This window comes from Martes martes (assembly GCF_963455335.1).
Source record: "Martes martes genome assembly, chromosome: 3".
NCBI classification, from domain to species: Eukaryota; Metazoa; Chordata; class Mammalia; order Carnivora; family Mustelidae; genus Martes; species Martes martes.
The window spans coordinates 71,536,334-71,680,512 of record NC_137890.1 but is presented as its reverse complement, the minus strand read 5'-3'; the positions used below and the strand labels follow the sequence as shown (position 1 = coordinate 71,680,512).

General features: G+C 42.8%; 2 protein-coding genes across 3 annotated transcripts; one reads left to right on the top strand and one right to left on the bottom strand.

Annotated features, from left to right (window-relative positions):
* Window positions 1–54,650: 54,650 nt before the first annotated feature.
* LOC308340237 (cilia- and flagella-associated protein 337-like) lies at window positions 54,651–95,909 on the top strand (the record flags this gene model as incomplete). Its single annotated transcript, XM_080799395.1, has 19 exons — window positions 54,651–54,886; window positions 56,196–56,301; window positions 62,763–62,914; window positions 66,949–67,051; window positions 70,964–71,070; window positions 71,151–71,230; window positions 72,101–72,155; window positions 72,830–72,875; window positions 74,332–74,391; window positions 75,517–75,682; window positions 81,764–81,856; window positions 82,474–82,569; window positions 84,032–84,090; window positions 84,822–84,963; window positions 86,789–86,828; window positions 87,456–87,541; window positions 88,497–88,681; window positions 90,994–91,124; window positions 95,702–95,909. The coding sequence occupies 19 exons, from the start codon at window positions 54,651–54,653 to the stop codon at window positions 95,907–95,909; spliced, it is 2,151 nt and encodes a 716-aa protein (XP_080655521.1).
* A 14,535-nt stretch (window positions 95,910–110,444) lies between these two features.
* Window positions 110,445–135,368, bottom strand: HSPH1 (heat shock protein family H (Hsp110) member 1). Of its 2 annotated transcripts, XM_080798986.1 has the most exons (18): window positions 134,804–135,368; window positions 132,214–132,271; window positions 130,196–130,336; window positions 129,369–129,491; window positions 127,328–127,427; window positions 126,003–126,136; window positions 125,326–125,570; window positions 124,347–124,575; window positions 122,807–122,913; window positions 122,416–122,549; window positions 120,323–120,531; window positions 118,576–118,707; window positions 115,981–116,118; window positions 114,735–114,860; window positions 113,390–113,497; window positions 113,170–113,289; window positions 112,592–112,753; window positions 110,445–111,432 (listed from the first exon to the last, which is right to left on the bottom strand). In XM_080798986.1, the coding sequence occupies exons 1-18, from the start codon at window positions 134,908–134,910 to the stop codon at window positions 111,226–111,228; spliced, it is 2,580 nt and encodes an 859-aa protein (XP_080655112.1). In that variant the 5' UTR covers window positions 134,911–135,368; the 3' UTR covers window positions 110,445–111,225. The 2 variants fall into 2 exon arrangements, with proteins under 2 accessions (XP_080655112.1, XP_080655113.1); XM_080798987.1 differs by lacking the exon at window positions 118,576–118,707 and having other exon boundaries at window positions 134,804–135,323.
* Window positions 135,369–144,179: the final 8,811 nt, after the last annotated feature.

Below are 144,179 nucleotides of genomic sequence, written 5' to 3'. Positions count from 1 at the left end.
TGACAAATGGAAAAGAATTTTTTATTGTTTTTTTCCTGTTAATGATTATTTCAGTTTAGGCAGCTATGCTAGGGTTTGGCTTCTTATTGAATCACAGAATCAGAAATTCAGAAGGCAGAAGACATTTGGGAAGTAGACTTAGGATAGGAATAAAAATGCCTGACCTATTTCATAATATAGCCTATCTTTAAAGTCATTTCTTTTTTTATCATATCATTCAACAATAGTTGAGCCCCTGACATAGCCTAGGCTCTCTGCTGGGTACTGGGGATATAGAAACCCATCTCAGCCCTCCAGAAACTTATCATCTACACTAGAAGTTACAGCTATCCTAAACCCCTCAGGGTGCCAAAATAAGCCCTCCCTAGAGAGAGGAAATAAAGGGGGCTCTTCGAGTCTATGTGGCAAGTTCTTTATACTTGAAGGAGAGCATCAATTTTTAAAAAACTATAATTTTAAGCATGGGTACTGTCAAACTGTCTTGTCATTAAAAGACATATTTTTGTTTATTTCCACTCTTCAACACATTAGGACAAGTCCACGAGTCGGAAGCCCAGGTGGGTGACGGATGTCATCAGCATGCCACAGTACAACAAGCTGCTCATAGGGACTGGGTGAGTGTCTGCAGCTCTTCAATTGGAAGTAAACAATCATTGTGTTATGAAATTCATTGCCATGTGTGAGTTTACACAGACACATACACATCTGTGGTATTTAAAAGTCATGAAGCCCTTTTTAAAACATGTTAGAATTCATACTATCAGCCAAAGCTACTTTGCAAAGTTACAGCCTTGTTTGGCCCATTGCAGTGATGTCATGTCTCCAACACCGAAAGAGGCCTTCTTCTGGAATAATTCCAGAGTGACAGTATGAGCCAGATGGGGTAAAAAAAAAAAATCAGTCTTGTGACCTCTTAGCACATTTTATTTTAGATTCAAAATAATATGCCTATTTTATTATTTACCAAAATTCAGTCCAAAGTGCTTTGGACTTATTCAAAAAATAAAATCTACTGTAAAAAGATAACGCTCACTGCTGAAGATCCTAAAGGTTTTGATCATGACAACAGGAGGAAAATTAACAGGCACCATCCTTGGCTGCTTGGTTAACCTCAGTAATGGGCCACAGAGAAGGGCGTGTGGCTTGGTGGGAAGGAAATTTGGAAAATTTCAAATGAAGGGTAAAGCAAAAAGTTCAACACAAGGGAATGGTGCGGAGGCAGGGGTGTGAACTGCGATCCAGGGTTGGGAGACCAAGGAGTCAAGCTGCTAAACACAGGGCTCTCCAGGCATGAGTAAGGGAAGGGGCAGAGCTTGAGGGGGATTCCCACAGCCCTGCCTACTGGGGCTTCCCCTGACTCCCCCTCCCAAACTAGGGGTTTCTCTTTTCTACCTAATCTCCTCCAGTGGCCCCTGGTTCTCTAGTCTTCAACCACTTCAATGAACCAGCAGTTACTCCAACCTCAGATAATAGAGGCTATTAAATACAATCGAATTTAATGTTAAATCTAATAATTAAAATATATTTCTTAATAAATTAAAATGTATCAATATAATTAATACTAACTACTGAAAAGCAACAAGACTGGGTGTGTGCATTCAGCCCAGTTTTGTTTTAAAAGCCGTGCCCAGTAATTTAATTATCATGTCTTTTGTGCACACATCAGTTCAGTGATTGCTCAGGAACCTACTAGAGACTCTCTGAGCTGACAAATCAGAAGATGAGGCAAGGCTTATGATACCTGGAGGCAGGGAACCACTAGAGCTACATGCAGGTGAAAAGAGGTGGGGAAAAAAGACATTTCACACTGAGGGAAAGGCAAGACTTTGGAATTTAGAGCGTGACCTCCATTTGTTCTATGCCAACAGGTCAAAGCAGTGAGTTGTGTTTCTTTTACCCACAAACTTGTTCTTCTCTCAATCAGCTGCAAGGTGGACAAGTTAACACAGGAGGAAAGGGGTCAAGAGTGCAGGTTGGAAATGTGGGAAATTAGCGGAGCACTGAGTTAACCCCTTACTTTCTAGAAAGAGGCCTCTGCCCTCCACTTGGGAGATCTAACCATCTTTAGTATCTGCAATAAACAACAGCTCACATTTGTGAGCCCTTAGCAAGTCCCAAGTCCTGGACTAATCACTTTCTCATGCATCCTTTCAATCCTTGTAACCCTCCTGAAAGACAGGAGATCCCCATTTTACAGATGAGGGGACTAAATGGTGAGCTGGGATCTGATGCCCCAACTACTGGCATTCAGAGCTCATATTGCTGGAAGCTGTGCCAGCCTCCTGATGGAGAAGGATAGGCCAGACTGATTTAGAACCAGGCAGAAGAGATGTCCCCAAATGGTAGAACAGGGGAGGGAGACCCCAGGTTCAGCCAGAGAGGTTGTTCAGTAGGGCAGGTGTTTCACTGGCCCGGTGTCTCTGCTTTGTGGAATCCATGAAATAGAAAAACTGTTCTACAAAAGTGAAGTGGGGAATTTCATTTACTCCAGTGGTACTTGATCTTTGAACAGAAACCGTGAAATCCAGCTGTATGAACTCTCCAACCTGGAGCCTTACTGTCAGATCGGTGGCCTGGAAGCTGTTCCTCTGAAACTGGATTACTGGTAAGAGCATCTCCAGGGCCAGGCAGGCCTCACAGGGCACTCTCCCCTGGCCAGTGGGGCCTTCTCTCCTCTCTCTCCTTGCACAGTTCCGTTCAATCATGTCCAATCAGTAAATGTCAGGGCTTCCATGTAGCCTGTCTCCACCGTGTCGCACATCCCAGTACTACCCAGAAAGGAGGAACCTTCCTGCATCTAGTCAGGAAAGGGAAGCCCAGAGAGGTGAAATGATTTTTAGAGTCATATAATTATGAATTCATCTGTTTTAAGTGTGACTGGATTAATTTTCCTGAAACTCAGCTTTGACCATGCTACTCTGCTTTCTAATGGTTGCTAGTTCCCTCTCCAAAAACATCCACACCTTCAGAGAGCATCCAAACTCCCCTCTGCCTTTTCAGCTTTCATCCCCTCTGAGCCTTCAGGTCTCCCAAGCACCAGCATAGCTAAACCAAGGCCCTCAACTTGGGCCAGGCATTGTCACCACCACAGTATTCCCAGTGCTGCCCCCTTCCTCAACCATCCATCCCACCATGTTTCTTGAGTACCTACGGTGCACCCTTATTGTTGGATGTGGGACACAGGCATGAATGAGGTAAGATTCTTAGGGGCTATCCCCGTCTCAAAGAGTGGGTGGTTCCTGCTGAAATCCTACCATTCTTCATGAGCCAAACCTCTGTGGATTCCCCTGAATCTCTTCCATACCCAAAAGCAGACATTGCCTAGAAGTCTCCCCAACCTTTGACATTGATGGTCGTGCATGTCACGGGGCGCAGGTCCTGAGTAACTCTCAGGTAGTACCAGTGCCTTAGTCATTGCTGTGTGTTCTCTGACACCTACATACTGACTGGCAGGCTCACAGCAGGCTCTCAAGAAATGTTTGTTGAATGACCAAGACAGAAAACTCTTATGTAAGTTAACAAAAGGAGGCTCCGGTTTTATTTTGCCTTTCCTTCCCTGCTCTTCCTTTTTCTTCTGTGTGTGTGTGTGTGTGTGTGTGTGTGTGTGTGTGTGTGAAGGGTTGGGGATTCGGGAATTGAACATACAGGACACCTAGCCTCAAGAGGAATACTGTCTGGTGGATATGAATGTGTTAGTCTGCTTGGGCTACCATAATGAAATATTATAGACTGTGTGGCTTCGACAACAGAACTAATTATCTCACAGTTCTAGAGGATGGGAAGCCCAAGATCAAGGTGTGGGCCTGTTCTGTTTCTGGCGAAGTCTCTCTTTCTGGCTCACAGATGTCCACCTTCTCACTATGTCCTCAGGTGACCTACCCGTGATATGTATACATGGAGAGAGGGAGCACACGCACTGTCTGGTGTCTCTTCTTACAAAAACACCAATCCTATCATGAGAATCCTCCCTTTACATTATCTACCCTAATTACCTCCCAAAGTCCCCATCCCCACATACCACCACCTTGGGAATTAGGGGTCCACATATGAATTCTGGAGGACGCAAACATGCAGTCCATAACAGGGAATATTTACTGACGTGGGTAGTGCTCTCTAATCATGTTATCTGTTCCTTGCTGAGGCGTCTTCTGGCTTGGCCACTCACCAGTCCCATCAACTAATGGGGTTGTCAGTTGATGATGTCATTCTCTGAGAGCCCCTCCTCTGTTGAAGGGCTATCCCAGGAGAGTAGGGGTGAGGTTTCAGATACATCTCTGCTCCTGTGATGTGGAGACTAGTTTTCTCTTTCTTCCTTTCATCTTCTGATGTTTAGCTTCCAGACACACCCAACACAAAACCAATGTGAAACAGCACTTGTGAGCCTTTATAATCCCCACAGACTGGGTCTGGGCCTGTATTTGAGGGAGATGACCCTATGTCACCCGAAAACCTCACTAAAGAGTTGCTGGCTTGATTCCTTACTGATTTCTTGCTAAGCAACCAGAACATAAACTTTGCATTTTATCTCTATTTCATCTCACCACTCCCTCACACCCAGACCTAATAGCTTAGAGCAATATTAGAACCAACATGGTATTTATCACAATATCCTGGGAGAGTAGGGTTCTGGTAAGTACAATGAGAGCTAGTTACAGGGACTGAATGCTCCAGGGAGCATTAATCATGGTATCTGAGTGCATTTGTGGGAGCACATTGTAAACTAATTGCCATGTATGGAGCTCACTCTATCATTACCTTTAATATACAATTTCACATACAATACAACTTCTGTTTTGTTGCTTTCACACTACTGTAGACACACTCTAAGGTATGTTTCAGCTTTAAAAATGTTAGATATAAAAGTAAAAAAGACAGGCAAGAGAAACATTTTTGATGAACGATAAATGTATCTGCCTAATAGAACCTTTGGATCATAGGAGATATTCAATAGCTTTTTTCTGACTAAACAAATATGGAAAAAATAAGTATTTTTTTAATCCTGGCTTGATCTACTGCTATTTACCTACTAACCAAGGGCAAGACATTGCCCTCCTTAAACATAAACTGACAAAAGCAGCAGCAGCAGCAGAAGGAGGAGGAGGAGGAGGAGGAGGAGGAGGAGGAGGAGGAGGAGGAGGAGAAGGAGAAGAGAAAGAAGAATAGGAAGAAAGGGGAGGGGGAGGGGCTTGGGGAGGGGGAGGGAGAGGGAGAAGGCTATGAGGAGGAGGAGGGAAAAACTCCACTTTGCTCAGGATACAACATCAACTTACCTCAGAAAATTTCTTGGAAGAAACTCTTAAGATTTTCTATTGTTAAAATAATATGTCAGTAAAAGACCAAGTAGAGATTAGCTTTACTTCCCAAATTAGAAATTCTGGTTGTTATGTTTAAAACAAAATGTTTATCTTTAAAAAAAAGGGGGGGGGCACCTGGGTGGCTCAGTGGGTTAAGCCTCTGCCTTCGGCTCAGGTCATGATCTCAGGGTCCTGGGATCGAGTCCCACATCGGGCTCTCTGCTCTGCAGGGAGCCTGCTTCCTCCTCTCTCTCTCTCTCTCTCTGCCTGCCTCTCTGCCTACTTGTGATCTCTATCAAATGAATAAAGAAAATCTTTTAAAAAAATAAAAATAAAAATAAAAAAACATGTTTATATCTTCAATATCACTTCTCCATGAAATGAGCTCTGGAATGTAGATTTCAAAAACACTACTTTCTCATAATGTTTGCACCCCAGTGGGGGAGTAGACAAGCCAACCAACCAATCTTTACAAAATGAGAATTAAGTGCTGGATAGAGATGTGCATGAGGTGTGAAAGCAGGGGTCCCACCGGTTAAACTGGAGGAGAAATGGCAGCTGACAGCAAAGGCTCCACCGGGAAGTGACCTTTGAACTGGAGAACAAATAGGTAGTGGGCCAGGAACAGAAGGGCATTCCAATCCATGACGATGGTATGAGTATAGGTGGGAAGAGGAAGGAGTTGAAGATGTTGAACTTTTTGGAGAAACTAGTGTACTTTTGAATGAAGAACATCTTTTAAGAGAAGAAAAGAACATCAGGAAAGACAGACAAGAGATTTGCTAATGAAGAGTCACTTGTGTCCTGCTAAGGACACAACTCAACTTTATGTCAATTTTATTTTATTTTATTTTAATAAATATTTAATAGTCTACTTTAACTCAGTCTTAGAAAAAGAAATAGAACATATATTGGATACTACAGCCAGCAATGTATTTTCATTTTTTAGGTCCAGCATAGTCAAATAATGGCAATTTCTTATAATTCAACCTGTTCTATAAAATACACATGAAGGTCACAAAACAGAATTTTGGTAGATTATAAGTTTGGTCCCAAGAAATATATTAGCTCAAACATGTTTCTAACTTTTTATTTAATGACCACATTGCTTGCCTAATTTGGAAATGCTCTTTGGGATAATTTGGGTGACAGTTTTAGAAGGTTTGGATTACATATTTTTTAAATTTTATTTTATTTATTGTTGTAAGAACACAACATGAAATCTAACCTCTTAACAAATTTTTAAATGTTCAGTAGGGTATCATTGACTATAGGTACAATGTTATACAGCTGTATCTCTAAATTATTCCTCTTGCTTAAATGAACTCTATGGCCATTGATTAGTAACTCCCCATTTTCTCATCTCCCCAGCTCTTGTCAACCACTGTTCCACTCTTTGATTCTGTGAATCTGACTACTTTAGATGCCTCATATAAGTGGACTCATGCAGTGTCTTTCTGTGACTGGCTTATTTTACTTTGCATAGAACTTTCATTTCCTTTGCTTTTGGTATCCATGAACTCACTGACAAGACCAAAGTCATGAAGCTTTTCTTCTAGGAATTTTATAGTTTCAGGGCTTATGTAAGTCTTTAATCTATTTTGAGTTGATTTGTGTATGATGTAAAATAGAAGTTCAATTGAATTCTGCTTGTGGACATCCAGGTTTCCCAACACCATTGGATGAAGAGACTACCCTTTTCCCATTGTATATTCTTGGCACCCTTTTTGAAGATCGGCTGACTGTTTATGTGTGTATTCATTTCTGGGCTCTCTATTCTGTTCCATTGGTCTGTACATCTGTCTTCATACCAGTACCATAATGTTTCAATTATTATAGCTTTGTAATATAGTTTAAAATGAAGAGGTATGATGTCTCCAGCTTTGTTCTTCTTTATCAAGATTTATTTGGTAACTTGTGGTTCCATATGAATCTTTAATTTGTTTTTTCTACTTCAGTAAAAAAAAAAATGACATTGGGATTTTGATAGGGATTGCATTGAATCTACAGATGGCTTTGGATATTAAGTCTTCTAACCCATGAACACATATCTTTCTTTGTATTCGTTTGTGTCTTGTTTAATTCCTTTCATCAATGTATTATAGCTTCCAATATATAAATCTTTCACCACCTTAGTCTTACTCCTAAGTATTTTATTCTTTCTGGTTTATTTTTTATTGCATTGTTTTCCTAATTTCCTTTTCAGATAGTTCATTTTTAATGTATGGAAACACAACTGATTTTTCATGCTGATTTTGTATCCTGTGACTTTACTGTTTTTTATTTCTAGTAGTTTTATGTTTTTGTTTTTAGTGGAGTGTGTAGGGCTTACTATTTGTAAGATCATTATGTTTGCAAACAGGAACAATTTTAATTCTTCTTCTCTGATTCAGATGTCTTTTATTTCTTTTTCTTGCCTAATTGCTCTGGCCAGGTCTCCCAATACTTTGTTTTGTAGAAGTTGCAAAAGCAGGTATCCTTGCCTTGTTCCTGATCTTAGAGGAAAACTGTTCAGTTTTTCAGCATTGAGTGTGATGTTAGCGGCAGTTTCTTCATAAAAGGCCTTTATTATATTGAGGTATTTTCTCTCCATTCCTAGTTTGTTCAGAGTTTTTAGCACGAAAAGGTGTTGAATTTTGTCAAATGCCTCTTCCGCATGTATTAAGACAATCATGTAATTTTTATCCGTATTCTGTTAATATAATGTATTATATTAATTTATTTTTATATGTTAAATCATCATTCCATCCCAGGGATAAATCTCACTTGGTCATGGTGTATGATCCTTTTAATGTGCTGTTGGATTTGGTTTGCTGGTATTTTGTTGAGGATTTATGTGTCTACATTCTTTAGAGATATTGCCCTGTTGTTTTCTTTTCTGGTGGTATGTGTCTGGCTGTGATACCGGGTAATTCTGGCCTTATAAAATGAGTTTGGAAGTGTTCTTTCCCTTTCCTTTATTCAGAAATGTTTAAGAAGGATTAGTATGAAATCTTTTTATTATTATTATTATTATTATTATTTTTAGGTTTGGTAGAATTCACCAATGAAGTCATCTGGTCCTGGGCTTTTCTTTGTAGAAGGTTTTTGATTACTGGTTCAGTCTCCAAGCTAATTGTACATCTTGTCACACGTTCTATTCTTTCATGATTTAGTCCTAGTAGGTTTTATGTTTGTAGGAATTTGTTGGTTTTTTTCTAGGTTATCCAGTTTTTTGGCATATGATTGTTCTTTGTAGTCTTTTATGATCCTTTTTATTTCTGTTTTATCAATTGTGATATCTCTTCTTTCACTTCTAGTGATGTTTGAGTATTTTCCCTTTTTTTAGTTAATCTAGCTAAAGATTTGTAAATTTTGTTAATTTCTTTGAAAAACCAATTCTTAGTGTTGTTTTGTTTTATTTCTGTTCTAGTCTTTCTTATTTCCTTCCTTCTGCTAACTTTGCACTTAGTTTGTTCTTCTTTTTCTAGCTCCTTTAGGTTTAAAATTAAGTTGTTGATTTGAGGTTTTTCTTCTTTTTAGATGTAGATATTGGTCACTGTGAAGGCCCTTTTTACTACCACCTTTACTGCATCCCATAAATTTTGGTAGGTTGTATTTTCATTTTCATTTTTTCTATTTTCTTTTTTGATGTTTTTTGACCAGATGGTTATTCAAGAATATGTTGTTTATTTTCCAAATATTTAGGAAGTATTTTCCTTCTGCTATTGATTTCTAATTTCACTCTGTTGTGGTCAGAAAAGTTACTTTGTATGATTTCAATCTTGTTAAGTTGTTAAGACTTGTTCTGGGACATAACATGTGATCTATCCTGGAGAAAGGTCTGTGTGTTCTTTTTTTTTTTTTTTTTTTTTTTCCTCTCTGTGTGTGCTTTTAAGAGGAATATGTATTCTGCTGCTCTCATGTCAGATGTTCTGTATAGGTCTGTTAGGTCCATTTGGTCTACAGTGTTATTCAAGTCCTATATGTCTTTATTGATCTTCTGTCTCAATAGTCTATCCATTATTGAAAGTGAAGTATTGAAGTTTTTTACTATAATTGTATTATTATCTATTTCTCCCTTCAGTTCTGTCAATATTTGTTTTGTACATTTAGGTGCTTTAAGGTTAGGTGCCTATATACTTATAATTGAGATATCTTTCTAGTGGATTGACTGTTTTATCATTATATAATGTCTTTCTTTGTCTCGTGACAGTTTTTGACTTACTGCCTGGTTGGTTTTTTTTTTTTTTATATATATATATATAGTATGTCCATCCCGGCTCTTGTTTGTTTACCATTTGCATGGAACATCTTTTTCTAGTCCTTCACTTAAGCCTATGTGTGTCATTAAATCTTGAGTGAGTTTCTAGTAGGCAGCATATAGTTGGGTATTATTTTTTATTCATTGATGGAAGAGTTTAATCCACTTACATTAAGATAATTATTGGTAAGGAAGGGTTTACTATTGCCGTTTTATTGTTTTCTGTTAGTTTAATAGTTCTTTTGCCTGTCTTGTCTTCTTGCTGCCTTCCTTTGTGTTTTGTTACTTTTTTGGTATTGATATGCTTTGACTCTTTTTTGTTTTTCTTTTGTGTTACTTCTGTAGGTAATTTTTGTGTGTGATCACCTCAGGGTTTACATAAAATGTCTTATAATGATAACTATTACTTTTTAGCTAATAACAACTTAAGTTCAATCACATACTAAATCTCTACACTTTAACATGGCCCTACACACGAACTTTGTTATTGCCACAAATTTGTTTTACTTAATACATTTTAATTATAGTTATTTTAATAGTTCTGTCTTTTACTTTTTAAATTATTTTATTTATTTATTTGACAGAGAGAGAGCACAAGCAGGGGGAGTGGCAGCCAGAGGGAGAAGTAGGCTCCCCAATGAGCAGAGAGCCTGATGCTGGTCTCAATCCTAGGCTCCTGGGATCATGACCTGAGCCAAAGGCAGACACTTAACTGACTGAGCCACCCAGGCACCCTTGTCTTTTACTTTTATATTAGAATTGAAAGTGATTTACCCACCACTGTTACAGTAACTCAGTATTCTGCATTTGTCTACATATTTACCTTTACCAACAAATGTCTATTTCCTGGATCTGGATGTCCATTCCCTTCTCTAGATTTGAGAAATTTTTAGCCATTGTTTCTTTAGATAAGCTTTCTTTTTTTCCTTTCTCTGTCTCTCTCACTTCTCTTTCTGGAACTCCTATAATTTTTTTATTAGTTTACTTGATGGTATCTCGTAAGTCCCTTCAACTTTCTTCATTCTTTTTTATTTGTGCTCCTCTGACTGAATTGTTTCCAATGACCTATCTTTGAGTTTGCTGATCTTTTCACCTGCTTGAGCTAGTCTGTTTTTTAACACCTCTAGGAAACTTTTCAGTTTAGTTTTGTTCTCTTCAGCTCCATGATTTCTATCTGGTACTTTTAATGTTTTCTGTCTCTTTGTTGAGATTCTCATATTGGTCTCTTGACTTGTGAGCATCTTAATGACAGCTATTTTGAATTCTGTCAGGTGAATCATAGAATTCCACTTTGTTAGGGTTGGTTTCTGGGAACTTATCTTGTTCCTCGGTTAGGACTAGCTTTGCCTGAATACTTATTTCCCTGGGCCCTTTGTGTTGGTGTCTGCTCATTAGAAAAGGCAGGCATCGTTCCCAACCTTTATAGACTGTCTTCATAGGGGAAGATCCCCCTTAATCAGTCCAGCCAAGGATTTTGACTCCCTAGAGGGAAGCTGAGAGCTGAAAAGTTGGGATGCTGGGCACACAAACCAACCCTTTCCTCCCTTGGATGAAGCTGGGAGCAAGAGGGACTCTTCCTGATGATATGGCACTGTACCAGTCAGGGGTTCTTGTGAGAAGATGTCTTAACCTCTCTACCAGCTTCAGGGAGGCCGTTTCATACTCTTCCATGGTGCTGGAGGATTTCAGTTACTTTCTGGATTTCTCACAAAAGAAACTTGTCTGTGGATTGTTGCTGAATTAGTGTGTTTGTGGGGGAAGGGAGGCCCAGGGCTTCCTACTCTACCATTTTGCTGGCATCCTTTCATTGCATATTTTATTTTATTCTATTTTTAAAGATTTTATTTATTTACTTGAGAGAGAGAGAGTGAGCAAGTGGGGAGAGGAGCAGAGGGAGAAGGACAAGCAGACTCTGCTCTGAGCTCAGATCCCATTGTGGGGCTCAGTTTCATGACCCTGAGATCATGATCTGAGCTGAAATCAAGAGTCAGACTCTTGAACTCTGAACCACCCAGGCACCTCCAATGTATATTTTAAATCAATATCTAAGGAGAAATAGAGAAATGAGGGATGGATTAGACCGGGTTCAGAGAGACTGGTAGAGTATTGCAGAAATTCAGGTGCCTCAAGATAATCATCTGTAAAATGGGTTTATTTTGAGGATTAAATGAATGAATAAGTATAAAGTCCTTGAACTAGTAACTGGCATATAATAAGTACTCAATAAATAGTAGCAGTTATTATTATCCATAAGACAAATGTTAAAGATAACCACCAAAAGCTGAAATAACAGATGGGGTGAAGAAGAAAAATAACTCAATTTTTCAGAAGACCATGTAAACTGGGCTTGTTACTGATTGAAGATGCAGGCCTGAGGGCACCTGAGCAGAGAGGTCACTCCAAGTCTGGGTAGTTGATGGAGCCTTTCACCAGTCGGGAACTGAAATAGTTATTTGATTTTGCTCAGTTTAAGAAAATGATCATTAAGATGCCTTGCATTCTCTCCTTACCTGCTCTTCAACATCTTAACTGTCACAATAATAGAGAAGAACCAGGATGAAGGAGAGGGACAGAGAAGAGGATCTCAGAAGTGCCCCCTGCTTTACCTCTCAGCCTACTTGGGAATCTCAGATATCCTGCCTTTGCCTGTCAGGCTTTCCTCTAAGTATTTTCCTTAAGTACTGAAGATCTCAGTTGCAAATAGCAAACATTGATTAAGCTTGTTGTATGCACCAGTCCTTAAAGAAGTCAAATGATAAGTAGGGAATGAAGATTAAACGAAGTGAAGGAGACAGATATGAGTATAGTGAAGAAAAACACACTCCAGTGGAGCTCACTTTAAATTCATGACCATGAAGCTCAAGTGATCCCTTGAGATCCCAGGCAGTCATCTACACATCCCAGGGGTACTCCAACCTTGTTCCAAGTCTATAATTTCATTCTTTTTCCTCTCTCCTCAAATCACCATCAGCCCATCCCTTATCCTCATCTCAGCTAATGACCTTGCTTCTTACCTTACTATGAAAACTGAAGCAAATAGGAAGGAAATTTCACCAGCTTCCATCCCATCACATCCCCTACCAGCGTCTATACTCTGCCTTCTCACTTGCTATACCAAATAAACTTTCCATACTCCATCAAAAGCAAATCTCTGTACTCAAATAACAGAGTTATTCTCTTTCTCAAGATATCCCTCCTACAAATCTCTCCTTTTTCCACCAACTTTTCATTCTCCACGGGATCGTTCCCATTAAGTAATAAAAATGCTATTTTTCCCATTGTAAGCAAACAATGTCCTGCTCTATATCCCACTGGTACTGCCAGCTCATATCCTGTTTTCTGGCAGTAGAACCTTTTTTTTTTTTTAAGATTTTAAAATTTATTTATTTGACAAACAGAGATCACAAGTAGGCAGAGAGGCAGGCAGAGAGAGATGAGGAAGCAGTCTCCCTGCTGAGCAGAGAGCCTGATGCGGGGCTAGATCTCAGGACTCTGGGATCGTGACCTGAGCTGAAGGCAGAGGCTTAACCCACTAAGCCACCCAGGCACCACTACAGCAGAACTTCTTAAAAGAATCAGTCTAGGGCGCCTGGGTTCTAGCCCACTGGGTGGCTTGCTTTTTCCTGCATGTATGAACTGTTTCCCACCTAGGAGCCTCATCACAGTTTTCTTCACCTACACACCCATTCAGTATCCACTTATGACTGTTGATATCCTCCCCTTCCCCGGAATCCAACTCAGAAATCACTCTTCACAAAGCTTTTACCAATCCTCTGAACCAGAATTAATTTCTTCTTCTGGGCTTCCATTGTACTTTATTTATATATCTATTCTAGGCCTTATCATTCTCTGTCTTTTTTTATAGTCCACTGTATTCATTCACTCAACAAATCCTTTAGAAGAACTGCTGTGGGCCAGACACTATTGTGGGTACAGGGAACACTTCAGTGTACAAAATAAGTAAGATTTTCTGCCCTTAAGATGTATCCATTCAAGGGGCACCTTGGTGGGACATTTGTTTGTGTGTCCAACTCTTGGTTTCAGCTCAGGTTGTAGTCTCAGGGTCATGAGGTTGAGCCCTGTGTTGGGTTCCATGCTTGGCACAGATTCTCCTTGAGGTTTTCTGCCTCTGCCCTCCCCCCACTTGCACTCTCTCTCAAATAAATAAATAAATAAATAAATAAATAAAATATCTTTTAAAAAATATGTATTCTGCAAGTTGGTACAACCACTTTGGAAAACAGTATGGAGGTTCCCCCAAAAGTTAAAAATAGAGCTATCCTAAGACCCAGCAATTGCACTACCGTGTATTTACCCCAACAATACAGATGTAGTGAAAAGAAGGGTCACATGGACCCCAGTGTTCATAGCAGCAATGTCCACAATAGCCAAACTGTGGAAGGAGATGAGATGCCCTTCAACAGATGAATGGGTAAAGAAGATGTGGTCCATATATACAATGGAATATTACTCAGCCATCAGAAAGGATGAATACCCAACTTTTGTGTCAACATGGATGGGACTGGAGGGGATTGTGCTGAGTGAAATAAGTTAAACAGAGAAAGGCAATTATCATATGGTTTCACTTATATAATGAGCATAAGGAATAGCTTCGAGGACATTAGGAGAAGGATGGGAAAATGAAGGGGGGAATCAGAGGGGGAGATGAACCATGAGAGACTATCAACTCTGGGAAACAAACTGAGGGTTTCAGAGGGGAGGAGGGGTAGAGAGATGGGGTAGCTGGGTGATGAGTATTAAGGAGGGCATGTACTGTAACAAGCACTGGGTGTTATATGCAAATAATAGATCATGGAACACTATATCAAGAACTAATGAAGTACTGTATGTTGACTAATATAACATTAAAAAAAGATGTATCCATTCAAGTGGGAGGAGTGAATTTACAATAAATAATAAATATTATAAATACACAAATAATATAGTATTGTTAGAAGATGATAGGTGCTATGGACAAAAGAAAAGGCGATGCCAAGTATGTATGTGTATGAATTGATAGGGATGGGGGCTCTCAGTTGCAGTATTAAGTAAGGTGGTCAGGGACAGCTTCAGTGAGAAGGTGACATTCAAACAAAGACCCAAAAGAAGCAAGGCAGTGAGCCAAGGAAGCCAGGGGGATACCTGGAAGACAGCAGCCCAGACAATGGAACAGCCAGAGCAAAGGTCTAAAGTCAGACATGTCTGCTTGCCCTGCATGTTCAGGGACTCACAGCAGCCTGTCCCTGGTCCTCTGCTATGTGCACATGACACCATCACTGCCAGGCTTCACAACCTCATTATTTCTCACTGGTCCTAATTCAATGACCTCCTAACAGGTGAATCTTTTCCCTCTATTAAGTCTTCATTATATCTGTGACATAAACCATTTCTCTCTCCTTGACCTCTGCAATAGTGGCCTGTCTCTGGTTCGCCTCCTCTAACTGGTCCTCCTTCTCCCTTCTTCATCCTCACCCCACTCACATGTTGAGAGCCTCTCAGGTGCTACCCGTGGCTTTCTCCTTGTACCACATTCCTTCTTTAAGTATTGTCTTTTCTTTTACTGGCTTGACCATTATTTAGAATCTACTTCTTGACACCTGCACTCAAAATGCTAGATTAAGTTCCATGTGGATAGCTTGTAGGCCTTTGGGACTTGAAGTGTCAAAAGACAAGTGCACTCTCTTCAAATCCTGCCATGCTCCCTATGTGTTATGTCTTGATTTCCAGCTCCATTTCATCACTCAAACTGAGAACCTTAGGATTACCTGTGGCCACTTCTCCTCCTCACCTTCCACTTATAATCACTGGCCAAGTCTTGTCCCTCTTCTCCTCTCATTTCTGTGATCACTGCCCAGTGTGCATCCTCCCAGTTTCTTACATGTGCTAGTTAATTGGCCCATGGCCTGCAGTCTCTCCCCTTTGTAACTTGGCCCACACACTCTGGGAAGACTGGATTATGCTTTGCTCAATCCTGAACAAAACCTCAATGGTATTTGGCTCTTATCCTATGGGCCAAGGTCTTTTGGAATAGTGATGCTTGCCATGTAATCTGAACTCCCTACAACTTCCTTGAGGCACAAAAGTATGAACATCACTATTGTTTTCTGGTTTTCTTCCAAGATGGCATTAAGACTTTGTCTGGCTCTCTTAAGACATGGTTCATCCCATAACAGCAATCTCCACAATGCTCCAGACGAACCTTCTCACCAAGTGACAGAATCGCAGCTACCCTTCAATGCCTTTTTGTAATCAGCTTGTTTCAGGTCAAGTATGTGCTAAGTAAAAATGGCCTGCATTCTCTTCTTAGCTGAGTTACGAATTGGGAGCACTGCTCATCCATTCACCGTATTTCTGGAAGGCTGATGTCTAGAGAAGAATCCAACATCATAACTAGAGACATATTTTACCACCTAAAGGAAGGCACTTGTTGGCACCTTGTGGACAGTTGTCATCAGTATCAATCTCCTGGTTCACCTTTCTTAACTGGGAGTCAATGATTCTCTCCACTCTAAAGGGGAAAACCAGATTTGCTCTATGCTTTATCCTACTGCACTCCAGACAGAAAAATATATGGAGTTGGTAAGATCGTTAGGATTTAGAATACCAAGACTCATTGAAAATTGACTCACTTATCATTATACTTCGCAATTTAGAAAAGTTCAAAGAAAAAAAATCTGGAACCAATCCCAGCACTGTGGGGTACTTCCTATTTCCTGGCTCCCCTGTTCTTTCCAGGGACATATGCTGAGCTTGCCCTGGGTCTGGGGCCCTGTCCTAAGCACCGAATGAAAGCTGCAGATTATTAGATGTGACAAAATATTCTCATGAATCTCTCAGCAGCAGCTGGTTGGATAAAACTCCTCTCTGTCACCTCTAACTCCCAAAGGAGATTGAGAGCCTTTGCTTCTTTTAGGGAGACTCAGATACACCCACTGATTAGCCAGAGAAATTTCTGAAGAAGGAAGGAAATTATCAGTCTTTGCATCTTAAAAAGAAGTCAAAGATACCCTCTTTGGAAAACACCATCTTTCTAGATTGTTATCACCGGTGTCTGTTGCTGTTACTGCAACACTGAAATGCTTCAGATGCCTTGAATTCCAGGAATCTGGTCTCTTCCCAGAGCTGCAGAGTGATACGAATAATTTCTGGGCTCTGATACTCAGGATGGATGTGTTTCTGGGATCTTTTTTGTTTTTTTTTTTTTCAGTAATACCACCGGGGTCTATCTCTCTTAGAGAAGTCAGGGATTTCATGCCACAAGGCAGGCTCCTCGGCTCCTTTCAGGGTGAGCAACAGCAGAACAGAGATCTCCACTTGAGGCAACTCTTCCCATTTTTCCCAACTGTCTTGTTGTAAGAAAAATAGGCCGACATCCAGGAGCAAAAATTGTGAAAAATAAGCCAGGATACACCCACAGTATGTTTCCCCTTATTTTAACGTACTTGTGATAACGTAGCAAGTGTGAATCTCATTCCATAGCTTCGGGTGTGCAAGAAACATCACTTATTTTGTTTTCCGAAACTTGAGCTCGGTTCTATTTTGAGTTCCTACCACCCACTATATTGTCAGTCACTTCAGGGGTTCCCCCACCAACATCGTGGCACAGTTGGGGGGCCCACTGGTGGGAAGTGCCATCAAGGCTACTCAGGCTCTGTGGTTGGTTGTCTTGGACACAAGACCCTATGGGACACTGCACACGGCCACTTCTATCACGGGGAACCACTGCTCCCCTGGCAGCCCTTCTAGGATGTGGGGCCTGATACCCACTATAGGACCCTCAACCCTCTCTTCCTCCCCTGCTTGTGGTACTTCTCCTTTCCTACTCTTTCCCCAGCCTGTGGAGGCTCTCTTTTGTTTGTGGAAGAAATCTTCCTCCCTTTCTGCTTCCTCCACCCCATTCCATCCCTACTGTGACCCTCCTGCTTGCTCAGCCTGCTCCAGACACCAGACTCCTGGCTGTTTGTCAAGCACACTTGTGCCTCAGGGCCTTCCCCAGTATCTCCTCCTGAAGCATTCTTCTCTCCTGAGATCCATGTGGCTCAATCCAACGTCACCCACTCAGAGAGACCTCTCTGACCACTCTACATGAGAATACACTCTCCGCACCATACCACCCCCCAGACCCAGAATTCCTTATTGCCCTTACCCTGCTTTATTTATCTTCATAGCAATTACCATCACCTGACATGCGATGTCCTTATTTGGTTATTTATTTATTATTTGCCTCCTAATTAGACTATAAGCACTATGATGGTGAGAACTTTATCTTTTACAACCCATTGGCTAGAATAGTGTTAGGCATGTGGCATATACTTAATACATATTTATACTTGAAGAATGAAGGAACAAATGGTTTTGGGAGAATACTTAGACTATGACAGACAGTGTCCTTGACACCAACATTCATTCAACTGGAAGACAAAGCCCAGAGTGGGTGAGGTGGTCCCTGAGTTTGGCTGAGGTTCAGAAATCAAAGAGGCCACATGTAGTGGGAACACTGGGACTGAGAAGGGAAGTTTTGTGACATCCAGAACAGGCTGTGATATTGGCTGGGGCTGGTCACGGCATGGAATTGGAGGCTAAGCAGCCAAGGGTGGATGAGGGTCACCCTGAGGAATCTGAATAGAGTGTGCAAGCTAGACACAGGGCACCCAGCTAGTGTGGACTGTTTTCCAGTCACATATAATGATAACTTTATAAAGGATGTTTTCTAAGTAAGTACTTCTGCAGATGGATGCAAGGCATGTATGGGGTACCAGGACAGTAAAAGAAGCAGGTACAAGCTATACGCTCAGGGAACTTCCACCCTAGTGGAAGAGAGAGGCTATATGCAAAACCAGTGGGTAGTATGTTAAGGAATAAGGACTCAGGAGAGCAAATGTAGCACAGAGGGGACTAAAGCATGGGGCAGGGGCAGGGCAGAGCTCGCCAGGTGCCAGCGGGTCAAGGACTATAAGGCAGCACACCAATGAGCCACAAAGTTGGTTCTAGGCAAGGCTGTGCAATGGGACACACCTGGCGCATGCAAGGACTTTGTGTGGCCAGCCTGGAAGTGTATGAATGCATCAAGAACAAAGATCAGTGTTGCTCATTATGGGCCCAGCACTGTTCTGGGCAGTTGGGATACATTAATGAATAAAACAGACAAAAACCCTTGCTCTAGCAGAGCCTGGCTTTTAGACAATAAACAGTCAATATATGATTACTTAGGGTTGCTAGGAAGTGGTAAGTGCTATGAAGAAAACGGACCAGGTAAGGGCATCAGAAATTCAGGGTGGTTGCATGTGTGCATGTTCTGTGGACTCAGGTCATTGGCATAAAGAGACAGAGGTAAAGACCTGAGGTTGATGGGCAAGCTCATTGCTGGCACACAAGCAGGTAGCAAGGCCCGAGTCCGGGGTACCCAAACCCGGGGTGACCAATGTCAAGTACAGCTGCTGGAAAGTTGAGGACCCAGAATTTCCACTAGAGGTCATTGCAGTTTTGCGAGGTGGGGCGAGAGCTTGATGGGAATGCCTTCACATAGGAACAGGAAGGGAAACAGAGGCAGCAGCATGAAGCCTTGTCTCAAGCAACTGTTTTGTAAAAGGATGGAGAAAACTGGGGTGATAATTGGAGGGGCAAAGCGATCAAGACAATTTAAAAAAATTTTCCCCAATGAGAGAAATAAGAGTATGTTTGTGTGCTGATGGGAATGATCCACAGCATTGATAAACCAGGGGGATCTGGTGGGATCTGGTGGAAGGCCTCTGTAGAGCGTTTCCATTTTCTCGGAGACTTAGAAAGCAAGATCTTGATCTGAGAATGGGAATTGGGAGCTGTGGGAGATTTTCAGACAAAGGAGGAAGTGGAAATGGTCTTGGAGAGTGGGAGACGAAGGATGGCTGCCAGGAAGCACTGAGAACTTATTTGTGGTTTGTGGTCATGAAGTTGAAGTCAGACCACTCAGCACAGTTGTGTGGTTTGTCTCCAGCCACATTTTCATGCATGGGGTGGGTGGAAAGTCAACATGAATCAGGGGTGTTCTTGTGCCAAGAAAGAACAACAAAAGAGAAAGTTGAGGGCACACATGAGGAAGTGGTTATAACTGACAGAGGAACCTAAGTCACACGGGAAGGAAAGTGAGGCATGAAAGGGTCGTGGACGGTGAAAATGTGTTCGGATCAACAGATGGAAAGTCCTGGAATTAAATCTGTAGTACAGTGTGAATAAGTTGGAAAGACTGGAGGTAGAATGTTTGAGATTGGGGTTTTCAACTGAAGGTTGCAGTTATTACTAATGACAATATCAAGGGCGTGAGCGTGGCAGTGAGTGTCTGCAGTATGGTAGAAAACAAAACCGTTGTAAGGAAATGAGAAACTGGTAGACTGGATGGATTATTTATGATTGATATTAAATCCCAAGAATTATGAAAAGAGTAGTGTGGGGAGAATGACAATGTGTAAGGAGCTAAATTCTACATTTTAAATCTTTTATGTAAATATGAGGGAGAGAGAAATTTGGTCCTAACAGGTCTTTTTTTTTTTTTTTTTTAGATTTATTTATTTATTTGAGAGAGAGAGAAAGAGAGAGAGCAGGGGGAGGGACAGAGGAAGAGGGAGAGATACAATCTCCAGCCGACTCTGCACTGAATGTAGAGCCTGACATGGGGCTTGATCTCACAACCTTGAAATCATGACCTGAGCTAAAACCAAAAGTTGGATGCTTAACCAACTGTGCCACCCAGATGTCCCCAAACAGATCTTTTTGATAGCTTAGCAGAGAGCCTCAGATCTTCATCTTCTTGAGGGACATGTATGACTTTTTTTTTCTTTTTGTAATTTACTTTACTGGCCAACTGTTCTTGGCCAGTATTTCCAACATTGTATGTGGGCTCAACTGGTCTTTGCTGGGAAATTGTGCGTCAGGAGAACTGTATGTCAGGAGAATGTCTGCACAATAAGTATACCTTGGCTATGGGGAACTTGACTCCTGACTATTGTTCTTATTTCTTCTCTAAGGAAGAAACTGACTGGCACATAATTGAATATTCCCAGAAAAAAATCTTTAAAAAATGTTAAGATAGAGAGATAACCTTCTAAAAACATGAAAGAAAGCCCAAATAAATGGGAAGCGACTACATTCCCAGATGAGAAAATTCAGTTTCATGAAGGTGTCACCTTGCCCCAAGTTAAATGTCAGATTCAAAGGAATTCCAATCAAAATCTCTATGAGATTGTTTTGGAGCTCAACAGGTTGATTCTAAAGTTCATCGAGAAGAGTAAATATGTGAAAATGGCCAAGAAATCTTGAAAAAGCATAATGACTTAAGCTACCAGATATCAAAGTATGCTACTAAGTTACAGTGAATGAAAGAGATAAGATACTGGTATGAAGAAGAGACAAATGGATTGATGATAGACCTATGTTTATGTTGAAAATAGTATTTGATAAAATAAGCATTTCAAATTAGTGGGAGAATAGTCTAACAGATAACTGCTGGTGATTTAGGGGAAAAAATTAAGACCTTGTATCACAATACACATTAAAAAAAAATTCCAGAGAAAGATCTAAGAAAAAATAAGAGAACATCTTAACAATAATTAGGGTTTAAAAAAAAAAGTCTATTGTGGGGTGCCTGGCTGACTCAGTAGAAGGAGCATTTGACTCTTGATCTTGGGGTCATGAATCTGAGCCCCACTTCAGGTATAGGAATTACTTAAAAATAAAATCTTTTTTAAAAAGTCTTTAGCAAAAGCAGGACTCTAAACATAGAAGTCAAGAAAGATTAATAAACAGTTTTGACAACAAAACTCAAAGAACATTTCTTTTACTACAGATTATAGTAGAAAAACTTCAGGAGAGACAAAAATGCATTTATTGGTATTTTTGTTTATTAAAAACCACATGGTCTAAAAGAGGATTTGGGAACACTTATAGCAATGAGTCTAGAATTGGATAAAAGATAATACACATGCACATATATGAATGGGGGTGAAGACAAAAAACTTATATAGAAAGATAAAGTCAATAAGCAAAATATATTCTATAATACTCTAAACAATTTTTAGAAATGAATAACATATTTATTTTTGGACCTCCTAGAAGCCAGAAAAAAGAGGGAAACAACATCCATTAGCAGTTTCATATTGTCTATAAGATAATAATTAAGATGTTTAAGAGACACACTGATTTCTGGTACTGACACAAAAAAGAAACATCTCTCTAGGTCCCTTCTTGTCTTTGGAAATGAACAAGAAATAAATCCAATATAAATGGACAAATTATTTGCCAGATTTAATGTGGCCACCTAATGTCAAACAAGTCTTGCAGTTGTAACATATCTGGGAGGGTGTCCACATCTTGTATCCACATAGCCACTTCACTGGTTTTGATAAGAAATCCAACCGCAGGACGCCTGTGTGGCTCAGTCGGTTAAGCATCTGCCTTTGGCTCAGGTCATAATCTCAGGGTCCTGGGATTGAGTGCTGCTGGGGTGGGGGGGTCTCTGCTCAGCAGGGAGACTGCTTCTCCCTCTGCCTGCTGATCTCCCTGCTTGTGCTCTCTCTGACAAATAAATAAATAAAATCTAGAAAGAAAGGAAGGAAGGAAGGAGGGAAGGAGAAAGGAGGGAAGGAAGGTAGGTAAGTAGGAAGGAAGAAATCCAACCACACCAAGCATTTTGTGATTTTTGCAGATGAAGCTGAAGATTCCGAGGGATACAGGGAAAAAGGGTACACTCGGGATCTTGTAGTTTCTGCCCACTCTCCTCACTATCTCCTCCTATTTAGCCTCTTCATCCCTCCTCCCTGCCTCCATGCCCCTCCTGCCAACACCACCCATGCTCAAGCTTTCCTCCATGGGGCAGTCATTTCCCTTTGCCAGTCCTGGTACCAGCCAGTGTCACTCAAACCTTTAGAACCAGTCATTTACTCAAAGTGGGGAGTTGCCACATTTTTCCATAAAAACCTGGCTCCTCTTGTAAAAAGAATGTCCTCACTCTTCATCTTACACACGTGGACTGGGGAGAGCCAATGGTCCCTCCATCTTTTCTCCAACTCCCACCTGATGGGAGGAATCCCTGCCACGTGGGGTGTGCCTGCCACGCCTTCCAGGCTGGCCAACATGGTTTAGCGTTAGCTTCACAGAGGAGCACCTCCTTACAGTTATCTCTCAGCTCTGGCACTGACTTTATAAATAAGTATCTTATTTTAATTACGAAGCTGCACAGGGGAAGTAGACAATTAAATGAAGAGAATCTGAAATCACTTCTGATCTGGGTGAAGTAAACAAGTGTCTATTTCCAAGACAGTTCTACAAATAGAACACGGGCATGACATAAAGGACACTTGTCAGATTCTCCCCACCCCCACCCCCATCCCTGAGCTTGTTCTTGATGTCTGAAGATGTTTTCTCTTCATGTTCTTTGCTTTAGTTATGAAGATCCTGACAAGTGCCTGATTCTCTATGGCGATGATCAGGTAGGTGCGGAGGGTAGAAGGAGAGCGGTAGGCGTTTACTCAAGGGTCATAAGACTGCCATTTTTTCAGGGAGAAGCAAGGGGGAGAAAAGGAGGGCGGGAGCATCTGTGTCTTAAAGCAGAGACAAAGAAGAAATACAACATTATGTCAAATAAAATAAAATACGAAGAGGTAACACGTATGAAGTGATGGTTCATATGCCTGGTGTTGTGCTTAGTGCTTTCCATTTGACCCATTCAGTTCAAACCTGAGGTGATGTCAGATGGCCATTTCTGAGAATGGGGAAACTGAGGCATGGAGCAGTCATGCAATTTCTGAGTGTACATACTACTGGGAGGTGACAGATGTGGGCTGGAACCCAAGCAGTTTGATCCAAGTCTGTGCCTTTCAGCACTATGCTTTACTGGCTTCGAAGTGAAACAGAAGGGATGTTCTAGGTCAATGTGTGAAGAAACAGGGCCCGAATGAAGAAACCAGTCTGAAAGCAGTGACATCGGAGCACGGGGGGAAAGGGCACATCCGATTTGTCCCCCATTAGGCAGGGGAGGGTCTTGCAAATCAGGGCCAGAAGGGAGAAGTCCTTTCTCTGGACTCTGTTTCCTAGTTACAAATAAGATTTAAATGCAGTTTCCAGGGGCGCCTGGGTGGCTCAGTGGGTTAAAGCCTCTGCTTTCAGCTCAGGTCATGATCCCAGGGTCCTGGGATCGAGCCCCACATCGGGCTCTGCTCAGCAGAGAGCCTGCTTCTTCCTCTCTCTCTGCCTGTTTCTCTGCCTTCTTGTGATCTCTGCCTGTCAAATAAATAAATAAAAATCTTAAAAAAAAAAAAAAGATTTAAATGAAGTTTCCAGTGGGAGAGGGGACGGAGTGCTGTAAACACAACTAAGGTTGAATGCTCGGTAGCCTAGGATCTGCCTGAAGAAACTATTAGCACAGGGCAAAGAGAGACCCCCAGGAGGGCACCAGCTCCTCGAGGAAATAGAGGAAGCCGGGCAGAAGAGGAAGGAAGATGGAACCATCGCGGACACTGAAATCCAACAGGTCCCAATTTCTAATTTTGCTCTCTACTTCCCCTAAAGCCTTTTAATGCAGATTTAAAATACACACACACACACACACACACACACACACACACATTTAAAAAAAAAAAAAAAAAAAAAAAACGAGCAGCAGGGGAGAGAGCTGACAGGCTCTTGTGCAATGACCTGGAGCTCAGAGGCTCTTCGCAGGGGGAGCGGGCAATGACCTGCGCACTTCCCAACTGTAGGGGGCGCCGTTCACACAGACGACGAGGTGAATGGTGTCCTTGGATTTATGCAGCACGGCTTCCTCGCCTGGAATCTCTCAGATGGACTCTGGCCCGGGGATGGGATGGAAGAGGGAGGCATCCCCACCCCCACCCGTGCCGCGGGTCAGTCGTGCCCCTGTGGTCACCAGCCCCAGGCGCCTGGTAAATCGGGTTCCCCGGCTCTGCCCGTCTCCCTTGCTGCAGTCCTGGGTGCGGTCCAGCCGGGTGCCCGCGGCGGCGGCCCCGCAGAAGCCAGGAGGCGAAGCCGGGGCTGATGCGGGCGACCCTGCCTGTTCATTATCATGCAGGTTCATTGGTAAAAATGCAAATGCTTCGTTTCACTTCATCCTTCTGGCAGACTGTGCTGGGAGCAATAACTGGCTGCTCCCTACACCTGTCATCGCCGCAGCGCTGCTCACTTTGTGTAAAAGGCCTGCCACACTTCAGGTGTATATATAGCAACCAACCGGCGTGGAAGCCCGCCTGCTGGAAACTCGATCATTCACTGCCCCCTAGTGGGCTAGATGTGAATGAGCCAGTACGCCCTGTGTTCTTTTGATTTCGCCTCTAAGCAAATCAGAGTCGCAGTTTAGGTCAGGAGGAGTTTGTCAGAGTCTTGCTTTGGTCATCGCTGCTGGTGGCTGTAGTTCTTAATTAACAGCATTTTAATAACATAAAATGTCAGTCGTGGGGGACTCTTTGTGGAGCTGTATTTGAATGTTAAAAAGCCAGGACATTTTCCAGCAGTGTTTGAGTCCTCATTTGATGTTTCTTTTTTAAAAAAAATCAAATTTTCTTTAGGCTAGAAAAAGACTTACAGTGAATGCATCTACGAGTTCATGTTGCCAACCTGGCAAAGCCATCAGTTGTGCCCGAGAGAGAAAGAAGTGTATTTTAAGGCAGAAACACTGGCTGTGCCTGTCTTGTTACCTAAGCATGCTCTGGCAGGCTTCAAGGTCTTCACAATTTGCATACTTCTTGGAGATCACACACTGAAGACCTGGAATTGAGGACCCAGTGACACTCAGCAGAAGGGAAGCTACATTTATAACATTCCCAAGAAGGCCAAGGGGACTGGGTTCACCAACATTATACCACACAGGTTCTCTTGATGAGTGATTATCCTTGGGTTTCATTAGATGATTGCCTCTAGCCCAGGATCATGCACTTTCAGATCATTTGATAATATTCATCAGTGCTACTTACACTCAGCATACTGAGAAACTTGTTTCTTAAAATTAATAGTCTACTTTCATACCCTTTCTGAGCTATTTGCTCATTGCAAGGACTTGAGCAGACTTGTAATTATCTCAGAGTTGAGTGACTTCATTGCTCTGACCTTTTGGCATATCTTCTACTAGAATATTCTAGACAATAGAATAACTCCCTTTCCATAGCCTGGACTCTTGCCATAAAGACCTCCAGTGACAGAGTCTAGGGCGACCACGCCCAAAGGCATCCCTTGCGTATGGATTAGCTTCTCACTTGTGCATCTAGAGTAATGCTAGTTCAGTACCATCCTTGGGAGAATTGACAAAATCATTCCACAAACCATTTTCTGGGCTTTGTGGTACAGATGAGGAAATTGGGCTCAGATGGTTACAGAAATGGAATCTGGGTGAGACAGGCAGAGGGATGATGCTATACCCATCTATAGGTCAGCCCTGTTCATTCAATGCATTTATTTCAGGCTGACTGTAGGGTCAGCAGAGCCCTGATGAGAGGAAACTTCCAAGAGAGAAAAATGTTAGTGAGAAAGCTTTGGTGGATAAGCACAGAGCAGAACTCAAATTTTTCCACCCCATGTACATCAGAAACAGCAGGAAATGAAATGCTTCAGAGTTCTTCCGAAGCAGACTGTAGTTTTCCTCAGACGATCACAGGAAGTGCTGCTGGTGATTCACCAGGTTAAACTTTTCCTCCCAGTCAGAAGTAAGTGGAAGTTGCTGTGCACAGTGGAGGCTCAGAAGGCTAATGGGCATGGGGCGGGGAATGGGGAGGCTTGTTTACTAACTGGTCAGAGCTCCTAGCCATGAAACTCAACTAGCCTGCTAAAGAATATGGTGAAACTCTCACCATGGAAACTTCCAATCCAATTATAAAAATTAAATAGGCTTGGGGGATAACTTACCAGGGAGAAATAGGTCAATTACGCTGCCTTCCTGTAAGTCCCCATTACAGCCCAACGAAGTCCTCTGACTGCCTATTTTATTAAAGTTGGGCAGGCTGCCCATCGAATGGCTCCATTTTACCTGGCCCAGTTTCCCCCCGGTCAATCAACACGTGTCATAGATCCGGAGGCCCCAGAACGGGGTGATCATCTGCTCTATCCCCAGGCCTCCCCAGCCTATAGCTCCAAGATATCATCTCTAAAGAGGTGCTCGAGTTGGGACTGAATTGTCAGAGGTACAGAGAAGGCACAACAGAGTAGGGTCATGGGTGAAAGCTAAGAATATTCTTTCATCTGCCTGGGGAATTTTACAACCTAACTGGGAGAATCAAGACAGAGCATGTGTGAAAAGCTTTCAAAAGTGCACATAAAGGAAATACATAGAATGCAGCCCATCTTTCTGCTTTGGAAGCTCAGCTGCTTCAGATGATGAGAATCACCTGGGTGTGTGTCCCTTGTAGGTGGCGGGAGTGGTCCAGCAGGCAGATGTGTCCAGGGACGGTCCCTGATCCGAGCTGGTCATCCTTCAGCAGAGGAGCTGGCTTTCCCTGAGGCTTCCCCCATGCCCTGCTGCCGCAGCCTCCCCTGCTGGTCTCTGGCCAAGCCGCCTCAGGGGTCAACAGGAGTGGGTTTTATATAAGGGGTTCGGAGCTGCTGCAGCTGTGGCTGCGGGCCACTGGGGCAGTGGCTCTAACCTGGCCTCTCCTGTGGCAGTCTAGACAGATGCATGATTGAATGAAGGATTCATCCAAGCCCTGTGTCACATTGGCCATCTGGAAAGGAGCCAACCACTCATTTAGCAAATTGCTCTGTTTAAATGCAGCTGCTGTGTCTCGGCGTTTACACTACCAAGACAGATCGCGTGATTCCTCTTCCTTCATTTATCTAAGCTGTTCCTCTCAATCCACCAGGAACTTAAAAAGGCTGTTAATGCATGACAAGGCACTTGACCCGCATGATTTCCAAACCGAGGAGGAGCATCGGTCTTGTGCCGGGTTGTCCTTCCCTCAAAAGCAAGGGCACCTTGCCTGTGCTCCCTGTCTTAATGAAAGCTGCCTTTATTAAGAATCCCATTAAGCTCCACAGTGTCCAGCTATCCAACACTGTAAATATTATCCTTTAGAAACACATCCAGAGGCCCCGCGCCGACAGCTGGCTTGGTCATGCGTGCTTACCATGACAGTCTGACCTCGGACCTCAGCACTCTGGACAGAGCGTGGTGTTTGCCCCCTGGTGCCTCTCTCCATTTGGAAAGATGGATTCCAGTCGCTAGCACAGAATGTCAACAAAGCCTCTGAGATGATTTGATAAGACTTGGAAGCAAAATGATTTCAGACTAGCAATGAGCTCTCCATTTTTGTTTTTTTGTTTTGTTTTGTTTTGTTTACCTTGGTTTCCTTTTTTTCTAAAGGAAATGGTTAAAAAAAAAAAAAAAGGTACTCCTGAGGCGAAGCAGTTTATTGTCAGGCTGTCACTGGTCCCCAAGCCCTACTACTGATTATGATCTGTTATTTATCAGGCAAATAATCCTGATATGACCACTGGCTTCATCAACTGCTTAGCTTAATTGGGGTCACGGTATCATTAAGTCTGGAAGCCGGAAGCCAGAATAAGTGAGTGTTAATTAAATTAAATATCATCTGATCAGCCCTTAGCTAGGCCCATTGGAAGAGAAACTAAGTAGTACAATAAATGATGTTTGCAGTTAAATCCTATGGGGGACAGGGAGCAACACGTACAGGCGTATTCAGCACAGGGCAGCTGTGAGGCACATGGGCTTGGAGTCATATCAGGTGCAAGGAAGTTGCCAAGAGGGACAAGGCACCAGCAAGAGCCGAGGGAGAGGGGATGTCTCAGAGGAAAGAGCTGCTTAGCAGCCGAACATCCAGGGAACTTGAGGAACATGAGAGCCTGAGAAAATTCCATTTGATTTATTAGAAATGGAACTAGTGGTGAGAAAAATGTCAGCGGAAGAACACGGAGACAGATTGCAGGGCTCTAAGGAGGGAGTGCGGAGTGAGAAAACAACACATTAACTAGGAGAAATGTGGAGAGAGGGGAACTGTATATAGTGGTTTCTTGAAATAAATCAAGGTTCTAAATGATACTATAATCATATGGAAAGTGACAGGACCTAAGGACGAGAACATAATTCTCATTAAAAGATTATGCACTGGAAAAATATTACATAAGTCCCATGCCACAGAATTTTGGGTGTATGTCATACTAAGGTTAAAAAAAAAACACAAAACAGCATAGTGAGAGTCTAGAGATTTCTAGAGATGTGTATCCAGACCAAATAAAGAAATGACATTACAAAGCTAGGCACGCCACGTATTGTGAACCCAACTAAGACCACAGCTGGCTCCACTGCTGATTCACCTGAGCTCAGAAACCACATGAAATGTAGCAAGTTCAGTGCCTATGCCCCTTAACACTTCTGGTACTCTGGGTACACCGTTCAACCTCTCTCTGCCTCCATCTGCAGAATGGAAAGAATCAAAATGCCTACCCTCCAGAATTATTGTGAAGACTCAATGAGATGAGGCATACAAAGCAGTGCGTGCAGGACCTGCTACTTGTTCGAGGAGCTATTCTTTAGTCACATCAATCCCAGAAAATACTGTAGCAAGCTCCCATCCCCAAACCTGTAGCAGTCAGTTCCTACAAAAGAGGGCGTGTTTTGCTACTGTATACAACTGCTATAATGCCAGTGTTTTCCTTTGTATCTAATGCTGTTCCAAGTGCAGATCACTATGAGAAATGTCCTGGAGTGAGCAAGGTCCTCTGTGTGCAGTCACTCACGACACCCTGTGACCTAGGCCCGGGCATTTGGACCGTGTGGTCTGGCCATGCTCATGTCCCAGTCAAGGTTATGGTAGTTCCACTTGCTAAATATGAAAGCCCACCTGCTCAGGGAGAGACAGAGAAGCCTGAAAAACTCTCCATTCCCTTTTAACTGGAAAAACATTGCTTGTTGATTCTGCCAAGAGAGCACAAGCTATTTATTAGAGCATGGGAAATAAATGGAATGTGTTGGCTCCTTACTTCGGGAGGGAATTTATTTTTCTTTTCTTTTTTAAACTGTGTTGCAGGGATGTGTGAACATTCTGTCTTTGGCTTCTGTAGGTGAACTATTAAGGTAAATATTGAAGCTTAAGTCTAATTCTGAAAGAAGGGGAATAATACATTTTTAAGCAAGGACATAACCTCTTTATGTAACTATCGACATGGGGTAAAATAACAAACGGGAAAATGTTCCTAAGACAGCTTAGGGTTTGGATTAGCTTTTTCTTCCTTTCTTAGACTGTGTCTTCATTTTCCTACCCCCTGGTATACTCAGTTCCCTGCTCCAATCATGGAGCCCCTATCATAGCTACAGTACCACTATGGCCCGCCAAAATTGGTACGTTTATTCATTCCCTCAAGATATGCTTCCTAAGGGTAGGTCCAGCCATTTTGCTTGGTTCAGGGTAGAGGGCAGTGAAACCCAAACTAGTCACAGACAAAGCCAGGGTGAACAGTTCAGCTAATCAGAAAACGTTCAGAGGCTCAGATGAAACACAACAGGTCTGCCCTATGTAGGCAAGCTGAAACAGATAGCCCCCCGCCCCTGCCCCCAAACTCGGTGGCTTCTCACAATAGAAACGTATTTCCTGCTCACCTAACAGTTCACGGCATGCATTTGGTGAGTGGCCTCTGTGTGGTGGTTCGAGGACCCAGCCTCCCCCAGGACCTTGGACCCTCTACATCCAGGCAGCAGATGAAGGAAGAGAGCTGAGTGAGGGTCAGACAGGAGGATTTGGGGACCACACCTAGAAGTGCTTGGATCGCTTCTGCCCATAGTCCTGAAGTCAGTCACATGGTCACCTTAATTGCAATGGAAGCTGGGACAGGTGAACAGTCGCCGAGATGGAAGTGTGTATGGTAAACGACTAGCCAGGCTTTACTACAAAGCCTGAAACTAAAGTACCAAAACCCCAACACACCGTGTGTCTCCTATGATATGTCTCCAGGGCGCATGGACCCCCTCCCCCACCCGGGGAATTCTCTCTCCCTGTCACCTCTCCCTTTTGCCCCTTCTTTACATTCCTCTTTGCCCTGCCCAGCCTGCCAAACCCATCTCCTCGTAGGCTCCAGCGTGGGCCCGGCCACAATCTTGCATGCCTCCAGGTCTTGGATTACAAACTACACATTTGAAGTATGCCATTCCCTCCATCCTGGCTTTTCAAATCCCTCTCCCACCCTCAGTGCGAGGATGGAATCCTGTGCCTTCTGGAGCCTGCCCGATCACCGCGCGCAGCCCTCCTTCTATAAGTTTCACCATCTGCGCTGCCCCTGCGGCTTTCTCACTCACCACCTAGTTGGGAGGCTCTAGAGCCATGCCTCATCTTTTAGTAGAATGGATGCTGTTAGAGAGGACAGCACCCGTCCTCCAGACAGGAGAGCCGGGGGAAGGAGGCTGAGGAGATGGGTGATGCCGGCCTGCAGCTCTGGTCTCCGTCCGTGTGTTCCCTGCAGTGTGGCTGTATCCAGATCCTTACCGCTGCTCCCTTGTCCCCACTCATAACATGGAAACACCAATACCCGCCCCACTTTTCCTCCCCGAGGGGTTTTGAGATTCGAATGGGGTAATGCAGGTGTATCTGGAAGGAGGACAAGGAAGAGGAGTGCCTGGGCTCATCTCACTGAGAGGCATAGCCCATGAGTGTGTCCTGGGACTGGGGCTTGGGTGGCGGGCATCCCAGCACCTGCCAAAGGGCCAAGAAAGCCCTCGCTGTGTCATCTAGACAGAGAGGGGAAGGAACGACCACCCAGGTGCTTTTTGGAAACTGGAGAATTTTCATCGGAAGTGAATAGGAACAGGTACGTCTATTGGCTTTTGGCTTTGATGTTCATCCAACACCTTCCTTCAGAAGTAGCTGGCTAAGATCACTCTGTGGTAGCTACTCGGAGGGACATTTAATGCCCCCACGATAAGCCTGCTGTACCGCTCAAGACCGCCATGTAAATGAACCCATTCACCTGCCTCCCTGCAAGCTTTTGCTTTGCTTGGGCTGGGTTTGCTCCTGGAATATTCCCCACCACAGCTGGAGTGAGCACAGGAGGGCCCGGGGAAGCTCGCTGAAGGAGGGCCTGGCGAGTCCCACATGAAGAAGAGCATCACTGGGATCTGGGCCACGCAGGGGCTCTGGCAGGACTGCGACCTCCTTCTGCTTTGCTTTCCCCATTTGCAAGCCCAGGAGCCAACGCAAGCCGCATCGTGGAGCTACTGAAAGGACTTCATTGTTAATGCCGAACACCAGTGCTACAACCATGAAACATAAATACCGCTTTGCCAACAATGGCCTCTTGATGAGGAGATGCAGGATTCCTCTGAATGGACGTATCCTCGGGGAATTTGAAGCTGGCTGGAGAAAGTGAAAAACACTATCTCTGTAGGACATCTCGTTTTCTCCCTTTGGAGAAAAGTGGGTTGAAATCCAAGTGTCTCTTGCACTTTTACATCATTTTTGGAAGATGGCTAGAAGAAAGGATGCTGGACATGTGCCCTCTTCTGTCTCTCCAGTTAGTCCTGGAGGTGACAAGTTTGTGCTCTTATCAGCTGAGGCCTCCCTCAGTACAAGGAGGGTGCCCTGGGAACAGGGTGAGGACCGCACAGCTATGCATACCTCACAGGAGAGAGCAGGAACTCACGGCTGCTCCCGTCAGGAGAGGGACGCCCAAGCCATGTTGTGCCCTCAGAGGCCAGCTGTGTAAAGGACAGGCGTTGGGAAATCACAGTTGGTGACGGGAGCGTCCCAATGAGAGCTGCCCGCTATGGGCAGGGAACTGGGTCTGTCCCAGTCACACGCTGGGGACAATGAGGCACTAACGCAGGATAAGGTATGCTTCTGTGGGAATTTTCTGAGGTTGTTTTGCCTTCATGTATCATATCTCCCAGACACACATACCCGTGGAGGGAGGCACAAGGATCTGAAGACACCCCCACATCCAGCCACGCCATCACAGGAACTTGCCCACAGATATCCCCACAAATATTTCCTAAGGCAAATGGCAGACTCTTCACAGATGCCCCCAAAATCCTCCTTCATGCTGCAGAGTAGGATACCCCTACCGATTCCTACCTACTCACATTCACCCCACTATCTGTGGGGTGATACCTGAGATACTCTGCAGTCACTCTCACGCACCCCACAACCCCCCACACACCCCACTGGCACCACATAGACTTTTGCTGTCACCCCCAGCATCCCCCACAAACATCTCAAAATACACTCTCCAAATCCTTGCAGACACCCCTCCACACACCTGCCGCAGATTTCCCTTGCGACACTCAGCCAAAGACATCTCCTAATTTCACCCCACAATTTCTCCAACCAGACACAGCTATCCGGACAGAACACCACGCGTTACCCTCTGACACCCACACAGGCAAGACAGAGTTGTGCTTCAAAACACCATCTAGAGATCCAGAGGCACACACACAGTCACTACCCCACATCGATCCCCTGTGAGTCACACACATGGATCTTGTGTGTACACACACACACACACACACATGCACAGTCACACACAGATCTTGTACACACACACACCCTCACACATGAATCCTGTGTACACATACACACACACACACACGCATGCATGGTCACACACAAATCCTGTGCACACACACAGGCTCACACATGAATCCTGTGCGCACACCACACACATGTAGTCACCCTGCACAGGTCCTTGTGTGCACACAGAGATAGACACAAGCCAGACATGCAGATATGTCCACCCCTCTGCTTGCCTTCGCAATACTATCCACACACACAGACTCACACAGAGACTCATCACCTGCAGAGGCCTTTGCCAAGACCTCACAGAAACTCTCCCCCAAACACATGTAGCCCAGCCCCTCACAGGTGTAACAAACACAGATGAAGACACAGACACATTAGCTTCACTTCCTTGATTTGTTACTTCAGACAATCTGCTAGCTATAATCTTGTAAATCAATAAAAGTTCTATATTGCAAACCACTGGGGATAGGGTGCACCCCTCTCTGGTCATGGGGGATTGGAACAGAATTTTTCCATTGCCCTGGCTGGCTGCTGAGAAAGCCAGGAAGGGGACCAGACATCTCGCTGTGCCCATGAAGAGTGCCGAGCGCAGCTGGAAGACCGAAGTGTGGCTTCTGGATCATGCCAGATGCATTTGTCCCCCTACAGCCCTGTCAGGGAACAAAGTCAGCTCTGACCCCTTTCATGCAGAAGGTTGTTGTCCTCCCCTTGGAGATAACTTTTCTTCCCACACATCCCTGCAGCTGGTTTTCCTTATAATACAAAAGCAAAAGCAAAAGCAAAAAAAAAAAAAAAAGGTAATGCTCCAAAAAAGTCGTCAAATTCTCTTAGAAAATAGGTGCTTCCAAAGAGGGGTATAATAGTATGGTGGCTGTTAGAAGGAGGAGGGGCAAGACATGGAGATCAAAACGAAAACCAGGAGGACGGATAAAGGGATTAGAATGCAAGAAATAGCCCAGACCAGCTGGTGGCCATCTGGGAACTATGAAGAAAGGGAAGAACAAAGTTGTTGAGTTTCTAGCAAGTGGGTACAGTTTTATCATGAGAGGAGGTTACTGCTTTGAGGAACTGGAGAGAAGCCAGAGCCTTGCCAGCCATTAAAAAAAAAAAAAAAAAAAAAAATCTAGTGGTTTCCCTAAGGCTTGGATTACAGTGGGTTTGCTCCTGTTTCAAGTAAACCAGCTAAGGAATGATCATTTCAGAAAAAGTTAGAAGGTGTCTGAGGGTAATTGGGAAATCAAAAATTAACCTCTGATGTCAGTGTGGAAATGGACAATAGAGAAATGAGAAAGGTACTCGGTTGTGCCTCATACAGAGGTTGTTTTTAAAGCATCAGGTAAAGGACGTCTGGGTGGCTCAGTCGGTTAAGCGTCTGCCTTTGGCTCAGGTCATGATCCCAGCAGTCCCACATGGGGCTTCTTGCTCAGCAGGGAGCCTACTTCTCCATCTCCCTCTGTCCCTCCCCCCAGCTTATTCTCTCTCTCAAATAAATAAAATCTTACAAAAAAAAAAAAAAACCTCAGATAAGAATGTAGGAAAGGACAGTGGCTATAGGATAGGCTGTCTAGAGGGGAGAGAGACCATAAAACCCATATGCACACCATAATACATAGAGATAGTAAGCATCCACTCACCTGCCCCACAGAGAGCTGAAGGGTGGCATGTCTGAAACACAGCTAATGATGTCTTCACCATCCACCAAAAGTTACCATCTCTTCTCTCTTCCTCGACCTCTGCAAATGGCGTCCCTAGCCCTGTGTGCCTGCTCCAGGTTGGTTATCCCAGTCACTCAGCTCTACATTCAAATAATTGGTCACCAAATCCTGAAAATTCTCTCTCCTTAGTAACTACCACCTGTGCCCTCTTTTCTCTCCCCTCAGCCACTTCTCGCATCCAACCTATCATCACCATCACAGAAACAAATTTCTCACCAACCTCCCCAGCCTCCAATATCAACCCCCCACAGATCATTTCCCATATATTTTTATAAAATCTTTCACTCATTCGACAAGGATTTATTGAGCATCTACTGTGTTCCAGTCTTCATCCTAGTTGCTTGGGACACAACAGTGAACACAACAAAGATGTCTACTGGACACCTAGTCGGACAACTTCTAGTGGGAGGAGAAAGACAATAAACATAATAAACTATATGATATCCTTGAAGGCGCTAAGTGCTGTGGAAAAAAGGGAAAAACAAAGCAGGGCACAGGGTATCATCAGTGCCGAGGGGTGTGTGTGTGTGTGTGTGTGAGTGTGTGCACACACGCGTAAGTGTGGGTTAAAATAGGGTAACCAGTATAGTCCTCTTTGAAAGTCTGGTATTTGCGCAGAGGAAGTGAAGAAGCCACAAGGATATTGGTGGGGAAGAACATTCCTTGCAGACAGAACATCCAGAGAAGGGCTCTAAGGCGGCACAGCAAGCGTGCCAGTGTGGCTGGAACAGAATATGTGCAGGGGGTGGAAGGCATGAGGTCAGAATTAAGGGAAGTTCCCTGAGGTCTTGTAGCAGGATGGAGCCATGGCAGGATTTTAAGCAGTAGGGGACATGCTCTGACTTTTGTGTTGAATGATTGCTCTGCTGCTGATGGTGACTCAAACCAGGGGGAAGCAGAGGGGACTGTGAGAGATGGTGATGTCTCTGCTCTGCAGAAAATCCTTCAGTGACTTTCTTTAGTCAGATAAAATCTGAACGTGTCAATGTATCCACCAAACACTTCAGGATTTGGGCCCTGCTTATTTATTCAGATTCATCTCTTCCTGGTATTTCCACACTGCAATGGCCCCCATGTTCTAAAGCAGGTGGGCATTTAATAAGCATCCTCTTCTCTCCTCTCATGGTCCCATGAGTCTGTGTAGATGACTTCCTCTGCCTCAACCACAGTGCCCTTCTGGGCTTTCACTAAACCTCTTTTCCTCAAGGAAGACTTTCTCTCCTTTCCATACCATGCATCCCAAAGCAGTCCATGCATACTTCAATAATTGGGATTATAGCTCTGAGACAAAAGTTTCTGTCCATAATCTGTCTCTTTCACTAAACTGGGAACTCCTGGAGGGTAGTAATTTATTTCTGAGTCCTTCGTAGACATTAAATAGACAGAGGGATGACTGATGGATGCATGGATAGAGGCAAGGATGATGGATGCATGGATGGATGGTGGCTGGCTCTTCATCAGGTCTTGAATTTAAGGGATTTTATTTTTAGTCAAAATTAGCTAAGCATTAGAAAATGCATAAAAATGAATTATAAGACATTAAATTCTTCATTGTTGAAGAGATGGCTGAAGGAGTGTGCTCAGGTAACCACTTGTGAGCATATGTACTCATTGACTGCACGCGACAGCTGTGTTGCTGGAAAGTTGAATATAAGAGGAATTTTGATAAATGGCCTCTTATTTGTCCATTGACCAAATATAATTTCAGCCATGCTTTATTTTCTTGACATGCTATTCAGTTAGCAGTGGTTCACACTATAACTTTATGTTCCTTGATATTCAGCTATTCTCTACCAGCCTCCATCAGACTATCATTCAGCTGAAAGGATCCATTTCTGTTTGGCAAAATACTGAGGAGAACCCTTTTAGAAAAGGAGGAGTCTTTTTGCAACACATAAACATCTCCTAGTTCATCTGTTTTTCTAGTGTTTTCATTGCCCAGTTAGGGCTTCAGCGTCGTCGTCGTCTTTTTTTTTTTTTAAGATCTTATTTATTGATTGATTTGTCAGAGAGACAGAGAGCAAGCACAAGCAGGCAGAATGGCAGGCAGAATGGCAGGCAGATGCAGAGAGAGAAGCAGGCTCCCGCTGAGCAAGGAGCCCGATGCGGGACTCAATCCCAGGATCCTAGGATCAGGACCTGAGCTGAAGGCAACAGATTAACCAACTGAGCCACCCAGGCAACCCAAGGGTCTTGTTATCTTGAGAAATGCTTTGACATGTTGGTTGTAAGGGTTATACCAGCAGTGGATTCCTTCCCCACCTATTGCTTCAGGAAGGCAGAGGAAATAATTCCCTGACGGTGGCTAGAGACATGTTTCTCATTCCCTGTAATCTCTGGAGGACAGAACCAGAAAGAGAAAATTCTCCCTCCAAGTGTCACTTCTTTTTTTTTTTTAATATTTTATTTATTTATTTGACAGACAGAGAACACAAGCAGGCAGAGAGGCAGGCAGAGAGAGAGGAGAAAGCAGGCTCCCCGCGGAGCAAAGAGCCCGATATGGGGCTCAATCCCAGGACCCTGGGATCATGACCTGAGCTGAAGGCAGAGGCTTTAACCCACTGAGCCACCCAGGCGCCCCCAAGTGTCACTTCTTCACCAAGGCCATTACTCTACAAAAGTACACTGTAGGCTGTATGGAAAATGAAAAGAAACAACAGCACATTTTCTCAGATTTGAATATTTGAACATTATTCCAAGCCTACTGTAATGTAGTCAGAGGTTTAAATAATAAATGTGAAGGATTCTGAGTGAGGTCTCAGGTAGGCACCATATTTAATTTGTGACCTTCCAAATAGGCTCGCCCCCCACCCCCAGAAAAAGGGAACTTCTATCTCAAGGCAGTCCCCCAAAATGAGGGTTATTTCTAAATATTAGAAGGCAAACCCTTCATGACTCCAAAGAGACTTTATACCCTTCCAGAAAACAGGATAGGTTGAACACAAGCCTCTACTTTTATTCCCACCCAAACAAAATTCATCTGAACAGCAGGAAAGGGATTTTTCCCCCCTCTGAAGGCACAACCCCACAAGGATAAGGGGAATGGAAACAGCAGCAGCAAAATGTGGAATTTGGAAAGCAGATAAACACATGGTAAGTGACTTAGGAGACCCCAAAAACTAAATCCTTAGGTCAGCCATGGGAAAAGCTGAGAGCCAAAAAACCATTCTGCAAGAAAGAACCCCTCCAGTGGCCCCAGATTTGGCAGCACTACCAGCTAAATCACTGATCCCATACTTTCTCCTTTTAGGCAGGAAATAGCAATCCAATGTAATTATTATCTTTGGAGAGACAAGATAAAATCCATTAAACAAGAAGTTGCCATTACAGAGGAAAATTTGGGGAGTAAAAAGTTCTTGGAATTTAAAATTGTGACTTTTTTTTAACTCAATAGAACAGTTAGAAGACAACATTCTCCCAAAACATAGAACGAAAAGACTAAAAAATGTGAAATAAAAGAGAAAAGATAAGAAAACTATAAGACCAATCCAGGATGTACAATATCCAAGTATTGGGCACACAAAAAAAAAAAAGGGAAAAGAAAGGAAAGAAAATAATCAAGTAAATAGTTTGAGAACATTTCCCAAAATATTAAAGACAAAAAGAAGATTCTAGAAGTGCCGAGAGGAGGAAAAAGTCAGTTCACTACGTACAGGGTTAATACTCACAATGGATTTTAACTTCACCACAGCAGTACTGGAAGCGAGAAGGCAATGGAGCAATCTCTTCAAAAATCTAAAGGAGGTGGGCCTGGCTGGCTTGGTCGGTAGAGCATGTGATGCTTGATCTTGGGGTTGTGAGTTCAAGCCCCACGTTGGGTGTAAAGATTACTTAAAAATAAAATCTCCAAAAAAAAATCTGAAGGAAAACTATCTCCAGTGTTGAATTCTACACCCAGGTAAACTATTACGAAAATGTGGGACTAGAGCAAAGTAATTTTCGAAGATGTAAAGTTTCAAAATGTACTTCCCACATATGGATACTTTTCAGAAAAGTCCTGAAGGGTTTTCTCTATAAAGTGAGAGAGAAAACTGAATAGGGGAAGAACCAGGATACAGCAAACAGGAGATACAAAGAAGAAGAGTAGCAAATGGCGTCCCCAGGATGACAGGAAAAAGAGGGCCCAAGATGGCGGCTGTGGACCAAGTTAGGGCAGCCAGAGCCATTCAGAAGATGAAGCCAATGAAATGAATGTTTTGTGGAGCTGAATGTCTTGAAAGAAGATTGAGATGTTGGGTAAAAAATGCTAAGTACTTAGAAGTCTAAGCAAGTGAAAGCAGAGAGTCAAAAGATAATACCCCAGTCTGAGAAACAAACAAAAAAAAGCACTGTAGGCATGTTATTTAAAGACATGGAATAGATACCAAATTATCATCAAAAATAATGTGGAGACCCTTGGGGATGGAAACAAGGAGAGGAGTTAAGCATCTCAAATTTGCAGAACTATTTTACTTTTTAAAGCAAGTATATATAGCTTAGGTAGAAATAATAACTTCTAAAAGGAAAAGAAAAATAAAATATGATTACTCACCCTGTCTGGAGTACTCAGTACTGGACACCACAAGGCACCGTTCCTCCTGGCACATTACCTCCCACATTCAAGCCATGTATTCCTCATCTTTTTCTTATAAATTAATGTTTTGAACCTAAATCCAGAGCTTTCCTTCTTGCTAAATTTCACCTTATTGGTTTTTTACATCCTTAATCCATTTGGTTAAAATAATTTTAAATGCTGACATTGACATCCAGGCGATTCTCTCTTTCTTTTAGCTTTGTGTAGTCAATAAATTTAATAGTACTTCGTTGAATTCTTGCAGGTCCTAGAGAAGACCGTGGAACAGGGCACAGTGAGAAGCGAGTCCTAGGGCATGCCACTGAAACCTCCCCGTAGGGTGGGATTTACCTTGTATTTTTCATTTCACTTTGAATAGAGGTGTTCACTCATTTGCTCAAAAGATATAATCCAAGAACATCTTTGGGAAAAGTATGGAAAAGAACTGGTAATAACAATTCCAGGAATATTTGTTTCTCTCAAGTCACAGCAGGACAATTCACAGTATTCTTCAGTTGCACCTGGGTGAAAAAGAATGAATCTGCTGGAGCTTTGCCCTGTAATGGATGAGTCGTCTCCCCCAACATGCACAGGAACGCGTATACACACACACACATACACACAGTGAAACAACTTCTCAGTGTACCTGCTGGGAACCAGAGAACCAGAGTCCCAGGTGATACTGGCCTTCCACAGCCGTGGAGCTTCTGAAGTGTGGGAAGAGTTCTCATGTGTCACTGTGGAGAGCCCCACACTGCTTCTTAAAGGGTCCTGGTTGGCGGGGGGGGGGGGGGGGGGGTGTGATGGTACTTGAGGTTCCAGTCGCATTGACAGCCTCCTCCAATTTCTGCTTCCTTGGAGATTCATGCTGGTGCTTGGATAATGTTAGATTTTTTGTTTTTTTTGAAAAGCTGAAAGATAAAGTTCAAGGTGAACAATGGGCTCCTGATACAAACATACTCAAACTTAATCAAGCCAGCACTATGGAGAACAGTTTAGAGTGGATGAAAAATTGATACAAGAAAGATTATTTAATTCTGTCCTGTAGGCCTCTTCAAACAAGAACAGTTTTTGTCATAAGTATCCCAGGAAATTTATCTACTTTATGCCTGGTGGGGATTAAAAAACAAATTATGAATCTTGTCAGAATTTAAAAAAATATTAATGGACCATACAGAAACTATTATCAGAATGAAATATAAATTAAAATCAAGTCCCCAAGAGACTTTGTCCCCATCAGTTAATTCAGCACAAGATACTTAACCCATCTTTCCCAGCAGAATTTAAAAGTTTTTTCTAGAGTTTATCTCTTGAAATATGAATGCACGTTCCAATTAGTTACCTTTGAGTACTGAGCACCAACACCATCTCCTTAATCTCACCAGGTCTGTAAAATTGGCCGTTTTTCTCTTCTGCCCCATTTCTGTCATGAAAATTCCTTCCAAGAAATTAAATGTATCCAGAGAAAAGTAACACAGATGAGGAATGGTATTATGAAGGAGAGGTTAATGGAAAAAGGTCAGAAAAGTTTTTATGTGAGAGAAATTTAAACAAGAGATTAATTGACAGAAAAAGTGAGTTGAGGGATTCTCAGATACCACAAAGGAAGGTGAAGGCTGAAGAGACGTACTTGTTATTCCCTCTATTGTTAGAGAATAGACACTTCATAAAGTAACAATGCCAGACATTTTAAACTGCTTCTTGAAAATTGTTTTTAAGAAAGGTATTCCATTTAACCAGTGAGATCAGATTCATTGGGGGTTATTGTTATGGAAGCCAAGTCAATTTAGAACATAAAATAAAATTTAAAAGGACAATTCCACCAGTAAAATGGGGGTTGTCAGGTAACCAGCATTGGTTTCTGAAGTGCCATAATCTGAAAGTAGAAACAAGACAAATAATGGCTCTTGAGTTCTGAAGTTTGCAAATTGAGATCTACTCAATCTGTAATTTTCTGTACTCTTTGGCTTAGAAGGGTAGGGGATGAAGGGTCTTGGGTGGAAAATTCAAGAAAAATCAGCAGCAAAGTGCTTCATTAGGTATGGTTGGTTGGGAAGGCGTGTGCAAGAGGTGAGGTAACCTGACAGGAAATTTGGAGAGAAGGTGAGTCCAAACGTAGCCTCCCCTTCAACCCTCTATGACATGAGACAGTAGAGCAAAGGTTACAAAAAACTAAGGGGGAGTGCTGAGCAATCACCGATTTAGAGGGTCTCTTATTCTGACAGAACCACTACTCACAGAAAAATCTCAAGAAATAATTTTTGAGTGGATTGGAACATACAAATTTACTACTTCAAAATAATCAAAAGTAATGATCAACTTCAATGAAAAAATAAACTGCCATGCTAACAATGAAAAAGTACAGAGTAAGATCAATTAAAAAATAAACAATAAAATGAAAAGTGCAGAGTAAGAGAGCTTTATTATGATGGAACTAATAAAATGGAAAAAAAACACAATTACTATGGGGAAAAAATCCCATATTGAGACTGCTTTGGGGGAAGCTAGTGTATTTCTGTGCTTGGTGGAGGTGTATATAAAAATGGCTTACTTACAGGCTTCAACGATACGGAGATCACCACTCCAGGTTATATTTAACTCAAATATTTTCAAGGTCACCTTAAAGCATCCCTCGAAGCTCTAAATAGTCCATAACTCTGTGACTTGTTGAACCACCCGAGCATCATTTGTAGACTATGGTGTACAGTCAGTCTATCTACTAAGAACGCTTTCAGCTGTAATCCAGGCTGCTTGGGTTTGAATTCCAACTCTTCTACTTGTGAATTTTGGCAAGTTGGCTAATCTGTGCCTCACATTCCTCATCTTTAAAAAGGGGACAATAATCGTGCCTATCTCATAGGTTTATGGTGAGGAATAAATGGATTAATATGTGTAATGTGCTTGGAACAGTACTTAACACAGAGTAAAAAGTGAAATGTTTGCTATTTTTAAGTAACAGGAACAAATGACTAGCACAGGATAAAGGAATTCATCTTTCTTTCATTAACAAAAATGTCAAGATATAGGTGGTTTCTGCATTGGTTTAGCTTATCAGTGGTGTCATGAAGAGCCTCAGTCTCTGTTATGTCACTTCACTATCTTCATTATATTGGCTTTTTGTCCTTCAGCTTATGTCTCATGGTCTCACAATGGCTGCCAGAGCTCTAGACACCATCTCACATATGGACTGTGTTTAAAAATCAGAAAGAGGGGCACCTGGGTGGCTCAGTGGGTTAATCCTCTGCCTTCGGCTCAGGTCATGTTCCCAGGGTCCTGGGATCGAGCCCCGCATCGGGATCTCTGCTCAGCGGGGAGCCTGCTTCCCCCTCTCTCTCTGCCTGCTGCTCTGCCTACTTGTGATCTCTCTCTCTCTCTGTCAAGTAAATAGATAAAATCTTTTTTTTTAAAGATTTTATCTATTTATTTGACAGACAGGGATCACAAGTAGGCAGAGAGGCAGGCAGAGAGAGGGGAGGAAGCAGGCTCCCCGCTGAGCAGAGAGCCCGATGCGGGGCTCGATCCCAGGACCCTGGGAACATGACCTGAGCCGAAGGCAGAGGATTAACCCACTGAGCGACCCAGGCGCCCTAATAGATAAAATCTTTTTAAAAAATCAGAAAGAATGCTAGCCAGGGAAGAAGAAAAAATGACAAAGAAAAATGAAAGAGAGAGAAACACTGCCTCACACGATTTTCACGTTTTCTGAAGAAGCAAAATGTTTTCCCGGTGCCCCTCACTGATTTTACCTTATCCAGTTGGCCCGAACTGAGTCACAGGAGACCCTGGAGTCAAGGGATCTGTGCTTTGGGTTTTGCAGAGTGGGAAGAAGTGGGAGAGTACCTGTTGGGCAGACATGGGTCCCCCGCAGTGAATCATTCCTCTGTTTTGTTCCAAATGCTTTGTTCTTGCTTCAGCTGTGGATGGACAATCTGTCTCCCAGAACATTCATGTGAATTAATAATTAAAGAGTTTTTATAATATGTGAGGTCATCATGGAAATGGTCCATGCCACTGCCAACTTTATCCCATTTGACTTCATGCGTGGTACCTACAAGCAAGGTCCACTTCTTTGTAAGACTGACTTCAAAAACTCTATCTTCTTCTAAAAAACTGCTCAAACCTCAACTGGGTCACATAAGAATACCTAGAGTCCTCAGCCAGTCAACACTGGTTGAGTCCTTATTTTCTGCCGGGCCCTGTCGGGGCTCTGAAAGCCTTCTGGTTGTACAAGTCTGGGCGAGAAAACAAGAGCAGCACACATTAAGCATATCCTGGAGTCCGGAAAAGGAAGGGATCAAATGGTCTCACACAGCCAAAGGGGATCCCATGGAGGAATCAGAGAGGCCTCAGAGAATAGGATGGAATTTGTGGCCAGAAGGATAATCTGAGAAAAGGCTCCTGGTTGGAATAGCATGGATGTGGGAGGGACCGTTGCTCTTACCCATTTGAGATTTTTTATATCTTTCTCCTTAGAACATGGAAGAAGCTGCCCCAAATTGAGAACATGCCAAGCATTAGCATTAATAATGCTGTGATCTCTCCAAATGTTAACTATATCCGCTGGAAAGTGCATGGAGACTGGGTTACTCAGGTAAAAGAAGGAAGGAAGGGGGCGCCTGGGTGGCTCAGTGGGTTAAAGCCTCTGCCTTCGGCTCAGGTCATGATCCCAGGGTCCTGGGATCGAGCCCCGCATCGGGCTCTCTGCTCAGCAGGGAGCCTGCTTCCTCCTCTCTCTCTGCCTGCCTCTCTGCCTACTTGTGATCTCTGTCTGTCCAATAAATAAATAAAATCTTTAAAAAAAAAAAAAAGAAGGAAGGAAGGACGGGAGGGAGAGAGAGAAGGAGGGAGGGAAGAGGAAAAGAAAAGAAAGAAATGTTTAAGTAAAAGTACATTGGGATTTGCCAGACTGACATCTCTCTCTAGGTGTAGCAGCCAAACAATCAAATAAATATATATATTCTTTAAGAAGTGACCACTGTTTCTAAGGTAACTTTATTAACTTAGATGAAAACAAATAAAAAGAAATGTTGCATGACATACCCAGAATAATACAAAGAATGATAAACATCTGGTTTCTAGAAGCTAGTGAAATTGTTCAGTTTGAACTTCCGGGCATGCTTGTTTTTGCGGTTCCCATTCAGCCACTGTTTGGGTCTGAAGGCAGGAGATGTGCTTTCCTTCCTCTTTTGTGTGTGTGTGGAGGGGGAGCCAACTCAAATGACCCAAGTATTTAGGACCAATAATATGACTTTGGACATGACAGTCTTTTCCCTGAGATCTCTACTGGCTCTGGGAAGCTAAATGAATGTTTCTTAAACACATAAACAAGCAAGACATTGTTCTTAATGTTAAGGCAGCCTAGAAACCAAATACAGAGTGGACACGCTGTCCAGAGGATTAGAAAGAGAAGAGGGGTTTTTCAGTGTTAATAGAGCACTAGCTAGGGGAGGAGAGACTCCTGCCAACATCTTTTGTCTATTCCTAAACACATCAGGCTTAACGCAAGAAAGAAAGTTGCAATATTAGCGGGTAAAAGAAAAACTAGGAAAACGACCAAATTTATCTGCTAAGTGAAAAGGAAAATTCAAGGGGAACAACATTTGGGCCAAGAAAATAGCATTTGTTTAAAAGATTAACACCAACAAAATTTCGGACACAAAGAGAAGAAAATAAAATACTGGGATAGAAAGGAAATGTGAATTAATTAAGAATACAAAAAGGAAACAATCCAACTAAACAACCACATGTAGAATTGTCATATGTTTCTCGAAGGTGATTGGCCCAAGATCCTTTTCTTCTTCAGCTTTTTTGAGCCATCAACATATCATAAATTTATCTACTTTAAGCATACAATTAATGACTGTTGATAAATTTACTGAGTTATGCAATTATCACCATAAGGCAGTTTCAGAACATTTCCATCACCCCCAATAAGACCTCTATTAACCATGTAGAGTTAATCCCCATTCCTACCTCCAGTGCCAGGCAAGCATTAATCTACCTCCTGTCTTTATTGATTTGCCTTTTCTGGCCATGTCATGTACATGAAATCATACACTGCGTGGCCTTTTGTGCCTGGCTTCTTCTACTTTGCAAAATGAAGCCGTGCTTAGCGTGTGGACATTTTGCCCTACTGAGCTGCCAGCCCCCATTGCCTTGGAAGGTAGAAGGAATAATACCAAAATCCAGAGTCAGTGCCATCCAAAAGATGACCACACATGGAGGGGTGGGGTGGGGTGGGGGAAGATGAAGTGGGGCCTTGCATTGGCTACATAGAAAGGGAGCCAACAGAGGGGGGCCATACCATAGGAGAATTCTCCCACCACCCCACAAGGCGTGTTCATGATCTCCCCACTCAGAGGCTGGCCACCTGAGAGCCTCTTGAGGAGGCTGTTCCAATAGAGAAAAGACAGAGATAGTTCTGAGCTCTGTGGGTTGCTCGGGACACTGAATCTTATTGTGCTTGGTTAGATCCCAAGCTCCAGAAACCCTCTCTTCACCTCCAGACTTACCTTTTGTCTTCCTGTATCTCTGGTTCTCTGGTTTCTGCCTGTCGTGGTGGTTAGAACCAAGGTTTATCTTCCTTATGTGCCCCCTCTGAGCCTAGCATAGTGTCTGGAAGGTCTAAAAGAGAAACCAGTCATCCCTTATAGCTAAAATGTTGCTCTTCCAACACTACTACAGCTCTATCCATTTCACATGTTTGTAGTCTTAAAAAGGACTTCCTCCAGAGGGAGGTGTCCTAAAAGCAGGGAAATGTTGCAAATCCCACTGACTCCTGTTCCCTGAACTAGAGACCAGCCCTGACACCTGCCAGAAGGCTCTGGTTCCCTAATCCCGGCATAGCTCCTTCAAGAGCCCGGCTCTCCATTTCGTTTTTGTTTTTATTTTTAAGATTTTATTTATTTGAGAGAGAGAGAGAGAGAGAGAGCTGAGCAGGGAGCCTAATGCAGGGCTCGATCCCAAGACCCCGGGATCATGACCTGAGCCAAAGACAGACGCTCAACTGACTGAGACACCCGCGCACCCCATGGCTCTTGATTTTCAAAGACAGGGGAAGAGAGTCTTTTACCCTTCCCAGTATGATCCTCAGCATAGCATCCAATTTAAATATGATTTATGGTGAAGGATAAGCCGTTTTCTCAGTGAACCCCCTGCAGCGATGCAGGCAGCATTCCGATTTTCTCAGAAATATCTAAAATACGTAGTAGAATCTTCAGCACAGTCTGCCAGACAGGATACCCAGGAATTGTTGTTCTGGTGTTAGCCTGGAGCGAGCGTCAAGGAGAGAGAACACCCACGCGCTCACACTCTGCCAGGCCACCTACACACGTCTGCCCACTCCCAAAAGTGGGTTTTTTAAAATGTGCCTATCCTGTGAGCAAGTGGTTCCTCTCTCCTTCTCAAAAACGGTTGTCAAGAGAATGCTTTCGATATTGTCACAAACGCTTTCTTGACCTGGTGTGTGATCTTCATATTAATTAGCATTTTCTCTCTCTCTTTTTTTTTTTTTTCTGGTCATTTCTAGCTGAACTACTATGATTCTATCAAAGCCATCATTTCAAGCTCCAACCATGAGCCCACCGCTCTAGTAATAGGTACTGCTCACACTCCCCTTACGTTTGTAATGTTCTCTGTGTGCCAGATCCTTGGATGTCTCCCACCTTTATAATTTCTGCATTGCAACAGACATCCCACACTCTGCAGCTCAAAATGTGACATCCTCCTCTGTTCTGTTTGCTTTATAAGCCTCACACTTGGCTCCTGGAGAAGCAGAGTGTGGGAGGGCACTCCTATCACAGGGCTTCACACATACGGAGAGCTCGATCAATATTTGTTGATTTGAAATAAGAGCAAAACCCACTTTGGGCAACCTCAGGCTACACTATTTGAGCACCCTTAAAGTGTTAGAAGATATTAAATATACAGTAATATCAACACAGGACCATGGTCTTGGGGGATTTGCGTGAAGTAGGATTGGGAATGCCTGCAATTCAAAGGCATGCTGGAAATAACAGTTTTCAGTGATGGCAATAGGAAGACTCGGAATCTGAAGACCTTTGCATTGTCTGGAAGCTGGACTTTGACCAAGTGTATTCAGAGAAAGGCCAAGGGAGAACCCAGATCCCAATCCATCCCTCATTTTTACATCCCCAAATGCACAACTAGTCTGGACATGGGCTAGGCCAGGCTGATCTTAGGTCCATGAAGTTGGGAATATGGCAGAACAATTCTTTGCTATTCACATGGGAATCATTTTGTCTGGACCAGATGGAGGTGAGATGTCCTGGTACAGAGTGAAGAACTGGTCTAGATCTGAACCAGGAATCCAATCCCTCTATAATGGATCATTCCCAGGATAACAGCTCATGGTCAGAAGTTGTTGCAATCTCTGGCCCTGAACACTAAGTATCAGACACTGTACAAGCTCCTTCTATGTATTATTTTATTTAATCTCCATTAACAACCTTATGGTTTAGGTCCCACTATTAGTCCCATCTTACAGTTAAGTAAAGTGAAACACAGAGTCATTCATTAACTTGTCCTGGGGTATTGTTCAGGGCTTTTTTTTTTTTTCCAGTATTGAAAAAAATGTAATTCAAATGCATAAGCAAAAGGAGAATTTTTTGGCTGGCTCATATAATATAAGAAGGGCAGAAGTGGAAAGTCCTGGAAAGTCCTGGAAGCAGGGACTCAGAGGCTACTCTGACTCTGTCTCTCTCTCTCCTCTGCACAGCAGTTCCCTCAGAGGGTGAAGAGCCCATCTCTTATGTCACTGACACTAACAGAGACTGGCTGCCACTCTTAGTCCCCAGTCCCGCTGCTCATGGGAAGGTTCCCGCTGGACAAGTTGGGCCCATCTTTGGGACAATTGCAAGTCAAGTGACCTGGGAAAGGCAGGGCCAATAAGAACTTGGCAGTGCCCATTCAACCACATGATGTATGAAGAGGTATACTTTCCGGAAGTGGGGATGGGAAGAGGGGGTTTACTAGTGACAAAAAAGTGAAGAGTGAAGACTGCACTGAGTCACACATTCAGAAATGAAGACCAAGGACTGGAATCCAGGTCCTGTGTCTTCAAGACCTGTGTTTGTCCTCCTTGGACCTACAATAATGGTATTCCCTGGGCGTGTGCTAGAATTGCAGAGTTCCAGGTTCCTCTTGGAACGATGGAATCAATCTGCACTTGAAAAAGAACTATGGGTGGCTTGTGCACATGTCCAGTCTGAGAAACATCCTTTAATCACAATAACATAAATGTTTCTATAATTTTTATATTATTTTAATATTTTTCGAATATTTTTCTACTAATTTGCCCTTTGAAGATCTTCCAATTCCTCACATTTCCTTTATTAAACTTCATACTTACCTTGTGAAGCCCTTGAGAACATGTTGGAAAGACCCAAACAAATATTCAGCATCACGATCGCCATACTTAATTTTCAAGCTGATACTGACGGTGATTCCTTCCATGTGTTTAGCACTTACTAATTTATAAAGAACTTTCACATTCATTAGTGGTTCTCAGTCTGGGCTGCCTTATTGGATCATCTGGGGACTTTATAAAAGCTGATTGCCTGGGTCTTATCCTCAGATATTCTGACCTAATCGGTCTGGGATAAAACCTAGGTATCAAGACCTTTAAAAGCCGCCCCTCCCCCCACCAGTGATTCTAAAGATTTAAATCCACTGTTTGAGGAGGTATGGCCTAGGCGTCTGTATTCTTTGGACACTTCACAGTGACATTAATTTGTGGTCAAGGGCAAGAACCACCCACATGCATTATATTTCTTATATGATATTCATGATAGCCAGGTGAGGTATGAATTATGCGTACACACTCCATTTTACAAGTGAGTACAAAAAAGCCAACGTTTTTTTGACCCATTTAAGTGACGCATTAGGTCACTTAGCCGGAAGAGGTGGAATTGGGACTCAAGTCCAGTTTTTCTGACCCCAAGGCCGGTTGACCACCTGCCATCCCCTAGAATTAGGCTGGGAAAGTCTATCCCTCAGCTCCTGGGACTTGTTTTAGGACAGCCTGGTTTCAAAAGGAAAATTCTGACCCTGGAGCAGAATAAATCTCTGCAGAGAAAAGAAATGTTATTGTCCACCATGGTATAGAGAGAAAGTTGTGGCCGATTAAAGCCACCTTCGATCATCTTAGTGCTCCCTGGATGGGATCCTCGCATACCTGGGCTCAGCAGCAGGCTGAGAAAGGAACTCGTGAAGGGCTCAGACACAGACACTCATGACTGCTGCCCAGCCAGGCTCGCTGCAGAGAGAAGGGGAAGGCTAGGAGGCAGGAGCTGTGTGTTCTTCGCTGAGAGGATAGGCATGACTTGCGGTCTTTCATTTCATTTGCAGGTATTTCCTTTGCTGGGATGATCTTTCCCTTTTTCTCTTGGCCTTTCTAACTGGCCCTCACCTCCTCTTTCCCTTCCTGCAGCTTCACCCCTGAATTTTCAGGACCTGCTTAGAACTCTCCAAGCAATGCATTTGTAATGAATAAAATAGTTAACACTTTTTAAAAATGACTCAAAAGTCAACCACCCACATAATGACGACAGCCGTTTCTTTCGTGATGCCTTTCAGCCTAGCTGTGCCTGAGCATTTCTGAGATCTGGAAAGGCTGAAATCCTAGGAGTTTCTTTTTCTTTTTCTTTATTCCTCCTTTCCTTTAGAATCTTGTCCTAATTTCACTGAACATCATGGAAAAATCAGTCATGAGTCATGCCCGCGATCTCAGCCTCCTATCAAATACCACCTTGCTTCTCCAAGGCCCCTTCCACCTCTGATTCATAGCCTTCGAGCTCAAGTTGTCTTTCAAGGAAATCTTCCTTTATACATTTCTGATTCACTGACATTTAAATCTCCAAAGCGTTAGAAAGAGATGTTCAGTGGCGAAGAAATTTCTTGGGAATTTTCATCAGATGTTCTTGGAACTGGGAAATTGTGGTTTTCTGGAATGATCATGGATATGAATGCTAAGAAACTTAAATTAAGCCTTCAGAAACTGAAGCAACTAAAATTCAGTGTTTGTGCAGAACAGAAACAACAAATCCAGAATGAAGATCTCTGAGTTCTAGCCCCGGCTCTGCCACTAACAGAACGGAGGCCTCAGGCCTCCATTTCCTTCCTAGTTCAATAAAAATGCTGGATATGAGCTCTAAGGAGCCATCCTGCTCACACTCCTTGATCCCTAATTTTGCCATGAGTCTCCTGTCCATCCCTTCTTCCTTCTCACGTTCCAGAAAGCAAGGACCACTAAGGGGCTCATACTCTGAACTGAGATTAATTGTCTCTAGAGATCTAGACAAGTCTGTGATAGGAAGAGTCAGCACCTTCCCCAACCCAGTTACCACCCCTGTGGTTTCTCGGACGTGGTACCAAGATGAGAATATTGGGGCTCAGAGAGCCTTTGCAGCCAGACCCCTGGAAAAAGCTGCCTGCAGTTGCACTTTCCAAGCCCTCACCTTTCAATCTGTCTAAGACCCACTGCAAGCTGGCCTTTGATCCTGCGTGTCTCCATGACTTGCTGCTGGAGTCCCAGAGTTTTGTCCTTGCTCTTCTTCTCTTCCATTTTCATCAACCTCAGTGATACCCCTCCAGCACCATTGCTGTCTTTCTCCAAATTCATGTGTTCTAGCCTAACTCTACCCCCAAACTTCAGTCTGGCATTTCCAACTGCCATGGGGCTCTCTCTACAGGACCTCTCCATTTGGATGTCTCAGAGACATCAAAATTAAATCCAAACCCAGATCCACATCTTCTCCCTCACACCACCTTCCCCAGCTCAGTTAGTTCTAGGTCCATCCTTCCGGTAGCTCCAGCCAAAACCTACTAGTCACCTTCAACCCTCTCTTCCACAGTCCACATCCAATCCATTGACTCTGTCTTCATACTGAACCCAGGATCTGGCCATTTTCCCCAGCCCCGCCCCCACTACCATCTAGTGGAATTCACTCTCTTTTCTCCCCTGGATTACCACAGGAGACTTATGATTCTCCCTGCTTCTATCCCTTGTCTATGGGCTCTTTTCTACACGCAGCCAGAGAGCCTGGAAAATTAGATGTCATTAGATCCAAATCCTCCATTGGGCCCCATCTCCTTCACAGTAAAAGCCAAAGTCCTCCAGGGCCCTGTGTGTGAACCCAGCCCTTACATCTATGGCCTGGTTTCCTACTTCTCTCCCTCATGTACTCCATCCCACTCACACCAATCTCCTGGAATATATTTAAGATCTTTTCACCAGATCCTCCCTCTGCCTGGGAGGTTTTCCCTGCAAATGTCTACATCTTTCACTCCCTAGTCTCCTTGAAGTCTTCCCTCAGGCGTTGCTTCTCGCTGAGGCCCTCCTTGCCCACTTGATTATACAGATCCTGGAAGAGCCCAGCCCCTGCTCCTGGCGTTCCTAATCTTCCTTACCTTGTTCTACCCTTCTCTAAATCCATAAATCCAATCACTTTCTAATAGACTATATAATTTATCTCTTGTTTGTTATTTATGGTCTGCCCTCCCCCATCAGAAGGTGGGCCCCACAAAGATAGAGGTTTCTGTTTTATTCACTGTTGTGTCTCAGGTGCTAGAAATAGTGCTGGTACATAACAGGTGCTCAATAAATATTTATCGAATGAACTTACCTGTGGTCAAAATTCAAACCACATACCTTTCTCTCCCCAAGTGGTCTTCTAAAGCATTGCCTTCCAGGAAACGTAGAATTCTGTGGTGACAAGTATTTTCCTCCTGTGCTATCTATCCCCTTTCCATCTCCCCATCTACTGCCCCCCAAGCATGTCCCCACAGTGTCCTACACTCACATCACTGCTTCCATCAGCTATGCATGTATTCGCGCGCACACACACACACACACACACACACACTCTCTCTCTCTCTCTCTCTCTCCTCCACAGGGTGCTATAGCACCAGTTCCCCATCCCTAAATGGGATTTACGAGAGGGCTCTGTAGAGTAAGAAGTGCTTTCAAGTGCATTCGTTTACTCAAGATGATCAAAGATAAGAATCTCTGACTTCATTCTGGTTACATGTGAACATCAAAGGGAGATACGTTTTGGCTGAGGCCATGGAGAAACCAAGGCTGGGCCTTGAATGGCTCCCCTCTGCAGACCTGGGCAGGGCTCCATTTGTCACAGCAGAGCTGTGGGTTCCTGCCGCACTGAGGAAACTGATGGAAAGGAGGAATAAGAAAAAAGGAAGGATGGGTAGGGGAGACTCCAAGATCTACTTCAAAAGAGGAAGAGTGAAAGTCTGAGCTTTGGGGAAACATGTCCACCTCATTGCCAATCCTATGGGATTCTGGGAGCCCAGAACTGTGGATGTGGTTTCTGAGTCAGCTCTAGTGTTAACAGCCATGGAATCCACCTTCCTGTAGGACTCCGGCACCTGAAGACTTATCTGCTAGCTAGTGTGCTGGGGATCAGAACCTGCCTTGAATCTGTTCTAGGTTTCCATGGTGATTGCTTTAAACTTTTCATCATCCTTCCTTCAGACCTTGGGGGAGAGCGCTGCTCTCTGGTTTCCATGACAACCATTTAAACATGTATCTCTGTCTGGCTCTGTTGGAAGAGAACCGCTAGAGATCATGCAAATGAACTGGCTGCTCTCCTTTTACTTAAAAAAATAAAAATAAAGTGACACACCTGCTTAGAAGTTTCAGATCTTTGCTCATAACAAGCAGGGTGAAAGCATCAAACTGGTGTTTGAGGAGGGTTTGCTGCATTGCTTTGATACTGCAAGTGCTCATCCAGATATACACGTTCACTCTGCCATCTGAAGTAATTATCTGCACTCAGCACTTACCCTCCCCTCCCCTCTGTCTAGCAGATGAAAGAGCTCTGAGTTCAAGGCTGTTTACCTTCCTGCTGCATACCAAAGGAGGAAGGGAAGGACAGGGCCAGTGGGACTAGCTAGCTGTCCTACCACTGCTGAGAGAAACTGTGGACAGCAGGGTGTCTCCTCAACTCGCCGTCAATAAACTGTCCTAGCACTCAGACTGTAGCCTCAAATAAAGTGGAAATCACATACCCCAGTCTTTTGGAAATGGAATTCATGGGCTGGAGAAGAGCCAGGTGACTCTGAGGAAAAAAGTTTCAGAAGAAGTGGAACGATCATGACCCCCTTTCCCTTCCCAGACACCTTCTTGTCCTCCCCCGAAATACCATGCTCCCAAACTAGAGGTCTCCAGAGGCAGCTGTGGGCCAGGCAGCCACAGACAGATTAAAAACAGGATCCTGTTTTGAAACTGTGCATCAAACTTTAAAATTCTGGAAGTTTCCGATGAAAATAGACACTTCCCATTTCTCCTGAAACTCAGCAGATCTGCATCAGAGTCCTACTTCAGGAGAGTCTGCTGGACCCTCTGAGATGAAGCAGGCACTGGCTTTGGTCCAGCTTTTCCGAAAAGCAAACCCTTCTCCCTGCTCCTGGAAAACAATTGAACTGGTAACTTGTGATAACACACACGTCATCCAGACAACACCAATCAACCCTCAAGTAACCACTGACATCACAGACCATGAAAGAGAATTCTTATTTGGGCATGGGGACAAGGCGAGGATGGAAGATGAAATAGTCTTCCATCTTCTTCATCTGATGCCCTTCAGTCACCTTGGACACAGCTAAGGTCAGAGGTCAGGGTAAGTTAGATGAGGATTTCTTTCATGATCATCTGGTGAGACTATGTCTCACACAGACAGGAAGGCCTTTGATTGCTTCAGTATGCTGCTACTATTCTGATTTTACTGTTCAGTAGGTTCGTAAGCCAAAAAGTCATTTGGCTAAAAATATATGTCAAAATAATTGTAGCAGAAAGTTGGCTGGTTCGTGGATGAAACTGATAGGCCAACTCAATGAACCCTCATTTAGGATTTGAGACGTGGTTTTATTGCCTTGTTAATGACAAGTTTGTTAAACCCCGTAGTCTAAACTTTCTTACCTGTCCCATGGAAGACAGGTGCTTGCCTCACTGAGTTTCTGGGAGGTTCAAACAAAATCGTGTACAGAGAGACCCTGGCACAGTGCGTGGTACTCGGTACAGATTTATTAGACAACAGTTTCCTCAGAATGAGTTGGTCCTCTTCACATTTCCTCCTTCCCCCAGGTGACCCTTCTTGGCTCTATCTAGAGAAGGAGGAGAAATGAATCTTGCTGTTCTTACTGACACCATTTTCATCCTTCGGACTATCCATGGTGTAACAAGAGGGGGTGAAAGAGAAAGAAAAAAGTAGTTCTCACTGAAAGCAAAACCAGGACCTTTAAAAATCAGCAACTTGTCAGGAAATTGATCATATTAAGAGGCTGTGTTTTGTTTTTCTGAGAATATTTTTAGGGTGCACTATGGGAACAACAAATGTCAAGCAAAAGATGAAAGAGATAAGGGGCGTTAGAAAAGATGTCGAGGCAAGAAGAGAACAAGCATTCCTTGGTTTGCCCCAAAGGCGGGCAGAATGTGATCAAACTGTTTTTCACATCTACAAAGGAGTCAAGGCATTTTCATTCTGTAAGAGAAAGAACTTGCTGCTGACAGGAGGAATGGATCGAATCATTCGAGTCTGGAATCCTTATCTGCCTGGGTAAGTTTTCTTTCTCCCTCCAACCATAAGTGCCATTGATCTAATAAAGTACATGAGAGCAACACAGGGGATCACTAATTCCCTTTTAGGATAATTTAAGAAGCCCTGTCCAAAACTGGTCTCCCATACACTCAACCCGAGAAACTTCTGTTGGTACCCACTAAAGAATCATTCTTTGGGGTTAATAAGTAACTCATTAGCCCCACTTACCAATGAAGAAACTGAAGCTTAGAGAAGTTAAATAACTTTTTGGACATAATGCCAGAACTGGGGTACAAACACATTTTGGCTCATTCTAAAATCCTATGCCATTTCCATTGGTAAGTCTTTAAGATGGAAGGAGAGTGGAAAATGGGGAATAGACTTTCTGTGCACTGATAGTGGGGATTTGGGGACATGAACAAGTCACCTAGGGTGCACCATGCTTCCTCGCTGAGCCTCTGTACCAGGCATCAGTAGAGGACCTGCAAGGTGACCCATGCCCCTCAGCAGGGACAGGCAGGGGTGTAGGCAGTGCCATGGGGGGTGGGGGGGACGTGGGATCTGGTGCTGCTCCTGTCACCTTCTAACACAGTGACCCAGCACAAGAGACGTAGCCAGTGTCCTCCTCATTACTGATGATCACAGGAATCCCCACCCTTCTGGTAGAAATAAAGGTCACGATGAGGTCATCCATGTATAGGGCTCAGACAATGTCTAAACAGAAAGAAGGAAAAATGATTTTCTACCTACTTCTATTACCTTAGACTCCCATTTGTCTGGTGATGGAGAACAATTTGCTTACCTTCCAATAATGTGGTTATAAAATGACATTGTAGTCTCCCTTTCAACCTCAGACCTGCCTCCCTTCTCCCCACCTCCCCACCTTCTCCCTACACACCCCGTCCTGCGACCCTGAGGGCATTGCAATCCCTCAGAGCTCCTTAAAGTAAACTTACATTAAAAAGACAGTCCCCCAAGATCTGAATACTGTTAACTCTGGCCTGCATAAAGCAACCATGTGCCATAGAATCTATTCCCACACCACCCTGTGCTCTTCCTCGTTTGTTCCTTTTATAGTGATATTGTCAGCAGTTGGAGAAACAAAGCCCAGAGCTTCATCTCACACTGAGTTGTGTTGCTATAACGGTATTATTTGCTTCAGTCCTTTTATCACACAAGATATATACTTGTGTGATTTCAGAAGGAGACATAACCCTCCTCCAGGCTGAATAGAACTGCCAGATCCGGGCCAAGTTTAGTCTTGCATTTTTATTTAGAAATAGCACTTAGAACTGCTTGGTGTTCATCTGTTCTTTTTCCATTCTAGAAAACCAACAGGTATGCTGAAAAGCCACACGGCTCCAGTGATCTACATCCATGTATCTGCTGAGGATAACAAAATATTCTCCATGTCCACCGACAACGCTATTAAGGTCTTTGCCCTTTTACATTTTGGATGCATTGTCCAACAGTTTCAGATAGAGATTGTGTTTGTTTGGTGTTTTCTTTCCCCATCTTTGCAGCTCTAGAGGTCTCTGCATTAGCAGATACTCAAATGGTGGTTACATTCGTGGGTTTGCTTTGGAGAAAGAAGATATGTGGGCAATTGAAGGGTAGTGTCTTAGAGAATTTTCTGTACTGGGTGTTTTGCTGGGATGAGTAAACCTTGAAACATCTCAGTCCCTGTTTGCATGCTGTCCTGATTCTCCTGGAGAAAGTGTGTTGGAGGATGAAGAGGGGGAACAAGGGATGGAATGGGGACATGGGGGAGGCAACTGGCCCTCGCTTATCTTATTTTGCAATACGCATAGGGCAAGTGAGCCCTTTCTGAAATGTTTTCTGTAAGGCTTAGAATTTAAGCACTTCTGGCCTGGTAGAGGTTGTGGTAATATCACCTTCATTTTGTTTGCCTTCACACCTCTTTCTATATGTAGGGTTCTACCCACCTCTAAAATTCAGCTGTCCTGTGACCTTTGTAATGCACTATTTTTATACCAAAAAAAAAAAAAGAAAGAAAGAAAGAAAAAAGAAAAGAAAAGGAATTTTATTGATTTGCTTTATCCATCATTTCATAAGCTTTTCCAATGAATATGAAAAATTTTCATGATTTCATCCTTCTTTCTTTCTCTAATATCATGGGGCCAGAGGGTGGGAGTTTAGAGCGGTCTGAATCAAAGGAATGCTGAAGCCTCAAACAGGTCAGTGTCATTGCTTTGCATGGGTACATAAATGAGCTTATCAATTACATATGTAATAAATGACTTATAGATGTTATGAGCTGAATCACGTCCCTTCAAAATTCCTATGTTGAAGTCTTAACCACCAGTACCTTCCATGTGACTGTATCTAGAGACAGGGCCTATAAAGAATTAATTAATGTTAAATGAGGTCATATTCATGGGCCCTAATCCAATATGATTGGCGTCTTTATAGTAGAAATCAGCACACTGAGATGGAGGGGCAATCATCTCCAACCATGTGAATACATGGCAGGAGGGGGTCATGTGCAAGCCAAAGAGAAAGGCCTCAGAAGAAAGCAGACCTGCTTATACCTCGATCAAGGACTTCAGTCCCTTACTTCACACCATACATAAAAGTTAACTAAAAGGCTATAGACCTAAATGTAAAAAGAGCTACAATTTCAAAACTCTTTGGAGAAGACCTAGGAGTAAATCTTCATAACCCTGGACTAGGGAATGATTTCTTAGATGTGACATCAAAAACACAAGAGACAAAAGAAGAAAACAAATGAGTTGGATGTTGTCAAAATTAAAACTTTGTGGCTCAGAAAACACCATTAAGAAAGTGGTCAGACCACCTACAGAATGAGAGAAAATGTTGCCAATCACACATCTGATAAAGGATTTGCCTCTAGAATACAAAAAAAATATCTATATGCTCAACAATAAAAGCACGAATAGCCCGGGCATAGGACTTAAATGGAAATTTCCTCAAAGAAAATATTCAAATGGCCAATAAACACAAGACAAGATCCTCCACATCATTAGTCATTATGTAAATGCAAAACACAACTGCCATGAGTTACTACTTCACACCCATTGGGATGGCTAAAATCAGAAGATAGATGATAACAAGCATTGCCAAGGATGTGGAAAAATTAAAGCTCTCCATACCTTGCTAGTGGGAATTTAAAATGGTGCAGCCACTTTGGGAAATATTTTGGCGGTTCTTTAAATGCTAACCATGGAGTTACCATATGACCCACCAATTCTACTTCCAGATTTAAACCCAAGAGAACTGGAAACTTATGTTCACATAAGATCTTACATATGAATATTCATAGCACATTATTCATAACAGCCAAAATGTAGAAATAACTCAAGTGTCCATGAACAAACGAATGGATAAATAAACTGTGGCATATCCATATAATGAAATATTATGCAGCAACAAAAAGAAATGAAGCACTAATAAATGTCACCACATTGATGAACCTTGAAAAAGCTTATGTGAAAGCCAGTCACAAAAGACCATGTATTGGCTGATTCCATTCGTATGAAATGCCCAGAATAGGCAAATCCAAAGAGGCAGAAACTAGTTTAGTCGTTACTGGGGGGATGCAGTGAGGTGGGACAGGGAGTGGCCACTAACGAGTATGGGGGTTCTTTCTGAAATAATAAAAATGTCTTGAAGTTAGACAGTGGTGATGGTTGCACAGCCCTGTGAATATGCTAAAAACCCACTGAATTACACACTTTAAAAATGCAAATTTTGTGAGATGTGAATTATATCTCAATAAAACTATTATTTTGTAAAGGAGGGGGACAGGAGAGATAGAGAAGTCAAGGGAGACACCAAGGCTTTGGGCCAGAGCCCACACTGAGACATGGTGGGGCAGATGGTGGGGAAGAGGAGCATCAGACCAGGAGCTCAGTTGTGTATGTGTTGGATAGAGTCATCCTGAGTTGAGGGGAGATGTCAGGGCTGGAGATATAAATTTGGAAGTCATTAGCATTTAGATGGAATTTTAAGCCACGGAGGGGATGAGATGGAAAAGAGAGCAAGAGTGAGCAAGAGGGAGAAAAGCCTCAAAGAGTGTGTTCTCACTGTGTGTGGGGTCTGACATGGCCCTGTAGAGTGAGCTCAGAGTCCATGTCCTGGCAACCAAGAGGACACTTTACACAAAATTAGGTGTTGAGATCATGGGCAGTGATGTAACTAGGACCCAAACTCTATTCAGTCCTCCAAGCAAATTTGATTAAAATAGGAAGACTCATGGATTTCAATATTTGATTTCTTTTGAAAATTGAATCTATCCTAAGGTATCCTCCAAAACCATAAAGTTGGAGACTTCATATTTTTAATGAGGTTTTTTTTTTTCCTCAAAACTTGGCACCACCAGATAATCATAATTCTGTATGTGAGGACACGTCTCCTATCTTATTTTCTTTTCCTAGTGCCTCTCCATTTTCTTCCAATCTAAAATCATGATTACAAGATTAGCATCTTGCCTGTGATGATTCAGGCATATTGAATCACTTCCCAAAATGTGTTTAAAATATATTGAAATCCTATCTTGGAAATATGGTGTGTAATTTATTTCAGAATACATTATTCCTATCAAATAAAAAGTAATCAACCAGGAACCAAACAGCTAAATTTCTAGCATGCCTGATCAGATAGTCTTCGTTCTTCAAATTGATTTTTCAGCTCAAATATTTCACTTTTCTATATCATGGGGACACATGAAACGTTTTAGGAGTCTGCTAGTTTCTGGCATTACCCTAAAGGAGAGTAAAGTGACAGGTTTGGTTTTCTGTTTTCACTTGTTATTTTCTGTGAATTTAATACTGCACACTACAAAAAGGGCTGTTTTGTGTCAACAGGAATTAGCATAGAAAGAAAGTTATTTCCTGAAAGAAGATAGCATGTATATTAGTTAAGGTAAGGTTTGCCACTGTAACAAATAAACCCTGTATTTTCCATGGGTTGAGACAATAGTAATTTATTTCTCTTTGCTGCCATACCCAAGGCTGGTACTCCCAGAAGGAGCACTTTTTCTTCCCATTTAAAAACCATGCTGTCTTCAGGAAGGTCCCTAGGTTCTCAGAGTCTTCTTCATCCCAGGACAATGGGCATGAGAGCAGATAAGGCATATCTGCCTCTTAAAAATCCCAGCTATAAATGACCCATCACTTTCTCTCACACTCCACCACTGAATTCATAACTCTGGGTGAAGGGAAACCAGGAAATCCCTTAGTTTGGTGTCCACTCCCCAGCAACTCCTTTCCACTGTGGACAGAGAAGCCTGCATTTGGGGGTTGGTACATAGTACGCTTTGGAGAAATACAGACTTGAGTTATACTCTGAAACTACCAGGAACTAGATGACCTTGGGCAAAGTATTCAACCCTTCTGAACTCAGTGACTTAATTCTCTTGGACATTTGTCACTCTACTGTAAAATGGAAGAAAGACCCGCTTTGTAGGTTAGTTGTGCTCATAGAAGATAATGGATAAATTGTGCTCACCACAGAGTAGTTTTACTAGGTAAGACTCTTTTGAGCCAAAGAGACAAAAATCGAACTCAAGTAGTTTAAGCTAAAAAAGACGGATTTATGGGTTATTGAAACCAGATCGTCAGATAGATGACCTCATGGACAGCTGGGTTCAAGCATGGCACTTTTTCCCATGCTCTCTGCCTTGGTGCACACTGATATTGACTTCTAGTGTAGAAAAGCAATCTCCTTCTGAATGCTGGGACCATTGATTCTCAGTCTGAACTCACAACCCAACTACAGATTCACTATCAGCTCCAGCCAGAAAAATCTAAGGGAAGACACAGATTGACCAAGTTTGGGTCTCCTGCCTACTGCTTGCAATCAGAGAGGCAATTCTCCTAACAGAAGACAGGAGGGTGCTGGACAGGCCATACATAAGTCAGTGATTTCAATTTCTTGTAGCTACTTTGGGGGTGTAATGCCAACTTGCCAACTCAACCTCAACAGCAGTAGGAAGAGTTCCTTCCTAACTTTCCCTTTCACGGACCTCACAGGTGTCCCTCTATAGCATCAACTAAGATCACTCTGCCAGGCTCCAGAATTACCTCATCCTCCCCCTCATCAAAACTTCCTCTTTCAGTAACATTACCTCATGAACTAAGAAGAAATTACCAGATGAATGGATTCCCCTGGTGGTATAAGTGACTGATGAAAAAAAACCAAACAAACAACTATGTGTGTTACCTTTCTATCCAGGAAAATCAGCATTTTCAAACAATTCAATACTCCAGAAAGGAGTGGGGGATGCCCCTTGAACAAGTAGTCCTTGGGGTCATTTTTCCATGGGATTATTTTACCCTGATCACTACTGTCACCCCCATACTTGCCTCCCAGAATGTATTGCTTCCCGCCTTTTACACCATGACCTAAAATCACAGATGTAAAAGGATGCTAGAACTTTCTAGATGACTTTGCTACCTGCTGGGGAGAACTAAGGAAAATCAACAGTGTAAGTACAACAAATAAGAGTCTGGCTCACCAGGTAAAGGCTTCAAATTTCTTGCTAGCTGTTTTGCTTCCGGGAGTCACAAAGGAGGGGAAAGAAGCCCCAAGTACATCCCACCCAGTTTAGTCCTCAAATTTTCCAGCGCACCTCCGGAGGGAGAGAAGTCTGAAAAGGACTCCTACTTTAGTTGCTCACTGCGCCTTCTCCCTCTCTCTGTGTCTGTCTCCGAATTTCCTCTTTTGACAAAGACACCAGTCATATTGTCTGGGGTCTGCTCTACTCCGGCTTGACCTCTTCTTAATTAACTGCACTAGCAACAACCCTATTTCCATGACCTCTTCTGAACTAGTTGCACTAGCAACAACCCTATTTCCAAAGAAGGACACATTCTGAGATACTGGGGGTTCTTCAACATACAGACTGGGGGAAAGGGGAGAGACAGAATTCAACCCGGAACAGAGTAAATGGAACAATGCATGGGAAGCATGTAACGCAATGCCTAGCCCACCAAACAACAGCTGCCTCCGTGATGATTCCTTCTTCCCGGTTTTACACTTGGCCCATCTGTTCTTCCCCATGGATGAGGCCATCCCTTGCAGCTCTCATCGGATTGCAGCACCTTAAAATAATACAAGAGCCGTGGCATGGCTTGCATAATAATCCTAATAAATGATTAACAATAATATTATCATTCTAATCATTTACCATTATACCATGGCCCAGTTGTGATGGTAAACACTATTTTTTAATTCATATTTAAAAATCACCAAGATTTTAAATCCTGTAAGATAGGCATTATTATTAGTCTCCCTATTTTACAGAAGAAGAAACTGAAAGGAGGTATGGTAATATGGCCAAGGCCACAGAGCCATGAGGCGATAGGACTGGGATTCCAACCCAGGTGGTGGGGGGAGGGAGGGTTTGGATCTCCATGTCCTTACCCAATAGCCATTCTGAGGTTTGTTCCCAGAGCCCTCCAAATATCTGCTTCAGGGCTGGTTTTGAGGAACTGTATTAAGAAATGGGAACATATCCAGGGGATAGAGAGGTAGCTCTGTGTGCCCATCAGACCCACTGTGAAGGATGGTCCAGGAGCAGAGAAGACACTGGCAGCTCCCGGTTGGGGGGTGGTGAAGCTCAGCTCCAGGGTGGCTTGGCCACAGGTATCTTGGCCCTTTGGGCAGCTTCAGCATGGCAGAGGGGCTCGGGAACAAGAGCCCCGCTTTCTGCTTCCTTTACAAATACAGAGGGGAAAGGAAGCACTTTGAACATTTTCCTCTGGGCGAGGGGAGAGTGGGGCAACCTTTAAACTTAGGTCGGTCCTAACCAGACCCCTGCCACAGGTGACAGCTTTGGAAAAGCACAGCAAAGCAGCCTGTTCAAGACCTCCGATTACTTTTTCCTCATCTCTCCCCCCGCCCCCCGCAGATCTGGGATCTAGAGACGGATAGTTGCTTGTTTACCGCATCCTCCAAGGCCAGCGGTATTAAGGGGGACTTCGCAGCCTGCCTCTACCTCCCTGACTCCAGATCCCTGTGTGTGGCCACTGACACGGTGGCACTCCTACACCTGAGACTGAGGTATGAGGTTAGCCTCTTGGCCCCAGGCTGCTTGCAAACTTCTATGGAACCATCCATAGCTGAGATCTCTGGGGGAGCTCCTGAGCTCTATGGCCCCATGTCTTTATCTCACAGCATGTATTTGGTGAGCTCCCTTGAACATTTCCCGTTGATTACTCCGGCACCACCTCCTTGGATTACCCAAAACTCTGGAATCTATGTCTTGAACCCTTATTGACCCACTGGCTCTACCTCTCTATCGAATTGTCCAAGAAGCCCCGGGGGCTTTTAATTCAGTCCAAAAGCATCAGACCCACTTGCTGCAGCAGGGGCCCATATGTGAGATCCTGTCCCTACAGCAAGGTAGTCACTCAGGGACAGCACAAGCTCCAGTGATGGACAGGTCCTTAAGGAGGGTCCCCTAGTGGGCTTTTCCTGCCCGGGGCCTCAGTCTCAGGGAGCTCAAATGCCTTCAAGACCCATCTCCCTGATTCCTCTGCAAATGAGTCCATCTTGATTTCCTTGGCACAACTTTGCAAGCCACATTTCTTTTCCTCCTTGGCCAGGAAAGTGGGTGCCCGGTTGTCTTTTTCACACTCAGGGTAGTCATTGAGACTTTCATCTCCTTAGCATGAATGTCCACTTCAGTGCCCGTCCCTGTCCTGCTAGGCTGAGACTGCCAGGTCTTACTGAGGAATTTCAATCCTACCTCCTGGGAACCCACAAGTCACCCAGGGCAACGCTGCTGCAGATTTACAGATGAGCGAGCAGAGGCCTGGAGAAGGGAATGGATTGCTCAAGGTCGAGCGGGGACTCAGGAGCAGAGCTGGGACTAGAATGCCTCTCTCAGGATGCCTGGCCTGCTCCCTTCCCCCTCCGCGGTGCTCCTCCCACTGAAAGGGCAGAAGTCTGTCCGAGACACTGAAGGCAAAGGAGAGCTTAATTTGTCTGTTTGTTTAATTAGACTCCAGGAGGTACATTGTCTAGTCTTCCTTCTCCAGAGCCTGCAGAGCTCCTAAGAGGCACCTGTGAGCGGTAGAGAGAAGGCTCTGCCTCCTGGGCCCAGTGGCCTTGGGGTGAGTCACACCCCTGTCCCTGGTCTTGGCAGGGCTGACAGGACACATCATCTGTGTTTTGAGAACTTTTCAGGCCCTCTGCACACCACAACTAGGAGCATCATCACAGCCTCATGGTTCAAACCTGGCCCATGATTAGTCACCCCTCTCCGTTACCCCCACTTGCTGCCCTGACGTAAATCCATTCCTCATTCCCCACCTGCAGCTTTCCCTCTCACTGTTCAGCAAGATAACGGATTCCCGTAGTCTTTGTCAACTAAGGAGAGGAGGCAGAGAAGGATTAGGCTGTATATTGTGGTCTGCAGGGTTCACATCCCATCTATATGATAATGGCAACTGGATTTCCCGAGCCAAAAACGATGGCACACTGTCTCGAAAGGTGGGTTTTAAGGGGGAAAAATGTGTTTGGATGTCTGGGTGGCTCAGTTGGTTAAGCGTCTGCCTTCAGCTCAGGTTGTGATCTCAGGGTCCTAGGATCGAGTCCCACATCAGGCTCCCTGCTCAGTGGGGAGTCTACTTCTTCCTCTGCCTTTCCCCTCTGCCTGCTGCTCCCCCTTCTTGTGCTTTCTCTCTCTTTCTAATATATAAATAAATAAAATCTTTAAAAAATTGTGAACATATGCCTAAGAGGAACCTTAAATATGTTTATTATGTCCAGTGGTTAAATCACAGATCAAGAATAACTTTACAGAAAAGTGATCAGATTCCGCAGCATCAAAACCCTACTGAGAAGTCCAGAACATAAGGCTGCTGCCTGTGCCTGGACCCACCCTTCCTCATGTTTCCCCTGAGGCCATGGGAACGGCCAGTGAGGATGGGGAGCCAGGGCAGAGCAACCATCCTACCACAGGGTACCGCCAGACCTGCAAGGGCACGCCCTCCGCTCAGGATGCCAGAGCAACCCTCTGAAAGATGGGACTACAGTCAGTCCAATGGCCACTTGTTCTACTTGGCATCTATGGGTAGAAAAACAACCTGTTGGATTGATTTCCTGTTTTTTTTTTAAGCAAAGTGACTGAAATTCCACCTTGCAGCAAGAGCAGCCCTAATCTCTAGCGCCAACCCCTAGGCATCAGGTGACTTCTGCCAGTCCCTGCTCTGTCACAGGGAACTTTGTGATGTTGATCAAGTCACCTGGTCCTTCTTAGCCTTCTGGAAATGCCTTAATCTGTGAAGTGGGGGGAGACTCAGAGCCTTCCTCCCCGCATTGGGGAAGGAGCGTAAGTAAGGTCCAGAGGCTCTGGCTCCAGACCAGGCACTTTCTCCCTGGGACAGTACCCCCACTCCCTGCTTCCTCCTTCCCCACAGAACAGACTTCCCCTGCAGCAGTCCAGAGACCATTCAAGGAAAAGTGCTCATCTCCTTCTGCCAAAAGCTATTCTTCCTTGAAAAGGATTCCACCTTCTGGGAATCTTCTGGCACTAATTCGGAGGCTTCAGATCCACCGAATCCCTATTAGGGTCCCAGCCTTGGGGCTGAGCACTGGAAGGACCATCAAGAGAGAGGACAGAGCAGTAGGTCTGGGAACCAACATTTATTTATTTATTTGTTTGTTTGTTTATTTATTTTGGATTACAAGATTGAATTCTTTTTTTTTATTAATTTCTTTTCAGCATAACAGAATTCATTGTTTATGCACCACACCCAGTGCTTCATGCCACACATGCCCTCCATAATATCCACCACCTGGCCCCCCCAACCTCCCACTCCCTGCCCCTTCAAAACCCTCAGATTGTTTTTCAGAGTCCATAGTCTCTCATGGTTCATCTCCCCTTTGAATTTCCCTCAACTCCCTTCTCCTCTCCATCTCCCTATGCCCTCCTTGTTATTTGTTATGTTCCACAAATAAGTGAAACCATATGATAATTGACTCTCTCTGCTTGACTTATTTCACTCAACAGTGTGGAGATTCCTTAAGAAATTAAAAATAGAGCTTCCCTATGACCCTGCAATTGCACTACTGGGTATTTACCCCAACATTCATTTATTAAGTGTTCCCCCCACACCAGGCTTCTCCAGACATTGGACATCCTTTTCCTCACTTACTCCTCACAAAATTTCTATAGAGGGTTCCATTTTACAGATGAGGAAATGAGTGCAAAGCAATTGGATTGCATAACTCCTAGAGCCATCCCTTCTGTGCCCTGTCCTCACAGAAGGACACACAGGGCAAGGCCTGGGTGCACAGAGGCACCCTTGGCCCTGGGTGCCTGTGGGAGGCACACTGCAAGGCCTCGTCCCTGTTGTGATGGAGAAGCACTGCCCTCCAGACTTGAAGACTCGGGATGGGTTGGTACAGTTGGTGTTTGTTTGAGGGAAGATGTAAATTCTTAGGGAAGAAAGTCCACTGTGTAGTTGTAAGAAATCACACTTCTCTTGCCCTAAATAAGAGGCATGTGGTATCTTTTTCATGGTGAGCAGCTACTGCTTGCTGAATGCCAATTAGGTAGCATGGGGGTCTGTGGGAAGGATATTCCATAGGTTTTCTCAACAAATACTCAAAACAACCCTTTATAATAGATAATATTATCCCCATTTAAGAGATTTAAAAAGTTAGAGTTTTCAGTATTTAAACAACTTGTCCAGGGTCAAAGACCTATTTTTAGCCTCTTCACCTTTTTTCTTTGAAGATTTTAATTAATTAATTTATTTGAGAGAGAGCGAGCGAGCACGTGCGCAGGAGGAGGGGCATAGGGGGAGAGAGAGGGAGAGAGAGAGAATCTTGAGCAGACTCCATGCAGGCTCCCTGTCCCACTCCCAACTGGGTGTGGGACAGGGAGCCTCAATCTCATGACCCTGAGATCACAACCCTGAGATTATGACCTGAGTCGAAACCAAGAGTCATAAGCTTAACCGACTGAGCCACGCAGGTTCTCCCTATCGTGTTAACTTTTCTTAATAAAGCAATAGATGCCTCATCCAGTGTCCATGGCATACCTTCGGTTCAGGTTTTCATCCTTTCTGTTTTTCCTGAGCAAGATCTCCGCCGGAGCCGTGCCTGGTGGTCTCCCACCAAGAGCCCGTGGTGTGCTGCCGCTACAACCCCGCCTTCAGGCAGGTGGTCAGCTGCTCCGAAGCATCTGTAAGTATCAGCTCTCGCTTTCTTCAGCAATGATGGATTTGTGAGCGTGGGCCCAACTCCATTGTCCTCGCCTTGGAGCTGAGCAGAATGTTCTGGGGACATTCTGGCCCCAGAGGTTAAGAATTCTACTAGACTTCTTCAACTCTACTATTTATCAAGTATTGTTTGGACACTCTTCTTTGAAAGCTGGGTGGAAGAGCTCACAGTTTCCCCAGTGGCTTGTAGTGTGAGCTCTTTGGAAGACCCATCGGGTACTAAGGAATGGTATTATTTCATGGTCGTGTAAGAGGATTAACGCAACCCTATGACTTACCTTGTATCTCTAATCTGGAGCTGAGGGTATGGAGCATTCCACATTCACTTCCCCTTTCACCGGCATTTACAAGGATCATGCTGGCCCCCTCCTAGATGAGTGACGCAGTGTCTGGTTCACAGGAGGGGACATAACCAGGGTTCTTTGAATAAGGAGTGAGAGCAGAGAAGCACGCACATCCCATAACCCATGTCCTTCTGCCCTTGAGCTAATGGGGGCAGGGCAAGTAGATCCCAAGTATACTCCAGATGTTTAAGTGTTTTGAAATCTAAATCATTGGTTCACTCATTTTCTGAATCACTGGCCTAGGCTCTTGCATTATAAGCCAGCGTCCCAGGCCATCTGGCTGTGCCCTCTTTCCTTCTACCTGCAGTTGCCTGGCACACCCTGTCTTTAGGTTTTATAGCCCTGGGGGGCACCACAGTCTGGAAGTTTGGACCTCTGCTCTTCATGTTCACACTCACGTTGGCATTGCTCCCAGTGAGACACAGTTGTCTTTGCATATGTTCTTGCCAGTCACTCAGAGATTAGTCATCACCATGGCTTTATTAAGTATTGAAAGAAATAGAGTATTTGGTCTGTTGATCAAAAGTTTTTTATGATGACTCCTTCTCAATTCATCTCAAAGAATGTAGATTCCTGCATAGTTGGGGATCCCAATTATAAAGGAGCATTTTCCCTCCAGATTTATCAGAATAACTTGTGACTCCAAGAACACCAACCTTCTGGTCTCAGCATCCTGCCCAAGCCTGTCCCTGGAGCTGTCCAACATTTTCCAATCTCCACCCTGGAATCTCCTGCTTCCTCCTCTTCTCTTAAACTCCACAGCAATCCTTCAAGGTCCAACTCAAGTGCTCTCTCTTCCACAATCTTGCCTTCACTGCCCTGGACCCATACAGGCACCTCCTTCTTCCTGAACTCCCAAGTTAGTTCCTCTCAGGTGGTGCTAGATTCAGTTCTCACTTGTCCTGCTTTGCGTCACACACGTGAGCCTTTGCATCTCTTATCATTCACCAGGCACTTAGGGCAACCTGCAGCTCATCTATGTTTCCCTCCTCTTTCTTCTTGATCTGTCAAAGCCCTTCTTATTCTTCAATGCACAACTCTGGATATCAGCTCCTCTGAGAAAAGTTCCTAGAACCCTCCCACACCTAGGCAGAAGGAAGGGCTCCATTACCATTTGGGCTCTTAATTCTATGCTAACACAGTCAGCCTCCTTCAATAGCATTGCTTTTGATAACGCATATCTTCCCTACCTGTGGGTGGTAAGGAGATGTTGAATTGAGATATAAATACTCTCTCAGCTCTTAACTGTATTAGGCACATGCTGGTAAACTCTAAGATACTGAATTGAGTTATTGATTTGAGTATTTGCTCACCTTGCAGATCTGTGTGAAATCTTTATAACCCATGCCCACTGTCACAACTCACAGTATCTAAGCCACATTACAGCCTATATTTGTGGAGGAGAGACTGTAGCCCAAGGTCTTCATGATGCCCAAAGTTATTAATGCCACTACACCATATTTTATTCATCGAGTTGCCTAGCAGAGAACGAAAGACCACCAACTTTTAATGCTTCTGAAAATTTTATGCTTGAAAATGGCACCATGTAAACTTAATAAATACTCAGTCAAATGTTTACAATGTATGACATTGGAACCACAACTTACTCACATCCATATCGATATATCCAGTTATATGTACTATGGAAGTTTACTTTTCAGGAATAACGAATAATTTTTCAAAAAAATAAAAATTAAAAAAAGGATAATGAATAATTTTTCAACAGAGTTTAAGGCTACAAATATTTTGTAAATGTTTTAAAATCTAATAGCAAGATTACACTTCATTGGGGATATGGTTGCATTTTAATATGTTTAATTGAATGGTAACTTCAAAAGGAAGCCTCACTTGGGGCAAGGAAGTTCTTAGAGGAGCCCTGCTAGGACATGAAATTCCATCTACAAAATGCACCTAAAAAGTATAAATAGCACATTTAGACTTTTCTTTGTTCTATAAATAGAACCCTAAACTCATTTTTAAAGATATTTTAATTGCTCGCTTCAAACTTTTCACTCCCATTACCTGCAGTAGCTGGCGGTGTTCTTGGGGGAATTTCTTTTTAAGGAGACAAACGTGTGACTATTTAATCACTTAATGGGAAGACAGGTCCAAGGGAAGATGTCTCTGTTGGGTGTCATCCAGGGCTTATCTGCCCTGCTCCAGGCCCTTCTGCTCATTCTTCCATGGCAACTGGTACTTCATTCAATTCTGGACCTCAACCATATTACAAATCACTGTATGTTGTGAAGCTTTGGGATGTTTGCAAATGTTGAAATAACTAAGGTAAAACCCAGTAATGCTAAGGTTCTATTGCAATATTAAGGAGAGCAAATGGTTGTACCTGAGCTGTAGACATCTCCAGGAGCCCTGACACTATAAGAGGACAGAGGAGAAGGAAACAAAGTGTACACTACAAAAAGCTGGTCTCAGGTATTTGAAATCAACAACAGTGAGAGGATGCCTTCTGGTTTTGGGATCAGAGACCTGGAAGTCTCTCTAGGTTGATGGAGCAGACTCTTTCACAAAGTGAAAGACTAAGAGAAACATTCAGTAGTTCTGAGAAAGAGTGTGTCCTCAAGCATTTTCCCTCTCTTCCTGTGACTGCCTTTGGGTACAGGCTCCAGAAAGCCTGCCCCAGAGGATGCTATCCTTAGGGTGGGCACTTACCTACCCGAAGTCATGAAAGATGCCTCCCCACTCCCTTCACAGATGATTCTCATTCAAAGGTTGCTCAAGGGATGGGGCTCAAAGAAAACAATTCCCCCTGGAACTAGCTGGACTGAACAAAATCTTAAAGCTGAGGGTTTAGAAGATATGTCCATCCACCCAAATAGGCCGTTTTTCTCATTTGGCTTTGTCTTGGTGCCAAATAAATTTTGCTGCTCAAAATTCAATCCACACTTATTTCTCTGAGCCTCAGTAGTCAGGAGATTTTTATCCAAAGATTTCTAAATTTTCTCATCTTCTCACTGAGTGTTAAGGGATAAATTGTGTTCCCCCCAAATTTGTATGTTGAAGTCTTCACCCCAGCCGCTCAAAATGTGACTGTATTTGGAGATAGAGCCTTTAAAGAGGGGATGAAATTAACACAGGGTTGTTAGAGTGGGCCCTGATCCAATCTGACTGGTGTCTGTATAACAAGAGGAAATTTGGACACATAGAGAAACCCTGGGTGTGCACGCACGGGGGAAAGACCATGAGAGAACACAATAAGAAGGTGGCCGTTTGTGAGCCAAGAAGAGGCATCTCAAAGGAAACCAAACCTGTCAACAACTTGATCTTGGACTTCCAGCCTCCAGAACTGTGACAAACTAAATGCCCATTGTTTAAGTCCCACATTCTGTGGTATTTTGTTATGCAGCCCCAGCAAACAAATACACTGAGGTAAGCCAACTTGCATTGGACTTACAGATGGATACTTTCAGGGTAAATTTTCATCTTTCATATCCAAGGCAATAGACTTCTAAACGCAAATTCCCTTTAATTTGATAACCATTCTCTCTGTGTCACTTGTTTCCAACTTCCGGATACAGGTGATAAAAGTATGGGACTTCGAAACAGGAAGGCTGTTGTCTGGATTTACTGGGGCTCATGACAATGCTGGAATCACATGTCTGACTTTCGACACCAGTGGAAGAAGGTATGTGTCTTCTTCAGTCTCTTCAACCATCAGGCAATGAGATCCCTGACATGATTTCCTGACAGGAGACTATTTCCTAGGCTAATCACTGGGGGCAGAGATGGCTGTCTGAAAATATGGAGCTACAACAATGGACATTGTCTGCACACACTGAAACATGGCAAGTCACTTCCTACCAAGTGTTCCTATAACATAATGACAAGGGATTGGGCATTTGTTGTCAGTGTAGAAGAGACAAATGAGATGGAGTCTAGAATGCATATAACAGTCCTGCGTCCCTTCTCCCTGGCACTTCATTTTACCAATGACTATACTTCTACTGAGGAGAGCCATACTTTACATAAACATATGTGCTCCCAGCCAAGCCCGTGCACTCAGTACTTTATTACCTGGTATATTTATTTGAGTTTTCGGACGAGCTTAACTTTTCCAAACATTTTAAACATCACACAAGTCAAAATCTAGACAAATAAACTAAAAGCTAGTCTGTTTTGTGCGTTCTGGTGATTCCCCCCCCACACACCCAAGGCAGCTTTATTCCACTAGTTCACATGCTGTGCCTGATCTTGGTAGAATTTCCACAATTCTGGCCTGTCACCCTTGTATGAGCAAGATAAAAGGCAGATGGTTTTCAACTCTCAGAGAATATAAATGAAGTCGAAGTAAGAAAGACAAAAATCACTGAGGGTAATGAATTTGTGATTCCCAGATCTGCTTTTGACATACATGCATTCACTTGTTCACTCACTCGCTCAGCAAGTGCTGGGCACCATGGAGGGTCCTGTCAGCAGAAGGCCAGCCTCTTCCCAGAGCTGAGCAGGGGCGGGGCCAGCCTTTTAGGGCAATGAGTATAGCCAGAAACCAACAGTGCTGTGGAGCCTTGAAAGACAGCTAACTGTGGTCTGAAAACTAGAAAGTCATTACTGAAGTTTTCCCCAGTTATCAGTTTGTTTGTGTCAATATGTTCAAGCTGGTTCAAGAACCAGTGAAGAAAAATATCTAATATACTTTGATAATGTGACCTTTCTAGATGAAAAGCAAAGTGAAGTCTGTGATTGTACCTACGCGGAGGTGAACCAAAATAAGTGAGTTTTATTTGGCTTGGATATAGAGAGGCATCTTTTTGATACAAAATCTATCCTGGAGGGGGACACCAAGAGAGTGAAGGGAATTTTCCAGAAGGAAATGGGTCAAAGAATTTCTAAGGATGCCAGTTGCTCCCTGATGGTAATTTAGGTGGCTAGGCTCTTCTACAATATTTTAAGCAATTGTCTGCCCATTTTGATGACTGCTTAGAGGTAGAGATAGGGAGCACTGTCTGTCCACCAAATGCTTTCTAAAGGAGTAAAGCAGACTAGATCGCTAGAGTAATGAAATTTAGCACCCACAAGTCAAAGAATAAAAATCCCGTAAATTCTCTCCTGAACATCATGAGTGAAAACAATTCCTGATCAGTTTCTGTTTGTGCCTTGCCTCCATGGTTCAACCATGCCGTTCAGATAGAGTAAGCCTCAGGAGAGCAGCTGCTCACAGAGCATCATCTATAGATCTTGGAAATTATAGATCCCTTAAGTACCAGTGAAAACACTGACCCTAATTTATCCAATTACATTTTATATTGTTCTTCATAAAAAACTCTCTGGCTCACTCCATTTATCCACATAGACATCGCAAAATTAAACCACAGTCTTGACTGCAGACAAAATTAAAGAGATAATAAGCTTAAGTATTGAAATGTGCTACTCTGTTACTGTTCTAGGTGTATCATAGCTGTTGGATGGGACAGAAGAATAAATGTATATTTTGTAAGTGGAATATACAAAATTAGGTATTCAAAACCCTGCTTCCAATTGCTATCCTCCCCCCACCCATAGATTCTTTTCCCACTGAAAACAACATTTGTAGTAATTCCTCATGCTTCTTCTCTTTACTACAAGTCATGATATAGACAGAAGAACTCCCCCCTCCTTCCCTTTCTCCCTTTAAAAAACCTATTTTAGAACTGTTTTTTGTTTCAGTCTCTTCCCTCTAGTTTTCTCTTATGGGAAGAAGTGTAATGACTCTGCACCCAGTTCTGGGAGGGGGTGGGGGAAACAAGTCTCTGACACCAGCTGCTGTCCTATAATTCAGCTCAATCCTGACACCATCTACCTGGAGATGGTATTGGATCTCACAGGTTAAGGACTTAGTCTCACAAGCTGGTCCTTCTTGCCCCTCAACTTCAGACACCTCCCATGCTCTCATCACTTAAGAAATTCCAAAACTTTTGGGAGCTATCTGCCAAAAATGGGGACCAAGACCAAATACCTGTTTCTTATCATAAACCACAATACCACAAAGTGCTAGCTAGAATTGCTACCAGAGGCACAGAGGGCATCCCCAGGAATCCAAAGCAGACCATGCCTGGAATGCGTAGCTCTCCACACCTTGCCTCGTGCTCTTACCCCTTGTACAGGCTGGCGTGCTCCCTCCTCCCCTGTGTACAGGGTCTTCAGCTGTATCTCACATACCCTCATCCCTAACTGAGGGTTAACCTCCCTATCAACTGCGCAGCCCTTTATTTTCTTCCTTCTCCCTCCCACTTTGTCTTTCTGCCCTAGTTCCTCTCTAAGTGGAAAGTGGAGATGAAATGCCATCCATAAGCAGCTCTATGGGGGAAAAATTCTTTTTTATGGCTTAGAGAAGGAGAAGGGATTCAGAGACAGGGGAAGCTGAAAATGCTGACTGCAGCTAAGTTTTAAATCTACCTGTGACATTTTATTTCCCCTGCTTGCTATGCTGGATGGTCATGGATTTCTGACGGTCTTTAAACATTGTAAGTTCTTTATTCATTTGAAGGTGGACCATATTTCACAGCCTAAGCCTTGCGTCCCCAGATGATTTGAAAGATGGCTACCCGAGAAGCCCTGGCGTTGAATTCGTCCTTTGGTATTATAGGTTCCTGAGCTGAAGGCTTTTGTTTTAACACATGCAACAGCTATGGGTCTTATTACGAAGGCGAAGCTGTGCAGACTGTCCAAGCAGGGTTTGTCAGTTGACATATGATTTGTTGAAATGCAATCACCCAAACGTCAGAAGTGGATTGCTTTTTATTCCCACCAGCACTAGGGGAATTTGCTTTGACATTTCGAAAATCTACATCACTGGTGGGGTGAGGGGTAGGGTTATAAAATGTGCCAACACCTTCTCTCTGAAATTGTGAGTGTGTTGGCAGCTCATTTCACTGCTTATAGAATGTCTCCTCTTTGGCTTTACATACAGGATGTACCACATGACTTTCATCACTTCTGGAAGCCCCAGCCACACTGGCAGGATGACCTGGTGAGCCCCAGTCCACTGTCTGACTTCCATCCAAACAGGGACACATGAGGCAGATATCTTTCACTCCAAGGCTCTGCTGTGGCACGATTCATGATGGGTCCAGGTAGAGCTGGGAGCTTGAGCTCCAAGTAGCCACTTTCCCTCCGGGAAGAGTGACAGCTGGGGCATGGGGCTACAGAAACCAATCCACGCAACTCTCTGTGAGCTCAGCCACGACTCATGTCGTGCCGGAATGGCAACCCAAGACGTGGTGGGTGTAACTTTGCTCAAAGAAGCCTCTACTTCCTGCTTCTGTTTGGCATGCAAAATTATATGCAATTACTGTGTCATCCTTGGGCAGCCACAGAGCCTAAGAGCTCACATTCTTGCCCTATGATTTAACGGGGACCCATAAGCAGGGAGTTCTTGTGATTCTTATTAGCAAAGTGCCCCCCCCCAACTTTCTATAGGCTCCCAGGGTTGAATGACCTTCCTCAAAATTGCCTGGATGCCAAGCCAATAAGACAAGTGCTAAGAAAGAAAAGTCACTGTGCCCAACCATCAGCTGCCATGGCTCAACCCTACCTTATACCCCCATAAATATTCCAAAAGGGACAAGTCACTAGAATACAAACTCCAGGAAACCAGACCTTGTCTGTCTTCACCATGGTATTCCCAGGACCTAGCCCAGCATCCAGTTTATAGCGATGCCCAATTCATTTGTTTTCATTCAGCTAGCGTATGCCAAAGGCCTATTGTGGGTCAAATGTGTTTCATTCACTGAAGACGAAGTGATGAGCAAAGTGGTCATCTCATGACCTCTGCCTTCCTGGGGTTTGTGGATTAGTGATTATTGAGTGAAAGAACAAAGTTATGCAGAAAATGCCCCGGAAGTGATGGCCACTGTAAGGATGGGCATCATGCAAGTCCGTGAAGTTCATATACTTACTCATTCAACTATTAATTCACTCAATACATATTTTTGAGCTGCATGGATTGGTTCCAGGTGAGTCTTCGATGTGGGCAAGCACAGAAGGAGGAACCCATCTGCATCCTCTGTCTTAGGCATCAGATGAAGGGGAGCTAGCTGGGGGTGATTGGGGATTTGACTTCTTCCCCATCCCTCTCCATCTCTCTCTTTCTCAGAACCATGGGCACAAGGAGGACATCCTGTGTGTGGCTCAGTGCCCACCTTTTCTTCTTGCCACCTCCAGTTATGATGGGGAGGTCATCATTTGGAATGTCATCTCAGGCCACATATACTGCAAGCTGAACACTCCCACCCCCTCCGATGATGCAGAAGATGGAAAGGGTAGGTCACGGGTAGGCTCCTTGGCTGCTATGCGCAGGCCCCAGCAGCCTAGGACTCTGGCATGTCCTAAAGAGATCTCAGTTCTGGACAGCTTCCCAGTTTGCAGGGATTAGCCTGGTTTCAGGTTTAACCTGTCGGCGGGAGATGCCCAAAGCTGGGAGGAAATTTAAGAGTTTGGCTAGCTCAGTTGACATCCCCAGGCACTCATCCATCAGATGCTGTCTCAGACCAGCTCACCACCTCCGGAGTCTTTTCTCATCTACTATCCACCTAAAGGACTCTCTGCCCTGTTGAGCCCCTTGGGCTTTGCTGCAGTGCTGATTAACCCCTCTGTCTTCATGGGCTCCTTTTGCCCAGCTAGCAAGGCTGCTCTCCCAAGCCACCTCAGACATCATCTTCTGTTGTGTCACTCAGCTATATGCCCAGGCTTTATGCCACCTTCTCCATCAGCCCCCTCAGGTGGCGCCCAGGGTCCCAGAGTCCTCATCCCCTACACTCTGCCACATGGGTCAATCCTTATTACTTGTATGTATGCGTATACACACACACACACACACACTTATATATATATACTTTTGTGTGTGTGTGTGTATATATATATATAAAAGATTTCATGTATTTATTTATTTTGAGAGAAACCATACACAAGCAGGGGGAAGGGGAGGGTGGTGGAGAGAGAGAGAATCTCCAGCAGACTCCCCACTGAGTATGGAGCCCAAAGTGGGGCTTAATTCCAGGACCTTGAGTTCATGACCTGAGCTGAAACCAAGAGTCAGACACTCAACAAACTGAGCCACCCAGGCGTCCCTTATTACTTGTACATTTTATTCCAAAACTTTTCCCCAATCTCCCACCCCATTCTCCCTAAATTTTCTGCCCTGGTTCCATTTCTTCATGACCCTCTTTCTCTGCCAATGTGATCATGGGCCCGTTCATTCATGGCTTCATTCAAAACACACTGTTGAGTTCCTGCTATGTGCCAGGCCCAGTGCTAGGTGTTGGGGCTGTTAACCACACCTCTCTCTCTCTAAGTCACGAACCCTTTGAAAAACACACTTATCTATCCATTTCATGGCTGGCTGTGTTGAATGGAAAACCATGGGAACCCACAGCCAAAGAGTTCCTACCACTCCTTGTCCTACTTCCAGAGTCCAGGTTCATCCTTCCCAAGTGGCAGTCTGTAGACACCCATCTGCCAACAGCCGAGAGACCCACTACCTCACACCCATGGAGCCCCAACAGGGAGATACTGGAGATTTTACATAAAATTGGGGGATTCTTGCATCTCCTGAAACCCAACCAGCAAACCCTCAGAAAACCCCACCCTGCAATCTCCTGCTTGAGGCACCTGATAACTTATTAGCCAAAGAACAGCTCTAATAACTCATTTGATCAGAAAATATCTTTGAGCCATTCCCATCCACATAACCCTGAGGGAGATGCATAGAAAAGACTAGAGAGAGACTTGAGGCCTGATGCTGCCTTCAAATGGCTCACAGTCTAAATTACGACACAAGATGTGCATGCCCAACAGATAAAAGAATGATAAAGCAATGCCTCAGGACTGCTGTGATTGAGACACACTCTGGAAGGTAGTGGCTAGAAACTGAATACCACAAGATTAAAAAGAAATTCTTACCTGTAGACTTTTTTTTTTTTTTAGATTATATTTATCCCTTTGTCAGAGAGTAGAGAATGAGCACAAGCAGGGGAATGGCAGGCAGAAGGAGAAGCAGACTCCCCGCTAAGCAAGGAGACCATTGCTGGACTCAATCCCTGGACCCTGGGATCACAGCCCTAGCAGAAAGCATATGTTTAATCGACCAAGCCACCCAGCCATTCCAGCCTGTTCCCTTATTACTCAGTCTGTTCCTACCCCCTTTTCTATAACATAAAAAAAATTCTTCTATGAGGATCTTTCTGCTACTGCCTAAAACTTTTAAAAATCTTTGAGGGAAAAGTGGTGGCATTTCCTTCTAATGATTATTTTCTTTGCCATTAAAATGAAAATAAAGTCACTGGCCAAGAATGCAATGTTGACCTTTTAGCCAGCAGCTCTAATTTAAAACCCTGTTTGTAGCAGCATTTTTTGCTTAAAGTTATATGACTGCTGGCTTTGAGAAACTCCTTTTCTCCCCCAAATATGAAGCCAGCCATAGCTACCAATAATTCACATTTCTACATTGCACAAATGAGATGAAAATATGGGAAAGTGTCCTACCCTTCCAGGAAAGAGGAGTATTGGCTCCTCTTGAAGGTCAAACCAGAACCCAGTGGTCTTTTTCACATGGGATTGGTTAAGAGGTCACCATCTTATTTGGAAAAACTGTCCAGACTATTCTTCTGAAGTCATTTTTAGTAGAGAGGGGAGCTAAGGGAGAAAGGCAATGGTGTAAGCCAAGCCAAATGAGACCAAAACAAATACTTTCTGCTGGCTTTTTGACATTTTAGCTTCATTCTTCCTTATATTGGGGATTGTCACATCTTCCTTGACATCAAAGAGAAAGAGTTTGACAGTGAAAGAGAACGACAGAGATTGTAACCAGACTAAAATCCGGGAAAGCAGTGGGCTCACCGAGAGACAAAGACTTTTTCTTTTTTCTCCTCCCTCTCCCCTCCCCTCCCCATCCTCCTCCTCTTCCTACTCCCCTCCTCCTAATCCCTCCTCCTTCTCCTCTTTCCCCTCCTCCTCCTCCTCCTCTTTCTTTCTTTATTGTGGTAAAATACACACAGCAACGTGTACAGTGCAATGGTATTAAATACATTATGTGGCTGAGTAACTATCCCCACCGCCCATCCACAGAACCTTCCATCTTTCCCACCTAAAACTCTGTCCCCGCTTAACACCAGCTCCCCATTCTCTCCTCCCCGCGGCCTCCCCTTACACCTTCTGTCTTCATGATTTTGACTACTCTAAGTCCTTCCTGTAAGTGGAATCATACAGTATTTGTCTTTTTGTGACTGGCTTATTTCATTTACCGTAATGTCCTCAAGCTTCATCCACGTTATAGCTTATTCAAGAATTTACTTCCTTTTTTTATTTTATTTTTTAATTAACATATAATGTATTATTAGCCCCAGGGATACAGGTCTGTGAATCACCAGGTTTACACACTTCACAGCACTCACCATAGCACATACGTTCCCCAATGTCCATAATCCCACCACCGTCTCCCTACCCCCCTCCCTCTGGCAACCTCCAGTTTTTTTGTGAGATTAAGAGTCTCTTATGGTTTGTCTCCCTCCCAATCCCATCCTGTTTCGTTAAGAATTTGCTTCCTTTTTAAGGCTGAATCATATTCCATTGTGTGTGGATATGCCACAGTTTGCTTATCCGTTTTCCCATCGGAAGACAATTGGGTTGCTTCCACATTTTAGCTATTGTGAATAATGTTGCTATGAACAAAGGTGTACAAATATCTCTTCAAGACCCTGCTTTTCAATGATTTGGGGTATATACCCAGAAGTGAAATTGCTTGATCATGGGGTATTTTTTTTAGATTTTTTGAGAAACCTTCGTACTGTTCTCCACAGTGGCTGCACCAATTTACATTCCCACCAATAGTGCATAAGGTCCCAATTTTTCCACATCCTTGCCAACACTTGTTCTTTTCTTTCTCCCTTTCTTTCTTTCTTTCTCTCTTTCTTAATAGCATCCTCATGGGTGTGAGGTGGTATCTCCTTGTGGTTTTGATTTGCATTTCCCTGATAAGTGAAGTTGAGCATCTCTTCATGTGCATGTCAGCCATTTGTATAGCTTTTTTGGAAAACCGTCTGCTCAAGTCCTTTGCCCACTTTTGAAACAGGTTTATCTGTTTTGTTTTTTGTTTCTTCTTTTTTTTTTTTTGTTTTCGTTTTAGAGGTTCTCTCTCTAGTCTAGATATGAGTCCCTTATCAGATATATGATTTGCAAATATTTTCTCTCTTTCTGTAGGTTGCCTTTTTACTGTGGGTAGTGTATTTTGATGCACATTTTTATTTTTTTTATTTTTTTAATGATTTTATTTATTTATTTGACAGAGAGAGAGAGATCACAAGCAGGCAGAGAGAGAGGAAGGGAGGCAGGCTCCCTGCTGAGCAGAGAGCCTGATGTGGGGCTCGATCCCAGGACCCTGGGATCATGACCTGAGCCGAAGGCAGAGGCTTTAACCCACTGAGCCACCCAGGCGCCCCTTGATGCACATTTTTAAAAGATTTTCATGAAGTCTAATTTGTCTATTTTAAATTTTATTACTTGTACCTTTAGTGTCATATCCCAGAAATCATTGCCAAATCCAATGTCCTGATGTTTTTGTCCTATTTTCTTCTAAGAGTTTTACTGTTTTAGGTTTTACCTTTAAGTCTCTTATCCACTTCGAGTTAATTTTTATGTGTAAATAAGCATCCAACTTCATTCTTTTGCTGGTGGATATCCAGTTTTCCCACACTATTTCTTGAAGACTATCCTTTCCCCATTGAACAGTCTTGGCACCCTTATCAAATATCATTTGACGATAAATGTAAGGGTTCATTTTTGGGCTCTCTATTCTATTCCATTTGTCTACATGTCTGTCTTTATGTCAATACCACACTGTTTTGATTACTGTAGTTTTATAGTAGTATTAAAGTTGAGAAGTGTGAGTCCTACAGTTTTGCTCTTCTTTTTCAAGATTATTTTGGCTATCTGGGGTCCCTTGAAATTCCCTACAAACTTCACGATGGGTTTTCTATTCTGTAAAAAATACCATTGACATTGCTTTGTGTAGTTTTATTTTATTTTATTTATTTACTTTTTTTGGGGGGGGGTGTGGGGGAGAAATGGACTCCCTTCCATGCAGGGGACCTGACAACGGGCTCGATCCCAGGATCCTGGGATCATGACCTGAGCTGAAGGCAGACGCTTAACTGACTGAACCACCCAGGTGCCCTTAGATTGCTTTGCATAGTATTGACTTTTTAACAATATTAAGTCGGCTAATCCATGAACATGGATGTATTCCCATTTATTTATGTCTTCAATTTCTTCCAGCAATGTTTCGTAGGTTTCATTGAATAAGTCTTTCACTTCCTTAATTCCTAAATATTTTATTCTTTTTGATGCTATTGGAAATGGGGCTGTTTTTGTAATTTCCTTTCCAGATGGTTCCTTGTTTGTATATAGAAATGCAACTGATTATTGTGGGCTGACTTTGTATCCTGCTATTTTGACAAATTCATTTATTAGTTCTTAGATACTAAGCTTTTTAACTAGGAAACTAATATAAAAATATTTATTTATAACTAATGATATTTGTTTATTATAACAATATAATATTTAATAAATATAATTTAAGTAATATTTAGTATTTAATAATAATATAATTATAATTAATATAATAATTTATAAATATTTTTAAAATACTATATTTAATCTTCTATGTCATTTTCCTGAGTTCTTTTAATATTTTATCTCATTTAGTGCTCACATTGACCCTGAGAGATAGGTACTATTGTACCCATTTTCATAGATCAGGAAACCGAGGCCAGAGAGCTCAGTAACAAAGATTAGGAGAGCTTGAGGGCCTGAGTCTACCATGTCCACTATGGTTTCCTGAGTGCACAGCACAGTGCTGAGCTCAGAGGCCAAAATAAATATTGTTGAATGGTTAACAACCTGATACATGAGTGTCCTCACGGTGTTAAATACAAGGAGCAGCACCCCTTGTATTTAACTCCAGTATCAACCCCATTATTTATATGGCCCCTTATTTACATGAGATCATTCATTGCACCTCTACTCTGGGCAACCTATGTACCCTGGAGCCCACAGACTCAAGGAGGGCAATATAAAGGGAGTTCCTTGCCCACAACCTCAAGTAGCAACGTTCTTTGTGGCTCTCACAGCTTTGCTTCTAAAGAGCTTGTTGGGCTTTTCTTCCGCAGCAAATAGTTGAGTTCTGTGTGCCAAGCACTGTGAGGGGATTACAGATAAGTGATAAACAAGACAGATGTGGCCCTTGTGTGGAGGTACTGGAAGACCAAGGCAAAGCAGGGTGGTGGGCTTTGAAGTCATTCCGACACTCGGCTGTGCCGTGAAGATCGGGGTTTGACGTCTCCCCCTAGAGAGCCCTCCCTGCCTCCTGCCCACGGTATCTTTCGAGATTACAGATCGGATGCTGCTTCCCCGAGAAGCCTTCATCCTGCAGGTGCCTGCAGGTGCCTGTTCATTCCTGGGGCTAGTCCTGCTGTGGTTCGGCTCTCTGCTTCCCTTTCTCTCTGCAGCCCTGAGTGCAATGCCTAGGCTGTACCAGAGATTTAACAGATGTTGATTAAAAAAAAACAAACAAACAAGTGAATAGAAGCATGAACATCTTTATGGCCTTGAGCGAAGCTTTTCGCCTTTATAAGCCTCTACTTCCTCATCTGGCCGTGGGGCTAATAATCCAATAAACCATGGGATTTCACATGGTTTTCCATCTTGGTAAATGTCAAAGGTGACATAAAGATTAATTCGTATTATTCCAATCCAGGAATTTTTGGAGACTGGGGCTTCTTGAGAAGCACCCATAAAATCCCGGACAAATTCTCCCCAATCCTTGACTCTCTCCAAAAGCCCTAGGGTCCTGCGCTGCCAGGGCCATTAGCCTTCACACCTGACTTCACCTGGGTTGATTCTTAACCAGCACAGGTGCCTGCTTGCCCAAGCACCCCTGTATGCTCAGCTCCAGCTTCAGGCCCATGGTGGGGTATGGAGGGGGCAGAGTTGTAGGAAGGGGGCAAGAAAGGGCTGTGGGCCTGATGGGGATCACAACCAAACTTTCCCTGGTCACCAGGCCCAGACCGGTGTGTTTCCTGCCTCACCTTCCTGAAGTCTCGGGCTGCCAAATTTGAATCAGCGGCTGCTTCCCTCATCACCAATGGGCCTGGAGGTGAGAATGGCATCCCCCAGAGGCTGTGCTGCTCTTTGCTAAGACTTGGTCACTGCAAGCCCAGGTTTGGAGAGGGGGGTCCCCAGTCACTCATTCCTGTCCTCTGCAACCTCTCCTATCCCTCCCTCTGGCTGCTGTCTCTCCTTGGAACCCAGGCTGACGAGACCCCCACCCTGGCCTGCTCTGGCCCTGTCCTGCCAGCCAGTGAGGTGGTCTGGAGAGTGAGGGCCCGACTCCCCCTTCCTCCAAATCAAGTTTCCTTGCCCCGGCTGCCCACTCAGAGGCCCTCTGCAAGTGGAGTGGGCCACAGAGGACATCATTGAGTCAGGCTGAGGAAACGCCAAGCACGGTCTGTAAGGGGAAGGCCACAAGCAGCCACAGGCGGCCTGACCAAAGAGCGTGAAGAAGACGAACAGAGAATCCTGAGTGGAGATCGGCTACGTAGCCTGCTCATTTTAGGACGAAGAAGCTGGGACTCCCCCAAGAACTTGAGGATGAGCTTCTGAGTCCAGATCTGCCACTAACTAGCTTGGTGACATTCCACAAATGACATGACCCCTCCGGCCCCCCACCGTGGGCTTTAGTAAAATGTAACAAGTGGGCCACGGTCCTGTTCCAAAGCTCTAGGATTTTAATTAAAATTGTGAGTTGAAAGCAGCCAGCCACCTGTGTTCCAGTGGCAAGGGAAGGCTTGAGATATGTGTATTAGTCCCAGGGTACTTGGTCGTCTGTGTTCTTCTCATCATGTAGTGACAGAGGCTGTGGACTCAGGGTCCCAGCGGCCCCCCAAGCTGCAGATGTCCTTGGATGTTTCTCTCCACCCTCCACCATGAGGCATCCATGGCTTGTGCTTTACCCAGTGGGAGCACAGAGCCCCTTAGCTCCTGAGAGAAGAGGAGGAAAGTGCATTCATTAGGGAGCTCCCAAGAGGATGCAGTACACATGGGGTCCCCCTTCACAAAGGCTTGCTCCGTGAACATCCACGTATAAAACATGGTCAAGAATTGTGCATAACTGGTAGGCCAAAAAGGACCCCGCCCCCTCCCTGCCCCGCCGAATTCCTTTGACTAGGCAAGTCCCACAGTGTGTGTGAAATAAGTGCTCATACATACAGGCACAAACACACACACACACACATTATTGCTGTAGCCCAAATTTCTGGACCCTTCCTCTATGGCCAAAGCTGGAGCCTTTCTCATCAGGAAATCTGCCCAGATTGATGGAGAAAGAAAAGGCTACTGAACCAGTTAATCCAAAAGCCATACAGAAGACCCCCGCCCCAGTATTTACTGATAATTCTAACTGATCGGTTAGCCAAGGGAGAAAGAACAAGGCCCTCGGGTCATGAGGCTGCAGGGCCTGTCAGCAAAGGCTCAGACACTCAGCACAGGGGCGGGGGGGGGGGGCGTTGGGGGGGGACTTGCACAGCCACGCTGCCCTTCCTGCTGTCCCCTCCTCACAGGTTCTGTCACCTTCTGGAAGCTGTTTGGTGGGGCCTGTTCCATTGCAAACTTCACTCCCGTAAGTTGGGAAGTTGGTTGGAAATCACTTCCAGGCTTTGGGTCTGTTGTTTTGTTTTTGTTTTTGTTTTTGTTTTTTAAGATTTCATTTATTTATTTGAGAGAACATGTGAGAGCGCACGCAGGGGTGGGGTGGGGGAGAGGCAGCAGGAAAGGGGGAGGGAGAAGCAGACTCCCCACTAAGCAGGGAGCCCCATGCAGGGCACTATCCCAGGACCCTGGGATCATGACCTGAGCTGAAGGCAGTGCTTAAGTGACTGAACCACCCAGGCACACATGCTGTTTTTTTTCTTTTTTGACACTAGCCTGGCTATGAAACACAGCAACTCTTATGGGCTCCAAGTTCTTAGCTTTATTTTTCTATATAGCATTTCCTATCTCACTGAAAGATTAACAAAGTCACAGTGATTGGTTCTTGCTATAAATGAGATATTGCATTCCACTTGCCGTTGTCTGACAGGCAAGATAAAGACATTGTTTTTATCTGCAATGACCCTAATCCCATGTGTATCTCTGATGGACTACGTATGTGTGCACGTGTGTGTGTGTGTGTGATGGGCCCTGTGTGTGTGTATGTGTGTGTGTGTCTGGCTGTCTATGAGTGGCCCCATGTGTACATGTCTATGAAAGGCTATGCTTGTGTGTATGTATGTGTGAGGGGCTCTGTCTGTGTGTGTCTGGGATGGACCATGTGGGTGTCTCTGTAATGGGCGCTGTGCATGTCTCTTTCAGTCCAGGGACAAAGCGCAGGTCAGCAGCATCACGGTGACAGCAGGAGATGCCCTTGCCTACGTGGCTGATCAGGAAGGTTTTGTGCACGTCTATGACATCAAAGAGTATGGCCTGCAGGGACCTGAGCTGAAGTCCCCCAAGAGTAAGCAGTGAACGCTCCGTGTTAAATCCCATGATGAGCACAGCTTCAGTTTTAATTTTATTTTCATTGGTAAAATGAAATTGTACCAGTGAGGATGGGAGGGGCTCTCTTCAACCCTTTACAAATGGATGTAGTAACAAATAGTTTCATGAAAATATTCACAGTTGGCACAGATACAGGAAAATGGGCATTCAAACGCTCTTAGATAGCAAATTGATATATACTATCTGAAGGGCAAGTTGACAATACATATCTAAAGCTTCAGACCAGCAGTCCTACTTCTAGGCATGTGGCCTAAAAGAATAATAAGACAAGTACGGGGCACCTGGGTGGCTCAGTGGGTTAAGCCTCTGCCTTAGGCTCAGGTCATGATCCCAGGGTCTTGGAATCGAGCTCCGCATCAGGCTTTCTGCTCAACAGGGAGCCTGCTTCCCCCTCTCTCTCTGCCTGCCACTCTGCCTACTTGTGATCTCTCTCTCTGTGTGTCAAATAAATAAATAAAATCTTTAAAAAAAAAAAAAGACAAGTGCCCAAAGATTTAGTTATCAGGTTGTGAATCAAAACATTGTTTCTAAGAAAGACAATCGTTAGAGACAAGCTAGATATCCAACATAAGGAGAATTGGTTCAGTACGTGATGGTGTAACAAATACACTGGAATGCCATCTCTAGTCATTAAATAATAATGCTGTAAATGAAAATGTATTCACGGGAAAAATATTCATGGTAAATTATTAACTGAAAAAATTCAGATTGCGAAATTACTGAAGTATGAGTCTTTGTCAAAATGAAGAAGTATATGGAAGACTGAAAGTCTGTAAGGGCATACACCAAAGTTTTAGCAAATGTTAGCTCTTTGTAGATGAGGTTATTTATGTTTTATTTTTGGGAATGTGTATTTTCTCAATTTTCCAGAAACATATTTGTTTAGCAGTCAGATAAATGTTTAAAATTTTAACACCCTTTCAGCAATTGTGAAAGTGCTCAAGTTTGGAAAAAAAAAATAGACAGCACAAAATAATGGAAAATGGAAAGTAGTAGTTGTTAACTGTGACCTCTACTGCCTCCTAACCTGCCCTTGCTGCATCTGGAGAACACCATTAATGAATTTTCGTTTTCTTCCAGAAAATTTCTATCCATATATATAATCCATATATATATACAGGGGCACCTACATATACACAATACAAAATTTTCAGGACTTGTTTATTTTTTTCTTTGTGTCCCTTAGACAACTTTCTAACTAAGTATATTTAGCTCTGTTTAGCATATTTAATATCTAACATATATAAACGGTTATATGAAACCCCATATACATTTCTATATAACTATTCTATAGAATATAGCATTTCTATATTTCTATATGTATATATAAATACATTTCTATAAAGCCAATAGAGAGGTAAATATTTGCATACTTCCACTGAGTCATCTTTTCCTGTTCGCCACAGAAGTTTAAATGCTAGTCTAGGTCATTTACTCCAAGTACTGGGAACATAGCTCTTACCTAGCTAATTCACAAAATAATTCTCATTAGTTGTCTGCTCCTGCATGCTTACCAAACCCTAAGCACTGAGGGAAACTATGACATAAGCACCTTGCACAGGACCCAATTTATATGTCTTTGGACCCGGGATAGGGTCTTATACATAGTAGGTGCCCGATAAACACTTATCGATTAATATAACAAAATCAACGACTGCCACACCAGTACCTCTCCTCTTGCAGGACACTCATCCAGATCTGACCCTGTCCCGTAGGAATGGTTGTACAGCATCTCACATTAACTCCCACTGTACTCAGGTGTGTTCTTTCTTTCGATTTAGATGTGACATTCTGGCGGGCCCATGTCAGTGTGGTGACATCGTGAGTACCATCCATTTTAGAGTTCAAGAATTTGTGAGAGTTAAAATACTTTTCAGAACTTTGATCACATTAACCCTCTCAGAAGTCCTCTGAATTACTTGAAATAGGAAAACGGTATTACAATCCTGCCGTTGGGGAAATAAAATATAGGTATTGTTCACACAAGACTGATTGGAAGTCTTCATTTTTCTTGTAAATGGATGATTGTCTTCCTTGACTAGATCTGATCTGGTATTTTACTATAAGTTTGGAAATTTAGTTAATTAATTAATTAATTAATTTAAATTTATTTAATTTTTTTTACTGAATTGAAAGGCGTCAGTGCTAAAGGCATGACCTGGATTCTGGCTGGGCTGTTTTTTACAACCTTGTGATCTACCCCCTAGGCCCATCATCCATAAGATGGTTTCCAGTGTATCTTATTTGATACCTTGGGGCTGAAGCCAGAGAATTTGGAGAGTGTGGTATGGTAGGAGGCAGGGAAAGAATGGTACCAGGAATAATTGGGGAGATTGACTTGGCTTCTATATTCCAACTGTAATTAATGGAGCATTGACATATTGATCCAATGTGTCTTTCATGCTGGACAAGCCTTGGAGCATCTCTCCTCCCTTTTTATCTCATTAGTCTGGAGCTGATAGAAGAAAAGTTTCTGCTGTCGTCCTCCCTTGACCGCACCGTGCGCCTGTGGAGCATGGACGGGAAGTACATAGGTATGGAACATCTACCTGGCCATTACCTCAGTCCCAGTTCAGGGTTTCTGATGTAGCCTCTGTTGAGTCATGAATTCTCTGAGGCCAAGTGTATTAGTCAGCTCAAGCTGCCTAACAAATACCATCCACCAGGCAACTGAAACAGTAGACATTTATTTCTCACATGAGAACAGTCCTGGAGACTGGACGTCTGGGATCAGGTTCTAGCACAGTTGGGTTTTGGAGAGAGCTCTCTTCCTGGCTTGCAGAGGACCGTTTTCTTGTATCTTCACATGGCAGAGAGACTGCTCTGTTATCTCAGTCAGATCCCAGTCAGATCAGGGTTTTACCCTTATGACCTCATTTTCACCTTAATGACTTTCATAAAGGCTTTATCTCCAAATATAGTCGCATTGAGGGTTAGGGCTTTAGCATGTGAGTTTTGGGAGGGGAAACAAAATTGAGGCCATACTGTAAAGTCAGCTTACTTTCACAAAAATTAGCAAAATCAAAGACAGTTAAACTTCAAGAACTCAGCCAGACTGAGCTCAGTGAGTCTCGTAAGGAACCCTGTTATCATAGCGTCATGTTTCTGTAGGAATGATTCAGGACTGGAGGGGCTGTGTATGGGGAAAGGTCTAGCCAGGGTTGGCTAAAGTAATAAGATTAACCTGACTTACTGTGTAGAGAGACTCTGGATATTTATTTCAGCAGGTCATCTTGTTTCCCTAACTGATACCCCTTGAAGCAAATGTTAAAACTGTTTAGAATTTATTCTGTAAATCCTTAGTATATTACTGAGTAGTTTAAGCACCCATGTGATGCATTTTGTAGGAGGCATACCAGGCTCAGGTTTCCAGAGCCAATTGCCCTGGAGTTGTTTCTTAAGGAACTACGAAAGCAGAATTAAATTTGATTAGGTTGACCTAGCCATCTTAGCAGTAAGCTTTGCTCTAATTAGTCTCTATTCTTTCAGGAACCTTTGGGCAACACAGCCCCTGGGATATTTTCACTCCTGCCTCCTGGAGCCACCCTAGAGTGCCCTATGAAATTTTGACAGATCCCCAGGGCACACCTGCTCACCCAGTGCTGGGAGGGGATGTGGCTGTCCTGCACACAAAGGAGGAGGAACAAGACAAGGTGGTGGAGGAAAAGGCTAAGGTTGGTCCCGGCACATCCAATTCACATCTTTGCATTTTGGAATTTTGTGGCTTGGAATACAAACTGCAACCTGAAAGAGTCAAGGAATGACCCAGAGAATCAAGTAAATACAGGGATTAAAAGTGTGTCCCTAGATCATGCTACCGACCAGAGCTGTGTTAGGGTTTGGGAGGGTAGGGATTGTTGGTCCATCAGTGGGAATGGTTGAAGCTCCTCTCCTAGGGTCACTTGACTTTGTCCTCCTTTTGATCAACAAAAAGGCGACTGTCTGTGGCCTTGGACTGTAAGGAGACTTAGCATCAGGCTCAGCCCTGCAATCACATCTGAGAAGGACAGACACCGACAATTCAGCCCACTGCACACACTCCCCTTTAAGAAATACACACAAAAGCTTGGCTTCCTAGCAAGTGATAGGAAGAAATGATCGGGTTAGTGCCCTAGTCTATGAAAGTCAAAATTGGAGAAAGAGATTTTGAGAGGGCTCTGGTAGATGCAGTCTTGATTTAGAGCTTAGTGAAATATATGGATTTCCAAGAAACGCTTGCCCTTTAATAAATTGAAAAGAAGGTCATTTCATGAGCTATTGCTCACTGGTTATGTTACAACTCAAAGCAGAACACCTGCTCTGCCAGCAAAATAATGTGTCTCAGATTTTTCCTTGGCAGCCTCCTAGAATACTGATCACACAATGTAACCTCGTTGCTGACTTTTCTGTAGAGCTCCAAACATACTCAAAATAGGAAATAAAGGGACCCGGCAAACATAGATCAAGAAAACCTTCTGTCTTGTCAGAGGCCTCTCAACATTGCCACAATCGTGTTCTTGTAAGCATTCCCAAGGTTATAAAGAGGTACCGTGGTGGCTCTCAGGAGATCAGAATGTGTCTACCCAGCACTATCGGTCTATTTAGAAATACAATAATTTCCGTGTGCATTTGATATAGAGCAAATAAATGAGTTCATTAATTTTGATAGACCCGCAATTTGGAAACAAAAGCACAGAGGGAGGTGGGAAGAGAGGAAGGCCAGGATGAGGGAAATGTGCTGATGTGCGCAGAAGCCAGGCGGATGTTTGGCTGGAAGGCAGTTCTAGAGAGAAATTCTGACTGCAAGTCTAATGTAGGAACAGGAAGGAGGGAGCTGAGGGAGGGCAAAGCAGGAGGAAGAAGGAAGGGAGGGGAAGGGAGAGGCAGGGAGGGGAGGAAGGATATTCAGTTCAACAAATCAAAATAGATAATTTACGTGATGTTTGTTCTCTGAGAGTGAAAGGGGGTGGGGCAGTGGACTCCAGGATTGACCTTGGTCTTGTGTAGATAAACCATTAGGTGCTTCTGTGTTTATTATCCTGTCCAACTTGACTGCTGCTACCTCAGAAAACAGTCTGTCAATTCTTTCTAAGAGAAATATGTGGGGAAAATTAAGAAAAGAATCTCAGCCCTTACGTAGTGTATTTGGGCCAGTCAATGGGAATCCAAACTGTGAAATTGCAGAATAAAGTGTTTGCAGCACTGTTTACAAGGTAGGGTCTCCTGAGTTCTGATCTCAAGTTCACCTTCATTAGATGTGTGACCTTCACCAATCACTCCCATTAATCTATGAAATGAGAGGGGGATTAGCTGATCTGTGTGTTTTGTTCCAGCCCTAAAAACATTACGTTTCTCTGAATGTCTGTTTTGCAAAACTGAATGTGTTGATTGGATTCTGGGTGTCAGTAGCGATTCTTCCAGAATATCAGCATATCAAATACAACCACAGCTAAAATAAGTTGATGGAATGCAGAAAATCATTCACCTGAAAAATCTCTCATATGAGTTGGTGGTTTGAAAACTTGAGTAAAATCTCAGGGGAAAATGTTCTTGTTTTCCAGCAGATTCAGTCCAGGCTGGATCTTGTTCCAACATGGAAAATTCATGTAACTGACAAGTTATCCCTGTTCCCCTTCACCAGTGTGATCTTGGGTTCCCAGTCCCATAACTGTTCCTTCTTCTTCCAGCCTGAAAAGACCCCTAATCCTCAATCTCCAGAAGACCCCATCCCTGAAGTTGAAATGAAAGAACACATAGATCAACGGTATGCATTTCGCAATGGCAGGTCAGCCTAATAGGAAGAGGCAGGTCGAAGTGAGGGCCCCCCTGAAGTAAGGCAGCCTTTCCAGGCTGAGGCATCCCACACCACTCTGTCATCAGCATGGGTCACTTGTCCCTAAACCCCCAACCTGTGACTATAATGAGGTCACCATTCAAATCTCGCCAGTGTGATGTCCTACCTGGATGACTGGACATCCCGAGCCCCAGTTTTGTCTGGCCATCCTAGGTGGCCAAGGGCGACCCTGTTGAGTTCTTCACCTTGAGCTCCATGGCTGATGTTGCTGCCTTCAAGGCCATGTGGGACAGTACTCCCTCACTGTTCTTCTTGCAGCCGCTCAGACTTCCTGAGGGTGTGGGGTGAGGGTCCAAAGCTCAGATAACATGGATATCTTTGGGTACCCCAAAGGCCTTGTGTGCCCTCTAGTTTCCCTGCACTGGGATGTGGCTGGGTTCCACAGAGAAGTGAGATGAATGAAAGCGTCTCTCCAGTTCTGTGAGGTGTTTTGTTCTCCAGGCCCCATACCAGCTGTCTTGGGTCCCAATCATCAAGGGACCTGGAAACAGCTACTCAGTGTCACCTGTTACTCCTTTCATCATGGGATTTAGATCTAGGCTGTGGGGGTGCATGAGTGATGATACCACCCTGACTTGCCCATTTCCATGGTGCAGTGGCTCCAAATCATCAGGATCCCAGACCCCTTCTTTGTACTTCTGCCCAGTATCTTAGTTCTGGTTTCTGTCTTCACCATCATCTTATGGTACAAATAGCTGCCAGGGCCTCCCACTTTCCAAATAGTCTGAAGAAACAGGAACATGGAGAACAGATGTCCAGGACAAAAGGGAGGCACATCCCAGCCAGATCCGCTCCCTTTATGAACTTTTCCAGGAGGTCCTACACACTTCTGCTTACATCCTGATGGCCAGAACTTAGTCACATGGTCACAACTAGCTGCAAGAGAATTCAAAGTTCTGTAACCAAGGAGGAAAGCAACAAAGGAGTTTTGGTAGGTGACTAGCCAATCTCTGTTCCAGTGGGTCAAATAGTAGGATGACTCAGACACTATCAAAATCAGAGGGCATCACACATGGAAACCCTACCTTGTGTATCACACCAGAAAAAGGCTGACAGTCATGAATCTAAAGTTTGGTTAGAAAATGGCATGGACAAGGGGTGCCTGGTTGGCTCAGTTGGTTAAGCGGCTGCCTTCGGCCCAGGTCATGATCCCAGGGTCCTGGGATCGAGCCCCACATCGGGCTCGCTGCTCAGTGGAGAGCCCGCTTCTCACTCTCCCTCTGCCTGCCATTCTGCCTACTTGTGCTCTCTCTTTTTATCTCTCTGTCAAATAAATAAATAAAATCTTTAAAAATATATTAAATGGCATGGACAAGGATTAGAGTTACAGGTCTGTCTTTGAAAACAGTGTGACCTCAGGCAAGGCATTTAGACTTCCTGTTGGTACCCCTGGAGGGGGATCTCCCAAGTGGATCTGCGATCTAAGGAGATGGTGAGCATGACGTTGTGTTTGTCTGGAGACAGAAAGGGAGCAGGAGTCTTCATCCACAGACACCTTGGGTCTTCATCATTGTCATCATGGGCGAGGGCAGAATCAACTTCATTCTTTAAACACCTTTGCAGAACCAGAGTGGGTTTTAGTTGCCTCTCCTTAGAGTGTTAGTCTGCTCAGGCTGCTGTAACAAAACACAAAACTGGGTGGCTTACACAACAGACATTTATTCTTAGAGTTCTGGAGGGAAGAAGTCCAAGATTGAGGTTTGGAGCAACTCGGTTCCAGGTGATGGACTTCTCACTATGTCCTCATGGGGTGAAACAAGAATCTCTCTCTTCTTCTTCTTCTAAAAACACTAATCCTATCCTAAGGGTCCCATCTCATGACCTCATCGACCCTAATGACCTCCCAAAGACCCCATCTCCAAACAGCTTCACACTGGGGGTTAGGGCTCTAACATCTGAGTTTTGAGGGACACCGTTCAGTCCATCTCCAGAGACGGCTCTGGGTGTGGAGTGGGACAAGGCTGCCAAACAACATAAACCAAGAGCAGGAGGCAGCCGTAGGAAGATGCTATCATGCTCGTTAGTCCCACACCAAGAGGGGCAGCATGAATGTCGGCTCTGGACTCAGCACCGATTCTTTCTTTCTCTCTGCCGCAAGGTCACAAGAGTGGAACCTAAAGGGGGAGCTGTGAGCAGTGAAGAAAAGAGGCCAGAGTGGGGCTGCTTAGAGAGTCCCAGCCAGGAGGGGAACCAGTGGAAATACTCTCATCCAGTTGGATGGACACAGTTTGTTGGGCTACTTAAAAATCTATGTTTTTTAAGGCAGGGAACCCTACATAAAACAGTAAATGTTTTATTTCAACTTGCAACAGTAAGATGTACATTTGTTCCCCGATCTTTGGATTTGGGGCCAAGACTTTCTCTTCAACTAAGAGACAAGTTCAGCACAGTCTTCCATAAATACATTATATATGACTTTCAGTTTCTGCTCTTTTTAAGGAGAGCAAGAACTGAAAGATACTTGCAAAGTAATATGAGCACAGTACCCTCCTAGATTTTTAGAATTTTCCACACACTTTAAAAAGTTGTCCCAACTATCCTCAATTCAATATCACCCTTCTTCTTGTCTTCCCAAAGAATTCGTCTTAGTTTTCACAAAATGCAAACTATTCACCTGAATTTCATTAATTTTCATATCATGTAAATTGATTTATGACCGCAATAAAAGGTACCACTGGCATATAGGCTTGGGAACAAACACAGTGGGTCTTTGTTAAGCACACAACTCAACCCTTAACCACTGGGAGCAGATGTGTCATCTACCAGCCGTGACCACTGGGAAGCTGTGGGCATCGGGCACGGTGTTTATAGGGTCAGTCAATCCATCATTTCAGTTAAGAGGGCACCTACCATGTGTGATCCTTTGAGTAGTAAGAATCAAAACAAATCAAACTGATGCCTTTCTCTGGACAGCTTGGCTGTAGCATTGAGGACGAGAAGAAGAGAACATGGGCAGGAAGGAAGAGGGGGATGACCCTGTCATTGGTCTACCCATAAGATACCTCACCTGCACTCTCTCAATGGGGCCTGCCTTCTCAAACAGCACACACCTCATCCAACACCAAAAAATGTTGGGGATCTTCCAGGCCCCCTCTGATGTTTAGGTGGGAATTACTAAATGACATTGTTTCGTTCTCATAGCATCCTGGAAATGGACTGTGTGTTTTCCACACTTATAGATAAGGGAATTGAGGCTTGGGAGTTGCCCAAAGTCAAATCACTGGTCAGTATAAGGCTGGCACATGGTGTCACCGGTCTGTGAAAAGACCAGGCCTCAGAGAAGGGCTCTTATATGAGCATGGAAAGGAAGTTGTAGCTTTTTTTTTTTTTTCTTTTGAGGCAGTGGAGAGGGGCAGAAGGAGAAGGAGAGAGAATCCTCAAGCAGACTCCCCACTGAGCATGGAACCCCAAGCAGGGCTCAATCTCATGACTCAGAGATCATGACCTGAGCTGAAACCAAGGGTCACTTGCCTAACCAACTGAGCCACCCAGACGTCCCCCCGAAGTGTAGCTTTACTATGCTCCAGATAGGAAGTAGAAGCTGTTGGCAATGGGCAGCTGATCGTGGAATCAAGCACCCTCCCCCAAACGCAGGCCAGAGTGATGGCGCTAGTGTTAACTAGCTGGAGTTCACGTGTACAGAAAGGGGTGAGCAAGCGGCCAGGAGTAGGGGCTTTCCGGGCTGTGTGGGGTGAAGCGAGTCTGGAAGCGGCAGACTGGGAAGAGAGACGGTACCAGGAAGGCGAGTGGGTGACTCAGCGGCCATGCATGGAGCAGAGGGTGGGAGAGGATACCCTTGGACTCTCAGAGACACGGAGAGGCTACTGACAGAGGCTGTGGAAGCCAGGAAACAGACAGAGAAGGGCACCACAGAGATAAACAGTGCTGTAGGGAAGGGTAGGCAAGTATACCTCCTACCCCTGATAGATGCAGAACATTCAGGCTTGGTCTCGAGATTTTTGCCGGAAATTGTACATGGATACTTTCAGGGCATTTACACTGCTCTTGGCTGGGCGCGGGGAGAATAGAAGGTAGACCTGAAGGAGTTCACACTCAGGGAAGCAGGGGGGTGGTCTCCAGGCTCTAGCCCCTCACGGCTTGGCTGTCCCCTGACAGCAGGGGTGCAAAGCATCGTGGAAACAGTAGTGCGGGCTTCCTGGAAGAATGACTCGTACCCAGACCTGAAAGTTGAATAGGACATAGCCATTTGCAAGGGAACCTTTAGAGAAGGAAGAGTGGCTACAGCCTGGATTGACTATAAGGACATTAAGCTAAGTGAAATAAGCCAGAGGCAAAAGGATGAATCCTGTGGGAGTCCCCTTACAGGAGAAACAGGGAGGAGTCAGACTCAGAGAGACAGAGAGGCAATTGCCAGGGAGCTGGGGGGAGAGGGAAATAGGGAGTTGTAGTGTAATGGGGGGTAGAGTTTCCATTTTACAAGATGCAAAGAGTTCCAGACATGAATGGAGGCGATGTTTGCACAACCGTGTGAATGGGCTTAATGTCACACAACTACACCGTCGTTCACAATGGCTAAGATGGCACAGTGTGTGTTGTGCGAATGGCTCTGAGTCTGGGGTGGGGGAGGGGGCGACCATGGCAAGGACTTGACTATGAAAGGATTCTGAGAGGTGGGAGTAGGTGGCTTTCCAAGGTGTTGAGAAATAAACAGAAGGGAGATGAGCTGCTGACAGAGGGTGGATAGAGGGGTGAGTAGAAGAGACCAACATGCCCCTGGTTTTGCTAATGGAAGCCGTAGGATGATGGCAAGGACCACCGTGCTGAGCAGGAGGCTTACGTTTCCGCAGGAGGCAGCAGGCGGCTAAGGAATCCGCACACTCACCTGGTTCTTTCCCTCCAGGCTGCTGCTGGACTGGAACCCGCCTTCCAGAAGAACATGTGGGCTGGGGTGGCCAAGCATCTACCAGACCCTCCGGTGCCGCGAGGTCGCCTGCGCATCCGCTATTGGGGAGAAGCCAGACTTGTCTATTATTGGCTCAGATTTGTTTAACGTAAATTTTCTCATGAAGGAACAAGAAGGAGGTGAAGCTGCCCAGAAGGAGCACTGATCACACAGCAGTTTCCCTGTCTGCGCTCTGAAGGGACCAGGTTGCTATTTTCTTGGCAAGTTCTTCTTTCCCAGTTAACCTAGATGTCTGAGCGAGAGCCCGCATTGCCCATCAGGGGCCAGGAAGAAAGACCAAGGAGTGATTTCAGCCAGTGTGGGCTTCCTCCCAAAGCAATTAGAGCTTGAGTTGAAGCAAACGAGTCGGATTCGAGGTTTTCCTTCCTCGGAAGCCAAGATTTCATTGAGGGAAGCCAGCACAGAGCTGACGGGCTGCAGCTCCAACACACCGCAGATATCACCAACAACCACCACCCGCAGGTGGGATGGGGCAGCAGACAGGAAAGGGAGGCTGCTGGGAAAAACCAACAATTTCGAAAGTTTGTCTTGTGCCAGGCAAGCCACGGTTAATTGCTGGAATGCATTATCTTCTTTATTCCTAATAACACCTCTATGAGTAGATACTATTAATGTGCATTTCACCAACAAGGAACCTGAGGCTCCAGGAGGTTAGACGGCTGGCTGATGGCTATCAGTTAAGTAAATGGCAAAAGAAAATCCAGAGCCCACGGTCTTAACTACCAACAATGTGGACCGTCAGAGCTGAGAAAAGCAGGCTCTGGGAATAGAATCAGGAGGCCGATTGCCCTCTCCTTTCCAAGCGTGGTCCTAGAACAGCCGTTCTGAAGCTCTCAGCCCTCTCAGAGACCCCGACAGGGCTAGAAAAAGAATAACAAAGCTGCTGCCAGTCACAGCGACTTGCTATGCCAATCTCTCCATCGGCGTCATTCAACCCTGAAGCAGCCTAGGGAAGGTGCATCCCTGCTTTATAGATGAGAAAACGGTCCTCAGAGAGATGACGATTTTTTTGCGCAAAGTCACACAAGCCAAAATTTTCAAACTTCAAACCTTAGGGTGGCCCAAGTCACCAGGCTATAAATCTCCACCCCTAATTCAAAGCCATCACTTTGCAAATGAGGGCAGCAAGGTACAGAGTACCGCAAACACAGGAGGTCTCGACCCTGCAGTCCAGTACTTTCCAGTACTGGCTCACCTGCTCTTTGGTCAGTCCATGAGCAGTAGGCTTCTCAGAAGGGCAGGAGAGGTACTGTCTTGGCCATGCCCCCCCCAAACCCCGCATAGGGCAAAGAGTCTGCAGGACTGAGAAGTGTCCCACTTCTGGACCGTGCTGCAGGTCCTGGGAGCTGGAAATGTCAGGCCCAGATGGCCTTGGATCTGTGTCCAGAGTCATGCCGTGTCCTCGGGGATTTGTCCATTTGTGGAGAGACCCACACAGTCCCAGCTCAACAGGGCAGCAAAGGGGGCGGGTGTGTGCTGGGGTGCACGCACACAGTGGACATGCGTTGGGGGAGGATGCCCATACATGTTCGTCATGGTGCAGGAAGAAGCCAAGGGTGGAGGAAGCAAGAGGGTGAGTTGGGCGCTGGGAGCCAGAGGCTGCCCTTCCTGCATGGCCACATCCCCATGGAACTATGAGGATTCCAAAAATTCTACAACCATCCTGGCTTTCTGGGGCCTTCTGAGTGGCCAAGGTAGGAGGAGAGAACACTCACCATCTGTTAAGATTTTAATGAACACTTTGTTAACTTGATATTTAACTTTTAAAGACTGAGCCCCCATTTGTACTCTTGCCCTGCCCCAAATATCAGGGGTGAGCCTGCCCCTACTTCTCTTTCACTTCTAGACTCCTCTTGTCCCCCACCCCAAGGCCCCTGTGGCCTCATACCTTATTTCACCCTTGTCAAGAATGTTGGATCCTCACTGAGTGCTGTCTATGAGCCCCCTCTTCCCCCACCCCCACCATGAAGGGCATTCCACAGGTTTCTGTATTTTCAGTAGCTCCCGGGGAGATGTTGCTCTGCTTCCTGGCTAAGTTGCCTGCTTGTTCCCTGACGTTTTTCTGACCCAGCCACTCCGGAGCCCAGACCTCAGTAACTCCAACTGACGCTGGTAGAAAACGCTCACATCAGGGAAGACTCCTGATTCCGCATTAAATAATCCAAGCTTAGGCAAAATGAGAAATGTATTGATTCATAGAACCATGGGGAAAATGGTGACCAAGAACTTAACAACCCCATCAGGACTGACCTTCTATCTTTGTCCCCGTGGTACTGTCCTCTTTTTCTTTGCAGACCAGCTCTGTCCCCCTTGCAGGAAACATGGCCACAGCAGTCTCTGGGTTTAATTTATAGCTCTAATTCCACAGAGAGACTGACTTCAAGTTCTCTTGCATTCCAAGCCTCAAATCCCTAGCAAAGAGACTTGCTGCCATATCTTGGGTCAGCACTTACCTTGGCTCAAACCAAGTGAAGGCGGGGGACTGGTTCCTTTAAAAATGGCTGGTCCCTTAGATCCATGGTGAGGCAAAGGCCCTGCTTCCCCTGGAGAAGAGAAGGGGGCTGGGTACACAAACATCCTCTGCCTGCCTCTGAAGGCTAGACAATTGATTCCCACTGCCTCAGACTGGCAAACTATGCCTATCTGCCTGCTTTTTCCTTCACCTTCCCTCCCTCCCTTCCTCCTTCCTTGCTTTCTTCCTGACATGGGTTTAAATCCTGGGTTTTCTCTAGGCTCCAGAGGCACAGAGAGGACCTGCTCACTGCTATGTTACCAGCTTGCTGCTGGGCCAGAGCATATTATTACTTTATCCCTTAAGCCTTACTATCCTCAACTGCTGAAAAGGGAAGGAGGAACAATTTGCTCCCCACACAGGCTTTGCCCTTCTGTTTCTGAATCTTTGAGCCTCCTAAGCAACCAACCTACCCTGGCCAGACCACTGTTTCTACCCTGCTTTATGTAAACCTTTAAAACACAGGATCTCTCTTTACTTTAATGAAGTACTCATTTTTAATCCTTTATTTTTGGACCATAACATTTAGAGTTTAATCCTCGGGGTTCTAGCCTGCCTACTTGGTACTATTTTAAATTGAGAGCTCTGCATTAATGCTGTTTTGCTGAGGGCAGTGTTCCTTCCATTAACTAATCCCTTGAGGAAATAATGCCATTATATGAAGTCAGCGACATTCAGAACAAAACCCATCTTATAAATCATGCCAAGCAGGGTTCCAGATACCTCCAGGTGAACTTCCGATTGGTCTAGCCTTGTTGGAAGAAGATGGGGCAAAGCAGTGAAGAACATCAGACCTTTGTCTGACCCAGGTCTTCCCTCTGCCCCTTCCCACTCCCACCTCTGTAGCCAGAGGCCTGCTTTCTCAACTCCCTGCTGCCCACCACAGCAGGAGCAGAGGCAACCCCAGCATTACCCCCAGCGCCTTGCAGAAATGAGTTTGGGAAATGCTGGATTAAAGACAGTTGAGCGAGTTTGTTTACCTCTGACCCCATCTCAAGCTAATCACCTCCCAAAGGCATCGCCTCCTACCATCACCACATGGCTATTAGAGCTTCAACATATGGATTTGGGGGTGTTACCAACACTCAGTCTATAACAGAGAGTAATTTGTTCAGGATCATAAGCAAGAAGGTGGCAAGAGCCACGTCTGGGACCGGAGTCTCCAGATTCCTCCATCTGTCCTGTTTCCCTTGTACATAAAGGACCGTGTGAGGCATCATGGACTATGGGGCGTATGTGCTGTGCTGGCAGCTGGTGGGAAAGATGAGACTGGATAGAATTTGAGAGGCTGATGATGCCCGGCATCTGAGCAGTGGCCCTGGGGAGTCCAAATCTGCCCCGCCAAATGACCCCTTCTTCCGGTGAGATCCCAGAGGGGAGACACACAACAAGGAACAACGGAAGATGGAAGCAAGTGCCATTTTATTTCTAACTGAGATGCCTGGTAGTCCCTTGGGTGGACTGCTCCAGTTAGCTGAGCTGGGGTTAGGACAGGCTCAGAGCTTGACCAGCTCTTTCCTTCTCCTATCCAAATCTTACCACTGGACTTTCGTGAGCTGAAGACTCTGGTGTGAGTGACCCACCATGAGTGGTGAAGCCCAGTCAGGTTCCCTGTCTCTCACCAGTGGCATTAGAGTGATGGCACTGTCTTCTCTCCTCTGTTGGGGACAACCCAGACTATACCACTTGGCTAAGCCTTGGAGCACAATTTGTTTGCCTTTCAAGGTTGCTCTGTGGAAGGTTGGGGCCCAACAAAGAGGAACCACAGTCTTTCCTCCACTCCATGAGCTTGAGGGAGGCTAGCTACAGCTCCTAGATGCTTGGTTGGCTGCCTCAGAGATTCAAGACCAAGGCAGGATCACTCTTCTAGACCCTGAAAGCCACTCTGTCCTACCTGAATCCTGACTGTTCCCAGGCCCCTCTCTGAGGCCAGCCTCTACCCTCCATCCCTCATACCACCCCATGTCCTATCTGATCAGGTTAAACCTGGGTCTGTCCTCCCGTCACCCTCAGTTCTAAGGTCCCAAAGAGAATATTCTATAGTTTAGACGCTGGTCTGCAATAATTTGGCCAGTTTGATATATCACGCCCACCACCCCCATCCCAAGACACACTTTCCAGCCTCCCCTTTCTCTTCTGCCTCCTGTTGTGGTGACTCTCATGAAGAAAGATGTCACTTGTGTGCCTCTTTATGACTGTCAGAGGTATTACTAAAGGCTTACAAATTTTAATTACTGGCTTAATATTCCTACACAACGATAAAGCAAGCACATTTTATGTGGGAGATTTCTCTCTGGTGAAACACAGACAGGAAAACATGGTGAGGAAGACATAGGCACTATTTCTTCTTGTCCACTGTGGGGCCCGGTAGTGGGCTGAGGGATGGCTGCCCAGACCCAGCAAGTTCCCATCCCCAAAACCTATGAATGTGACCTTACTGGGAAGTTCTGCAGTTTTGCAGTTCTGATTAACCTTAGTATCAGGAGAGGAGGAGATGACCCTGGATTATTTGGATGGGTCCTAAATGCCATCCCAAGTGTCCTTGTGAGAGAGGCAAAGGAGAGAACAGGAGAAAGGGGAACAAGGTGAGGGGGGGAGGTGACATGGAAAAGACATGAGGCCACACACCAATGGATACTTGGAGCCACCAGAAACTGGGAGAGGAAAGGAAGGATCCTCCTCGCAGAGCCCTTGGAGAGAGGGGGAACCTGCCACCAACTGGATTTCAGACCTCTGAACTCCAGACCCATGAGAGAGGAGCGAGACATGGAGAGCAGTGAGCGCTGCGGAGCCACCAGAGGAGATGAGGCCCAAAAGGTCTCCAGACTTAGCCCCAGAAGTTTCCCTGGTGATTTCTGAGAGCAGAGCAGTTGGAGTGAATGGGTCTAAGGAAACAGGGGACACAGTGTTTGCAGAGCACGTCACCACATGTAGACTTAGGAGAGTGAGGAGTAAACCGGAACCCTAAGTTACTTCCAGGACCTGTATGTCCTTTGTCCCTCTGAGTAAACAGGCCCTGGAAATCAGAAGCACTTGTTTCAGCCACCGGCATCAAACCCAGAAAGAACCCCCGGGGCATCCTGGTCCTCCCTTCTGTCCATCTTGTGTCACCCAGTTCTCACCCCATTGCCTCCACCTGTTTCCCCCTGGGACCCTCCCTTATCTCAGCTGCAGCTGAGAATTGACTTTCACATGCTATCCAGAGTTTTAGCCTAGAGTGGGTTTCAAACTCCACCCCTCACGGACACTGTAAAATCCCATGACACAAAGATCTCTTTGGAGTACCAGGGCTGGACACGGAAATCCACATATGGCCAGTCCTGCTTTAGCTTTGTCTCATGGGGGCAGGGAGAGGGCATGCAGGGGGCAGGGGGCTGCCATTGTCCCCGGAAACAAATCTGCAGAGGGGTCTCACAGGCCATTGGGACTGACTCCGGGCTGAAGCCTTCATAGACCATGTTCTTGACAGGGGGCATCATTTCTTACATTAGCTAATAAATCCTCATCTCCCTGTAGGGGGAGAGGTCAGGGTGTCCTAGCCAGTTTGGGCGACCAGCGGGAGCAATCTGAGGCTAGTCTCCGGTAGCTGCCTGGGGAAGTCAGGGCTTGTCGAAGAAGGTCCTTAAGACCATGATCAGCCTCCCGTTGGAGAAGGGGAGGACATGGGGATGTTGGAGCAGGACTGTGGCTTCCCCTGCACACCTGTGGCTTCCCCTGTGACTTCCTAGGGGCCCTGCGCGCCCCCCCACACTCTTTCACGGGACACAGTAGCCCTGCTCACCCCACCCTCCGACCACCCACCCTTCCCCCTGGCTCCATGTATGACCCACATATTTGTCTACACACAAAGCCTGAGGCATGGCCTCCGTGAGGACTGGCGGTCTGTTTCCCGCTCAGCCCTCCCTCCTGAGTCCCGCAGCTGGGAGCCACCCCCTACCCCTCACTGGCTCTCGGCCCTGGTCTGGTCCTTGGCAAGTATTTCAAACTCAACATGCACAAAGGTGAAGTCAGCCCTCCTCACCTCCTCCTCCATCCTGGTCTCCTCCTGTAGGCTCCATTTTGAGGAATGACATCAAAGTCAGAGACCTGGCAGTCAGCCTGTCCCTGTCCCCGCTGTTCATTGGGAGCCCGCAGCACAGTAAGGTGGAGAGGAGCGGAAGTGACAGACGAGAGTGCCAAGGTCTCAGGGGAGGCGAGCCTTCTTGGGCAAACCATCAGGGCTGAGTTCAGAGACAGGGATCCGTGAACTGCTTAGGTTATTTGTGGTGATTCCCAGTGACAGGAAAGAAGGAAGAACGGCCTGCTTCTCTCTCAGCATGCCTGCCCATCCTTCCTGTGCACAACTTTGGGACAGTTGGGGACAGGTGGACGTCCTCAAGGCCACCATGCACTGAAGAATCACTTCCCGGCCACTTTCCTTCATGCCCCACAAGGGTGCTGTAGAGACGCGCTGAGCTGCTGGGGAGAGCCCAGGGAGCCCTCGGGAGCTGGCAGACGCCACGACTGGGTGTGTCAAGCGTCCCTCGTTCTTCCCGGAGCAGCTCCTGTCCTGAGAAGTGCTCCTCCTGCCACGTCGCCCAGGGCTTGAATGCAAGTGGTCATGTTCTTACAGAGTTCAGCTGTGGGCAGTTTGGTCCCCAGGAGGGTGCCCATCACAAGTCCCCCCCACCCCACCCCAGGATACAGGGAGGTGTGTGTCAGCACTGGCTGCTGGGGGACTTCCCACCCTGCCCAGGGAGCAAGCATGTGTGCAGGAGACAGAGCAGACATGAGCAAGGGCAGAAGAGATGTGTGCCGTGCTCATGCCAGTCCCAGCGTTCTGGAAGATGAGCCACCCCAGGTTATCCACACGCTGGTTATTCAGTGCTCTTTAATCACATGCTATCATTCTTCCTATAAATTCCCTCTTTGAACCAGCGCACTTGAAGTTGGGTGTCTTACACTTGACAGCTGAAAAGCCTGATCAGTATCGCAAAGGCAGTGCCCCCACCTGAGGGTGCAGTGCTCATGACCTCAACACATCAGCTGTGTGTGGGACATGTAGGGACCCGCGGTGTGCAGGACACACACCTCTGTCCCACTGAAACACAACAATTGTAAAGTGGAGCCCTGCTAGTCTAGATTTGATTTTTGTGAATGGTAAGCAGTAGGGCTGTTTGCTCTTGGATGTGTCTTAACTACTAACGGAAGAGTGTTTTGTCCCTAACCATGAGCTCACCCCCAAAGCTTTTAAAAAGATGCAGTTGATCTAGGCGAATACAAGTACTATCTAATTATTTTAATTCTTCTAATTCCTCAATAAAGCTCTCCTTAGGCCAAACACTTATGAACAGTATTGCTGTAAAATGTCCAACATTCTCAAACAAAACTTAATTTACATCATTTAAAAAGAGTTGGGCGGATTATGGCAACCAAAGGAAGTGTATAATCCTTGATCGTATCCCAGATTCCAAAAAACAGCTGTAAAGGGCATCGAAGGCACAAGCGGACCTGATAATGCTGTTGTGCCAGTGAGAGGTACCCTGGGTATGGCAACGGACTTGTGGTTTGGGAGGAGGAGGTCCCTGTTCTGGGAAGGTATGTGGAGAAGAGACAGGTGAGAGTTGCCATAACTGGCCAAGTGTTTGCTGCAATATTTTCTTAGCTTTTCTAAGTAAAAAGGTAGGGGCACTTAAAAAAAAAAAAAAAGAATGCTACTCCGGTATTTGTTGTTGTTTTAAGGGAAAATGATATTATTAAGGCAACTCTTTCAGAGGTTTTTCTTTCATTTTGTTTTGTTTTTAAGTAGGTTCCATTCCTGGCAAGGACCCCAGTGTGAGGCCTGAACTCATGACCACGAGATCCAGATTTGAACTGAGATCAAGAGTCAGACATTTAACCGACTGAGCCACCCAGGCACCCTCCTCTTTTAGATGTTTTTTTATGCTAGTAAACAGGACAATTCACAAATCCCGACAATCATCACTTCTTTGCAGCTGGAAAAGTACTATCCTCTGCTTATGGACTATAAAGTCATGGTTCCCAAGAGCCATTTTTGGGCACCATCTGGCTTTTAGAACATTCCCAAATCGGAAAGTGGTTAGCAAAGAGGTAGTCCTGGGCACCCAGCACTAATAAATAGGTTGAATTTCCACGAAGCGCACAGCAGCTGGTTTGTTCCCTGAGCAGGAAGACAAGCATGCTTTGACTGCCTATGTCTATTTAAAAAGCCATGTTTTTTACAAAAGACATGAAAGAGAGGAAATTTTAAAATATTGATGTGTTTGTGTGTGTGCAGTGATAGCAGCTGAGGAGTAAACAGTATATGCTGATATTGGAGAAGAAAACTAGCGAAAAGAGGAAACGACTCCCTCCTTTCCATGTGGCAAGCCTTCTGGGTGCCGGGTGCTGGCTCTGTCCCCCAGTGGCCAAGCACTTCCTGCATATAAATTCCTTCAATCCTCACAACCACTTTGTGGAGGGAGAAGCTGAGCTTACAGAGGAAATTGGTTAGGGCAGGTCAATGCCAAAGCCATGCTGTTTGTAAAAATCGGAGCCAGAATGGAACCTCCAGTATGTTTGACTTAAAAGCTATGCAAGCACTTAATTTATTATCCAGCACAATTCCCAGCTAAGCCACAGCCAGGACTGGGTACATAGGGGGTTGTTTCCTGATTCCCTCTACTTGGCTTATTTGATTTTTAGTAATAAAAGACAAAAGCATGTTAAAGGAGCACATTTGTAGGAAATCTCTGGGCTGGATGGAGTAGGAGTAGAACAGGCAGATGATGAGGGGTGAGGGGTGGTGGTGATGCAAGGAAGGACCCCCCAAGAGGCACTGGCGCAAATTACCATGACCATTCATTCGTTTGGCTGCACAGGGGCTCATTCCCAGTATGACTCAAGCCTTAAGTGATGAAAACAGAAGCCATGAAAATGACATACACAGACCTATGGAAAGGCGCAGCCACCATCTCACATCCATCCCCAAATTCCTCTCATGCGAAGCGACAGGACAGGTGTAAGGAAGTTGGGGAGCTATAAGTGAGAACTGAACATCCATAGCCCATGAGAAAAGGCTGCATGCAGAAAAGGGGAGATGGATGAGCATCTCATCAGTTTACAGAACAGAGTATCAATGCTCGGAAAATGAAACTTACAAACTCTTAGGGTGGAAAGATGCCACATATCCAGTCAACAATAGCTCGGTGGCTCTTGAGCCTGCACCTTAGACTCATCTGGGAAGGCTTAAAAATCTTGATGCCCAGGTCCCATCTCAGACCAATTAAATCAGAACTTCTGAGGGTGAGTGGTTTTATGTTTGTTTTTTAAGCCTCTGAGACAATATAAGTTGGGCCAGTGTTGAAATCACAGTTTCCAGGCTGGAGTTTAATGGAAGGGCAAGCTTGGCTTTTGTTTTTTGTTTTGTTATGTTTTTTAATGAATAATTGCAATAGCCTAACAAAAGCGTGAAAAACAACTGCAATTGTCTAACAGAACCAATACTCATCTTGACTCTTTTTGATACGTTGATATTTTGCTTAATCCCTGGCCCCCTCTCCCTTTCTCTCTCTCTCTTTTTTTAAAAGATTTTTATTTATTTATTTGAGAGAGAGATTGAGAGAAGGAGTGGGAGGAGGGGCAGAGGGAGAAGCAGGCTTCCCGCTGAGCTGAGAGCCCGATGTGGGGCTCAATCCCAGGACCCTGGGATCATGACCTGAGCCGAAGGCAGACACTTAACTGCTGAGCCACCCAGGCACCCTCCCTTTCTCTCTCTTGACCAGGGTTGAAAATACTGGATTGGGGTGCCTGTGGCTCAGTTGGTTAAGCAGATGCCTTTGGCTCAGGTCATAATCCCAGAGTCCTGGGATGGAGCCCTGCATCGGGCTCCCCGCTCATCAGAGAGCCTGCTTCTCCCTCTCCCTCTGCCTGCTGCTCTGCCTACTTGTGCTCTCTCTCTTTGTGTCAGATAAATAAATAAAAATCTTAAAAAAAAAAAAGAAAGAATAGAAAATACTGGATTAAGAGTCTGTATTTGGTAAAGAAAAGCTTTGGTGTTTCACATAAGCATGAGTTTACAAAGTGATGTACAGCCTGGTAAAAAAAACAGCAAATTGTAATATGGTTGAATTCAACAGACAGTTTCAAAAAACAGGATTCTGAGTCCTCTCATGAAGCATTTGCAATGATGATAAAAGTGTATTTTGACAGTGCTGACCAACTTTTATACCTGAGTAAATGCTAACATTATTCGCTCTACTGCCATAGAACACAGGCTTTAGAGTCAGTCAGATCTAAGCTCTGATTAACATTGCAACCTGGTCGGACTGTCTTCCTGCCCCCATTTCTTCACCTGTAAACTGGGCGATACACACCCCCTCGGAGGACGGTGAAGCCGGAGTAGGAGCACCTCGCAGAGTTTTGGGACACTCCGAGGCAGCTAAGTGTCAATTTCTGACCTTCTCTTTATGTATGATTTTGAAGTTGTCAATTTTGCTAGAGTGGATCTCAAGGGGGCAGGGGTCAGTTTTGGTTGTCACAAAGGGGCATCTAGTGGCATCTAGTGGCTGAGGGATGCTGTTGAACATTATACAAGGCACAGGTCAGACCCCCATGACACAGTATTATCCTGCCCCAAGTGTCAGTGAGGCTGAGGTTGAGAAACCCTACCACTGAGGATGCACAACCTCAGAGACTCTGCCGAGGGTATGTGATGTCGCTTTGGATGAGGAAATGGGAGATTCAGGAAAGTCGGGTGATCTGTCTAAAAACCATAGTGTACTTGGGGAAGGGGCTGAGGGAGGCACAGATTGCACCCTTGGATGGGAAACCAAATCCTTTTTTACCCCAAAAGGTGCTCTTTCCACTCTATCATAGTGCCACCTGTCCTTAAGTAGAATAAGAATTGTTAAGGGACCCACACCATGTGACAAATCTGAGAAAATAAAACCACTGGAGACTGGAACAGCTAATTATTCTAAAGCTTTCAAATATGTCACACATGCTCATATTATTTACAAAACACATGCAAACACAGACTCAAGAATAACTAATTTTGACATGTCTTTTAGGAAGTAGCCAAGGCTAGACCCCTGAGAGAAAACCATTGCACATTTGCCAGAGCTAGCCACAATGGCAAAGGGGACATGTCCCCATCACCCTAGCCTCTACAAGAGCTTCCCCATGTCCAAGATCCTCAGTTCTTTGGGAAAGTGAATCTCTCTCTCCAAATATCATTGAATCAGGACTCAATCTCTCCAGGGAAGTATGACGTGGTTGCTTTGTGCTGATTACATATAGATAGTGAGATATTTCCACACAGCAAATACTACAGGCAAGACAACAGCCCAGGTAGAAGTTGACAAGTGGTAATGTCAGAAATATTGAACACTGCTGATAAAGGCTAGAGTCACTGGCAAAAGCTAAAGTTGATTTTTTGATCTTTCTAAAAGTAACTCTTGATAGCTATTTTTAAAAGAGCTATATTGCACTTTTTGATGAGAAATCAAAGACAACAAAAATCAAGTAAATATTGGGGATTTTACCTATGGAAGTTAATCATTGCTCAGACTTAACCAATGTTCATGAAGAGCTAGACTCCAGAGGTCCATTATTGATTGCTAAAGTCAGTAGATATTTTTATTTTTCTTTTTTCAAGTTTTTATTTAAATTCCAGTTGGTTAACATACAGTGTAATATTGGTTCCAGGAGAATTTAGTGATTCATCACTTACATACAACACCCAGTGCTCATCAGAGCAAGTGCCCTCCTTAATGCCCATCCCCCATCTAGTTGGTCCCCTACCCACCTCCCCTCCAGCAACCCTCAGTTTGTTTCCTACAGTTAACTATTTCCTGATTTGTGTCTGTTTTTCTTGTGTTCATCTGTTTTCTTAAATTCCACCTACAAATGAAATCATATGGTATTTGTCTTTTCTCTGACATATTTCATTTAGGACAATACCCTCTAGCTCCATACACATTGTTGGTAACAGCAAGATTTCATTTTTTGATGGTTGAGTAATATTCCATTATATATACCACATCTTCTTTACCCACTTATCAATGAATATTCGGGGTTTTTCCATACATAGTTTGGCTATTGTTGATGCTGCTGCTGTTAACATCGAGTGCATGTATCTCTTCCAATCAGTACTTTTGAATTTTTTGGGCAAATACCTAAGAGTGTGATTGCTGGTTTGTAGGGTAGTTCTTTTAACTTTTTTGAGGGAACTCCATACTATTTTCCGGAGTGGCTACACTAGTTTGCATTCCCACCAACAGTGCAAGAGGGTTCCCCTTTCTCCACATCTTTACAAACACCTGTTGTTTTTTGTATTGCTAATTTTAGCTATTCTGACAGGTGTGAGTTTTGATTTATATTTCCCTCATGATGAGTGATGTTGAGCATCTTTTCATGTGTCTGTTGGCCATCTGTAAGTCTTCTTTGGGAAAATAACTGTTCATGTCTTCTGCCCATTTTTTAACCAGATTGTTTTTGGAGTATTCATTCTTTTAAGTTATTTACATATTTTGTATACTAACCCCTCATCAGATGTCATTTGCAAATACCATCTTCCATTCCCCAGGGTGCCTGTTAGTTTTTTTCCTTCGCTGTGCAGCTTTTTATCTTGATGAAGTCCCAAGAGTTTATTTCTGCTTTTGTTTTTCTTGCCTCAGAAGACCCATCTTTTAAGTTGCTACAGCCAGTGTCAGAGGTTACTGCTTATATTCTCCAGTGAGTAGACATTAATGGTCATAAAATTAAATATAAAAATCAACACTTTGTTAAATAGAGAAGCCAAACTAGTCCCTGTCCTGAGGATTCTAGGTGATTACTAGATATATATATCAACTGTGTGCACCTATGATTAGATATGGTATCATGAAGTAGTCAGTGTTGACAATGTTTTATGTTTTTCCCCACATCCAAAAATGCAACCTTGAGACCTGCAAACTATAGCCAGTTGAGCCATTTTTAAAAAATATTTCATCTTTGCAGAAAAGTGATACTACAGAAAATTTCCAACCTTTAACTATAAAATGGACTTAGAGCAGACTGATAGTTCCTCTACCATTATCACTAGGTACTATTTTGGGGTGGAAGAATAAAAGTTTTCCCATTCCTATTTTTAAAAACCATTCATTTTTTATGAGATTCCATTTGTACACAGAACACTAACGTATCTTTACTTCTCAATGGGGGACCATATCCTAGATGAGTATATATTCACATGCATTAAGAGAACATAAGAAAAACCACAAGAGATAGACTCTTAACAGTTTAAAAAAATGAAAAGTAATTACAAACTGGGAAAATATTTGAATGTTGGCAAATGGTTAAGATCCTTAATAAGAACATTTTATTAAAAAAATCAACACTCAAACACCACAATTAAGAGTATTTAGGAAAGAGGAACAGGCAAACTTACAATGCTGAAGTACACACCACACACACACACACACACACACACACACACACACACAAAGACAAGTTTTTAGTGCTTAATTGCTATTTGGAGTGTGGACTTTAAAACTTCAGTGACTGGGTGCTCAGGTTTTGAGGACAAGCCTCTGAAATACCTGGTACACAGTAGCCAAACAGTAGCAATTATAATAGACTTGTGACACATAAACACGGATTCCACTACTTGGTGAGGAAAAGCTGGCCCTCATTGAAGGACCATGAAACTGTGGCCCCTTAGAGGGTAGTGTGGTTATTTGCTATGTATCGTTACCCTGCAGGTCTTCCCCAGCATGCCCCCAACACTTCTTGTCCTTAAGAAATAAGCAGATAGACAGGATTCACTACAACATTAGATAGCAAAACCCAGAGAAACCTCTTTCCACCAACACTGGGACTGGTTAAAATATGTTTTTTGCATGTCTTTATGTTGGAATTCAGGAGAGCAGTGCAGTTACAACACCTGACTCTGTACTTCTTCCCTTGGTTACACAGTTTTAAAAAACAGACCACCAACAGTGTAACATGCATACCTGTCCCAACAAAGTTCCATCATTAGGACAAGGCTTGAAGGATATGCAACAAGTTAATAATGCTTTTTTCTCCAGTGTTAGAGTTACATTCAACTTTTTAAAAAAATATTAAGTTTAATGTAACAAATATATGCCATTTTTCTATCAGGAAAAAGCATATGTAAGGAGCAGTAAAAAAGGAAACTTGGATTTTCATAGAAAGTAACTTCATTTTTGTTACAATTTATGTACCTTCCCCCTCCCAGCTGCATTTTTTAGTTAATGACAAAACCGTTTAGAAATGACACCATAAGATGAACTTTATTTTAAAGCTCATAAAAGGCTTCACAATATCAGTTACAAACAGAATCAACATTTCTTCCAATGTACACCTTCACATGACAATGTACTGTATAACAAGAGATAAAGTTGAAAGTTTTTGTTCTGCATGCTGCTAACACATTTCACTAGCTTTTGCTTTACTTGTTGATTTTTAATATCAAAGCAAAAAGTCATATTCTATTGGACAGAATTAATATTAGAAAGCCCTTATGAAATCAGACTTAGTCTTGTTTATAAACATCCACACCCACACACATGCTGAAATGGAGAGCAAAATGCAAGAAAACTACCTTGGCAGGAACAATGCTTCAAGATTTTTAATCACAGCCCTCTTGAACAAGCAGTACAGTTTGTTTTATTTTCTCCAAAAGACAAAAGTCAATTTCATCCTCAGTGATGCAAATGGTAATACTGCACAGAAGCTTAGTATGAATTCACAATTCCACAGGAATCTGAAAGTTACCAAGGCAATTTTCCCTTTTAGGATCATAAAGACTACAGACTTAAGCTTTTTTTTCTCTTTCCATATAATACACAAAATTTCTAAACATCCTTAAAAAAGAAAATATAAATAGTCTCAGTATGTTATGCAGAATCACATACTATGGCAAAAATATTTTATTCATTGAAGGACTAAGCCAACGTAACGTTATCTAGTCCAAGTCCATATTAATGGAACTCTTCTCATTAGGGTAACATTCTCCATTCTGATGTGGAGGCTCAGCACCAAAATTTTCTTTGCCTTCTAAATCTTCTTCCTTTTTATCAGTATTTGGGCCATTTGGAGTTCTTTCCAGCTTGGGTGATTCAATTTTTGGCTTGGGTTGTGTTACGACAGGTTCACAAGTGTTATTCAACTCCTAAGCAAGGAAAATAAAATTAGTAATCAGGTTAACTCTGATCCATCCAGTCATTTTCAATTACTTCCCTAAGACACCACCTGAGCTATTTATTTTTCTATCTCAAGGAATTCAATTTCCTCATTACACTTGCACAAAACTATGACTGAAGTCTGGTGAAAACAGCAGTGAATATTCTTCCATGATGAGTCAGGAACCTGGCAAAGTCCTCAGATTTTATTACCTCATTTAATCTTCACAATAATATTAGAAGGTAGAAATTATGATCCCCACCTATGAAAGATGGTTCAGAGAGGATGGTTAACTTAACCTCAAGATCAGGAAACCTAGTAAGCAAAGAACTGGGATTCAAGATTATAGCCCCCTGACTTCAAAGGCTCACAATTCTTGGGGCACCTGGGTGACTCAGTTGGTTGGGCTTCCAGCTCTTGACTTCTTTGCCTCAGGTCATGATCTCAGGGTCCTGGGACTGAGCCCCTCATCAGACTCCGCACCTTGGAGTCTGCTTGGGATGTCCTCTCCCCCCAGTCCTTCTGCCCCTCCCCCCGCTCACATGCTTTCTCTCCAAAATAAATAAAATCTTTAAAAAAAAAAAAAAAAAAAAAAAGCTCACGATTCTTTAACTTTGTTTTTCAACATTCTTCCAGAGGGAAAGCATCCCTTAGTTTTCTTCTCAACTTTCTTCAAAGCCTCACACACTCAGCAAGGTCTTTCTTGATAAAATACCTGGGTCCTTCTCCAGTGCCCAGTATCTCCTAACCCTTTTGACTACTTAATTTTTGCCCTCAGCAACTGGACTCATCTGATACACTTCCTCTCCTCGTTTGCTGTCAAGCCTTCCTCGAACCAGCAGGTAACTGCCACAGTGGCAGGGACTGACTTAATATACTCAAAGCTTTACCTGAGAACAATGGCTGCCATGTGGCAGGGGCTCAACAAATATATTTGTTGAACTGAATGAATAATGAAAAAATGGAAATTTAAGAGAAATAAATACGATCTTCTATATTTTGTAGTATCAATAATGAACTAAGAAATCTGGTCTCAATCAGAATGAGGTTAAAGAATGGTCAAAGAAAGAGTTATATTTAAGGTTCACAGGATTGCAGCTTGAGTCCCTAAGGAAACACAGCAGCAAACATTAGACAATACTACTTACCTTTATTTTTGCTTTAATTTCCTGAGCACACACAACTGGATCCTGATCAAGACTCTTTTTAGCCTGAGCATTCATGATATTATTCATCCACTCCATCACTTCATTAACAGACTTCTCAACCTTTTTCATCTCAGACTCATCAATATGATTGTATTTCTCATCCTGAATGGAAAAAGAGGCATGGTCATTTTGTAGACTTAAGTATTTAACAGTGGGGCGCCTGGGTGGCTCAGCTGGTGAAGTGGCTGCCGTTGGCTCAGCTCATGATCCCAGGGTCCTGGGATCAAGCCCCACATCAGGCTCCCTACTCAGTGGGGAGCCTGCCTCTCCCTCTCCCTCTCCCTCTGCCCTACCATGGGGCTCATGCTCTCACTCAAATAAATAAATAAAATCTTTTAAAAAAAAGAGTATTTAACAGTAACCTCTAACCTGACCCAATTTTCTATGAAGTTCAAATCTATCTCTGGTCTCAAATACCAAAAACAAATTTCTCATGTGTTCACAGTGAAGGTTCCTCAACTTAGTATCAGTTTGCTAAAAACTAGGGTAACTTCCTTGCAACGCACAAAAAGACTTACGTTATTTCTGAAGTCTGCGGCTACCTTGGCATAGTGTTGCAGCCTCTGTCCCAGTTCTTCAAACATTTTTGGTCGCTCCTCAGCTTCTTGAAACCGAACTTTAACTGGAGTGCCAATTTTCTAAAACAAGATGTAATAAATTAACACTTGTCTAACTGCATTTTGAAAGTTTGTAGTCTAAAACACAGGTACCACGTCCGAGGGGGAGAGAAGGACCTACCATTAATTCTTCCAACTTGTCAACATATGCTTGTTTAGCTTGGTCCTCTCCTTCTTCATAGAGCCAGTTTTCAGTCTCTGTGAGCAATCTCAAAAAATTCTGGTGATCCTGTATATGAAACATGAGAATCCGTACCAGGCAATTTTACTTTAAAAGTTTTCATAACAAGACAGAGTCATCCTCAGAAGTGCTAAACACTAAGTCACCAATCCTATTTCTAAGAAAAACACTCTGATTAGCTGGACTCCCTTTACTGAAAAGTATCAAGGAACAATGAACACTACTAGTAGATTTTACATGAGAGATTAACAGTAATTTCTTGGCTTCTCTTTTACACAGAGACATTGTTAAGTCTGGTAAACCGCTTACGGACTTAACAATACTGTACCTCAGAGTCTACTTTTGGACAATCTATACACTGAAATGGGGTTATGGAAGAGCAATTATCTTCCTGCTCTTCAAAGCAATTAGGTCTTGATGAAATAACTTTCTATTCACTCCCACAATTATTAAAGGGAAATAGACAAGTTGACAATTCAATCACTGAACCTGAAAAAAAAAATCATTCTGAACCAATTCCCACAATGTATTTCTACTCTAGTCTTGGGAGGTCTACCCACCTTAGATCATCTCTCCTTCAGAATCCCAATCACACGAAATCCAGGAAATGTCAGGGCAGAGCCAAAAACTAATGCTTATTACAAGGTAGCCCAAGGAACTTAGAACTAAAATAGACCCCTAAATTGAAATTCTTTTAACTTCAGAATTAATCCCAAAACCATCCCAGATTTGTATCTAGCCAATTGTTTTCTAAGCCTCATTTTCACAGTTGTGCTTCTGGGATTTACTCAGAGCCATACTGACTTTGGGAGCTTAGAAAAGGGCTAAAGGGAATAGTCTGCCGGATAAATTTTGGAATGACTAGATGAACAAGTCTTATGGGATAAAACAATGATCATGAGTAACCAAAGGAACCAGAGTCACAATAACAACAACAAAAAAAACAAAAACAAAAATATAAGGATGGAGGTCTTTAAAACCAAGGATTTTCTCCTATTCACCCTTCTATCCCCCAACCCTTTAATGTCATGGACTCTAAATAAATGTTTGATAGGTTCTTTCTTTTGGAAAACCAAAAAGTCATTGGGACGAGTTAGAATAAAACTACATATTACTAATGAGCCTCTTTCCAGGACTGTTTATACAATTTCCGGACTGTTTATACAATTTCCATTTCAAGTTTTCTGTTTTCAAAAAGCTCATTACATAATCTAGTAGAGATTTAAATGTCAAATTTTACACGAAACACTTTTATTATCTGAATAACACAGAGCGCTACACATACCTGTTCACATATAAATTTTTCATATGGTCCACACAGCTTGTCCCTGAACTCGTACACATACTCCTCCACAGCATTTTTAGCATCATTTCTTTCCTTCTCCAGTTTATCCTGCATGATCATCTTACCCTGCCAGAAAACAGGGAAGATTAATTCCAGCCTTAGTCTTCTGCTATCTTTAACTAAATGTTAACTAGACTCTGCTTGTTAAAATTAACAATTATACCCAAAAAAAAAGTGTTTACAGTTCTAATTGATACCTCGTAAGTTTATAACAAATCTTACGAAGTTCTTCATTTACTAAAATACACACAGTGGGTTGTGACTTTTTTTTAAATTACATGATAAATTACATAGCTTTTGCAGCTCAGGCTTAATACCAAGAAGAAAAAAAAAATTCAATTCACTACAATTTTCTTTCCTTTTAGGTAGTTATATGGTTGTCTCCTATTGGGATTAATATTGGCCAATATATAATGGTCACAGGATGCTGCAACTGTGTTTGAAATTAAGGATTGTAAATTTATGTACCCACTTATTAATGAAATATTAATGAGGTATAATTATTAAATTTCAAAACACAATGTTGCCATCTCAATAAAACAAAACTATATCTCAATTATTTCACATATTCTAGACTACAAAGAAGCACAATGTATTTTAACAGAATTATTTAGTATGGAAAAAAAAAATATTTAGTGTGGCCTGAGGTACCAACTGTATTGCACCCTGTCCTAGAACACAGTGGCATCCAATTTCTGCCAAGACCGCAAGCAATAAATTATATACTAAGCAGAATGATCTAAGGCATAGATCTTTTTCATAAGGAGGCAAAAATACAAACACAACTTCTTTAAAAAAATTAAACTGAGAACCATTAGTTTTGGATTCCTCCTATTCTTAAAACTGTATACAACGGGGGCGCCTGGGTGGCTCAGTGGGTTGAGGCCTCTGCCTTCGGCTCGGGTCGTGATCCCAGGGTCCTGGGATCGAGCCCCGCATCGGGCTCTCTGCTCAGCGGGGAGTCTGCTTCCTCCTCTCTCTCTGCCTGCCTCTCTGCCTACTTGTGATCTCTGTCTGTCAAATAAATAAATAAAATCTTTAAAAAAAAAAAAAAAAAAAAAAAAAAAACTGTATACAACGTGGGGTATGGGAAAGAAGCACAGCTATTCCTCTATTAGGAATATGGGTAACTGGGCCAACCAACTAAATAATTCCAGAATGGAAAATAATTACCTGAAGTACTTACCTCTGTCTCAATATACATGTTAAGAAGGTCTTTCCCTAATTGCCACACCAAGTTGGCTTCAATAGGCAGCTCAACATTCACCACCTTTATTTTGGGCTTTTTGGCTTCTGGAGGCTGGTCAACTTTCTTTTCATTTGCCTTAGGAAGGGGTTAAAAAAAAAAAAAAAAAAAAAAAAAAAGGAAAAATTCCTAAATCTTCCGAACAACAAAAAAATCTCCCTATCATACTTACTAAAAATAAACTCCCTAAAATCCTAAACTGGAGGAGCGCACATCATCTAATTCCCACCCACCCATTTTAAACCAGGCTGCAGCTATAACTTAAACATATCATTCTTTCTCTCAAGAATTCACCAGTATATTTTTCTCTTTGCATATTGAACTTAAATTTGTATCTTTCTGGCTAAAACTTTTCTTCATAGGTCTTTAATTTTTAAGCCTGTAAGCAATGCCTAGGACTCCAAAAAAAAAAGTCTAAACTATTATTAAATTACCACATCTTTAAATACAGCCTAGAATCTAACAGTGACTAAAACAGACTGTGACCAAAGGTAAACACATTAGGATCACTTCTATTCCTCTTTTATATGCGAGTCCCTCCATCCCAGTATCATACCTGGTTCAATTACAATCAGCACTACACCGATGAGTGCCTTTTAAAGTTTCCTAATGAATTTGGGTATTCTAAACACATACATACGTAAATGTATGTATACATATATAAATATCTTTATTCCTACTATCTGCCTTGGAGTCATACTCCTTTTCTTAAGCAAATGTAAGGTAAAAAAAAGACACAAAAGAACCTTAAAATAGAAAATGAAATGATGCAGCAAATGCTAACAGTTTGCTGCAGGTTTTTCAAAATACGTAAATACAGGGCTAAAGAAGTAAGTATCTCCTATGGCCTTTAATTTTCTAAGACTTTTCTATGTATTCCCCTTTCTACACATTCCTACTAGCTGAGATAACAAAGAACACAATTTAGGAAACTCAGCTGTGGAACAGATTAGAAAAAAACAAACGGAATAAAACACACACCCTGACTGGCTGGGACAGTCAGATAGGAAGGACTAGCCTATCAGTACAATGAGCACCGCCACAGGATAATTCTGAGAAGTTAAAAAGTTTAGAACTCTAGGCACTTCACAAACGAAATTGGGACTTCAAAAAGGTTCAGTGGCTTGCCTAAAATGACGAAGACAGAGATGGGACTAAAACTCATGTTTCCCAGACTGCTGGTTCAGTACTCCTAAAAGTCACATGTCTCAGAAGTGTAGCCAGCTGTCTCACCAGCAAGGATCTAGTCAATCAGCCTGCAGTCCCCAGTCTCTAGCACACATGAGAACCCCCCAATATACTGTGCATGCTCAAGGGGCACACACCACAAGGAAAATGAACTAGAGGACACCCATACCTCATAAAACACAGGAGTACAACAGATATTTGGGAAACAAATGGATGACAGTACACGTGTAGCAGTCAAAGTCAGCGTAAGACTCTGACAGTACAACATTAAACCAACTACTGACTAAACCAGTAGATCACAAAATGGCACTCAACAAGGAATGGATGAAGAACCCTCCAAAGGGGTGTGTGAGAACGTTCCAAAGGGCCTGACGCTGGCGTTCCCATCCACAACTATGAACATGAAATGGTACTCAATGTCATGTTCCAGACAGGCACTGAGACCATCAGCACAAGTCAGTTACTACTCAACACTAAGTGAGGGGAGGGACGGGACATTAAGGAGCTGTTGCGGCAAAGAAAGCAATGCTGCTCCGCCATCATCATCACAGAACTCTTTACGAGGAGAAAAAAAGCAGCTTTCAGAGTCAGGAACTAAAGCTCATATTAGGATTCCCACAGGACCAATCAGGATATGAGATTAAAAACTGGAAATGTTTACCAAGTGTAAAACAATTCTGTGATTCATCTAAAGGTGAGAAAACCAAACCACTAACGAAAGGTTAATAATTTACAAAGAGTGAAGTTCTGCAAAGCACAGAATGATCTGGAGAAACAATGTCAACTTCCCAGTATCTACACGATCATGAATTTTAAAAGGTTTGATTAGAAGCTGTCATGTTTCAAGGGACAAGCACAAATATTTAATTTAGCTTCCAATACATACTGTGGAAGCATGGCAAAGAAAAATGACTTTGAAGTACAATCTGGTTATTAGCAGACTATCATAATTAATTTAGTTTTGACAGATGATTTGAGAGGAGAAAAAAGTTTACTAGACTCCTATAGCCCATGTATTTATCATTCAGACTAATTCAAGTGAAAACTCTTCACATTAGCAGATACTTCTGACATTAGAGAAGGTAAGACTTGTCATGCATTCGTCTCTTGTTGCTTAGAGTGGCAGTTAATCAAGAGAAGCTTTCGTGTCTAAAACAGGATATTCAATTCCCTTAGTTGGGCTTGAGTACCTCTAACTCGTTTTAATTGAAAAACACATAAAAAACCAAAACCCTATACAGAATAAGGTAAGTTGGTGCTTGCTCTTGAAACTGCAGATTTAATGATATCATTAATGATCACATGTTGCAACATTGTCTAAAGGAATGAACTAGAAGAGTCACTCACTTTGTCAGCATCTGGGGTTTTGTTTTCTTCAGAGGTAAGTTCAGGTGAAGGGGGAGACTGTGAGGTTTGTTGACCATCAGTTTGTACCTGGGGCTGTGTTCCAGCTTCACTGTTGTCTTGCTGGATATTTTTCTGAAATGAAAGCCCAGGCACAAAGGATGTAGAAAGCAGGTGTACTTATATAAATTTAAAAGGTTACAGGGCACCAAAGACAGTACACTCAATTTCTGAAATCTTAATAGGTGGGGGAGAAAAGATACTGGATAAAAGCAAAATAAATACAAAATACTTGAAAACTCCTTACAACTTTTAAACCTGTAAGAAATTCTTTGAATGAGAGCAGTTAATATTGTTAAATAACCAAGCAGTAGGCATTTTGATTGATGTGATGACAACCAAGAACTCTCCTTTAGGAAGCTTTGATCTAGCTTTGTAGAGCTATTAACTCGCAAAAGCACAAGAAATAGGTTTACTCCAGGCCTCTCTCCCAGAAACAAGATTCCAAAACTTAAATTCACCAGCAGCCATCAGCAACGTATCGCCATTTCAATGAACTGAACAGTTGCATAAAAAAGCCAACGATCAGTCGATCAGTCGTTCAGGGATTCCTCATTTAAGTTTACAGATACCCAAGGCTCCTCCTGTCCCCACCTTCTTTTTGTGATTCAGCTATTTCCACTTCAGAAGATCTCAGGATAAAGATATATGCTACATGTTAGTAGACCTCAATCCCCAATGAATCAGTGCTTGCTCTAGTCCTTTCCCATCTTTGGGAGAAGCCTGAAACATTCTCATTTAACTACTTTCTGTCCACCCTGAAGGCTCTCAAATTTTTCTTTCAGAGCTTCAAGAGTCTAAGGCAGACGCTGAAATATTCAGAAACAAGGCACTCGTGATGTAAATATCCAAAAGGTACAAAGAGATTGATACAACAGGCATTAGAATAATGGTGTCCATAGCCAAATGGAAAAGTATACAGCACTGATCATTTAACGCATCATTTTGCAATTTTTAAAAGTGAGAACAAAACTAAGGCTCAGATACTAATGTTCCTTAAATGTTCTAGGAATAATATCGATAAGAGCTGTCTGACCACAGGATACCACACTTTCTCACATCTTAACTAAAACACTGTTCACTTGCCTCTCCATTTAAGCTGTTTCTGATCATTATCCAGAAGTAAACTCTAACAGCTAATCCATTTTGAAGTTTCTTAAAATTTTTCTGCACTCATGCTAATTGGAAGAACATGAACAGTAACAACTTTCTTTCTATATTCCATGCAGGTATTTCTCTTCCTTCCCTCCCACAATATAACAAATCATGTAAATAAAAGCAAACAAGTCCTGAAATACCAAAGCCAATTCTGCAATAATTTTTTTAAAAATCAGCTTTAATATTTGGTACATATTTGGTATATATTCCAAAATTTTTTTAAGTCTTTTTCTTTTTTTCTTAATCATCAGTCAAAACTGCCTTCTCAATATGTGTTCAATGCCTTAAACAATTCATTATTTTGTAATAATTACACTCTTATTTTGTAATGTGCCAATTCAAATTAGCTATATAGAATTTAACCATAAATTCACCAAATTATGGGCCATATATATCACCTAGCAATGCTAGCATCATCATTCCCCAAAATTCTAAATAAAATTAAGAAAAATGTATTTGAACCCTTCCCTACTTTTTCTATAGAGTTAACTCAACTATATATCCCAACTCAAAGGCTTATCCACAAACTTACATCAGTGTCTGAGTTTTCTGCTGGTCTCTGATTGGGACACTCCATGTCTGCTTCAACAGAAGACCCTTCATTCTCCTCAGTTGGGATCTTCTCCACCATGGATGCTGTAGAGATGGTGAAAATGCCATGCGTATTGACTCGCACTTTGACTTTCACTCTCGATTTTTCTCCGTCTTTCTGGGCAGAAACATTCTGAACTATGAAACGGCCTAAAACAAAAAGAAATGGACAATTGTTGAAGTGAATCTAAATGTCTGTAAAGATGACAAAGCTTCAAAGTACTGCTATTCCCAAATCTTCCCATTTTCTCTACCAACTGAAATAAGACCTATCCTACTAACATAAAATAAACTTAGGTGTATGGTATTACTCCAATACTTGGAATAGGTCTTAATATTCTATAAAACCGTCAAAGGCATGGCACTCCTGTGATTGTTTTTATTTAATACAGATTCTGTAAGATAGATGACAAGAAGTCCCTACCTCTTCCAATCCTATTTCAATAAACATAAGCACAAACTAGACATGAAAATCTGTTAGCAAGTTTAAGGCAGAGATCTTAAATGACACTGAGCATTTTAATCCTACAGAGTCTTTAGGGAAAACTGTTTTTCTGAGGGAATAATCAAAACATTTTTTTATGTGTTAAGTAGGAGAGAGTTTGATAAAACCTGATGTCAAAGCCTGAAATTATAATGCAAAATATAGTAGTTGTAGTGCATTTCTGAGTAGGAGGTAAGAGTATAGACTCTGACCCAGTCTCTGGGCTTGAATCCTGGCCGTGTAACCCACTGCAAATTATTTAACCTACCTATGCTTCTGTGGATTGAGGTGATAAGTGTTTACAGTGAGCACATAAAACCACAGAACCAAGTGGTATATGTTAGCTATCATATCCACTAATAGCCTTGTTATTCCAGAGGCCACTAAACCAAAATTCAGTATTTTGAACCTAGTATGTGCAAAGCACTATATGGGATTTGACACCTTTATATTTAAGGTGCTGTTTACACAAACACAAGAAGTTACAGATTTAATTACCAGGTCAGTGAAAGATATTAGAATAGACATTCAATAATTACCAAATCACTGGGGCTCAGGAAATAATTACTGTAACTCATTTAAAGAAACAGCATTCACTATGGGGTATCCGAGATGAATTAGAGGAGAGAGATGTGTAAGATTGTTCTTTAAGCATGTGCAAGCTTTTTAATTTTGGCAATAACACTGATTTGATGCCATACTAAAAAGGCTTGGATTTTATCCTTTGCACGATGGGGAACTAATGCATAGAATCCAACCTATTAAATTTTTAGTCTCTATTCAACAATTTCTCAAGCTAATTTCCTAGCAATAAATTTGTAAAAATGGTTTAAAAACAAACCAAAAAAAAACAACAACAACAAACAAACCAAAAAAACAACAAAAAAATCTCTTCTCCTCTGTGTCGAACATTTTTGGTGTTAAGTGCTAAGAAAGAAAACACACTGGTCAGGGTAGACCTCTACAAACAACTTAGTTGTGAAAAGGTGTGGGGTAACAGTGAGTCCTGAACAGATATTGCAATACTGGCAAATTTTTACCCTCAGCCTGGGAAAGTCACATGCCACTCAGGAAGGGATCCGAAGCTCTCCCATAAATTTCCAGGTACTTAGAGTCAAAACAGATGGACAGCGCCAAACCTCTCAAGGAAAAATGTACCAAAAAAGATGTACTTTTAAGAGAGATTACAATAGAAAGGTCCATTTGAGAAGTTGCTGCAATGGTTTCTGAGCCAGTTTTAAACTGGAAGTAACATTCCATCTAGAAGAAAGGTTAATATTAAAAACAGGTGGTGATCCTATAAGCAGAGACTGTATCAGGAGAAAAAAGGCTGACATGTTTCTAGACACAAACACATGGATGTGACAGCAGCACTAAGCAAGTCATATCATCTCTACAGGCCAATTCATTCATCAATAAAAGGAAGAGATTTCTTCATCACCATTATTCTAAACTGACGATGTCTTTACATGGAATTATGTTCCACCGAACATCACCAAGAAGAAAATTTTTTACATTGGTACACTATGTCTTTCAAATTAATCGCTTACCTATTTTTGCTTCTGGATATGGAACTCCTTGAGGATCAGAATAGAAAGCTTCTAGCTCAAAAGGTCCCCTTCTCAAGAAAGTGAGAACTTTGGAGAAAGGAGCAGCATGGTTTCGACTAAATACTTCGTGGACCCTAGAGGAAAGGAAAAGGCATTCAGTATTCTAAGCGCTTAAGATTACAATGCTACACAAAATGGAATAAATGCTCTGAAATCACCAATTATATCTCACCATTTATTAACACCAAAATGAGAGAAATATTTTGATAGGTTTGGTTGTTCAAAGATTCCAATTGGACTCCTCAGACCCTCAACTGTAAAAGTCATTTGTTAATTTTTTCTCCTTTATGTTCAAATAGTTATCTGAATAAACTTGTCTTCTGCTACATACCCTTCAGTATCTTCTGAATCATGGTTCCACACCAGAGATATTGCAAAAGGAACAGCATCTGTGATGGAAAATTCTCTAACTTTAAATGCCGGGGAAAGAATTGCACACTTTAAAAGAAAAAGAAAGGATTATCATAAAATCATGAATAGCTGCATTCATCTTTTAATATAAAGCTCAATTCAAATTGGATGGTAAGTTTAAATTCAAATTCAAAATTGCTTACAGTATATGTCATCTTAAGTACAAAGAACAGAACATCTAAATACTATGCCAGTCACTAAATATAGACCAGTAATACAATGGATCTCAGGATGACAACTGTTGACCAATAACAAGTTTCATAGGAGCTTAGGAAAAAAAACACTGGCCTTGCCAGGAATGCCCTGACAGCAATCTCAATTACAAGCTGTACCACTCTGGAGTCTGTGTGTGTTTCTACAAACAACTCTATCCATATCACCTTTCAAATGTCTAAAAACTTTTGAAAAAGGGTAAAACCCAAAATGTTCATATTTTCAGGTAATTTTATCAAGGAAGCAATGGTAAATTCAAACTTGAGGTGGAAAACACCCAACTGACAGGTGGATTTAGAGAAGTCACATAAAACTGACCAAATACACAAGTAAACTGAAAGTCAATCTCTGATTAGCATAGGATCCTTCAAAAGAAAGGCCAAAATAAGCTCCACTTCTAAAGAAACGATAAACTTCCAATGTTTCGGGGAATTAGAGCTTTAGTTAAGGAGGTACACTCCATTATCAAGGAAAAAACAAAAACAAAAACCCCAGATGCATCTTGTGGATACAATGGACTACCAGCACTAATGAGTACATATCCTTCCTTTTTAAAGAATTAGGTATAGTCCTTCTAAAAACCTTTGCTGTTTTGTATTAAAAATAACTGTGCTAGCTAGATTAAAATTTAAGCATGGTTATCTTGAAATTTTAGTTAAAACTACTTGGTGACTATAATATTGTCCTAAATATAAATACTAATTTCCTTATCAGCAACTTCTAGTTTTGGTGCTTTCGCTTTGCCAAATGAACTTAAGCCTCTGAGTGGCCTTCTTACTTGATATGTAAGTTACAATCAGCTTGATGGAGGAGGAAGAGCTATTTTCCAAGACCACTTGTTAACTAACACTCTCAGCAAATTCTCCCCCACCCCGATCATTTGCTCCTTACACCACACCGCTGTTCCAACTGCCCTCTCTGTGCCTGGGAAGTATCGCTACCACCACACAGCTAATTCATGCTTGATTCTTGTGTTTCCTCGGTCCCCTCAGAGTCATGCCTGTTCCTGACCCACAGTTTAAGAAACATCAGCTGCAAATTTCCTTCCATCAAAAATTTCCTGATGTTCCAGATCTGAAGATCCCTGTTTCCCCACAGCCTTATGGCTGTTGTTTGGAAGTGCACTCCCTTGGGATAGCTAATTACACACAGGGCTCTGCCTATTATATGACCCCATCACAGTGAAACAAAGCAAAAATGGTTAGAGGCATGAACACCAAGAGAAAAAAGGGCTGAGACAGCAGTACCTGTAGTGCACACCCTCTAGCCACGGCTTCATCTGCATTGAGTGTTGTGCTAATGTCTTTTCCAAAGAATCGGGCAATTTTTTCTTTCACAGCTGGAATTCGGGTAGTGCCTCCAACTATCTCCACAGCACTCACATCTTCAACTCGGAGCTGAGTCTGTTCCATCAGTGAGTGAAGGGGAACTTCTATCTTTTGCAGGAGGTCGGCACAGAGTTCTTCAAATTGTGCCCTTAGTAAAGAACAGGAACGCTATTAATCTTTGGAAACATTATCTTAAAGCCAATATCCTGACCAATTTTTTAAAACAGTATTAACCCAATGAATTTCTTTTTCCTTTGACAAGCTCAATTCCACATGGGTCAAGTTGAACTGTACTGTAATTTGTAATTTTTTAAAAAAATAAATAAATATACAAAACAGGTACAGAAAAGAGATGGGGAGAAAATTAGTTCTACTGGTATTCTTGGAAAAAAATCACTTTTATATTAAGACTGCCATTTTATTCCTTAAAGTTTTTTTTTGTGTAACCATTATTCAATTACTGGCCTAAAAATACTAAGAGATGATAAATACCAAAAAGACTCCACCATAAGGGCACCTGGCAAAGTGCCTTTTTTTAAAAAAAAACATCTTTGCATGGGGTGCCTTGGGTGGCTCAGTTGGTTAAGCATCCAAATCTTGATTTTGGCTCAGGTCATGATCTCAGGATTGTGGATTGAGCCCTACGTGGGGATCCCTGCAGGATGTGGAACCTGCCTAAGATTCTCTCTCTTCCTCTGCTGCTACCCCTACTTTAAAATAAATAAAAAATCACCTCTCTGCAGAAGTGACCCTAGTTTCTAATGATGTGAATAGTCCTAACGAATAGCACACAATCTTGAAATGTAGGCCAAGACTCTCAACACCATAGCTAGATGGACACCTGAGTTATAGTTCAGCAGAAGTTTCTTCTATTTAATCAAGAGAATTCAAGACGCACCTGTTCATCTTTCCCGAAACATCTTTGTCATTCATAAAGCACTCGATATTCAGTGGTAGGTCTGTGCTGTTAGAACTCATTAACTTTTTCAATTTTTCACACTCTTGATACAGACGAAGGAGTGCTCGAATTTTGGATTTTGCATCCAACTTGTACTTAGTTTTAAATTCTGCACAAAAATGTTCCACTAACTTTTCATCAAAGTTTTTTCCTCCTAAAAAAGGATCGAAGGCTGTTCCCAGTACCTAATTTAGTTAAAACAACATATAATCTGGTTATTTTCAATCGTATTTTTAATTAGAATCTTAAATACTGCTACTCAAACAACTGAAGACTACAGGATCAAGACTGCTACTTAAATTACATGAAATCCAAGTCAAGAGAAATGTTACTAACCAAAGCCAAATGAAATGCTAAATCTCTGATTTACTTTTAATGATTACATAGGATAATCTTAAAAAAGCTGCTCTTTCTTAAGCCAGAATACTTAGAAGTATACTAAGATAATTACATCATCCTTATAGAGAACAACTTTAGGAATAATTCTTTGTTAATATCGTTACCCAAAACTCTTCATTACCAAGAAGCAAAGTCAAGAAGCTCAGTTGTTTGAAGTAATGACAAATACAACACATTTAAATATGTTTTGGTCACTGGGTTCTAATTTATGACATTACCTTCAATTTTCCCTTGTTAAAGGCACAGGCAGACACTTGAAAAGCTGAGTGTCCCATATCAACAAAAACTACTATCCGAGGTTTCTCATCCAGGCCTGGAAGATCCTGCTTATAGATCCCATAATTCAAAGCAACTACAAAAAAAAAAAAAAATCAATTCTTCGGTTCACATTTTCTTAGGAATTTCATCATTACTAAAATAATTACACATGCAGGAAACCTGACTATACCTCAAACACTTAAAGGTGAACACATTCCTTTTATACCTGACTTTGAACTAATTTTCATGGCACCAATACCTTGTTCCCTTTCTGATTTTAGAACAATGCTCTATTCACTTTGCAATGTATGAAGAGATACGACAGAGAAAATGTACAAGGTGCAAATACAATGAAATGTAACCACAAACAACAGCAGTCTCATCACATAATACTTACATTTGAACCACAACCTTTGAGACTGCTTATCCAAAAAAATTAAGAATTTAATATACAACTGCAGCAAATGCAGTCCCTACTAATTTCTTTTTAGACTCAATGCAAAAAGCTGATCTACCTTAAAGAGACTGTTAGGTTTTTCTGAACTTCTAAACCACTGTATTTCTAAATACATATAACCTAAGAACACATCTTTATTGATACTTTTAGGAGGTTTAAAACACGTATTAGAAGTGAAAGACATATATGTATTAGATATAAAACACGTGTATATTAGATATACACTGGGAAAAAAGTCTTACTTGCTTTGTCTGGATACACTACATTGTAACTGACCTTTTGTTCACCTGTAATCTTAAAAAACCAGTAAAGGCTCTAGGAAGAACAGTCAATTGCTTTGCTTACCACTGTATCTGTAAATACAATGCCTGGCAAATAATACAGTTTAAATCAATATTTGATAGAAGATGAATGATCAATGACTAACTGCATATATTCAAGAAATGTAGAAGGGAAAAGTTTTTTTTTTTTTAACTTAATCAATACTTATAGTCAAGGCAGTTGTAAAGCCCCAAATCTTAAGGTTTTGGGAAAACTTAACTATAAAAACCACATAAGGAAATAAAAAACTAAATTCAACACCCATAATTCGAAAGATTAAAATCTATACATAGAATTTAATGAAAACAGAACCATAAATCTGACAAAGTGTCAATTTCTCATTAGGTAGAAGCATCTGAAAAGTTGGAATTCTTTAATTTCAAATCTAACCCTTATTTTTTTACTAGGCTATGTTTCTACAAGTACATGAATTATATACCTGATATGTCTTAACTCTAGTTTTGACAGTATATTCACTACTACACAAAAATAGTTCTTTTCCCTTACCAGCTGTCATGTCATTCATAAGTCTCAGGCAGTTTAGGCCAACTATTTGTGCAGCATCTAATACAGATCGCCTCTCAGCATCTGTGAAGAAAGAGGGAACCTACCAACAAGAAAGGAAAGAATTTTAACTTGTCTAGAACACACACATCCGAATTCCTAACCACTTATAATGAAATAAAACAGTACAGCTAAATAGGTGCCTAGCAAAGTCACAGAACATAAACAGAACTTCCAGACTTCATTTCCAGCAAGTTCCTTAACTTTCAGAAGAATAATTACTTTTTAAAAAAGTGTCCCAAAATTGTTATTATCAAAGTAATTTTTATTATAACCAAATTTTAACCCAAAATAAAAATCAGGAGTGTTCACTAAGACATACCAACAATTACTTCTATGTAATAAAAAGCCTCAGGTGTAGGAAATACCACTTCTGAACCAGTCTTAATTTCTGACAGCTGGAAATCACAACACTAAGTCAACATTTAATGTTAAATATAATTGAACTACAGGTAAATACTGAAGGAACTTAAAGATAATATGGAACTAATTCTAGCATATGCCACTGCCCGATAATTTTGCTATTCATTGCATTTAAGTATTAATAGATGATCGGTTACCTTCTAATTCTATAGAACTGTTAAGATTACAAAAACATTTTTAGGCAAAGCCTCTTAATATTCTTAAAAGAAGGAAAAGCAAAAAACAGCTCAAGGGATGGGATGAAGTTTCTTACAGTGCTGACTTGTGCTTCCAGCTAGGTTAATTCTTTTGATCGCTTTCTAGGACAGCACTCTAACTAGGACACTCTTCAGGAGGGGTGTCTAACAATACAGCCATAGAATCACTTAACTAACAGAAAGTACCGAAGAGAAAACTTAGTACAGCGGCTTTCATTTTTCCCCCAAAGTATTTGTAGCTGCTTCAGAAAGAGAGGCAAGAGCAAAAGTGGGTCTCTGCTCACCTTTCAAATCGGAACACTGCTTTCATCAGTTTTCCATATTGCTTATTTTAAAAAAAAAAAAAAAAGGAAGAACCACTGACTTAAAACTTAATTCTTTAATTTTCCCAGAGATTAGATACTGTTTTTCCAAGCGACAGCCAGATAGTCTTATAGAACACCTTCTGTCTTTTCTGTCTTGCAAGGGCAGAAGTAGGAATTTTAAGCCTCTGACTCTACTCTTCCATTTCCCAGGATACATCGCCATAAAAGTTTCTGAATGGCCTGGGCAGGCCATGCTGCCCATGTTATAATGCAAAGACCATGCAAGATGCAGGTAACTCCATCACAGACTGTCTTGGTCCAGGACATAACCACAGAAGATCAAAAAGTGACCCTAGACATTTGGAAGAGAATTTCCAGCTGCCTTTTTGGTGTCCAAATAAAAGATGACTTTTGTCCACTTCAAATACTCCTTGATAACCTACCAACTGCCCACTGAAGGTAGTGGGCTTGTCAGTGTTAAAAAATCTTTTAAGTTTTGGGATACCTAGGTGTCTCAGTCAGTTAAATGTCTGCCTTCGGCTCAGCTCATGATCCCAGGATCCTGGGATGAAGCCCCACATTGGGCTCCCTGCTCAGCAGTGAGTCTGCTTCTCCCTCTGCCTCTCTCCCCACTTGTGCTATCTCTGTCCCTCAGGTAAATAAATAAAATCTTAGGTTTTATCACTACTAGAAGATGACATTGTAAAACTTCTAATGAACTGGTTCTCAACTGATGGCAGAATTCTGAAAATGTCCCATTAAGTATACAAATAGAAAATTTGTTCACTGACTGTATTAGAACATTCCCCATTCAGCCAACCTGTCTCTTCCAAGGAGCCCCACAGGAGACTCTGATTTGCACCTCCAATCAAGAACTTCTGCAACTTCGGGCTAAAAATATCACTCAAACATACTCTGAAATGCTCCTGAGCGCTATACTAATATAGTCCAGTACGATTTTGATCTCTAGTAATAGAACAGTTTTCACACATTTAATACTTAAGAGTAGCAAAAAGGCAAATTAAAATAAAACACACTGCCTTGCTGAATTCTACTTACTGAAATAACACAATCTGTTACTGGTTTCTTGAGGTTGTTTTCAGCAGTTTCCTTTAACTTAGTCAACAGCATAGCTGTTATTTGCTCCACGCTAAAGAGATGTTCTTCATCCATGTACATCACCTACATTGAGGAAGGAAAATGTTTTAAACATTGTAGTACTTAAAACTACATGCTAATACTAACTTTCAAATGTTATTACACATTCTCTTCTGGAAAACCTTTATTGTTACAGCTGTGAGAAAAGAAGAAAACGAACAAGAAAAAAAAAAAAAAGAAAGAAGAAGAAGAAGAAAGAACTTTTCTCTAGAGGTGAAGGGAAGGAAAAAAGCTAGGACAGATTTTTTTTCCTCTACCCAAAGTACTAGTCAAAACATTACAGAAAGTAGTAAATTTCCACTCTAACTGAAGAGATCAATCAGTGTAGCAATTATTATTTTATGCAGACCCTAAGATAAAATGCTTCTGTTAATTTAAAAACAGATTTCTGGTTTTGTTATACTACTGCTCTCCAAACAACTACAACTGGGCTGTCATGACTTTTGTATGATAAAACAACACAACTGAGATTTTTTTAACCAACACTAAGGAAACCTAAATTTTAACAATTATAAAGAACTTATGAGACACAAATTAAGTTATAGCAATATAATTTGAATAATTTGAATAATTTTCAGGCATTAAGACATACCTACGGTTTACAAGAACTTGACAAAAAAATCTCATCTAATTAAGAACTCTAAATATTTAGTAAGTAAGTATTTAAGTGGGGTTTCTTTTTTTTTCTATTTCCAAATAAGGACTCTAAGGTTGCTCAGTTATATTACCTTTATTCCAACTCCACCATTTTTCATTGGAACCAAATCATAACTTAAGTTTTCCTTCTCCTTCTGAATGAAGGGGTCACTGAATGCTCGGCCATGAAACCTTTTGAAGTTAGACACTGTATTGTTTGCATGAGTGATTTGCTGCAAAAGAAATTATAAATTAAAAATTTTTTTTCTAATTTGAACACCTATCAGCTATTACAATTTTATAGAAAGTCAAGTGTACAACCCAAACCATTAAGAACATAAATAACCTTCTCCGCAACCCCAGGAAAATGCCAGAAGGTAGGCAGTGAGAGGGAACAGGAGGCAATACTGTCACCACAGACTTTAATTTTAAAAAGATTTCAAAATCTGCAAGATAAAAGATGGTGAAACTATCACTAAAGCCCTGAACAAACCAAGAACTGCACCCCTTTATTTCATTTCTTTTTCCCCACTAAACTTGCAAGTTTTATACCCAATGAATAAATGAGATCTGGAAGCACTGCAAGTCAAATTACTTAAAAAAAAAAAATTAAAAGTTGTTACAGTCTAATAAATTACTAAGTGGTCAGGATAAACATTTTGTGTCACAAAATACATGGATTGGGACAATAATGGAACATTAATTATCTATACCAAAAAGCAAGAGGCAAGGATAATTCAAGAAGTTTCTAAGTGACTTAATGCTTTTAACTGCGTATTTTTGATGATTAGGCTCTGGATTGAAAAGTCCCACACTTCAGTGTATTTCACTCATAGAAGTCAGCAGTGGGAACTTTATTTAAAATACAGAAATAATTCAAAGACTAAAAACTGAGGCTTCTGAAGTAATGAAAATCCCAAAACAGTTTACTGTTTACTGTTTTCTCTGGTCCACTTCTTTTAAAAGGAGGAATACACGTTGACAGCACTAGTTTTTCAAACAATACAGAACTGAAGCATGTTTACATACTAAAATATGTTTATATACTAAAATATCTGACTTAAAGTATATCCAGTAACTTATAGACTAGATCTGAGCCTCAACTGATTCTCCTCATATAACTACAAAAGACTGCAATAGTTTTAGGTCTGAAATTATCAATATTCTAAATGGCCATATTCAGGAAGATAGTTACTTCACTAACATGTTCATACACAGCTATTTTTCTCTCCCTTGTTTTCTTTCTTATCTTGTTATCTCTTCTAACTAGCTTTACTGTAGCATTTCAGGGATTAGAACTTTGTTTCTCTTTCAGCAATGCTATTTTCTGTATTTAAAAGAACTTTTTCAGTCTCTCTTTAAAAGCCTCTCAGAAGAGATTTCATATTTCCTGTTCTTTTGCTTTAATTTTTCCTCCCCAACCCTACGGGCTCACCAGTTATAACATGAGGCCTACATGGGAGGGGCATACATAAATTTTCTATCACATTAAGTAACAGGCAAAATTAATTTCAGTAAATTACTTTAAAGCCTAATAGATCCAAAATAATATCATCTCAACATGTACTCAATATAAAATATTGAGAAGATACTTTATTTCCTTTTAAGACTTCATAATCTCATGTATATTTCATACTTACTCCACATTTGTACATTTCAAGTGTATCTAATTGCTACCCTATAAGACAGCACAGGTCTATACAGAACATGCTCCCAGTCTTATCTTAATTATTAAATAACCTGAAAGTGCTTCTAAATGCAGAACTTTTAGAAGGAATCTTTAACTCTTAAATATGCAAGATAAAGAAATTTTGCATGAAAGAACTTCAAGTGTCTTACTTGTAATTTTTAAAAATTAGATAAATTACAAGGTGGCAAAATTACTAAAAATTAAGGTTGGCAGATTAGACTGTTAAAGTGGTTCTTAGGAGAAGAGGAAGGCAACAGAAAGAAAAATCCCCATCTAAAGGCTCATAAAGAATATCTGCATTACATTTCTAAACTCAAAAATATGTAGGCTTAGATATTTCATATTCTTGTATGCCCTTGAGATTTTACCTTGAAAATCTCTCCCTTTAAAAAAATGACCAGAATTCTCTAAAGAACATACCTGATTTTTGGCTGCAACTCCAATTGTTCTGTTTTTTGATCCAAATGATATGACTGATCTAGAAGATATATAAACCACATGTCTCAAAACTGTTAAAAGGCATAGGGGCAGACATCTTTAACTGATAAGAAAATATAAATTTCTTACCCATGGCAGGTGGCGGGGTGGGGGGAGGGTGGTTTGAGGACAGCATAACTATAGCACAAGCTTTGGTCAGATACTCAGTGGAAGTTTGCTTAATTGCTACTCTGAGAATCCAATCTAGATAGCCATCTTACCCAAAAAGTCTGCTCATGGTTCAGGGGGCATTTTCCAATAGCTCAAATACCAATATAACTGTCCAGGTCCCCAATTATTAGGAAGTGCACATGAACTCTGAAAATACTTTGAATAAAAGGTAACATCAACTTGGCCTTAGATACATGATTAACAAAATATATGGTGTTAATTCCACTTCTCGGTTAGTAACTCTGTACAAACCTAAGTTATCACTGTCATACCCACTGCTGTTCTGATACACCATCGGCCTCTTTAGGATCCAAAGGTTTATATAAACCCAAACAAGAGGGCCTAAGTTAGGTTTCTGGAGTTTAAAAGCTCAAGAGAGGGTCTTACAGGGAAGACTCTACTTGATGAAACCAAGTAAGAATGACACAGAGTAACTACCACAAAAGGAGGTAATAATTAGTTACATTAAGTCAGCCTTGAAGAGATGAAAAACGACTTCTGTGAGACAGTCTTCTCGGCAATAGAAATGGAATGGCAGCACAGAGAGAGAGAAGCTCAAAGTCTTGTCAGAAGGAGGTAGCAAATTGGGTTTTCAATCGGAGAGCAGGTAGGAGTAATAGATGAACAAAATGGGAATATGCTGAGGGCATTAAACATGAGGCTAAATCAACTTTAAATTGGCTATTAAGGAGACCCCTAAACCTAAATTATCTGAGCAAGTACTAAATAGCATTCTAAAAGCCAGAGAAGTGTTCAAGCAAAGGCCAGAATCTTCCAAAAAACAGTGTATCATTCCAGGCTCAGAGTAACTATTCAATTGCAGAACAATTGAACTCATTTTCCACACTGAAATTACCACCACCAACCCAAATGAGTCAAACATCTATTACATCAAAAGATTAAAGGGCATTCCAATGCTGCCCTCTGCTTACCCTTTTTAAAGACATATCTGTTGTCTCTTGTTTCACAATGGTCACTACAGCCACATACACATTTTGTTCCTACTCTCATTTGAACAGCTTTTCTTCCTTTTATTAGATCAAAGAGAACAAAGATGTAAACTGTACCTAAGCATGGAAGTCTGACATACTGTCTTTCCTACTATACTCCAATTACAGAGCCTTTTACACAGCTGAAGAACAGACTGTAAATTTGCAAATATTTGAAATCATGGAGTAAGTATTCCCAAGGCTACTCACTGTCAAATATTTGCCTATTTTCTGATTTTCCATTCACTTTCAAAAATAGCCATCTGTACTCAAATTGTGACATATACAGTCATTCTACAGTCATTCGTTGTACATTCTACAGTCAGTCATTGGGCCTTAATGTCTCATTCTATGCTTTTTATCTTGGATTTAAGGCACTTAAAAAATACCTACATTAATTTCCCCGAGAAGCAAGCAATTGTTTTCATTAACGTACATGCAGGCATGTTTGCATGTATTATCTTCAGAAAATAAGCCCCTCGAAAAAGTTGCTTTAATAAAACGTTACCTTTGCCCACCTCGTGCCGCTATAGAATATAATATTTAATTCGGTGACAACATTCATTCCCGAGTTCTAGCACAAAACTGTGCAATTCTCATTTTATCTCCTTTATTTAAACGGGGCAAAATTAATAAACTAAAACACGATTTAGGATTCCCCTTGAATGGCTCTCATAAAACGAGCAAAAGGACGTTTACATCTTCACAAATGATCCCAGGCACTAAGGCTGACAGCGTTAGCAACCAAAAGTGCGCAAGAAGAGGTATCTATGAAAGGAGTGATTCTCTGGTCGCTAACAACAGTCTGCCCGCTCACTGGACCAGCAGCAGCGTACAGGCTCTGGAAGCTTCCAGTTCATTTCGAGACTCACGATGCGGAAGAAAAAAGCTCAGAAGCCCCGCATCTGCGGTGCGCAAAAATATGCTCGGAGGGAGGGGGACAAGCTCGGGGGCGGCAGAGGCAGCTCAGAGAAGCCGCATGGGGAAACGGGGGCGGCCGCGGAAAGGGCGAACTGAGGCTTGCCAAGAAAAGGAATGAAGTCGCGGGCCTGGCAGTAGGAAGCCCGCCCCCGAAGCGACGACCCTGGGCCACTCCACTCTAGGACTTGACTTGGCCCCGTGAATCGCCAACACCCCCACCCTCCCCGATCCCGGCAAGCCCCCACCCCTACTCTTGGGCAAACGCCCTGCCCGACGCAGCCGCCGGTACCCAGACCCTACGGAGGAGCGCAGCACTCCGCACGTCGCCCTCCGATCGGCCCGGCGCTCCGCAGCCAGCCCGCAAGCCCCGGGTCCCCACGCTCCCCAGCCCCCGCCGGCTTTCTCTCCCCACTCCAGAACCCCTCCTAGCGCCCCCGCAGGCTCCCACTTACGGGGTACACCGGTCGCTGAACTCGTTGGCGATGGTCTCGATGCCCCCGGCCCGGGCCACGGCAATGTAGCAGCTCTGCGAGCCCACATCCAGCCCCACCACCGACATGGCCGGCTCGCGGTCCGCCTCCGCCCGGGCTCTGGGTCTGGGTCTGGGTCTGGGTCTGGGTCTGGGTCTGGGTCTGCCGGCCGCCCGCCCGCCCGCCCGCTCCTTCCGCAGCCGCTTCCTGCCCCGGCCGCGCCCGGCTCCCGCGGAGTTCGACCGCTCCTCTGTCACTCGGACGGACACACGGACAGTCGGCCTGGCTGGCGCCTCCGGCTTCCCGGGGACAGTGGCAGCTCTCAGAGGACTAAGCACGGGGGAAGGCGGCGAACGGTCTCCGCAGGTCGCTCCGCAAGCGCGGGATGGCGGCCTCGATCTGCACCCACAGCTCACCGGCGCGGCGCTGAACTACCGGCCCAGAAGGGGAGGTCCCAGTTCCTCAGCCTTATGTATCGTACTGATCAGAACTTTCCAGAATCTGCGGCATTTACTCACCGGCGCCTCCACCGGCCCCTCCACGTGCCACTTCCGCTTCCTTCTTCTCGAGCCTTCTCGAAAGATTCTACCCAATGGGTGGCTGGTCCCTCTGGGGACGGCCACGGTTGCCATAGTGGCAGAAAAGCCGCTCCGGCGCTATTGGCTCAAGCCTGCCAGGCTGACCCACCTACGTCCCCGCCCGCCCCAGCCACGGGCTCTTTGCTGTCCTAATAAAACAGACAATGAAGAACGGAAAAATGGAAAATCGTAATCCGCAATTTACTAGTGGGTGATGGTGTCCGACCCTCGGAGGCTGATCGGGCGGAGACAAACCCCACTTCTGCGGAGACCCTAGACCCCCTAGACCCTGAGGAGGCCGACCCGTTGTCCATAGAGCATGTCGGGAATCGTAGTCCAGCTTGGGAGATGGAGTGCGCCTTGCGTGCTGGGATGTGTAGTCCCGGCCGCAGTGCGTGTCGGGACCGGCTTTGTCTTGGGAGACTCGCGGGAGAGGCTGGGTACCTTCTAGTGCTTTTGCGCGCGTTCTCTAGCAGTGGCGTTTTGTTTGCTGTTTGTTTTGCGTTCGCTTCTATTGTTGTATAGGTTACGCCACAACTGGAGAATTATGAATTACAAGAGGGAATTTCCGTTTAAGGCGCTATAGGCGCAGTGTGTGTGTTAAATGTTCTTGTATTCGTCAGTCCGCAGGGTAGTCTTTGGTGGAACAAAATGTAAAAGGTTTTTTGGTGGTGTTACTGATTTGTTTTTTTAAGGGAAGCATTTTTAGATGTGGCGCAATATGGAAAGCTGTCTATAGTATCACTATAGTATCACATTATTTATGATGTCTTACTTCAGCGGACCTTGTTCTACTCTGTCACTCCTAGCCATAAATTATTAAGTTTTGCTTCTCGGTTTGATCAGAAAAAAAACTTTTGTTTCTTTTCCTGAACAGGGATGTTTCTATCAACTTATTTTCGGTAAAGAGACAACTATGAAAAAAGTTCTCATTCTGCTGCTATTAGCTAGTCTTTTATATACTTACGTGTCTTTCAAGTTTTCGTGATAGCTCTCTGCTCAATCACCCTAAGGCACAGAGAAATAAGAGCACAGTTCAAAGGTGTGTAATTGGATAAGTTAGGAGTGTGACCCAAAGATACAAAAATCTGCCTTCTGAAGAGTATGACAACTCTTAGAAGGTTGTATGAGAGACAAGTCTGGGAGGCCAGCTTTTGTTACACGTGAAGTAAATTATATATGTTTTATGATGGCTGGCCTGGCACTTAGACAAGCTAATAAACCTTTAAATGCTTCATTAGCTAACTAAAGGTGATTGTATCCTTACCTTTGAAAATATCGGTAGCTATGAGGATTTTTGTTTTGCCTTACAAAAACTTCTTTTGCCTCCACGTTGTTTGCATAACAAAATTTTATATATTACCATCCATGAAATCGTAGCATTTTTGAACAGAAATAGAACTTTGAGATTTTTTTGGTCTTCTCACATTTTTGTATATGAGGAAACTTCTGCAGAAAGGAGAAAGGAACAGTTCTTGGTCTTTAAAACGAGACAGATTTGAGTCAGTTTCAAATCCTGGGCAAATACAAAGATAATAGCAGGGCTTCTAAGACTTCATGGGCTTTAATTCTGGCTTTAGACTTAACTGTTTTGCCAACTGTGAGACCTTGAGATAATTACTAAGTTTTCTTGAGTTCCTCCTCATAGGTTGTATATAATGACTGAAACTGTATATAAGCCACCAAACATATGTCATTATTATGTGATAGCTGTGTAATCTTCCAATTCTTACTTGGGCCTTGGTTTCCTCATATGTAAAAGTGGAGATCATACTATCACGTTGGAAGTTTGGAAGGATCACATATAAATAAAACATCTAATATGGTAGCAGGCACTCAATAAATTGTAGTGACAATAATATTCAAGAAAAGTCAGTATCAGAATTTATATCTTAGCTCACACTGCTGTGAATGCTGAGTTCTACATTTTTGTAGCCCCCTTGTATTTAACCTTATTTAACATTTTATATAATCTTAATTAATTATTGGGATAGGTGAGTAGGGGCCATATGAACTACCACATTTATTACCTAATTAGATAATGCTGCATTTGTTATCTAATTAGAACCCTTATTTTTATTACTTTATCTTATTTTATTTGTTACATTTTTAATATACATAATTTCTCACACTATTTGTCATAGTGTCAGAAATTTTAGGATGAAACTAAGAATAGACAAACATAATCCCAGCACATCATTGGTATGTAATTACGGAGCCAAAGGTAAACAAAAAATTAAGGTAACTTTATCTTAAATCTGCTAGCTGCTATCAGTAATCTGCAGTAATCTGCAGTTACTGGGGGTTTTTCCCCCATATTTGTCTTGGAGAACGAGAGTCATCAAAATCAGAAGCAGAAACAGCTCCCAAAGTAGAATAAAACAAAAACTCAAAGATAAGAGAAGAAAAGCCCAAACCAAAGTGCCATTAAAAGAGATAATGTGCAGTCAATTAAAAAAAAAAAGTTGTGATGGGCTTCCTTATAAGGAAGGAAGAGATGGTCAAAACAGTGGATATGTAGGTAGAGTAATGAACTTGGAAGTGCTCATGATCTTCAGCTTTTGGTGTGAATCTGTATTATTGTGGCAGCCTCTGTTTTTAGCATGGTGTCAGGTGCTGGGGGTTACAGAAGTAGATAAAACTTATTCTAAATCAAGATGAGTTTTGTATAGCTTCTCCAGCATTCCCATGCATCCAAATGCTCAAATATCTGAAATCTCATCCAATTGAGTTTCTTTCAATATTTGCTTTCTAAAGGATTTTTTTCTGTATATTAACTTGAAAATTATTCTTTGAAAGCTAATTAGTAAAAAAAAGCTAATTAGTTTTGATAAAACCTATTTTGTCTTAATTTTAAGTGACATTAGAAAGAATGATTATCTGAAAGTAGGAATGCATGAAAAAATCCTTAAGGAAATACTGTTTTTTTTTTTTCCCCAACCTAAATAACAAATGTGGTTAGCAAAAGCTCAAATTAGAAGATAATGTTCCTATCTGCCCCTCCAAGCTTAGTGTGGACCACTTTGCCCTTGGAGCACCATGGCCTCCTTTCCCCATCTCAAAGCTTTTGTGCCCCTTCCTCCCCACACCCCCAATCACCATACTCTTCCTTGGGTCCCTCACTAGGCCAGCTCCTTCTCATTCTCCAAGGTACAATTTGAATCTCATCTTCTACAGAGAAAGTTTCCAAAAGTCACCCAGTAAGTGCCTCAATCTTCCTGCTGTTTGTTTAGTTGTTAAGGAGAAGCTGATGCCAGACCCTGTGCCAAGGGTGGGCACTGGTTGGCTTAAGCCAGTCAGCACATTCTATTCCCCTTGGCCACAGTCATTGGTTCAGGGGTGGGCACGTGACCTACACAGTCCAATCAGGTGATTCTCAGTGCTATTGCTTAGAGCACTGAGATGTGACTGTCTTTTTACCTGTGTGCCTCATTCCATCTCCCTTGCCTTCCTTGGAGTTATAGAGACTTGGATAGAAATTGGAGCCTAGGCATTAACCCAATTCTGAGACTCATCCTACGTCTGGATTTAAGTGAAACCACATTTTTCCAAAGTCAGCTTGAATTGGGAGCTTCTATTATTTGAAGCTAAAAAATCCTCATTTCTTCAGCAAGGTAGGTCTTCCTTTACTATATTATCAAAAGTATCTTCTAGTTATTCCCTATTGTTATCCATTTATTTTCTTTGCCACATGTATCAAACTCTGAAATTATGTTGTTTATCTATTTTGTTATTTATTTATTCACCTATTTCCTCTCTTTAAATTGTTTGGCTCAGGAAGGCAGTGATCTTGTTTTTCTTCTTCACAGTGCCATAATAGATGCTCAATAAATTTTTGGTGAATAATTTGGATGATAGAAATATATCACAAACTTACTGGGGAAAAGGGACATTTGTCAGCTTTTCTCTAATACAGGGTTTCTCAGGCTTGGCACTGTTGACATATTAGGCCAGATCATTCTTTGTTGTGTATGGGCTGTCCTAGAGTGTTTAGCAGCACCCCAAGCCTTTACCAGTAGCAGAAAAAAGCAAAAGTGTCCTTGACTGAGAACTACTGCTATGCTATCTATAAGATTTTATTTAAGCTTAACTGGCACAAATAGAGCATAGACATTTTTGAGAAAAAATAGAGTTATGTTTGATTCTGAAACCAGAGGCTAAGAGATAGGAGAACAATAACTTCACTAGGAATAAGACAGCCAGCTCCATCCTGTGTTCCATGTAGTAGGTGAGGAGGGATGGTGTATCTCCCAGTTAGCTACAGACATGCTTGCTGTTGTGGACACTTGCCCTGCCCATTCCAAGGAGTTGATTTTGACTGTGATTGAGAAGTACTTTAGTGACTATAAATTAATTCAGACGAATATATGTAACTCACCACTCTTCTTTGCCTTATTTTTCCCACCTACAAACTAATAGAATTTCTGCTCTGTTACTGAAAATTATTAAGCAATTCTTATATCTATGGTTACCTTAACCATTCTGTGATAGTAGAAATAAGAGATTTCATATTTGGATTATAGTGATCATTGTTGCCCTACATAATATTCTGATTTTTCATCCTGGAAACTAAATTTGTAGGCCAGGAATAGGTTCCTCTTTTTTTTCTCTTTTCTTTGTTTCTTTAGCACGTTTGAGAAAAAGGAAAGGAAGAAGAATTAGTATCCTGTGTCTTCTCTTTTCTGAGCTATAATGGGGTAAATCCAAAGTCCTTGTACACAAAGATGAGTCATCTCACTACACAGTATTTGGATTTGCCCTGTTGAAAGGAAGCACCTCCATTTCAGTGGGAAACAACCACCAAAGTGTTAATGTTTTTTTTTTTTTGTTTGTTTTTTTAAAGAAATCAGGTAGATTCTGAAACCAGCATGTGTCTGAATTCCAGAGATGTCAGCGTTTTTAATGGACGCTATTGCTAGATGACACCTTAGGTTCATGGAACCAGTGTATGTATATTCAGTTTCCCAAGTGAATTAATAACCCAGTCAGGAGGGTGGGAGTGCTGGGATAAATAACATATTCAGGATTTGTTTTCATGGGGCAAGTGGAACTGTTATTTCATCTGTGCAGCATGAAATGAAATCCCTCTTTCTAGATCCTTCAGGAGAGTCAGCTTAGATCTCAGAAAAAATGGATATAATCACACAAGGTCAGTTGGCTAACGGTGGATAGCTAGAATAATTGGAAAAGAGAGGGACATGAGAACTAACAGTCATGTAAATTAAAGTTGCTTTAATGCCCCAGTAAAAAAGGAGAAATAGCAGAAAGGGAGCAAAAATTCTTGCCAATTCTGAGTAATGAGGCGCTCCAAAATAATAGCATATACCTTCCAACTGCTTTCTATACCAACAAACATAAGGTTTAAGGTATGTTATGAGTAAAGCATTGAAAAGGCTATATCCCTCCAGCCTCCCCGAGAGGGAAAAAAACACAGTTACTGTTAGGAACCTGATATTGCTGACTAACAACCCTGAAACCAGCTATTTGAATTGTGGTAGACTAAGCTTGTTTCCTGAGGAAGTTTGCATGTTGTTATTTTTCATTTAAAAAAGTGCACTCCACAAATATGTTATTGTACTTTATTCTATATTTGCAAAGTCTCCCTTCTGAGAAGTTCACCATTTGTCAACTGTTTTTAACTTTTTGACAATGTAAATTTCTTCTCCTTTGTCTCCACTGGAAGGACAGGGTCACCCCAAAACAAAAGGTCAGGAATGTCTATAGTTCCTAACCCCTGCCTTTTTATACCTGCCTCCCGCCTCCTCATTTTCTACTGGTTGTGTGTCTTTTGTGGCCCAAAATGCAAATCCCTGACCCGCCTCTGCTAAGGTTCTATACATATGTATGTTCTGCTCTTATCTGTTTTCTTTCCTTCCTTCCAAGGCCTGAGAGGCCTACCTGCAAAAAACAGCCCCGGTCCTGTTTTATATCATTGAGTGCAAAGCAGTGAAAAAAGGGCCTCTTTCTCCTAGACCAAACCACTACAGAACTTTGTTTCCTCTGGTCCTGCACTGGCCTTGCTTGATCTCCAGTGGTAAGATCATTGGATCTCCTCCTGTGGAAGAGAAAGTACCAACTATGCTTGTTACCCTTGGGGGACAGAGATGAAAGAAGAGGGCATTTTTGCTCCTTGGGAGTACAGGAAGCCCCACTCTTATGACTGTGACCTATGATCTGTCCTTGAGGATCACATTTGTCCTTGAACAGAACTCTTCCCTGGGACAGAATTTATACATAAGAGAATGTGGGGATGCTTGGGCAGGGATGGTAGGAGGAAGATTGTAATATTGAGGAGCAATGGAATCCTTTCCAAGAGGAGTCCAAGGACCTTGTTGACTTTTTTTCAATAGCAGTGGGTGTCTAGGAAATTAACCGCAGTAAAATAAAACCAATATGGCCCAAACTTGGTGCTTTAAATATGTCCTACAGTTTACATAATTAAAATGCCTATTAGCCTTCAGCTTGATATGCTTTTTTTCTAATGAGTCAACTTTACACCTTGCTTAGTACAAAGTGGCACTTGTTATCACCTACAGGGGATGAGCACCTTTAGCGGGCAAGACCTTCGCTTTGTACTGAAGACATGCTGGCGATCACCCCACATCCTGAGCAAACTGAAGGGGATGCAGCTCTTAGAACCCAGCGTGGTAAGGTTCACGGCGTGGACAGCAAGGCTGTGAATTTGCCTTTACAGTGAGAGTCAATCCACCAGCCTCCATGTCTGGAGTCAGATGGATCTAGGTGTAAATCTTTGCATCTGTAACATCCCTTGGGCAAACTACACACCTGAACTCTCTGAAATCTTACTGTGAAATGTGGATAAGAAATCCCCCTGCATCCTGGTATTGTGGGGACCAGGTAATTCAATCATGCATAAGCAAAGGGCCTGCCACAGAAAGGGAGCATGATGGACAGCAGTTATGACTATTACTGCTTTGATCACTTAATCACCCACCATGCCTCCAATTAGCTTCATTCCCTGCCTAATCCTCTCCCAGTAAGAGAACCTGAAACTCTTATCCTCACCTTTCACAGTGCACTACTCGTACTGCTTAACTGCTTAGGCAATCAACCATCCAGATTTCAAAACATTAGATAAATCTGTGTTAATATCCCTGCAGATAATTCAAAATCAGAGAATCAGATTGTAGCAGGGAGGTTAAAGAGCATCCTCTCTGTTGTGAGAGATTCTTAAGAATATTCTGAATACCACAGATCTTAACTTTGTCCTTGTCCTGGAAAGATTAACTTTCTTTTTTTTTTTTAAGATTTTATTTATTTATTTGACAGAGAGAGAGATCACGAGTGATCAGAGAGGCAGGCAGAGAGAGAAGGGGAAGCAGGCTCCCCGCTGAGCAGAGAGCCCGATGCAGGGCTCCATCCCAGGACCCTGAGATCATAACCTGAGCCAAAGGCAGAGGCTTTAACCCACTGAGCCACCCAGGCATCCCTAACTTTATTTCCTTTACCTTTACTTCTGTTATATTGTTCTTAAAGCCCTTTAGCCACTGTTATTTTATCATGCATTATGCTTCTGTTTAATGGATTGCTACAGAGATATTGTACATTTTCTAAAGGACGAATCTAATACCATGCACTTAATGGACTAGACAGCCACCTGTGTTTGTTCGGCTCTGGAAGTTTCCCCCAGCCTAGGCATTCACCTATTCATCCAACAAGTATTTGTGGAATTCTTCCCATGGAAAGTCATTATGTAAAAGTGTTACAGTTGATTCAAAGATTATGATCAACAGAAAAAAAATTGCCTCCCTGCTGGGGTGAGGGATATGGTGAGGAGGAGGTAGAAGGCTACAGGGAGATGTAGGTGAGGTCCGGGCCTGGGGGCCAGAGAGAGCTATGTTCAAATCTTAGCTCTCTCACTATAACTGGGTGACTTTGGGAAGTAGCTTAAGCGCTCTGAGCCTCAGCTTTCCTCTTCAGAATGTGGATCTACCATCATTCACTCAACATGCAGGACCAAGCAGTGCTAGGTATGCCTCCAGGTCATTTACTTACGCTGTCTTGTGAAATTCTTACCACAGTGCAATAGTCCTCAACAAATGCTATTTTATTTTCTCCTGTCCTCCTAATTCATATTCATATATTCATTTAATAAACTTTGGGCCAAGCCCTGTGCCAGGAAGCACCTTTTAATGAAAAAAAGAGATAAAAGACCACATCTCAAGCTTCACAATCTTGTTGAGGACACAATTCATTAGCAGTTAATTATCCAATGTAATCGCTGTAATGACAGCACTGTGCATAGAACATTACTGGAAATAGAAGTGGGACACCTGGTCCAACTTGGGTCAAGGGTGTAGAATGGGGGGTTAAGGTAGATACACCTGAGCTGAGGTGAGGGGGGTGGGGGAAGGGTACTACATTTCTCTGGGGGAATATGCAGATACACGCAGGAGGTGAATGATGGCCTGTAAGGACAAGCAGGTTAATGTTTCTGACTTCAGAAACGTTAGTGTCAAGTAAGGAATGAGCAACAATTATGTAAAAAACTTAAGCAACAGAGTGGCACGTACTTAAAGACCTGTTTCCAGATGGTCTCAGAGTACTAAAAGGTTAGTAAGGGTTCCAAGAACCTTGTTGACATTGCAATAGCAGTGGCCCTCCAGAAAACTGATCATGGTAAAATAAAACCAATATGACCAAAACTTTGTGTTTTTAAACATGTCTTTACAAATTGCATGATGAAAATAACTGTCAGCTTGCATGTTTTTCTTCAATTCTGCACTCTCCTTGTTCAGAGAAGTTTGCATGAGGCCAAC

Excerpts from the sequence above, each read along its gene's own strand:
- HSPH1 (XM_080798986.1), bottom strand. The coding sequence starts at position 134,910 with ATGTCGGTGGTGGGGCTGGATGTGGGCTCGCAGAGCTGCTACATTGCC. Across the intron at positions 130,337-132,213 it reads GAGTTGCAGCCAAAAATCAG|CAAATCACTCATGCAAACAA; the intron begins GTATGTTCTTTA and ends TTTCTTTTGCAG. Across the intron at positions 126,137-127,327 it reads TATGAATGACATGACAGCTG|TTGCTTTGAATTATGGGATC; the intron begins GTAAGGGAAAAG and ends TTTTTTTTGTAG.